At 42.0% G+C, this 119,557-nt stretch overlaps 6 protein-coding genes and 5 non-coding genes across 12 annotated transcripts; 7 read left to right on the top strand and 4 right to left on the bottom strand.

The window, feature by feature from the left end:
- The first annotated feature begins 6,204 nt into the window (after positions 1 to 6,204).
- On the top strand, positions 6,205 to 9,413 carry LOC134202128 (glutamyl aminopeptidase-like). The gene is made up of 2 exons (XM_062677192.1): positions 6,205 to 8,588; positions 8,647 to 9,413. The coding sequence occupies exons 1-2, from the start codon at positions 6,226 to 6,228 to the stop codon at positions 8,855 to 8,857; spliced, it is 2,574 nt and encodes an 857-aa protein (XP_062533176.1). The 5' UTR covers positions 6,205 to 6,225; the 3' UTR covers positions 8,858 to 9,413.
- A 10,996-nt stretch (positions 9,414 to 20,409) lies between these two features.
- Trnaq-cug (transfer RNA glutamine (anticodon CUG)) lies at positions 20,410 to 20,481 on the top strand. Its single transcript has one exon. It is a non-coding gene; the product is annotated as a tRNA-Gln (tRNA).
- A 639-nt stretch (positions 20,482 to 21,120) lies between these two features.
- LOC134202175 (probable insulin-like peptide 7) lies at positions 21,121 to 38,918 on the top strand. The gene is made up of 2 exons (XM_062677225.1): positions 21,121 to 21,599; positions 38,585 to 38,918. Exons 1-2 carry the CDS (start codon positions 21,305 to 21,307, stop codon positions 38,773 to 38,775), a joined length of 486 nt encoding a protein of 161 aa, XP_062533209.1. The 5' UTR covers positions 21,121 to 21,304; the 3' UTR covers positions 38,776 to 38,918.
- Positions 26,573 to 26,644, top strand: Trnaq-cug (transfer RNA glutamine (anticodon CUG)). The gene has a single exon. It is a non-coding gene; the product is annotated as a tRNA-Gln (tRNA).
- Trnaq-cug (transfer RNA glutamine (anticodon CUG)) lies at positions 37,027 to 37,098 on the top strand. The gene has a single exon. It is a non-coding gene; the product is annotated as a tRNA-Gln (tRNA).
- On the top strand, positions 38,071 to 38,142 carry Trnaq-cug (transfer RNA glutamine (anticodon CUG)). The gene has a single exon. It is a non-coding gene; the product is annotated as a tRNA-Gln (tRNA).
- On the bottom strand, positions 38,259 to 38,330 carry Trnaq-uug (transfer RNA glutamine (anticodon UUG)). Its single transcript has one exon. It is a non-coding gene; the product is annotated as a tRNA-Gln (tRNA).
- Positions 38,895 to 40,703, bottom strand: LOC134202167 (probable dolichyl pyrophosphate Glc1Man9GlcNAc2 alpha-1,3-glucosyltransferase). The gene is made up of 3 exons (XM_062677215.1): positions 40,544 to 40,703; positions 39,816 to 40,455; positions 38,895 to 39,756 (listed from the first exon to the last, which is right to left on the bottom strand). Exons 1-3 carry the CDS (start codon positions 40,600 to 40,602, stop codon positions 38,959 to 38,961), a joined length of 1,497 nt encoding a protein of 498 aa, XP_062533199.1. The 5' UTR covers positions 40,603 to 40,703; the 3' UTR covers positions 38,895 to 38,958.
- Positions 40,704 to 40,992: 289 nt separating this feature from the next.
- LOC134202093 (matrix metalloproteinase-2-like) lies at positions 40,993 to 73,196 on the bottom strand. Its single transcript, XM_062677171.1, has 9 exons — positions 72,900 to 73,196; positions 72,657 to 72,809; positions 56,491 to 56,606; positions 49,452 to 49,613; positions 49,111 to 49,397; positions 48,536 to 49,045; positions 41,420 to 41,533; positions 41,210 to 41,359; positions 40,993 to 41,142 (listed from the first exon to the last, which is right to left on the bottom strand). The coding sequence occupies exons 1-9, from the start codon at positions 73,077 to 73,079 to the stop codon at positions 41,024 to 41,026; spliced, it is 1,791 nt and encodes a 596-aa protein (XP_062533155.1). The 5' UTR covers positions 73,080 to 73,196; the 3' UTR covers positions 40,993 to 41,023.
- Positions 73,197 to 78,516: 5,320 nt separating this feature from the next.
- LOC134206343 (uncharacterized) lies at positions 78,517 to 79,143 on the bottom strand. The gene is made up of 2 exons (XM_062682047.1): positions 78,788 to 79,143; positions 78,517 to 78,724 (listed from the first exon to the last, which is right to left on the bottom strand). Exons 1-2 carry the CDS (start codon positions 79,141 to 79,143, stop codon positions 78,517 to 78,519), a joined length of 564 nt encoding a protein of 187 aa, XP_062538031.1.
- Positions 79,144 to 112,709: 33,566 nt separating this feature from the next.
- Positions 112,710 to 115,093, top strand: LOC134222080 (uncharacterized). Of its 2 annotated transcripts, none has more exons than XM_062701302.1 (3): positions 112,710 to 114,461; positions 114,530 to 114,646; positions 114,934 to 115,093. In XM_062701302.1, exons 1-3 carry the CDS (start codon positions 113,145 to 113,147, stop codon positions 114,949 to 114,951), a joined length of 1,452 nt encoding a protein of 483 aa, XP_062557286.1. In that variant the 5' UTR covers positions 112,710 to 113,144; the 3' UTR covers positions 114,952 to 115,093. The 2 variants fall into 2 exon arrangements, with proteins under 2 accessions (XP_062557286.1, XP_062557234.1); XM_062701250.1 differs by having other exon boundaries at positions 114,764 to 115,093.
- The last annotated feature ends 4,464 nt before the right edge of the window (positions 115,094 to 119,557 follow it).

The following is a 119,557-nucleotide window of genomic DNA, read 5'->3' as shown; positions in this document are numbered from 1 at the left end:
GTGTTTTCCTCAATAGCAACCGGACGAAGCATGATTGTACTTCAACAACCTTGATAGAAACAAGTGGTGCGAGAACAAGTGTATAAATAAAATATGAACGCATTTCGTTCCTATACTAGACACTCATTTGGATACACATTGGTGGGGATCGTCTAAGACAAGACAAGGAACAAAAAACAAGGTAATCTACCAAACTTTTATTGAGTTTGGCAAACCTTGCTGCAAAAGGGAACGTTTGGAATAGGCAAGTGAACCGACCTTCAAATCCATTGGTCAAGTAAATCCACAATAACCAATCTAATAAAAACGGATTTTGGGCCTCTAAATTAACCGTATCACATGTTTATATTATAATAAAAAACTACGCATGTTTTCGTGATCAATACATATTTGTACTGCCTTGGGTACTGCCGTGTTTTATTTATTCTCAACTTGCTGAAATTGAAACTGCACTTTTTTGAAATATGAAGCTGCCATCAAAATGATTTGAACAGCGTAGAAGTTTAAAATGTTTCGCATATAATTTCTCCAACTATCGATATCGAATAATATTGGGCGGACTAATAATCTTCATACATGGTTAATGATTGTAAGACTGATATTAATTACACATAGCAAGAACACGAGCGTTTAAACATGATATTATATTTGTTTATTTGTTTACACTCAACTGACCCACATTGGTCTTATTGAATATCTTAACACTATAGTATTTGAACAAAATCAACATATACTAACACTTATAAAAACATATACTCAAATAATATTCACTTACACACATCATCAATTGACATCTTACAAATAATCTCAAATCATGGAATACAAAAAACAACATGGAGCATACTAGCGACAAAATAATCTTCAAAAATCAAACTATACAAATAGGATTCAAATCACAAGTTCAAGCATAGTCCATCATACGGGAGGTTTCCAAGCTTCGTTTCTTCTATCCACAAACTCTCGAAATTTGATTCCTTTGGGCCATCTAGATGCATTCATTGCTATCGACTTCAGATTAAAATTTAACACTGTTTTAAATGACACAATCTAATTCGTTAGTGTTTCTGTATTTTGGCACCAGTTTCACTACATTGCAACAGCGAGGCAACGGAGCATTGAGAGTGTTCATTACGCTAATATCATTCTCAGTGGCACTACTGTCTATATTAGTTAAAACGTAGAAAACGTTTCACAGTCAGTCTCTTGCAATGATAAATGCGACGACGGTTCCATTGTTCCAGCATGCGGGATCACTTGACTTGTCCCGTCAAGAAGTGTGGACGTCGACACTGGCGTTGCAAGAGGATGTGATGCAGAAGTAAATATTTGGTTTGCAAGTAACCTGGGCAAACGTGTTGACAATTTCGTTCACAGCACATTTCAATTATTTTATGTCATCTTCTACTGATAGGGGCTGTAGAGTGTTTGTAGTAACATCGACATTTGTGCATTCCCTAGGTCTACAAAACAGCATCATACATTCATCACAGATTATTATTTGTTTGGTATAATATAACCAACCCGTGAGCAACTTGACGTCTCCAGTACATTGTCAGTGTACCACCCCGAAAAATTGGTTCAGGTGGTTCTGTGTCAAACTCACTTACATCGGAAGCATTTCTCGATTATGGCGTAAAAGGTTAAAGACAAACCTAATTTTATTTTCTATTATTTATTATAACACAATTGCATACACATTAGTTATTTTGGTATAGGCTCGTATATACTCAAGCACTACGGGTTGTGTGCTTAAAAATGTAGATATCTCTACAACGTGGTTTGTTACTGGATTATTCGAAACAATTATTTATAGGGGTACCAACCCGGGAACAACTTGACATCTGTAGTACGATATCACTGTACCCCGAAATCTTGGTTTGAGTTTAATTGGTTCTGTCAAACTTGTGATTATCCGAATCATTTTATGAAAAAGGCGAATACGAAGGAAATGTCTAGTACTAAATACATACAGTGACAAAAATCATTCCAAACTAGAATTAATATTAGGAAAGAGGCGATAGCTGATGACTCTAAGATGACCGACTGAAGGTATCCGACTGAAGGACCGACCAAAACATATCAAATGGCGGAAATTTGACCGACGGCTAATTTTCATCGACAGCGCTGAAATGTCGCATAACTTGGACATTTATAAGAATTTCGCAGATAGAATATGTTTTGTGAAATATTAATGGGTGAACTGGGCTGGAAATACAGAGGAGGAAAGTAAAGTTAGGGCCCATTCACAAATTACATAACGCTTTAGGGGGTGGGAGGGTGTCTGTCCGAGCGTTACGGCCCATACAAATTTTAGAACCCTTCCATACAAAACACGTTACGAGGGGGTGGGAGGGGGTTGAAAATGATCTATTTTAGCGTTATGTAATTTGTGAATGAGGGCTGCAAAATGGCGGATTGACATCAAGGAAGAAGCGCCCAACAGAGCTCTGGTCCCCACAAGTCCCTATCTCACGCTTCCACGGGTCGTCCGATGACAAAAGACCGCCAGCTAAGGGTTGTGCAGCCTGGGCACTGTTGTCCTTCTGACATCAGCTAGAGTGAGAAGGTACGCTTCGAGCGTCTGTTCACCAGGAGGTGCGGCTCAAACAGCGTCTGTCTGGTACCCAGTGGCTGATTAACGAAATGCTATATTGCGTCAGCTATACCTAAGGTGGCAGACCCATCATCGCGATGTAGGTAACGCGACCCCGGTAAGGTAGCTTACTGAAGCCTCTCAAATACCACGAAAAATGGAGATAGAAGAAAAAGAGAACGTTATTTTTGGCAACCGACCCGGCAACGAAATAAGGACTATGATTGGAAACTCGGTACCTGGAATGTCAGGACCCTAAATAAACCTGGACGAGTGAGTCTTCTGGCTCGTGAACTGCAGAAGGTTGGAGTGAACGTGGCTGCTATTCAAGAAGTCTGATGGCCTAGATCCGGAGAACGTGAATTCCGAGCCGAGGACCCCACGACCAATACTGCATTCAAGTATAACATCTATCACAGCGGCGGTGAAAAAGCAGAGCATGGAGTTGGTTTCGTAGTGATGGGCAAGCAGATGAAGCGAGTGATGCGGTGGAAACCCATTAGCGAACGAATCTGTGTGTTGAGGATACGGGGCAAATTCTTCAATTACAGCCTAATCAACGTTTACGCACCGACAAACGATAAATCCGACGACGTGAAGGACACGTTTTATGAATGTCTTGATAAAGCCTATGGAGAGTGCCCAAAGCATGACGTGAAAATTGTTATCGGAGACGCTAACGGTAGAGAGGACTTTTTCTGTCCCATAATCGGTAGGGAGAGCCTTCACTCCGCTACCAATGACAACGGCCTGCGGCTAGTAAATTTTGCTGCTGCCAGGGGGATGGCCATCAGTAGCACCTACTTTGCACGAAAGAACATCCGAAAGCACACCTGGAGACACCCAAATGGTGAAACTTGCAACCAGATAGACCATGTTCTGGTGTATGGGCGCCATTTCTCGGATGTTATCGATGTGCGGACATTCAGAGGTCCGAACATTGACTCTGATCACTACCTCGTTGTCAGTAAAATTCGATCACGGTTGTCAGCTGTATCGAACGAAAGATCACAGCGAACGATGCGTTACAATATCCAGCGATTGTCGGCGGAAGGAGTATCGGCTGAGTACCGCCAGAAGCTCGACGAACGGATAAGTGCAATCAACGTTAGCGACAACATCAACGATCTATGGCAGTCGATCCATGGAGCGGTGAGCACAACAGCACGAGAAGTGGTAGGCACTGCACAGAGGCGACCCAGGACGGTTCGATGTGGAGTGTCAGAGAGTGACAAACGAGAAGAACGTTGCCAGAAGCCGGATGTTGGTGTCGGGTACCCGATCGAATAGAGATCGGTACAAGGAAGCAAGAGCATCCGAAAAACGAACCCACCGCAGGAAGAAAAAAGAGTACGAAGAACAAGTTATTAGTGAGGCACAGGAAAAAATGGAGCTGAACGATATGCGGAGGTTTTATGAGTCTGTTAATGGCGTGCGGAGAAAGACAGCGCCATCTCCCGTCATGTGCAACGACCAACAAGGGAATTTGCTGACAAATAAAACTGAAGTGGCTGCCAGGTGGAAGCAACACTTCGAGACTTTGTTGAATGGAGGAAGTGACGGTGCATCGGTGAACAGAATAAATATTAGCGACGACGGACAAGCTGTGGGGTCACCTACACTAAATGAGGTTAAAAAAGCTGTCAAAGAGCTGAAAAACAATAAGGCTACGGGGAAGGACCAGCTCCTGGCTGAACTTCTCATACATGGCAGTGAGTAGCTTTATGAAGTTCTGCACCATATTATGTCGAAAATATGGGAAGACGAGGAAATGCCTGCTAGCTGGTTGGACGGCCTCATTTGCTCTCTCTTTAAGAAAGGGCACAGACTGGAGTGCGCCAATTACCGAGGAATAACCCTCCTTAATTCGGCGTACAAAATTATGGCCCGTATTCTGTTCAACAGATTGAGACCGCTTGAAGAGTCCTTCGTCGGCGAATACCAAGCAGGTTTTCATGCGGGCTGATCAACGACGGACGGATCAAATGTTCACCCTGAGACAAATCCTTAATAAATTCCGGGAGTACAACTTGCAGACACATCATCTGTTTATTGATTTCAAGGCGGCGTTCGATTCAGTGAAACGGAATGAATTATGGCAAATTATGCTTGAACATGGTTTTCCGGCGAAACTGATACGGCTGATTCGTATAACGTTGGACGGATCGAAATCAATTGTAAAGGTTGCGGATGAAATATCGACGTCATTTGTTACCTTAGATGGATTAAAGCAGGGTGATACACTCTCGAACCTACTGTTCAATATAGCGCTCGAGGGAGCGATTAGGAGAGCTGGTGTGAAACGGTACCATTATCACAAAATCGCATATGCTCCTGGGATTTGAAGACGATATCGATATTATCGGAATTGATCGCCGTGCCATGGAAGAGGCTTTTGTGCCTTTTAAAAGGGGGGCAGCGAGGATTGGACTCACGATCAATACCAGCAAAACGAAGTACATGGTCGCTGGCAATCAACGTGGGTTCATTAGTGGTGGTGGTAGCGAAATAGTGCTGGATGGTGAAAAATTTGAAGTGGTAGAAGAATTTGTGTATCTTGGAACATTAGTGACGTGCGATAATGATGTTACCCGCGAGGTGAAAAGGCGTATTGCAGCTGCAAATAGGGCTTATTACGGACTTCGTAACCAGCTTAAGTCCCGTAGTCTGCAAACGAAAACAAAACTCGCGCTGTATACTACTCTGATTCTTCCGGTGGCTTTATACGGCCATGAGACATGGACGTTAAAGGAGGCTGATCGGAGAGCTCTCGGAGTGTTTGAGCTGCGGACAATACTCGGCGGTAAACAGGAGAACGGTATCTGGCGGCGTCGCATGAATCACGAATTGTACCAGGTGTATAAAGTGCTGGATATTATTAAGCTTATACAACACGGCAGACTACGGTGGGCTGGTCACGTTGTTCGTATGCCGGAAGAACGTCAAGCGAAGATAATATTTAGTAGAGAACCCGGAAGAGGCCGTAGGCTTCGTGGAAGGCCGCGTACACGATGGACTTTTGCAGTTGAAGAGGACCTGAGGGCACTCAATGTTCAGGGCGACTGGAAGCGATTGGCCCAGGATCGAGTCCAGTGGAGAAGGATACTCCATTCGGCGTAGGTTCATCGAAGAGCTGTAGCCCATCAAGTATCAAGTAAGTATGCACATCAAATGCATATGACTACAATTTAATGTTACCAAATTCACAAGCCCCGAATTTTGTGAACAAAATATTTCTGATATTTTTTAATCAATCATTGAATGACATCTATTATTCGATATCCCAACATTTAATTCAAAGTAAACTGGTGTATATAATGGGTCATAAACCAGGCCCTAAACATGTCGCAATATATCGCCATGCTTACTAATGTTACAGTTTTTTCTTCATTTATGTGATTTTTATGCATTAGATAAGTTTATCACCAAACGTTATCGTAGGTATGTGCGCTTTTCACCCATTGACCATTTTATGATCATTGTTATGAGCATAAGCGTTCATCATAAATTCTCCAATAAAACTCGATAATTTACGAGCTCGCAACCGTAATGTTTAAGAGTTTGTATCTTTTAAAGGCACCTATAAATATCCAGCGACCCATTTTTCCACGGTCATACTAACTGAGGTCAAGATGATCTTCATTCACTTTTTGTGTGCTGTGATCTCGCTTCTGGCAACGGGAATAGTGGCGGATAGAACAACCTATCGTCTACCGGACAGTACCTTCCCTGTGCACTATACCCTTCGAATTGAGATGAATCCGGACCTCGGATCTGCGAGCAACTACAGCGGATCTGTCGCCATAATCGTCAACGTTCACTACCCAACGGATGCGATCGTCTTACACGCGGATGCCAGCCTTGAAATCGAACAAATTGTGATCTGGAACGTCGCAAACAGTGAGCCCATCAACATACAGTCTGTGGAACGGGAAGCTGCAACACAGTTCCTTAAAATCTATACCGATCGCACGATGAATCAAATAGAGCAGTACGTATTGGGGATTGACTTCAACGGTTACCTGCTGCGAGGTGGCAATCAAGGCTTTTTCCTAAACAGTTATCAGAATGAGTTTGAAGAAGATTTTTACGCAGTGACGGCCTTCGAACCGACACACGCTCGCAAAGCGTTCCCGTGCTACGACGAGCCTATGTTCAAGGCCACATTTGATGTGGAGATTGTGTGCGGAAGAGACTACAGTGTTCACTCCAACGCCGAACCGGTAGATGTGGAGCTGATGGGTGAGGATAAGCAATTGGTACGATTCGAGCGAACTCCTCCGATGGCGAGCTACTTGATTGCGTTCATGATATCGAAGTTCGACGAGGAAGTTCGGGAGTTTGATGGACTACGGCTCGGAATGATTACGCGTCCGGACGAGGATCGAAGTGGAGATTTGGAATTTGCCTTCCAAGCTACTCGGTTCGCCGTGGATGCCTTGCAAAGTTACACCGGACAGAGATATAGCTTTTTGAAGCTAGACCAAGTCGCCATCGATGGCTTCAATGGTGGTTTGGAAAATTGGGGCTTGATTCTTTACGCTACGGATTTACTGATTGTGGATCCGGCAGCCGACAGTTGGGAAAGGGTGGATTCTGCGTTGCTTATTACACATGAAGTGGCTCATCAATTCTTCGGAAACTTAGTCGGGTTACCCTGGTGGGAGCATTTATGGATGAAGGAAGGGTTTGCCACGTTCATGTCGTACAAGTTGTCCTTGCAGTTTCTACCCGATGCGAGGGACCTGATCAAGCAGCAATTCTATAATGACATTTGGGATGCAATGTATTTCGACTCCGGTCCTACGACGTATCCAATGTCACATTACGTTGAATCTCCTGAAGCAATCGGTGCGCTTTATCAAAAGCATATTGTTTACAGTAAAGCTGCTGGCATCATCAGGATGATGGAGAATGCAGTGGGAAGTGATGTGCTGGAAGCAGCCGTTCAGAACTATATTATCAATCATCGTTTCGGCACCGCTAACCCCTACAAGCTGTACCTAAGTCTAGATAAATTTGTCGGATATCAGCTTCCACCGGGGGTTCACGTGGGTGAGATTTTCCATTCTTGGGCAGCTCAAGCTGGACACCCGATTATCCACGTCGAAAGAATCGGTGAATCAGACAGATATCGATTGACGCAGCATCCGTTTGGTTCCTGCGATTGCGAGGGTTCTCGCTGGTGGATTCCGATCTTCTATACCTCATATGATGTCGGCGAACGGTTCGCAGGTTGGATGCCCGACACGACGGATACCGTCACCGTTGTTATGGGCGGCTTTCTCCCGCTGGTGAATAATCGTTGGCAGGGTTTCTTCCGAGTTAGTTATTCTCAGCAGGGATGGAACGAAATCCTTAACAACTGGAACAGCATAGACGGCGATAGTCGAGCCAAGCTGATCGATGACGCATTCGGATTACTTTGGAATCTGGAAAACACCACAGAACCGTTAATAGAGATGCTTGCCAGGCTAAAAACGGAGAATGATCCGCTACCATGGATGGCAGCAATGGCCGATCACAATCTCTGGAAGCTTGTTCAATTGGTGAAAGGACGGTCGAACGTTGAATCTAACGTTCTCCAATTAGCTCGAAACTTGACCCGCGATATGTTGTCCATATTTCGTGACGATATGCGTGGTGGGAGCATTGCAGCACGTCGCACAGCTTTATTATGGGAAGAACGAATTCATTTGATTGATAACGGGAGAGTTGAAAAATCCGAGCTGCACTGCCCACAGATGTTATCTTCGCAACAATTGACTGAGTTACGATGCAAGGCACAACCTCTGGTGGAGATGCTGAATAGCGTTGATGTAGCAATGTGCTTCGGAGGTCCGGAAGAGTATCGACAGTTTTTGGACAATTTATTACGGAATTTCAAATGTCCAGAGGTCTGGAACGTTATTCTAATTTTGCTTGAGAAAGAAATCCCGTTCGTTGACTCATTTTTGCAATCGTTAATTGATGAATTGAGTGACATGCAGAACAGGTAAGATAACTCTTATTCTTAGAAAAGATTGAATAATTATTTACTTTATTTTATATAGTGTCGATCCAGAACCATTGGAAGATTTTTTGAAAGGTGCTACATTCTTCATCTACAAACCCGAACATCAGCAATTGTATCAGAAATTTGTAGACAGCCTGGAAGTGATCAGCGAAGTGCAACGTTCCAACGTGAAGGACTTGTTGGATGTACAGCGAAATCGGGTTGCAGGCATTATCCAAGCTTTACAGGAAGCTAACCGATCTATGTGAAAGCATTCAATTTCATTTGTAAATAAACTAAACATGTGAAAATCTTACATTCTACGAAATACATCACCGATTTTACGAACTCGACTTGCGCAAGTAAGCCCCATCATAAACAGCTGATGATGCCAAGAAAAGCTGTCCCGGCCTACGCCAAGAACGAGTTAGTAACGTTTTCCAATGAAGTGTCCATCTCCCTTGGGGACTTCTCTATTTTGGGCTTCGCCGAATCAATGCCCATCAGCGGCCGTAATGGTTGTGTGTGTGGTGCGACAATCGACCTTATTCTTTTGCTGTCGTGTCAACAGACACAATCCGAGCACATTACGAATCATCATCACCATCGGACCCGGCTATTTGTTCTCTGGTACAGCGTGCGGCAATTTATGTGCTGAATTTGTTATCTCAACTGATTTCCCCCTATGCATCGATGCGAGTGTAGGTGGTTTCGCACCTGTTGCTGAATGCAGGGCCGTCATGTGGCAGGATTTTCAACGCAATGTATTTTTCGCAAAAAATCAAGTCGAACATGAAAACGTGTGCCATTTATAAGTCCTTTGACGAAACATGTTGGAACTGCTCATTATCCGTTGCAAGGTAAACGGGACATGGCGAAAACATATTCAAGGAAACTGAGAACCCTCAAGTTGAACTTGTCGTGGTTTTACAGTCGGAAAATGATAGAACCAATTGGTCAACAGGTTAAGTGTATTTTATTATTGATGCTTTATCATTTGGCTTGACAGACATACTTCACTTTTGGAAAGATTGACTAATTTTTAAAGAAGGGGTCAAACCCACTTTATTCCGAGAAAACGCATACAGGTGTATTCTCAAAGAAGGGATCAATATTTATTTCGGGCAATGGCTATGGCAATGGCTTAATATTAACGGCCAGCTTCCTTCAGGGGTATGTCATTTTCAAGGAAATGTCATATTCGGAGAAATGTCATTTCCGTTGAAAAGTAATTTTTGTCGAAATGTCATTTTCGGGAACATGTTATTGACGCGGATTTGCTATTTTTGAGAAATTGTATACCTAATCTCAAAAATCCTCGGATGAACTGAATATTGCAATGAATTTGAATATTGCAATTAACAGAGCAAAATGAAAGCTTTTGATCGCAGTACTCAAATTAATTCATGAAAAAATGGAAAGTTATGCGAGACTCGTTCCAAATTTCGTTGGAATCGGTCAAGGCGTTCAGGAGTTAATCGAAAACTATTCAATACACCTCCCTCCACATCCTCCCCCTTTTCCATACACGGGTAAAAATCCGTTCCCAGAAATGAGAAAATAATTCATGATTCCATGAATCCGTCGTGTTTTCATGCTATGAAAATACACCATGAATATAAATAATGATTTCATGATTTATTTTCGCGTAACGCAACCAATGCGTTACAATTTGGTTGTTAAAATCGACAGAATAAAAAAAAAGTTCAACAGGGGATCCGAACTCGAGTACACTGAGCGAAAGTCCGGCGTGCTACCTCTCAGCCGTTCTTACTTCTTGGGAATGGAGTGTTCGAAGTATAACCGGTTATGCATACTGTCGACTGATGAGGATTGCCTAGTACCATGAATAATGTTCCTGAAATCATGAATTATAATCATGGTTTCATGAACTGACCTGATTCATGATATCATGATTTTTTATTCATGCTTGTGGGTATGCATTTGTTTCCGTGTAGACCGTCTCACCCCTTATCATCGTCGTCTCCTTAAGATAAAGAATGTGTGTTCTAAATGTGGTTGAAATCGGCCAAGCGGCTCAGAAGTTACGTTGAGTTGAGGGGTAACTTAACAATACGACTCTATGACACTACCCATAATTCCATTACCCATAATGACATTACCCCGAAGGCCACTACCCCGAATGAGTCACTACCCCGAATGGGACACTACTACGAATGAGCCAGTACCCCGAATAAGTCCTTATTTCAAGTTTATACTTCATTTCGGTGAAAAAAATGTTACTTAATAAAAGTTTATTCAGAGTTCATATAAATCAACAATAGTTTGCTCTTCACCTGGAACTGTATCTAATCTAATCTAATCTCATACTTGCGCAGCCAATACTTGAAAGCATCCTGGAAAATGACGGTTTCTAAATTCCGTCATTTTTCTTTTCATACGGCCAGGCCAACTACGCAGTATGTACCGCAGAGATGATTTCTAGATACTGAGCGACCTCAGAATTTGTAAACCCTTAAAGTCGATCCATACCATGAAACCGAGGGGATAGGAAGAAAGCGTGGACCTCCCGTACCAAACGCTTCCAGTTAGTATAAATAGTAATCAAATATTATATTAATAATTTTTTCGTTGGGAGCGAAGCTATTTAAAAGTTATGAAATGCTCCATTCGGCAAGTGATGGTTGACGTCGTGTTCAAAATAACTGCATTCACTATAAATAAGAAAAGAAGAAAATCATCATTAGTAGGTGGTAACGTCAGCTTCTTTCCTCGGTAACAGTGTGATGACAATTCTGAAAATAAAAGAAGCGCTACCACAACATTAGAAGCTTGGACACTTTAATTATACTCATGTTATTTTTGAAATGCTTTTCCAGACTGCTATCAGAAATCAAGGGGGGTTAAATCCTTGATTCCAATCTAAGAAAAACATTACAGGGACATAAGTATGACTATTTGCGGTCGGGAAGCATCTAGGAAGTTGGAAGGAAGGATTAGTGTAGTATTTACTTAATGACTTACCGACAATTTCATAAGCACTACAGAATTGGAAATTGGGGAAGGTTTTCGTTGGGTCAGGATTTGCCTGTAGCTGGCAATGTGACCGTGGTAGATCTTACCCCGTAACACACCACGTAAAGGTGTCTACCCAGCATTACGGGAATGCTTTTCACCTGGAACTGTATAGTATAGAACTAAGCAACCAATTTTCCGCAAGCGGTAATAGCCGCCAACTTGCATGTGTTTCAGATTAGACGATTGAGGAGGTCAACTGCACCCAATGCGGTCAACTGCGGTCCACGTCAGCAAGTCTACAAAGGCAACAAGGTTGAAGTTGCTCCTTGGTCGCTATAGTTTTTCCGGATGAAGTTTGATCCAATTCTTAAGAGTCCCGCACATATGATACATTTGCGTTGCGTTCGACACATTTTCCATGGGGAAACTGTCAAACGCAACGCAAACGTATGCTATGTGCGGGGCTCTTTAGAATCTACGATTGAATGAGTCTGATTGAGTGAGTTAGAGATAGTTTTTTTTTCTTCCTAAGCAATGGAGGGGGAATCTGCTCAACAGACATCCTGGGTTGTCCAGGAAGTGCGGGGTTAGGGACCACTTCCAATAGCAAACAAGGGAGGCAGGACTACATCCCCGACCCGCTAAACCGTTTCCATTGCCGCCAAGCCCATAGTCCCTTCGGTGCACAACGCACCCTCGAGGTTAGCTGCGTGTCCTTGCAGCACCGAACATCGTGATTCGCTTTTTTAGAGGAACACCGTGGTATCGTGCCAGCACATTGCCGTTTCCTCTAAACCTGCGCACACCAAACACTCGGGCGAGGCCGAGCAAGCCAGCTACGTTACCTGCACTGTGATTTTGCAGCACGCTTAAACGCCGGGCACATCGAACCCCCCATGGGGTGCTTGCTGTTCACAGCTTTGCTGGAACAAATCAAGCAATTGGGAGGGTTCGTGCAGCATTGTGCCTTATGTCCCTCCAATCCGCAGCCTCGGCAGAGGTTGCTTCTGTCAGGGCCTTTGCAGTCCCATTGCTTGTGCCCCGGTTCCAGGCACTTGAAGCAAACTTCGGGTTGCTCGTATATGCCCACAGGGCATACCGACCATCCCAACTTGACGCTCCCTAACCTGACTACCTTGGAGGCGTCCGCTGCAGATAGCCGAACCAATGCTACCTGCGTCCCTGCCGGACCTTTCCGTAGCCGAACGGCTGCGGTGGGCGTCTCCACTTCACACTGTCGCCGCAGTGCCGTGATGAGCTCTTCGACTTCGGTGATCTCGTCCAGTTCTTTAATCCTTAGATTCACCTCCGTCGTGAGTGCCCTCACCTTGACCGTCTCGCCTAGGAATTCCTCCGCCAACTTCTTGTAGGCGGCGCCCTTTTGCGAGATACGTCTTTAGCTCGAGGATCATCTCGTCCATCCGGGTACGTCTTATTCGATGTACGTCGGCGACGAGTTCCGCAAATACTTGAGCCTCAGTCTTGGTAGACTTTGGTACCACCGTCTTCGCTGGCACGCCTTCGGTCGATTCGACCTTGCCCGAGTCCGCGAATCCTTTAGCCTCAGGGGTTGTCTTGCGAAGGGGTTGTCGCCTACACTACTACCACTAATTGAAGAATTGACTTGGTTTTCCATTTTGGCCCCACGAGTTGCTCGGGAAAAGAGGTCCACCACGCCAGAGCCCAGCATGACGCGGTAAGGGACAATTACTGTGGAGGGTGCCCAGGTACTCCACAGGCTCCGTTAAAGGCCTAGCTTATTATTTCACCCCCTTGGCCATGCATCCCCTCGGCACGGGTCGCTTGACGCCTTGGGATTAGGGGTTACGGACGATGGTCCCGGTCTAACTCGCAGTGGCCATGGGGAGGGGTCGTCAAGCCCTTGGACAAAGTCCCTGCTGCCCCCAAGTGAGTAAGAGTAACTGAGCGCATCGGTATGAGTGAGTGATTGAGTATGAGCGAGTGAGTGAGTGAGTAAGAGTGAGTAAGCAAATGAGTAAGAGTGCAAGAGTAAGAGTAAGTGAGTGTGTTGAAATTAGTTAGTGAGCGAGAAAGTGAGTAAGAGTGAGTAAGTGAATAAGAGTGAGTGAGTGAGTAAGAGTGAGTGAATGAGCAAGCGTGAGTGAGTGAGTTAGTGAGTAAATGGAAGTGAGTAAGTAAGTGAGTAAGTGAGTAAGAATGAGTGCATGAGTAAAAGTTAGTGAGTGAGCGAGTAACAGTCAGGAAGTGGTAAGAATGAGCGAGTGAGTAAGAGTGAGAGAGTGATCAAGAGTAAATGAGTGAGTAAAAGTGAGTGAGTGAATAAGAGAGAGTGAGTGATTAAGAGCAGTACTGCAATTTCTCAATTTCAATAAGAGATGTCTCTATAGAAACGCAAAGAATGAAAAGCATGCTGCAAAAATTTCACCAATTTTTAATTCGTGACAGGACATGAAAGTTTGCAATAACTGCTTTATTATTGTGATTATTACCGCTTTCAACTCGTTGATTTCGAGGAATGTGATTAATTTATCGTCCAATTATTGTTCTCTGCAAATATCTGCATCCCAGGGAACCTCCGGAAGTGACTAATGTGCACAGATGCTCTGCAAATGTCTTCTATTGTATTTGTGTTGCAAAATCATGAAGTTTGATGTGTCGCAAGCTGGGTTTCAGAACCACTCAAAAAGTGACCACTTCCCTTGGGGCACCAGGTTCCCAGGGAACCTCCGAAAGGGGCTAATGTGCTCAGAAGTTCTGTGAATGTCTCCTATTGTATTTGCGTTGAAAAATCATGAAGTTCGATGTGTCGCAAGCTGGGTTTCAGACTCAATCAGAAAGTGACCTTTTCCCTGAGGGCACCAGGTTCCCAGAGAACTTCCAGAAGTGGCCAATGTGGTCAGATGTTTTGCAAATGTCTCCTATTGCATTTGCGTTTGCAAAATCATGAAGTTTGATGTGTCGCAAGCTGGGTTTCAGAAACAATCAAAAAGTGACCACTTCCCTTAGGGCACCAGGTTCCCAGGGAACCTCCGGAAGTGGCCAATGTGCACAGATGCTCTGCGAATGTCTTCTATTATATTTGTGTTGCAAAATCATGAAGTTTGATGTGTCGCAAGCTGGGATTCAGAACATCTAAAAAAGTGACCACTTCCCTGGGGGAACCAGGTTCCCGGAACATCTGTAACCGGATTTTGGAGGTCCAAACGTGCAGTTTCTATTCCCACTATTGCAAAATGATGGATAAAAACGATTGCATCATTATTGAGAGCATTTACTACTAGTTATCTACGATTAAAAGGAAGTTGACCTATTTTTGACCCCATTTGACCCAGGGGACCCCCTCGATAAAACCGTACCCAAGGACCCAATCACCAAATCAATACACCTACACAAAAATATAGGGTTTAATGCATCATTCCTCCAAATTTCATGCAAATCGGTCGAAAAACAAGAGAACGGTGGATTTTACAATTTGAAATCTTAACCCGGGCCGAAACGGGTTAAAATAATTTAGAAATTTTAATTTTAAAACAAAGCACAACATCCTTTCATGACTGCTTTTCATGCAAAATTGATCAATGAACCCACGATTCTTTCATTTGGCCGCCAGATATAGAAAAAAGCGCTTTGCTCTGTTTCTTATATCGATCACGACATTTTGCAGTACTCATTAGAAGTAAGTGAGCTAGTGGGAGTCAGGGTTGGTCATTTCTCACACTTCGTCTTGAAATGTGCAGAGATTTTTCAAGTAATGAGAAGTGTATTGATTCACACTCGAGAGCGTTCACACGTGCGTGAAATTGAAGCCGAGAGAAACATGATCGATAAAGAGTGATAATATTTTCGGTCGCGTGTGTTTTGCTGTTGTATATAAAAATGTCTATCTTTAGGCGCTCACAACAACGTATTTACATGGAAGATTTAGAACATAGCCTAAATGTATGCATTTCGGTAAACAGCAAATTGCCGTTTTTCTGTACACTTTACACTTGTGGGCTTGTGTGATGAAGAGTGGGTATGATGCACGCTCTTTCATACAAAGATAAATTGTATTTCTGCACAATGCACTCGGATAACAGATCGAGAAAGAGAAGTATTTACACCTTCTCTTGAATACTCCTCAGAGCGAACCAATTCTGGTGGGAGTGATTGAAAGATTGAGAGTAAGTGAGTGAGTAAGAGCGGGTGAGTAAGAGCAAGTGAGTAAGGCATCATCTCCTCTGTTCGCCTTATACCAGGCAAACGCGTTCATTTGAAGAAATCATTATCTCCCCTGCAAACACGTCCTATTGAAAGAGACATTATCATCCCTTACTATATTTCGTAGAATAGTAGTTTTCCTGGTAATAATGGGGTGGAATGACAATTTAAGTTAATTGGATGAAAAATCAACATTGTTGATTTAACAGTTGGTTAAATTTTCAATGGGTTTTTCCAAGTAACTGTAACTCTATTTTATCCTTTGCAAAGATTGTCGTATTGGATTCATCAATATCTGTGAGTTTGAATAATGATACTGGAAAGCTATTTATTTGAAATATTTTAGGGGTACTGGCCAATCGGGGTAATTGATTTCGGAGTACTGTCCCATTCGGGGTAGTGGCCTTTGGAGTAATGGCATTCGGGGTACTGGAATTTGGGGTACTGGGTTGGAACCTAACAACACCCCTGCCCCATACTCTTCCCCTTTTCCAACAAGCATCCATCCTCCTATCGTTGTCTCCTTACAATAAAAAATGTGTGTTCTAAATTTGATTAAAATCTGCTGAGGGGTTCAGAAGTCACGCTGAGTTAATCGGCAACTGAACTATACCCCTACCCCCACACACCCGAAGGCCACTATGCCAAAAGGGTCATATAGCCGAATAGGTTATTAGGCTGAATAGGCTATTTAGCTGAATAGGTCATTTCACCGAATAGGTCATTTGGCCGAACAGGTCATTTGGCAGAACAGGTCATTTGGCCGAATGTGTCATTTGATGTATCACGTGAGAAGTGATACGTCTAACACCTCATTTATCACTTCTCACTTTTCACAGTGAGCAGAGAGAAATGGGGAGTGAGCAATAAGACGTCTCATTTCTCACAGTGAGAAGAGAGAAATGAGAAGTGAGTTTGTATTGGTGGTGACATAATCGTGGTGGTTGATAAATTCGTGTACTTGGACTCACTGGTGACTTCCGATAACGATACCAGCAGAGAAATTCGGAGACGCATCATGGCAGGAAATAGTACGTACTTTGGATTCCGCAAACGCTTCGATCGAGTAGAGTTCACCGCCGTACCAAACTGACTATTTACAAAACGCTTATAGGACCGGTAGTTCTCCACGAACATGAGACCTTGACGATATTCGTGGAGGACCAACGCGCATTGGGAGTTTTCGAAAGAAAAGTGCTGCACACCATCTATGGTGGGGTGCAGATGGCGGGCGGTATGTGAAGGAGGCAAATGAACCACGAGTTGCATCAGCTGTTGGGAGAACCATCCATCGATCACACCGTGAAAATTGGAAGACTGCGGTGGGCCGGGCACATGATCAGAATGTCGGATAATAATCCAGTGAAAATGGTTCTCGACAACGATTCGACGGGAACAAGAAGGCGAGGTGCACAGTGAGTAAGGTGGATTGATTAAGTGAAGGACGATTTGCGGACCCTTCTCAGACTGCGTGGTTGGCGATGTGCAGCCATGGACCGAACTGAATGAAGAAGACTTTTATGCACTGCATAGGCCACTCCGGTCATAGTCTGATATAAAATAAAAAAAATAATTCTTTTTTTCTTCTTCAATGGCATTACATGTCCTACTGGGACATTACATGGAGAAATTTCTGAAGTACCTTTTGGAGGAACGCTTGTAGAAATTTCCTGGAGGAACTTCCTAAAGAATTGCTAGAGGAACTTCCGGAGGAATTCCTGCAGGACCTATTGGAAGAATTCTTTGAAGAACTTCCGGAGGAACTTCCGAAGGAATTGCTGGAAAAACTTCTAGAAGAATTGCTGGAGGAACTTCTGGAGGAATTCAAGGAGGAAATTTCGGAGGAATTCCTGGAGGAACTTCTGAAGGAGTTTCTGGAGGAGCTAAGCTACCGGAGGAATTCCCAAAGGAACTAACGGAGAAATTCCTCGAGGAACTTTTGCATGAATTCTTGGAGGAACTTACGGAAGAATTTAAGAAGAAACTTCCCGAGGAATTCCAGGAAAACTTCCGAATGAATTTCTGGCACAACTTCCGGAGGAATTCTTGAAGGAACTTCCACAGGAATCCTTGAAGGAAACTTAGCGGAATTTCTGGAGGAATCTCCGGAGGAACCCTCGGAGCAACTTCCGGAGGAACTTGCAAGGGGAACTTCTGGAAGCTTCCGAAGAATTCAGCCGCTGGCTAAAAATGAACCATCACGTCGCCGCCGATAAAATTTCAATCGGCGCACAAGTTTAATAATAAGAGAGAAATGGGATGTGAAATAAAAAAGCGAGAAATGAGAAATGAGTATTGAAAAGTGAGAAATTAATCATTATTCTTTGATTCTTCATTTTTGTTCTTCTTTCTTCTTCCTTCTCTCTTTATGTTACTTCTTCTTTATTCCTTCGTTTCTTTTACTTCTACATTCTTTATTGTTGTTTCTCTTTTTTTTTGTTCATCTTAATTCTTCTTTCTTCCTTCTTCTTTTTTCTTCCTTGTTCAATCTTTCTTCGTCCTTCTCCCTTTTTCTTTCTTCTTTTTGTCTTCTTCCTTCCTTTTTTGACATCCTTTTCCTTCTCCATTCTCTAATCTTCTTTTTACCTCTTATCTTACCTTCTTCCTTTCTCTTTCTTCCTTCTTACTTATTCTTTCTTCCTTTCTCATTTTTCTATTTGTCTTCTTCCTTCTTCTTTCCTCCTTCCTTCTTACTTGTTCTTTCTTCCTTTCTCGTTTTTCTATTTGTCCTCTTCCTTCTTCCTTCTTCTTTCCTCCTTCCTTCTTTTGCTTCTTTCTTCCTTTTTTTCCTGCTTCTTTCTTTCTTGTTTTACATTCTCATCTCTCGCTTCGTATATCTTACTACTCGCTTTCCACTTATCACTTCTCACAAATCATTTCTCATTTCTCACTTGTCACTCCTCACATATTACTACTCACTACACACTTCTTACTTCTCACTATTCACTACTTATTTCGAACATATCATTCCCTACTCCTTACTAATCACTTTTCACTTCGAACATCTCACTTTTCACTTCACACAGTCAATAAGGTGACATATTTCAACTATTCGACCAAATGACCCAACCCTCCACACTTCAGCATCAGGATGAGTTTTCTTATCCTAGTGAGTCTGACTCATGACGCACTTTGCACGGAACTTTAAGATTTCGGAGTATGGTCTTCACCAACGAGGCCTCGTCTCTGTCCCCAAGTATTCTTGCATGATGAGAAACATCCACCCCCTTCTTAACACTGCTGACTAGTTTCCAGGGATTTTCGGTCGACTGGACTGTCCACTGTCCAGCAACCAATGTATGTAACCAATGTAGCATCTTTTCTTCGGAGACGGCTACTATTTTCCTGGGTACAGTTCCGATATCCTTGGGGTGCCTCTAAACCAATTTATGAAGAATCATGAACCATGACAAAATGGGTATCAAACTTCCATATTTTGCAAGACAAGAACATTATAATATTTAATCATGAATTTGATGATATTGGCCGCCTTAGGATTTCCAAGCCCCTTAGAGAGTCTCCATAGGCGACGAAATGCGATTTTCAGAAAAACTACAAACCATGGCAAAAAAAGTATCAATCATCCCTTTTTTATGACAATAATTATGATATATAGTTGACCAGTTTGTAAAGGGATTGGTGGTCTTTTTAGAACATGAAATTTGATCTATGCTTGAAGAGGACTTGCTAGCACTTAGAGATTTAGTGCGATGCATGACTGGGATTCTCTTTGGCGATCTGCAAGAGAACAGTGTTTGACGGCGAATGAACTTGCCAAATTATGCCGCGAATCCAGCATTATGAAGGTGGTTAAAGCTGTGGGATGCAGTACCAATTGACTCGGCTTGACGAATTGAAGTGATTTTTGATTCTCGGGCACTTATTCTCCATCAATTGGCTCGCATCAAGTTGCGTTTGATGGATGGGTAATTAAGCCGAATGGGTCATGGCTGAATGGACATTAAGCCGAATCTTCATTGTATCGAAAAAGAAGTGAGAAGTAAGAAATGGCAAGTGGGAAGTGCGAAGGGAGAAGTGAGTAGTCAGTTATCCTTTATTCCTTCTTCCTTCTCTTTCTTCCGATTCGTTTTTCCTTCTTCCTTTTACTATCGTCTTTCTTCCTTATTCATTCTACCTGCTTGCATCTTCTTTCTTTTATACTTCTTTTTACTTTTTCATTTCACTTTCTTCCTTCCTTATTCTTCCTTCTACCTTCTTTTATCACTCCGTTTCCTTCATTTCCCACTTCTCATTCGGCCTTATGCCCATTCGCCCTAATGGCGCCCATTGAAAATTAGCTAGATCGATTATTAAGGTTCAGAGTTATAACATAATCGCTGATTTATTTACACTAATCTCCTAATTGAGCAAAAATAAGTTTTCTCATTTAAAACATGAGCCAACTGAAAGTCTCTTTAACGAAGATTAAAAATAAAAATAAAACTTTTTTTTTCGTTCATACCGCAAAAAGCGGCAAAGTAAATAAAAGATTTTTTTGCGAACAATGGGACTTATTTTTCCAAATAACTATTTCTAACCTTTTTAATCTTTAATTTTTATAACATTTTACAATAAGCGAGAAAGACATCACATGACCTTTTTTGTGGTTTGCCACGGTGATTGATAAATTGTCTCTAGTTGACGTCCTTTCCAACACATCGGTTCCATGGTGTAACGGTTAGCACTCAGGACTCTGAATCCTGCGATCCGAGTTCAAATCTCGGTGGAACCTAAAAGTGTTAATATTTTGAGTTTCATCTGTAAATCAAAAGGTCATTTTCTCAAGAGAAGCAATTTAGATTCAACCGACGATTTCCAAACCAAGGGTTTTGTCCAACCAAACCTCACCAAATAAGATCCCAGGTACTCTTGTAGGAACTTGTAAGGATCTCGAGCTATGATGGACTTTTCTTCCGTGGTTCAGCTCTCAGTTTCCCAATGCAACCCGTAGAGGACTAATCATCCGATTCTAGATATTCATATCATATTTATAGAACGGCGAGCACTGTTCGATCCAACTCTCAGAATTAATGTGCCACATCAATATTGCATCAAAGGAATATAATATTGCTCTGTAAAAAACTAGTTTTCATCTAGCACCGGCCCTGGTCCCTAAAAAGGATAACTTCCGTTGGTCTCACCTATTGGTCGGCGGATGACCATTCCGTAGGTAGGACAAATGTGGATGAGGCTGTCGTTGCCGCCGTCGTCATTCACATTTTCCCAATAAGCAATAAAATAAAACTCTCGAATTGATCTCGTGGTTTCCTCAAAGCAGCAGCGATGGCGGCCGTGATTGCTCCGATGGCGGTTGGTTATAAAAGTCCATCGAAGGGCCATCAGAGGTCTCATTCCGATCCGGTCCCGGCCACGGATCACAACTCACATACGCCTATTGAACTCCGGAGTCAGTGGGTGCCGTTCCTTACTCGGGTGATATGAGTGTGCGAGTGCCGTTCGCGGTGGAAAAGTGTCCCTCGGCTAATTGGAACTGATTGGAATTTCAAATCGGTGTGTTGCTTGGTGGAGGAGCGGTGGTGTTGCACGGCGGGGAGATGTGGCTCCCGGTGTCGACGGCGACGGTGGCGGCAGCACTTTGGGTCCTGATGGATACGATAGTGGACGTGGGTGGGGCTAGTGCCAGTGCCGACGATGCCGCCCTCGAAGTGACTTTCAGCGAGCGGACCCGTGCCGATTGGGAAAAAGTTTGGCACCAGGAGAGTCACTCACGCTGCCGGGACAAGCTGATCCGGCATCTGTACTGGGCCTGCGAAAAGGATATTTATCGGATTTCACGGAGGAATGATGGCTTTGGCGGTGATGTTGGTGCAATTGGGAAGCGTGCTAATGGTGAATATAAATATGGCATGATGTATAAATGTTATTACGGAGGAGAAAATGTTTCCTTGGTGTAACGATCTGAGCTCAGGACTCAGGATCCGAGTTTAAATCACGGTGAAAAATCTGCGTTTTTTGTGATATTTTATTTTTTTTAATAAGTGGAATGCAATTTCTCAACTAAAACCTCTTTGAATTGCTTGCTTACTTGAAATCTGACAGGAAAACCTGGAATTTACTGTAACAAATGTTTTTAATATAAATTGTGGAAAAAAAAATATTGATCTGTTCAATCTGAAAATTTATTCTAAGTCTAGACGTTCACTGGTCTTGATGTTTATGATTGAGACTTCGAGCAATTCATTCGAATATCAATGAAGGTGTGATTAAAAACAGCGACATGTTATATGCACATTTAGCACATCGCATAACTAAGCGTTTGTGGATCCGAGGTTTTAAATGAAGCCTCTTGTTCACTACATCACTGGTACAAATCTGGTCTGAGTAGATTTATTTTTTAAATTTGAAGGCGATTCTCAGCACTTCCAGCGGCAGAGTTCTGGTACGAAAATTGAGTTGAGCACCAGTTATTTTGGCGTAATGGATACATTAATAATTTGATGTCAGTACGTAGTTAGAACTTATATGTAAGGAGAAATCGATCAATGCATTTGAACGATGTCATGCCTAGAATATTACTTGGAAATAATAAATGATTTGATTGAGAAACTCCTACAGCAACTCCAAGGAATATTCCTCTAGAAGTTTTCAGGAAAATTCTTCAAGATATTCCTTTTTAATTTCCATACAGACTTCCTCCAAAAATTCTTAAACAACATGCTCCAGATCACTTGTCATAAGACGAGTTTGTACAATCCCATTTAATTCCACCACTGAATTTTACCTTGACAGATACGTATTTCGACCTCAACAGTAAGGTCGTCTTAAGTGTCTCGTATTTGACTCGACTTGTTGCTAATAAACTACCCTCAGAATTTGCCAGGAAAATTTGTAAATTCGAAAAATTATTTTAAAAATTCTTTCAAAAAATTCTCCAGATGTTGCTTATAAGCGTTCCTCAGAAACTCCTCCAGGAATGTTTCCGGAAGTTCCATTGGAAATTTCTCCTCGAATGCATTCAAAAATTTTAAACGGAATTTCGTAGAAAATCCTCCCGAAATTCCTTCGGAAATTACTCCAAGAGTTGCATCGCGAATTCCTCAAAGAATTTTATCGGAAATACTTTGGAAATTCTTCTTTGAAGTCCTTCGAAAATTACTCCAAAAATTCTTCTACAAATTCCATTGGGAATTACTGCTGGAATTCCTTCTAAGGATCCTCCAGGAATGCCATCGAAAATTCCTCTCGAAATTCCTCCACAATTTTCAACGGGAGTTCAATTCGGAAATGCTTTCGGAAGTTCCTGGGATTTTTTTTTCAGGAATTCCTTCGAAAATTATACAAGAAGTTCCTTAGAAAATTTCTTCGGGAATTCCGCAGAAAATTTCTACGCAAATTTTCAAAAGATTCCCTTTAGGTATTCTTCAAGAATTTCCTAATGGAATTCCATTCTTAGGAAGTTCTTAAATTCCTCCAATTTTTTTTAGAAATTTATCCAAGATTTTTTCGAAAATCGTTCTTGAAATTCTTCCTGGAACTCATATAGAAATTCATCCGAAAATTGCTCCACGGATTATTCCCTAAATTCATTCAGGAATTTCTCTACGAACACACTTAAAAATTTTCGCCGAGGCCGGCAAAATAAATTGCCGAGAATCCAACAGCTGAGATCTCGGTATAAATCTCGGTAAAAGTTCAAATTACCGATTGGTCGTAAATCTTGTGAAACACCCAGCTGTCAAAATTTACCGTACTGTTCGGTAATACATTGCCGAGTTGATCGGCAAAGTGCTTTGCCGAAATTCAGTAAATAATTATTTTTGTTATATTTTTTGTTTGATGTTTCAAAAAAATAGATCCAAAATGTCGATGTAAAATTAAAAACTATTTTTATTTTTTAAATTCAAAATATAATTACGTAGTAAATCAAAAAGATTTTTCATCAGAAATTCTCTCCGCATACGGTAGTTGCTACAAATATGCTGTGTATTGCCTCGCGATGTAATATTGGAATTCAAAAATTGTTGTTCGTTTCTGTTGTGTCGCACCTACTCCGCGGTTCCGTATCTCTGTTCCGAAATGGTTTACTAATGATTATTGTTTCAAGTTCGGCTCGTTAGTGCTGAAAAGGCGATTGCTGTCGATCATGCTGGCTCTGCTGTGATTTACTATGTATGTTTCATACCGCACAGTTTAAGCGAATTTACTGAAATTCAATAAAACAAAGGTATGATTGAAATCTCTTAGAATTAAAGAAATAAAGATTCGATGGAATATGCTTACCGGAAAATTTCCAAGATTTTTTTTCTCTTCACGTGTGAGTGATGGAGCGCGAAAGATTTTTGACAGATGGGTTTGCCGAAATTCGGATCAATTCTGAATTGCCGAAAACTGAGGCAAAGTTGACTGCCGAATCTCAGTAACATAAAGAAATGTCGTGTTTGTTAACGAGATATCAGTTAAAATTAGTTTTAACGGTCATGTTCGTCAACTTGATTTACCGAGATTAAAATTGTTGATTAAGTGTGAATTTCTTTGAAAATTGATCCAGAAATTCTTTTGGGATTTTTTTTAAACAATTCATTAAAATATGGGAATTTTTAAACAAATTCCAGAATTTTTTTGAGAAAATTCATCCGCATATTCCTTCGAAATTTCTACTGGGATTCCTTTCCACGAATTTGTAAAAATATCGTGGAGGAACTTTGACAACTCCTTGACAACTCCTTCATTAGAAATTGATCCTAATGTAGCTTATGAACCTCGCTCAGGTATTGCCTCAGAAATTCCTTTGAGAATTTCTCCAGAAATTGTTTCGATTTTTTTTCGAAAATGTCCATGGAGAAATATCCAATTCAACTCCCTGAGTAACTTCCGAAAAGATTCCTGGAGGAGTTTCTGAAGTAATTCCTAAGGAATTTTCGAATGAATTTCGGAAGGAATTTCTGTCGAATTTCCTGGAAGATTTTCTTTTTATTTTCGTGGCGATTCTTGAGCGAAGTTCATTCATAAGCAACATCTGGAGCAACTTGTGGATGGAAATTGAAAAGGAAGTTCCAAGCAGAATACCTAGAGGAATTTAGAAAAAAATAACTCCTGCAACAATATCCAAAATCATTCATTGTTTCAGAGAATTGGTCGATTCTCCCTCAAATAACAGTTTTCACTACTGACGCTAAATTATCAATGTATCGATTATGCCGAAAAAACTGGTGGCTTAACAATTTCGTTCCAGACCTCTGGCGGTGGAAGTGTTGAGAAAAGGTAATCCACTCATACCAGATTCATATCAGTGACGTCATGAGAGACCTCAATCAATATTTCAGATCTTCAAGCGCTTGGTTTCCATATCTGACTGTGGGATCGGAAGTTATGACCAAAACACCCCATTTTTTGGTACGAACCCTTGGCAGATCGGACTATGGGATATGAGGCTATGATGAAACAAAATTACGCTGAAAAACACATGAAAAGTGTTGCCAAATAGGCCTATTTGCTTGCAACAAGTTCAATTCGCTGGAGTCTCCTGTCCCATTGCTTCCTATTGAAATTGGGCCAGATTGGACTATGGGATCAAAAGTTAGACCAAATACTAATTTTAAGAGTGAATAGTAAAAATAACTGTTTGGCCCTTATACTCGTCCGATTTGCTCACAAAAGGCAGTGTTCGGCAGGAAATTTTACAAAGAGTATAAACGAATGTGAAAAAAACTGATATGCTTCTTAGCCCTTTATAGCGAACAAGGAAGGACGCTAGGTGGATTAATCTGGATTATTCTAGAATATTTTACCAGTTGTGTCGATGTTTATTGCATTTCTCACCACGTGTAATGGAAATTTTTCAAAGAGATCTAATTTAGTAATTTTTAAAATTAGCTTGATTCTCGTTTTTCTTATTTTACTGTGTTATATTTTTATGATTCTACTTTTCTATGTTCTTTATGAAAAATCTTCTGTTATAATTGCAATTTTTGCTTTTAAAAGTGCTAATTTATTTTTGTTTTGTGAAAAATTCTTAATTGTTAATGGAAATTTAGCATTATTTGTGGAAATTTTATATTTATTTATTGCTCATACTCTGATTTCTTTATTGGCAATTTCCTATTTTTTCATGGAAAATTTCAAAATTTTCTGGAGTTTTTATTTTAGTCGTTCACATTTGCAGTATTACATTTAGAACAATAACGACAAAGTTCGAATGGCCATCCTAGTCTCTCTACCTGGTTTTGGCGGTATAAATGACAATTATAAGGCGATCAGCACACCGGGAAACCTTTTTCCGAGTGCGCTTTAACAACATAAAGATAAAAACAGTTTCTCGCTGTTGCCCGTCGCTTAATTTGAAGGTGTGCCCCTGAAAGCATAATGTAGTTTTAAAATTGCAACCTAACACGATTCTAATTAAATCGTGGATGGACGTCGATCTTCTCGATTTCAACATTCATAGTTTGAATGGATTTTAAAGTTATTTTGAGAATCAAAATCACCTCCGAGCCCGAGAATCTCATATCATGAACATCATCTTTGATAATTTTTAAAATTGAGAAAGCTATTCGCACGCGTTCATCGTTTTCCTTCTTGTGCAATCTTGTTGCGGTGGGATGCTCTTATCTCCTATTAAGGAACACTACGCACGTGCTCATAAAAGTAAAATAATCAAGAATACAGGCTACTTTGAGATATTGGCGTACATTATTTTGTAAACGAATTCGATTCCGTTGAATGTAAACGTTTTCCTGATAGGAGAAAGCTTATCTTGTCTGATACCTACTTATCCTGTGGTCCTGAATTATGTCTTTTTATTGGCTATATCAGATCAAGATTATGCTGTTATGTGTGTAGGTAGCAGCTAATGAACAACTATCGGTTCCATGGTGTAACGGTTAGCACTCAGGACTCTGAATCCTGCGATCCGAGTTCAAATCTCGGTGGAACCTACTAGTTAATAAATATTTTAAGTTTTGTTCATTGAGCTCGTTAGCAAAGGCACTGAATTCCTTCGTTCGAAGCCGGCTTGATAACTTTCCACGAACTCATTCTCACTAATGGTAACAGATGACGGAAGATGATCTGATCACTTTGTAGGCAGCATTAAGGATGACGCTCGTTCGAAAGTTCTCACATTCCAGCTTGTCGCCGTTTTTGTAGATGGGGTAGAGTAGAGTGGGGCAAGAGTAGGCACTTAGTTTTCAATCGATCATGTGGCCCTTATGAACCAAGCTTCCGCATATCAAATCAGTGTCGATGATTAATATACTCTTCCTTTATGTTACCCAGTGGAAAAAATATTGAAATTATTGAGATTCGTTTTAGTAGAACCCTTATTTCAAGACAAGTGAAAAACGCACTCTTACCCCACCGGTGGGGTAAAAGTGCGCATCGGGTGGGGTAAGAGTACGCATTTATCCAATCATGTGCTTTAAGTATATTTTAACACAAATAAGAGTTAATAACATTTAATTGATGTTTAATGAGCATATATTAGGGAATGTTTAAAGATTACGTAACTCTTAAAGGGGAGGGGGTCCTTAAAATGTGCACTTTCATACGAAAAAACATTGTTTTTTATATATACAAAAAACTACAGAGGTAAAAATATATATCACGTTTCGCGTGGCGTATACAAAGGTATTTTCCTCAAAGAAAGTCCACCAATCACGTAACGTAAAATTTGGCTATTTCATCACCCCTCCCCCCCTATCTTACTCTATATGTATGAATCCTCTAAAAATTATATGGATCGTCACACATCTCACAACCCCTCCCAGCTTAACGTTGCGTAATTTATGAATGTTTCTTTTGATTAACCCTTAAAGGCGCAAGGCGATTTTTTTAGAAATCGTCGAAAGTATTTTTAGCGTAAACTACCATTAAAATTATTAACATTAAACGTATTTTCGGTTTGTTGTTTTAAAACAACATTGCGCATTTAAGGGTTAAATGAAATTATCATTTAGATGAAATTGTGTTTTCGTACTATGTTTAGGTGTACAACAAGTCCTAATACTATTTCATTATTTCGCTTCAGTGCTTTGTTCGCTAAGTCCATTCTAACACCGAATTACTTCAACTTATCCTAAAAACTTGTGATAATTTCGAATTCTGTCCCTGTTTTCTTAGTTGTGGATCTTTACGCTTTGGAAGAAGTCTTATTTCGGCCAGAGACACGGGTTTGACATCATAACTTGAAGATTCATATGCGTACTCTTGCCCCACCGGTTCCTGCGTACTTTTACCCCACAGTCCCAAAAATTATTCAAGTAATGGTTTTGACTTCTTGGAAAACCAACCGGATTGGTGTTCTGTACCATAAAGTACTCTATACAATAGGTTATCGAAATGGTATAATGTTCACCTGATTGAACGTATATATGGTAATGAAATACTAGTTGCGGAAATCCAATTATTTTTAGCAAAATGACCAAAAAGTTATCTAACTCCATATCTCCCTTGTTGTTTATTCAAATCGTTTACAATTACACATGATAATAGTTGGCCAGAATACCTGTCAAACTGATACAGTACTGCTAGTTTATCTTTTTCTATTACTTCAAAAAATCGAAAACGTACTCTTACCCCACGCGCACTCTTGCCCCACTCTACTCTATATGCCCCTTCCTTCGGTCAGCTTATGCAGGCAAGTGGCTAGCTTTTCCGGGCAAATCTTGATAAGCTCAGCTCGCATACCATCTTTATCAGATGCTTTATTGGTTTTTAACTGTTGGTTGGCATTTTTTGCGATTCGACCTCTTATCTCATCTTACCTTTTCACCCTTTGATCTTTTGTCCTACAACCGTTATTTCTATCTTTTGTTCTTTCGGCCTTCCGCCCTTTCGACTTTTTGTTCTTCGACCTTTTGACTCAATTTTTTTATGTAGACCTTATATCCCTTCAACCCAACATGAATACAGAGCTAGGTGTTCCAATCTGCCAAATTCACGATTCAGCCATCTTGGATTTTAGTATTGGAGAGCCAGCCGGTTTGTTGTCGTTTTGCACTAAAAATGAATTTTTCACCCCCGCCTTCTTCTCTTCCACAAACTTGGCAGGTTGGAGCACCTAGTAGTGTATTCATCTTGGATGTGCCTTTATGTTTCACGACTAACATTATTATCAGTCTGGTATGCTTCCCAGGGAAGCTGTTCTCGTCCATAATTTTCCATAGCTCTACGCGGTCTATACTATCGTACACAGAAAAAAAATAATGAAAACTAATCAGTGCGTAAAAAATATAGGCGCGGAAAATTACACTATTCTGAGCCAGAATCTATTATATAGAGTTGCGCAAAGAGGATCTTCTTACACTTATTCTGAATGATCTTCTTGTTATTCTGTTTGCAACTTTCATTTTTGTTCAACCCTTAAAGTGACTTCACGGGAGTGTTAACTGCTAAAGCTTTTTTAATTCGATAACCAAGTCACCCACAGAGTGCAAACACGTGAGTTTCTTTTTGCTACTTTATTGGGGGGTGTATTGAAGTTTTTTGAAGCTGTTTCTAGAACAAATCTGATACATTTCAATTCATGCGTTTAAATTCGCCATAATAATCATTAGGCGATAACAATACTTCCGCCTTACCAACAAGCATTTGTTTACTTTGCTCGATAGGTAGACGGTTTGACAGTTCAATAGGTAGATTTGGCTTCACTCTTTGCGTAACTCTATATATAATAGACTCTGTTCTGAGCATACATGAATCTTTCCCATCAATTTCACCCTAAATGTATGCATTTTGTATAGCATTATGCCACTTAGTCGACTAAATAGTGACAAAATGCAATACAAATTACATACATTCAAGAGAAAATATGGTTTAAGATCACGCTCTTTTTGGCATTTCCTTCATATGCATTACTTTCGTGTAAATTTCAACAACTTTTTCTATCTGTGTATGCCGCCCTGAAATCAATGAACAGATGGTGCTTTGGAACCTGGTATTCAAGGCACTTTTGAAGGATTTGCCGTATCCAGCTTTTTATTATAGCTACGGATCAACTATGGTAATCGATTTTGACATCTGTTGTGTACAGAATTTATAGCACTGGTCTAAGCAGGCTTAGATTTCTGAAACAATATGTCAAAAAAGAAATTTTACAAGAGAAATACGATTCGTTCTTATAAATATTGGCTAATATATTCTTCTATTTTAAAAGAGAAAATCACGAGTAATAGCGAAGCTGTGCGTTTTTTGCTGGACACCTTGCCTTTAAACGGTTTAAATCGAGGGGGCGCATGATACTCGGTGTTCTGTTGGTGTGTGGTGCTGGTGCTGAGGTGTATCCCACGGCGTTGGCTTAACATATCCTGTCTGGACAGATATAGGGGACAAGATCACTGGCGTGCTGCCGACAACCCCGTTGCTTTACACGCCATTGACACTACACCAACGCGTCGTGGATTTTGAGGATTAATAAAAGGCCAATTAGGCTTTCAGCGATCGTGTACGTACACGCACGTTTCACTCACACTTTTACTCGGTTTGTTTGCAACCACGAGCAGCTGTCACGGCAAAATCAAATGGGATTGTTTGCAACCACGAACCTGCGTTCATGTTGGTGAGAAATGTCGGCGAGACCCTAATTAGGCTTTCTTCGAGCGTGTACGCACACGCACATTTCACTCACACTTTTACTCAGTTTGTTTGCAACCACGAGCAGCTGTCACGGCAAAACCAATTGGGATTGTTTGCAACCACAGCCGTGCGTTCGTGTTGGTGAGAAATGTCGGCGAGACCCTAATTTTAAGGAATTACATCTCACTCACACAACCCACTGCCTCATCTCTATTTTCATTGCAATGGTTTACTATAGAATTAAAAAAAAACTACGTCTGCTTCATGATAAACCAACAACAACCAGTATTTTATGGGTCTGTCTCATTTGGAGAATTAAACTTAATAGTGATAGTTTGAAAATTAAAAAATCACCCCGTTACAAAAATGGCTGGTGCTACCCAGCAATTCCAATAGGACATCGATAGAAAATGATTCGATATCTGTCAAAAGTAATCTTGCTCTGCGTGCAGGGTTATTCGATAATTATTGAAATGTCACTTTTAAGTTTAATTTCAGTTTAATTATCCAATTTAGACAGACCCTATATAGGCATAGTATTTTACTTGGCAGCTCCCGCGTTGCTTGGAAAGGTTGGGAGCACAAAGGGAAATTCATTATTTTAAGCAGAAAGGTATTCAAGAGCCAAATCGGGTGGAGAGGTGTTTCATACTGTTTTATTAATGATTTAGCAAGTTATAGAACGTTTATGGAGGCAACCAATGAATGTATCTGAAACATTAATTGTGGGTACTAGAATGACTCGTTGGCAGCCTCCTTAAGAGTTCCAGGAGGATTTAACAAAAATCAGTTGACGTTTGTGAACACATTTCACACCCACAACAATCACCTCTGCAGTATTTTTCAGATCACCTCAAGGATCTTTTTCGATTTCTTCAGCACTGTTTGCTAGTTGAAAAGCATCCTGAAAATAAAAATCGAAAAATATTAACCCTGAGGTTACCCGCAACTTCCTTTTCCCGACCACGGCGACCGTCTCTGCTTTCAAGCTGTCCCTAGCTCAATCATGCACCCAATATTTTTAAAGATTGGAATGAAAAATATTGACATATGGCATGTTTTGGACAGATTCCATGGCTACTTGACCAGTACCATAAAATCTGTACACATCAAACGTCAAATTTAAACAACCACAGTTTATTTATGGCTAGCGTAAAAAGCTGGATAGTAAAGATCTGGTCCGTTGTCGAGCGGCCGTCAACGAAGCCGGCTTGATAACTTCCCACGAACTCATTCACTAATGGTGACAGACGTCGGAAGATGATCTGGGATTTCACTTTGTAGGCGGCATTAAGGATGGTGATCGCTCGAATGTTCTCACACTCCAGCTTGTCGCCTTTTTGTAGATGGGGCCTATAACCCCTTACTTCCACTCCTCCGGTAGCTGTTCAGTTTCCCAGATTTTGACTATCAATTTGTGCAGGCAAGTGGCTAGCTTTTCCGGGCCCATCTTGATGAGCTCAGCTCCGATACCATCCTTACCAGGTGCTTTATTGGTCTTTAGCTGTTGGATGGCATCCTTAACTTCCCTAAAGGTGGGGGCTGGTTGGCTTCCATCGTCCGCTGAACTGACGTAGTCATCTCCTTCGCTGCCTTGACTTTCACTTTCACTGTACTCTCAGCGCCATTGAAATGTTCCTCGTAGTGCTGCTTCTACCTTTCGATCACCACACGTTCGCCCGTCAAAATGCTCCCATCCTTATCCCGGCACATTTTGACTCGCGGCACGAAGCCTTTGCGGGATGCGTTGAGCTTCTGATAGAACTTGCATGTATCTTGAGAACGGCACAGCTGTTCCATCTCCTCGCACTTCGCTTCTTCCAGGCGGCGTTTCTTCTCCTGAAAAAGGCGGGTCTGCTGTTTCCGCTTCCGTCTATAACGTTCCACGTTCTGCCGGGTACCTTGCTGCAGCGCGACCGCCCGCGCTGCGTCCTTCTCCTCCAGAATCTGTCTGCACTCTTCGCCGAACCAATCCTTTCGTCGACTTCGTCCCACATACCCGACGTTGTTCTCCGCTGCGTCATTAATGCCTGCTTTAACTGTATTCCAGCAGTCCTCAAGAGGGGCCCCATCGAGCTCACCCTCTTCCGGCAACGTTGCCTCGAGATGCAGCGCGTATGCAGTTGCGACATCAGGTTGCTTCGATCGCTCTAGGACGTAACGCGGCGGTCTACGGTACCGAGCATTGTTGATGGCGGATAGTTTTGGGCGCAGTTAAACCATCACCGGATAGTGGTCAGAGTCGATGTTAGCGCCACGATATGTCCTGACGTTGATAATGTCGGGGAAATGCCGTCCATCAATCAGAACGTGGTCGATTTGTGATTCTGTCTGCAGTGGTGATCTTCAGGTGTACCGATACGGAAGGCTGTGTTGGAAGTAGGTGCTGTGAATGGCCATATTCTTGGAGGCGGCGAAATCAATTAGTCGTGGGCCGTTTTCGTTCGTCAGCCGGTGAGCGCTGAACTTCCCAATAGTCGGTCTAAACTTCTTCTCTTGGCCAACCTGAGCGTTCAAATCTCCTATGATGATTTTGACGTCGTGGCTTGGGCAGCTATCGTACTCACGTTCCAGCTGCGCGTAGAATGCGTCCTTATCATCATCAGTGCTTCCGGAGTGTGGGCTATGGATGTTGATTATGCTGAAGTTGAAGAACCGGCCTTTGATCCTCAACCTGCACATTCTCTCGTTGATCGGCCACCACCCGATCACGCGCCTCTGCATGTCGCCCATCACTATGAAAGCTGTTCCCAGCTCGTGTGTGTTGCCGCAGCTCTGGTAGATGGTATGATTACCTCTAAACGTTCGCACCATTGATCCCTTCCAACAAACTTCCTGCAGCGCTACGATGCCGAATCCACGGTCCTTGAGCACATCGGCGAGTATGCGTGTGCTCCCGATGAAGTTGAGAGATTTGCAGTTCCACGAACCGAGTTTCCAATCGCTAGTCCCTTTTTGTCGCAGTGGTCTTCGCCGATGGTTCCGGTCCGTACTCTCTTGTTGATTGTTCGTTGCGTGATTTTTTTTTGGCTTGCAGGGCCTGACACCAAACCCCCTAATTGATTTTTTCGGAGGACCATTCCTCCATATTTCCGGTAGACCAAGGTGCACAGTTTCACTTAGAGTCCCTCGCTGTCACTCGGACGATGATCAGCCGCCCCTAACATGGAGAACAGACGCTGTTGTGAGCCGATCCTGACATGGAGAACAGACGCTCAGTAAGATCTGCACCTCCGGAGAGGAGCAAACTCCCCCTTCCTTGTCAGCATACGACCATAGTCCCCACCGGGGTTGGTTACCCGATCTTCCCTAAGGTTGCTCGTATCCCGGCCAGCACCGTGGGGAGGTAGGGATAGGAGTTGCTGGGTAAGAGGCTAAGGACCGCGAGATGGGGTCTATTTTATTCCTTCAGGTAAGCGAAGTACCAATGGTACGCTTTACCCTGCATTTGCCGTGCCATTTTTGGATTGGCTTCATATTGGATTTGGATTGGATTTGATTTGGATTGTATTTGGTTTGGATTTGGATTTGGATTTGGATTGGATTTGGATTGGATTTGGATTGGATTTCGATTGGATTTGGATTGGATTTGGGTTGGATTTGGATTGGCTTTATATTGGATTTGGATTGAATTGGATTGAATTTGGTTTGTATTTGGTTTGGATTTGGATTGGATTTGGATTGGATTTGGATTTGGATTAGGATTGGATTTGAATTGGATTTGGATTGGATGTGGATTGCATTTGGATTGGATTTGGTTTGGATTTGGGTTGGATTGGGATTGGATTTGGATAGGCTTTATATTGGATTTGGATTGGCTTTGTATTGTCTTTATTAGGCTGTTCTTGAACCTTTTTAATAATGAAGTACAAAACTGCTTAGTTTTGGATTGCATTTGGGTAAGATTTGGAATGTTTTTTGGAAGAAATTATCATTGTATTTGAGATACAAAAGAAAACCATTGGCTTCGTACATTTGTTGTTCTCTAAACATCCAACGAAAGTATGAATAACGTTTTATCTTTCGTGACTCACAGTTTGGGAACCTGCACTCTGAATCATTATTCTGGTATTAAAACCATGATGTTGAGTCAAGTTTATTTTGGTGTGCAATTGCAACCGATGTTCACCTTCGTCTCGTTTAAATAACCTATTGAACTCGGAGTATTCAAGAATCGTCCGTTCATCCGTTCGTCTCTACTTTGAATAGCTATCGAGGCACCCTTTGGAGCGTCCGTTATACCTTAAACTATATCGATTTGCCCGTATCGCAAACAATGCGGGCATTTCACTGCACATGCTGAAAATCAGTCCTGAAAAACATTTAGATTTTTGTTTCGCAAAATATGAAGCAAGTAAATCCCTGAAAGTTGAGCTGCATTGAACTTGTATTTTAAAACATAACTGAAGTAAAAAAATGACAAATCTGTAACTAATTCATGACTACTAAGATATAATAAGAAAATAATGTGCACAGCACATGTAAGCCCTGTCAAGCCTTGTAAATTTATGGCTAGCGTAAAAAACTGGAAAGTAGAAAATAAGAAGTACTAATCAATTCCCAGAAGTTGAAGTGATGGTAATAAGAAGCGCAACTTTAAAGCAAGAAAATGCTGAAGCTGGTTTTGTTCGATTCCCGGTTTGATCTAGAAAATTTACTGGACTTTCCTGGATCGAACAAGTGGAGGACGATTTGCAGACCCTCCGCAGACTGCGTGGTTCGCGACCTGCAGCCATGGACCGAGCTGAATGGAGAAGACTTTTATGCACTGTACTCCAGCCTTAGTCTGATAAGGTTCTGTTCAAATATTACGTAACGCAGTAGGGGGTGGGGAGTTGTCTAACTTTTGTTACGATTTGTTACAAAAATATAGGGGGTGGAGGTCCTTCGAGATATTGTTACGCGTAACAAATTAATTGCATAGAGGAAAAAAAAAATAAAATTTAAAAAAATAGTTTTTATCTTCTAAATAGCATAAAATCTACAATGAATAATAATTTATTGTGTCGTGTTTCGAATTCTACCATAAACAAGATTTTTTCAAAAAAATGTTTTTGTAACGCGTTACGCATAGGGGTGGGGGTAGTTCTAAGTTTTGTTACAGAATGTTACGAGGGGGTGGGGGGTTTTTTAAAACAACGTTTTTTTGCGTTACGTAATATTTGAACAGACCCTTATAAATAATAATAAAAAAATCCTGGGCATATAGTATCATTGTGTTAGTCACTCGGTACACGAATGCTGGTTCTAGTTCTAGGAGAAATATATACGATGATTTGGTGCAAATTGGTCATCTGACTGGAAAGAGATCACACTTTTACTACATTTGTTGCACGTTCTACAACAGTGCGAGTCCCGGAAAGTTATTAAGTACCACAAATTTCCAAAACTTCTAACTCATAATTATGTTTCGGAGTTTTCCTACTAGAAATGTCAGAATTGTTATCTGAATTTGAAAATTAGGCAAATTTTGTTATATCCCAGTATCATCCGACTTTCAAGTTGTTTGTTAGAATCTTGATTTTTCTCCGTGACACTAATATCTTAATATCTACGTAAATAGTACAACAATTTTCTTAGAATTCAAACAATTTAATACACAGCGATTGTTTCTTTTTTAATTTTGTTTTCATAAGACCCTCTATCAGATATAGTCATTACATTCAAAATACGACAACTCTATTTCTCGGGTACTTATTCAAAAGGACGTATGTGATTTTGTAAACAAAGATTCAAACGTCGATTTGTCCAATCTGATGGCACTCCCACGCAAACCAACACCACCAACAGGTAGCCGAAGGCTTCCCCTGCCAGGCTATGGCGATGGTTTGCGTGGGAGTGCTAACAGAATGGACAAATTGACGTTTGAATCTTTGTTTACAAAATCACATACGTCCTTTTGAATAAGTACCCGAGATTTTAGGATTTCATAGATTTGATTAAACTAGCTCACTTCTTCCAGATATTCAAAAGTCGTGCAAGAAATCATAGGAGATTTGTTTAAATTCGAATAACTCCTTAATTAACTTAGAATTCTTAAATATCTGACAAAAGTAATCTTTTAGTTATGCTACGTTTCGGCTATGCAGTCTCGGTTATCAAACGATAATTTTTATTTTATCAAGGGGATGAAATCAAAATCATCGTTTGATTACCGAGATTGCATAGCCGAAACGTAGCATATTATTCTGATCAGTCGAACTCCTATCATAATCGTAATCTCTTAGGAATCTAAAAATTCTCTTTGCTTTTATTTATATAATAAAAATAATTTATCAAGAGATTTTTATGTCAAAAAATATTTAATAACATACTTGGTTCAGTCGCTAACCGTCCTTCTCGCCATGTTGCTTATTGTGGTCATTTGCCTGCACAAACATTCTAAGATTATTTTTGATTCGTTATATTTCGACATTGTTGTTTCAAAAGGGCGAAAGTCGCAAACGTAAACAATGACTTATTCTGCAGATTTCAGAAAGATTAGAGACTTCTGGTGGTATTTTCCACTTTCGTTCGATACAAGGCGCGGAGCGCCACCAGTTCCAAGTGTTTGTAACTGGGAGCGGTCCTAGTTGTTGAGGAATTTGCAGGAAAAGGTATTGTTTACGTTTGCGACATTGGCCCTTATGAAACAACCGTGTCGATTTGTGTTTCACATTTCACGTTTTGCTATCATACTGTTATTCAGTTATGGCTGTTAATGTTGTAACGTACTATTTGTTTTGTACAATTGTTAATTCAAATCGGTTCCATGGTGTAACGGTTAGCACTCAGGACTCTGAATCCTGCGATCCGAGTTCAAATCTCGGTGGAACCTGCCTAAAAGCGATTATTTTGGAATTAATGTCATTATTAATATTACTATACATCATTGTGGGCTCATCATATGCTATCGTTAAGATGATGAAAAAGTACTCTAGAGAGCATCTCGATGAAACAAAAAATTCTCCGTTGTTATGAAACTGATAAAGATAATAAAATACTCCCCGCACTCGTTCATTATAACGACACAGTATACAGCTGAGCAGAGTCGTTAGATCTACTCTACAGTTACTCGTAGATTTTATAAATCCCCACATTCACTAAGTTATCCAGGACAGTGATATGAATTAATATAATTTATTGTATCTTCTAGTTATATCAGATATAATTAATGGTTTTAAAATACATAGTGCACGATCTCTATTTTAGTAGCAAACGGTGGGCGTCTGCTGAAACGAGTCAAGCGACACCACAAAAAACTAGTTTTCCACGTTATTCCACTGCATTAACTTTTACCTTCACACAGTAATTGAATTTATTTTAAAACAAATAGGGTTACTGTTCCGTTGCTCCCATATTCATGATATCATATGTTTAGTTTATTTTTATATTTTGTAATTTTTCCAACAATGTGCGGACGAAATTAGTGTTTTCATTTTGCTCCGAGATCAGATGAAGTTGTTACAGTAGAGATGGAAAATGTATTCAACATTTTTCCCTTTTACGAATGAATGACAAGAATAAATGTTGTTTTGTAAACAATGTTGTTGCAATTACATTATTCGTGAACAATGTTATTGCAATTAAAATACCCATTTAAATAAGACTTGAAAAACAGAAATAGATAAATCATCTCAAGACTATGCTGTCAGTTATAAATGCTGTGAGAATTCAGCTCAATGTTTGTTTTACTAATTGACTTTCAGGTTACCCAATCCAATGTACCTTTTCGGATTGATTAATTAATTATCAAGATTGAATATGAAATAATAAACAACCTTTGTTATTATGACTAAAATGTTTCATCGGTTCCATGGTGTAACGGTTAGCACTCAGGACTCTGAATCCTGCGATCCGAGTTCAAATCTCGGTGGAACCTGGCGATCTTCTTTTTGCCGCCGCCTGTCGCAAATTTATTGCATCCTTGCCCTGAATATCGTCCGACATCAAACTCAAACATCGACCACTATTCGTCACCCATAAAAATAAAAACTGAGGTTCCACCGAGATTTGAACTCGGATCGCAGGATTCAAAGTCCTGAGTGCTAACCATTACACCATGGAACCTTGTTGACGGGGCGCATTCAAATGCGTTCTTGAATTCAACTCTACGTATAAATGCTCGCAGCTAGTGACGTTTGTCTCGTGCGCCTATCGTTAGACTTAAATGCGCACTTCGCCATTGACCGTGCGCGGCTAATTATAATTACTTTGTCTCCCGTTCCATTCTCTCGCTCATTCATTTCAAAGGCGAAAGTGAAAGTAACACGTTTTCGTTTTGTTTTTTCTCTCTCGTTTTTCGTTTCCCGCTCCCATTGAAGCGCTACCGTTCTTGGCGCGGTGGACCATCAGCAAGGAGCAGGCGCAAAGCTTTTTGCGCACTCGCCGAACGGGGAAGCGTCGCTCGGGCGGCTCGATAACGGCCGAATGCTGCACGCGAGTTGGCTGCACCTGGGAGGAGTACGCCGAGTACTGTCCCTCGAACAAGCGAATCAATCGCTATCGGAAGTAAGCATGGTGTTGCGGAGTGTTTGGAGTGTAGCAAGACGGGACGATGAAGCGTAAAAGGACTGGGGGCCTGGTACGTTTTAACAGAAAAGGATTTGGTTTCGGATGAACATATTGAAGGTGTTTGGTTGTTGGTGGCGCGCAGATCTTAAATATATTTATTTACTTACATGGAAATGTGAATGTTTTAAGTCTTTTTCTTCGAAAGTCCTTGTTTTTGTGTCTGTTGGAGAAGGAATGGAGTTTGGGTGATGAAGTGCTTTTGGTAAGCGAGCCAGAAGTAGAAGACTCCGATTGCGCAGTAGACGCTAGTCGCCATTAACGGAATGAAAGGGAGCGTCCGGTCTAGGCCGAGTGCCGGGTGTATTATGTTCTCGAAGAGAGACAGAAATACGAAACCATAGAGATAGAGACGTTCCGGGACGGTGAGGAATCGACCGCCGTGAACATTTCGAAGAAGAATAACACTCAGCCCCGTGTAGACAATGTGGAGGGAATGTTTGATGAGTAGAAGATCAGATTTGAAAAGTAATGGAAAGAGAGAGTAATGACCCAAGATTCCGAGGAAAATAGTCCATCGGGCGTCGGTACGATTGGTGATGGAAAGGATTGTGAGGGGAATGAGTATCATAAGAATGGCTTTTTCATGGACGTGCCAGCCGAACATGAAGGAAGAACAGGCGCATAGTGTTATGGCACGGATGAAATTCTGACCCAAGTTAGCCTCGTTTCGGAGTGACCAGAGTTTCACGAGGGTGGGGACCATGGCTACAGCGCTCATAACGAATGTCACCGAAGGTGGAATTGATGGAAGCACCGCATGATTGAATGTCTGAACCAATCCTCCAGTGGCCGAAGCCGTCGCTGGTTTTCTCCCTAAGGCGATCGACAACACTTTATCGACGAAGTTGTATAATGCCCAGAAGTTTGGCGCCCAGTATGCGTGAGTGAGGCCTCGTTTGAAAGGAAATAATCGGGAAAGTACCTGCAAACAAATCCAAATGTTAATCGCACTTCATTAAGAGTAATGTCGCATCAACTTACCTGTGGAATATGCTCATAGAAAGGACCGAACGAGAGCAAACAAACCGTTCCCACGATTGCGCCTAGCTTGATTAGTTTAATTAAAGCACCCCCATTACGGAAGCAATAAAACCGCAGCAAAAATAAGACATAAACCGGAGCGACGTAAATGAAGATATGTTTCAGATTCAGCAGGATGGCAAAAAAGAAAGCCGAGGCCAGATAGTTTCCAGTCAGGACGTAGCTTATGCTCAGCAGCAGCACTCCAAACAGGAACCCATTATACTGAAAATGGATGTGGTCCACCATTATGAGCCCAATATTGGCCAATAAAAGCCCCGACCCGATCGTAAACTGATTATTTGTCTTCGCCAGCTTGGTCATGCACCTTTTCACACCAAACGCGAACACCACATCCGCGACAATCACCGAAAACCGCTGGAACATGACCGTGTTCATGGATGAGTAGTTGAGATTCGTCACGATGAGCATAGCCGGATCAAAATGGGCCGCGACCTGCGACAGAGCCCATTCAAAATACGCAAAAAACGGCGGATAGTCCAGGGTCCATTCACTCGTGGCCTCGTAGTACCACTTGGACATTGGTCGACTGTGCGTTATCGCCAACCAGTTCCGGTGCACTTCGAAATCCGTAGACCGGCTGAAGAAAATTCGATGTTAGTTAGTTGGTTCCATAGAATAACGGTTAGCACTTCATTTGAGAGAGAAATTATGACAGAAATACTTACTAGGAGGGGATAAACATCATTTTGATCGCCGAAGCGAGCAAAAATATGTGCCAAAACATGATGGTTTTGGTGCGACTTTGAAAATTTTCTTCGTGCCAATCGATTAACAGCTAATGATAAAACTGCCGACACATATTTGTTTACATCAACACTTTCATATGCAGTCGATGCAGTGCGCATCTGTGACATGTTTGACAGCCGTTGACCCGAGACTTGACGAACAGCGACGCGCTAGAATGCTGTCAGACTTGAATGCTAGTTAAGCCCCAAACGCAATACAACGGAACGGCGACGGAAACGGAAAATTTGACAGTTAGCCCATATATTTTCTGTCAAATTTGCCGTTTCCGTCGCCGTTCCGTTATATTGCGTTTGGGGCTTTAATTGCGTTCAAGTTTGCATACGATCATAAAAGGCGTTCTTTCGAAATGGCAGTTGGTTTTCTTTAATCGACACATTTATTTCATACACATAACGATATTAAGCGACTCGACAGCCGAGCCATATATTACTGGCCTTTCGGGGGTAGCCTCGTTCAGGTCGCACGCGGTCGTTGTTGTACAGCCAGTAGTAGTTTCCCTTGAAAAAGTATGTCTTCCCTGATTCGACAAATTCGCAATTGCTAATTAGTTTGGACACGTAATTTTCCAATTAGGATCAACTTACCACTGGCAACGGATGTTGCCGCATCCAGATTGGTTGGGATACCGTACCAGCGGTCCATGGACATAGGATAACCCTCGTCCAGTGTCCCGGTTGTATCGTTGAACCGCCAAAATTGATCACCGGCGAACAGATAGGTCTTTTGGTTTTTGGCTGAGACGATTAGTTTAACAATCAGACCATTACACTAGGAAAAAAAATCAGAATACTTACACCAAACCATAGCCGCGTCCACCTTTTCCAAGCTGTCGGGCAAACCGAAATCCGTGATGGGGCGAGCTTCCGGTTGGAGAAAATTGAGTCCGTCAAAAATCCAATAGTTCTTACCTGCATTGGAAAAAAATGATAAATAATATGAAAGTAAATTGTCTGTAGCATGTAATTGAAATGAAGGAGATCCTGTGGTGTGACGTAAACAACAAATCTCGGTTATCGACATCTTTTACTGGTCAAATCCAACAAAGTCCAAATAAGGTCTGTGCAACCATAGTCGAGAACGTTCAATGTTGTATATTTTCACTGGCAGCACCACAGTTCTAATAATGGTGGGGCACTAGCATTTTTGGCGTAATTGGCTCTTATATAATTTGGTGTCAGTAGTAAAAACTATAAAGAAGGCGTTAATCAGTCAAGCGATAAATCATATTTAAAAAAAATCAGGCTGTTTCAAATATTACGGACTTTTTATTGTATTTTATCGCCTTTATCGACTTTTTATTGTATTTTGAAAAGGTCATTAGGATTCTGTTTGGAATATTTTTGCCTTTCTCGTATATGTACTAAGTATACGTAAAGGCTATATGATCGCTCCAAAAACAAACTTTTTATAATAGGCCCGGAGACCCATAGGCCCATAGTGTTATATATTAATCGACTCAGCTCGACGAATTGAGGTGATGTCTTTTTTTTTCTTCCCAAGCAAGGAATCTGCTCAACAGACATCCTGGGTTGTCCAGGAAGTGCGGGGTTAGGGACCACCTCCAACAGCAAACGAGGGAGGCAGGACTACATCCCCGACCCGCTAATCCGTTTCCATTGCCGCCAAGCCCATAGTCCCTTCGGTACAACCAGAAAGTAATGCTTTAAAGGGGGGCTAGTGCACAACGCACCCTCGAGATTAGCTGCGTGTCCTTGCAGCATCGAACATCGTGACTCGCTTTTTTAGAAGACCACCATGGTATCGTGCCAGAGCATTGCCGGCTTTCCAGGTGGCCTTACCACGCCCTATGTCCTCGGAAGGTGGGAAGGGTCGACTTCGGGCCTGCTTCTCTCTGCACGGCTGGTATCAAGAATGATGTTGCCGCGTGCACCCCAAATTGACAACTCTCTGCGATAGGGTCTATTCGCCAACACACAGAGGGACTTGCCGACGCGGTGCCTACGCCTGCCCCAGCCTTGACAAGGACCCCTTTCCGTCCTCAGGCTCGGAACCCGCCAGGTTGACCGACGCCGCGAAAGCGACGATACCATGTTGTTCTTCGCGCGGCCGCTTGTTCGATAAAAGGATCGAGTTCGACCACCGGGCACCGGAATGACCCATGAAGCCAACTCCGAACGCTTGGACCACCTCTTATTTGCGCCTGAACTAGCCATCCTTGAGTCCACGCGCCACCTTCTGTGTAGCTCCGAGACGATTTGGACGATAGCCGATAAAATGGCGTTCCAGCCAACTTCATCTTTACACATCCTCCGAGCTAGGTTGTCCGGGGTAGTGTCCAGACCACATGTAGCAAGCATGTGGTCACGCATTGCGCGAAAACGTGGGCACACGAACAACACGTGTTCCGCCGTATCCTCTAAACATGCGCACACCAAACACTCGGGCGAGGCTGAACAAGCCAGCTGCGTTACTTGCACTGTGATTTTGCAGCACGCTTAAACGCCGGGCACTTCGAACCCCCATGGGGTGCTTGCTGTTCACCGCTTTGCTGGAACAAATCAAACAATTGGGAGGGTTCGTGCAGCATTGTACCTTATGTCCCTCCAATCCGCAGCGTCGGCATAGATTGCTTCTGTCCCATTCCCGATGTCCCAATGCAGTCCCATTGCTTGTGCCCCGGTTCCAGGCACTTGAAGCAAACTTCGGGTTGTTCGTATATGCTCACAGGGCACACCGACCATCCCACCTTGACGTTCCCTAACTTGACTACCTTGGAGACGTCCGCTGCAGATAGCCGAACCAATGCTACCTGCGTCCCTGTCGGACCTTTCCGTAGCCGAACGGCTGCGGTGGGCGTCTCCACTTCACACTGTCGCCGCAGAGCCGTAACGAGCTTTTCGACTTCGGTGATCTCGCCCAGGTCTTTAACCCTTAGATTCACCTCCGTCGTGAGTGCCCTCACCTTGACCGTCTCGCCTAGGACTTCCTCCGCCAACTTCTTGTAGGCGGCGCCCTTTTGCGAGACGCCCCGCTTCAGCTCGATGATCATCTCGCCCATCCGGGTACGTCTTATTCGACGTACGTCAGCGCCGAGTTCACCGAGCTTGACGTCACTCCTCATCGCCTTCAAGACGTCCGAGTACTTAGCCTCGTCCGCCGTGATGACTAGGGCATCGCCCCTAGATAGACTGATAGAATGATAATGATAGAGTGAGAATGAATTAAAGCGAGTCAGTTAGTAAGTGAGTGAGAGAGTGAGAGTGATAGAGTGAGAATGAGTTAGAACGCGTGAGTAAGTAAGCGAGTAAGAGAGAGATGGCCGTCTCACTACTGACTATTTCTCACTTCTCGTTCAAACTACTCAATTTTTACTGCTCACTTTTCACTTCTCACTTCTTTCTACTCATTTCTCACTTTACTCTTCTTACTTCCCATTCTCAATTCCCACGTCTAACTGCTCACTATGAATTTCTTCGCTTCTCACAACCCATTTCTTACATATCATTTTTCACTTCTCATTAGTCAATTTTCCCTTTTCTTTTCTCACTCCTCGTAGCTCACTTCACACCTTTCACTTCTCATTTTTTATTCTCACTACTCACAACACTACCAATTTCTCCCTTCTTACTGCTCAACTCTCACTCCTGAATTCTAATTTTACACTTCTTACTTCTTATTCTCCTTGCTCACTTCTCACTACTTATACTCACTTCTCACTTATCACTTTTCACTTTATACTCACATCTTCACTTTCTGACAACTTATTTGTCACTTCTCATTAGCCACTTTTCACTTTTCCTCTCTCAATCCGCATAACTTACTTCACACTTTTTACTTCTCTTTTTCCACTTCTCGCGTCTCATTTCTCACTTTTCACTTCGAATTTTACACTTCTTATTTTTTTTTCTCACTGCTCCTCCAACCCCTCGAAATAGTTTTCTCGCGACTAGAAAGCTATTCTCACTGTCAGGGATTGAATCCTAAAGAAAAAGAACAAGTCTCTCACTTATCATCCCTGTATACACGCTTAAAATCAATAACACAGAGATATGTTTGCTCCTCCAACCCCTCGAAAGTTCCTCCAGGATGTTTCTCCAGGAATTCCTCCGGAAGTTCCTCCAGGAATTCCTCCGGAAGTTCCTCCAGGAATTCCTCCGGAAATTCCTCCAGGAATTCCTCCGGAAGTTCCTCCAGGAATTCCTCCGGAAGTTCCTCCAGGAATTCCTCCGGAAGTTCCTCCAGGAATTCCTCGGGAAAGTTCCTCCAGGAATTCCTCCGGAAGTTCCTCCAGGAATTCCTCCGGAAGTTCCTCCAGGAATTCCTCCGGAAGTTCCTCCAGGAATTCCTCCGGAAGTTCCTCCAGGAATTCCTCCGGAAGTTCCTCCAGGAATTCCTCCGGAAGTTCCTCCAGGAATTCCTCCGGAAGTTCCTCCAGGAATTCCTCCGGAAGTTCCTCCAGGAATTCCTCCGGAAGTTCCTCCAGGAATTCCTCCGGAAGTTCCTCCAGGAATTCCTCCGGAAGTTCCTCCAGGAATTCCTCCGGAAGTTCCTCCAGGAATTTCCCGGAAGTTCCTCCAGGAATTCCTCCGGAAGTTCCTCCAGGAATTCCTCCGGAAGTTCCTCCAGGAATTCCTCCGGAAGTTCCTCCAGGAATTTCCCGGAAGTTCCTCCAGGAATTCCTCCGGAAGTTCCTCCAGGAATTCCTCCGGAAGTTCCTCCAGGAATTCCTCCGGAAGTTCCTCCAGGAATTCCTCCGGAAGTTCCTCCAGGAATTCCTCCGGAAGTTCCTCCAGGAATTCCTCCGGAAGTTCCTCCAGGAATTCCTCCGGAAGTTCCTCCAGGAATTCCTCCGGAAGTTCCTCCAGGAATTCCTCCGGAAGTTCCTCCAGGATTTCCTCCGGAAGTTCCTCCAGGATTTCCTCCGGAAGTTCCTCCAGGAATTTCCCCGGAAGTTCCTCCAGGAATTCCTACGGAAGTTCTTCCAGGAATTCCTACGGAAGTTCTTCCAGGAATTCCTACGGAAGTTCCTCCAGGAATTCCTACGGAAGTTCCTCCAGGAATTCCTACGGAAGTTCCTCCAGGAATTCCTACGGAAGTTCCTCCAGGAATTCCTACGGAAGTTCCTCCAGGAATTCCTACGGAAGTTCCTCCAGGAATTCCTACGGAAGTTCCTCCAGGAATACCTACGGAAGTCCCTCCAGGAATTCCTACGGAAGTTCCTCCAGGAATTCCTACGGAAGTTCCTCCAGGAATTCCTCTGGAAGTTCCTCCAGGAATTCCTCCGGAAAGTCTCACAAGGAATTTCCCCTGGAAGTCTTTCAAAGAAATTCTCCGGAAGTCCCTCCAGGAATTCCTCCGGAAGTCCCTCCAGGAATTCCTCCGGAAGTCCCTCCAGGAATTCTTCTGGAAGTTCCTCCAGGAAATTCTTCGTGAGTTCCTCCAGGAATTACTCCGGGAGTTCCTCCAGGAATTCCTCCGGATGTTCCTTCAGGAATTCCTCCGGAAGTTCCTCCAGGAATTCCTACGGAAGTTCCTCCAGGATTTCCTCCGGCAGTTCCTCCAGGAATTCCTCCGGAAGTTCCTCCAGGAATTCCTACGGAAGTTCCTCCAGGAATTCCTACGGAAGTTCCTCCAGGAATTCCTACGGAAGTTCCTCCAGGAATTCCTACGGAAGTTCCTCCAGGAATTCCTACGGAAGTTCCTCCAGGAATTCCTACGGAAGTTCCTCCAGGAATTCCTACGGAAGTTCCTCCAGGAATTCCTACGGAAGTTCCTCCAGGAATTCCTACGGAAGTTCCTCCAGGAATTCCTACGGAAGTTCCTCCAGGAATTCCTATGGAAGTTCCTCCAGGAATTCCTCCGGAAGTCCCTCCAGGAATTCTTCCGGAAGTTCATCCAGGAATTCCTTCGTGAGTTCCTTCAAGAATTACTCCGGGAGTTTCTCCAGGAATTCCTCCAGAAGTTCCTCCAGGATTTCTTCCGGAAATTCCTCCAGGAATCCCTCAGGAAGCTCCTCCAGGAATTCTTTCGGAATTTTCCCCAGAAATTCATCTGGAAGATTCAGCAATTTGTCGGGAATTCATCCAGGAATTTCTCTGGAAGTTCCTCCAGAAGTTCCTCCAGAAGTTCCTCCAAGAATTCCTCCGGAAGTTCCTCCAGGAATTCCTCCGGAAGTTCCTCCAGGAATTCCTCCGGTAGTTCTTCCAAGAATGCCTCCGGAAGTTCTTCCAAGAATTCCTCCGGAAGCTCCTTCAGTATTTTTTTCCGAATTTTCACTAGGAATTAATTGGGAAGTTTTGCGAAAGTTCCTTCAGGAATTCCTCTGGCAGCTTCTCCAGGAATTCCTTTTAAAGTTGCGCCAGGAGTTCCTCCAGAAGTTCCTCCGGAAGGTCCTCCAGCAATTCGTCAGTAAATTCCTCTATCATTTCACTTAGAAGTTGCTCCAGGAATTTCTCCAGAAGTTCTTCCAGATTTTTTTCCGACGCTTCCACCAGAAAATAGTTGGGATGTTCCTCCATGCATTCTTCGGGAAGCTTCTTCAAGAATCGTCCTGCAAGAATTCTTCCCGGGATTCCTACAAAAGTTCCATCAAAATTCCTCCAGGAATTCCTCCGAAACTGCGTCAATAATTTCTGCGAAAGTTTCTTTACGACTTCTTCAGGAAGTTTTTAAAATTATTTTTTCGGAAGTTTCTTCAGGAATTTCTTCGAAAGTTCCTTCAGGAATTTCTCTGACCGCTTCTTCAGGAATTTCTCTTAACGTTCTGTCAGGAATTCCTCCACAAGATCCCCCAGAGTTTCCACCGGAAGTTCGTCCGGAAACTCCTTCGTCGTTTGCTTTGAAAGTTGCTCCAGGAATTTCCCCAGAAGTTTGTCCAAAAATTTTTCCGATGGTCCCATCGGAAATTATTTGGTGTGTTCCTCCAGGCATTCTTCGGGAAGCTTCTTCAAGATTTTTTCCGAAACGTCTTTCAAGAAATCGTCCCGAAAATCTTACAAAAGTTCCAATTTCTTTGGAAGTTTCTTTAGGAATTCTTTTTGAAGCTCCTCATGAAGTTCGTCCGTAAGTTCGTAAGTATTTTTCATGAAAATTTTATTAATTGAATTTGAAATAAAATTCTGAAATAATTACAGACCAAAAACTCCATAGAAAATCTATGAGTTGCTTGAAAAACAATGAATTTCTTGTGCTGCTTCTCTTTTTTTGTTTTTAAATGAAAATAAATTTTAAAACTTAAAGAAAATCACCCGGTCATTGGAACCGCAAGTGCTTTTTAGTGAAACTGATCTGTCAAAAACAATTCTATGTCGGTCAAAAGTAAACTTCAGGAACTGTTCAGGTGTCACTTATTTCGAGTTTTATTCGGAAAATGAGACGCAGCCTTAGAAAAAATATTTTTATGTTTGCCTGAGAATACTTGTACAGCAAAATCAGCTCAATGCTAGTTACAGTTGTGGGTAGTCGCCATCTAATAACTTCAGCATACTTGGAAGAAGATAAATGTAAAATAAACTTGACTGAAAATATATGTTTCCGATAGGATGAACTCACTAGTAAAAATGCTCAACAAAATGTACGAAACTGGCTTAATAGTCCTCCAACAGCCATAGGTGTGGCAAAAAAAAATTCGGAGGTGTGAAAAAAATTCCAAGCAGTGGCGCGCCATTTCATTTTTGATGGCAGTGGCGGCGTGAGAAAATCATGGGCGGCGGAGGGGCACAGGTCTACATAATAGTAAACAGTCTTCTGAGCGACTTCTTCATTTGAAGCAATTTTACGACTACCCTTTTCGACGTATAAAAAAACAGTTTCGTTCTGTCAACAGCAAATCAGTTAACTGTCACAAATCATCCATTCATCCAAATCTATCCAAGATGAAAGCCATTAGTTATTTAGGATGTTTAAAAATTAAAGATGTCACAACGCTTCTTACTTTTCTTTAAACCTACCTGAAAAAAGCACCACTCCATTGTCAAACTCCCGCTCGTAAACGGCATCGATGCGTTGCACCTCTCTCGGAAACCCCCGAAACACTTGCCATATTCGCACGGGATAGCCATCCCGAATCCGATACTTTTCCGTCAATCGCCACAAATAGGCCCCTTTGAAGATGAAAACTTCACCCCGCAGCACACCAACCGCATCGAATCCACCCGCGCAAACGTTGGGCATTTGCGTGAACTCCGGCAGCTCCGGCCGGGTGACACCTTCGTAGTGGTGTCTCGTCAGGTGATCGTCCACGGTTGTGTAGTCACCAACGTAGGTGATCGGGATGTCGTACGGCGAAGCGGATGTCGTTGGGACGTCATTGGGGTTGAGAGGTTCCGTCACGAAGTCGGGTAGCCTTGGAGCGGGTTCTGGAGTTACTGCCGGCGTTGTGGGCTCGTCGTATTCTTCTTCGACGATGGTTGCCTCGGTCGGATAGTTGAAGGGTTCGTCTGTGATGTAAGGGTTTTGGACTGCGGGAAACATCAATGTTGCATAAGTCGATTAGTATGGGATAACGCGTTATTGGGAAACTCACTGTAGAGCTTGTATACTGCCAGGATGTCATCGTAGTCTAAGGTTCCTTGTGTAATACCTTTGTAATAGGGAAACATAAGCGAAGAGTACACCGGAGAGTGAGCTAAGCCCAACGAATGACCTAACTCGTGAATTGCAACAGAATAGAAATCCACTCCGTCGGAAAGGTGTGTAGAGTTCTCCTTCCAATTTTCGTCCTCATCAAAATGAATGTCACCTCCATAGGACTGCATTTCGTATGGGTAGAAGGCATGGGCCAGAATGTTTCCCGGGCCATCGAATGGATAGCTAAGGATCTTCATTAGTAACTGTATCATTGGCAAATAGAGGAAACAGACATACTTATCACCATGGTGCCCACTGCCAAAGCCAACTATGATGTCCGCCGAGGGGTCGTACACTCTAACAAACTTTAGGTTGCTGTATTTGGCCCACTCGTTGAAGGCCCGCTGCATAAACTTGGCGACCGCATCCTCACCTACTTTGCTGCTCCAATTGGCAATACTTCATTAAAAACAATGAAAAGGGTTAAATAATTATTGTTAATTAACAGCAATAAATTCATTGCTTTTGTCGCAACAATGTACGAAATCGCGAAAGGTCAATTGATCGTGTGCCCATCTCGGTTTTATGGGATCGATAAATTTGAGTTCACGACTTTCACCTCCCTACAGCACAGCATTGTGGTTGATACTTGCGGCGTTCGCAACTACCCTACAAGCTCAAGGCACCGAAAATTGGAGGTGCAGCAAATTAATTGCACCTGTCGCTCACCTCAAGTTGCTCTTTAGTCATACACGTTGTTCACTTTCGATGTTGATATTGTCGATAAAATTTTGTTTTTTTTTCTTCGAAGGGAGCGGTGAAATATTTGTGAAAAACCGTACGTAAACTCGTGCTCTTCGATAATTTCAATTATACACAGTGAAAGTCTGGGTGTGTTTTGAATTGTGTTGAATTATGTTGGAAGTTGAATGCCTTTATTTTTTAGACTGTCGGTTGGATGAAATGTTCGCACATGAAAGGAACCGCATTCGATTGAATTGTCCATTCTACTATGGACATCATTATAAGTATAGAAAGGGTGTTTTTCGACTGGATGGGATGTGCTGTTCGGAGGATGGCTTTCTCAGTCTGAAGTATCAAAACGATGGTTTAGTTACTTGCCCGACGTTTCGGCCGATGGGTTGTGGCCTTTTTCAAGGGTCGCTAAAACATGTAATTACATTTAACATATAACATGAATACATATAACATAAAACATAAATGTTGAACTCACTATAGTCTATCGTCTATCGTAAATTATTGTTAACCACGTTCGATCAGTGGTAGATAGGGTGCTTTTCATGCTTGCCTGAATGTTGAGTTAATTTGTGATTACAATTTGAAATGTGTGGTAAATTATGTGACTTACTATTTGTAATTTTTGAAAAAATGGTTTAAAAACTGCGTTTGTTTGTTAACATACAACAACTGTAACTGCTATTTCAAAATGGTAGGCACATTAATAATGGGTAATGGTCATCGTTGATGGCTGTGTGTCGTGATCATTATTTTGGGTAATTTGATCATGGTTGCATGCAACATTTGGCATATTGATATTGTTAGGATGTGTGAGTGTTCTTCTTAATGTCGACTTTTGTATAGTGTGCAACAGACCAGCGTAAGTGGTACTAAGACCTTGCACATCTGTACGATGGTTAACAGTATTGGTGTTGTAGGAAATATGACACATTTCTAATACGGGGAGAGATGATGATCTGTTGGTCTTATCTAGAATTTTGAGATGTGTTAGGTTGAACGTATGTTTTTCTTCAATGACATGTTTCATAAGAGCTGTTTTGGCACTCGATACTAAATCTTCTTCTGTATGTGTGTTGCTGTTTTGGACTGATTTTAAGTGTTCGTTTATATTGCTTTTGTGTCCACTAATACGTGTTTTGAGCTGATTTCTCGTCATACCAATGTATGTAATACGAAACAACGACCAAACCATATCCACCCGTTGGTATGCAAAGCCCATCTCGTCTGGAAGATTCCTCAATTACCACTCGTTTCATCCCATCACAATGAAGATCAACGTTGCAGAAAATTTCGCGAAGAGAGTTATGACCCTAACAACAGATCCATCGACACAAAAAGGTTCCAACACCATCTTCCAACAACTACGCCAGAACAACTATCCATCTGCCCTTATCAATAGACTTATCAACCGAGTCAAATCTACCATGGTCAACCTACAACCTTATAATCGACAGCATAACCATAGCCACACAGATGACACCACCGACACAACACCGCAACTGGAATCTCCAACCAACATACCACCCACCATCCCTCAGCAAAACAACATTCTGCAGCCAACAGCAACCCGTCTAGAATATAGAAGCATTCCATACATCGCACACCTTAGTCCAACCATAGCCAGCATCCTGAAAAATGATTATAAAAATGTTAAAATCGCTTACAAAACACTTTGTAAAACCCAAAACATCCTACGACCAGTCAAAGATTCCGTTGATGTTCTCGACCAATGCAATGTTATTTACAGTCTATCATGCGAAGACTGCCAAAAAACATACATTGGTATGACGAGAAATCAGCTCAAAACACGTATTAGTGGACACAAAAGCAATATAAACGAACACTTAAAATCAGTCCAAAACAGCAACACACATACAGAAGAAGATTTAGTATCGAGTGCCAAAACAGCTCTTATGAAACATGTCATTGAAGAAAAACATACGTTCAACCTAACACATCCCAAAATTCTAGATAAGACCAACAGATCATCATCTCTCCCCGTATTAGAAATGTGTCATATTTCCTACAACACCAATACTGTTAACCATCGTACAGATGTGCAAGGTCTTAGTACCACTTACGCTGGTCTGTTGCACACTATACAAAAGTCGACATTAAGAAGAACACTCACACATCCTAACAATATCAATATGCCAAATGTTGCATGCAACCATGATCAAATTACCCAAAATAATGATCACGACACACAGCCATCAACGATGACCATTACCCATTATTAATGTGCCTACCATTTTGAAATAGCAGTTACAGTTGTTGTATGTTAACAAACAAACGCAGTTTTTAAACCATTTTTTCAAAAAAATTACAAATAGTAAGTTACATAATTTACCACACATTTCAAATTGTAATCACAAATTAACTCAATATTCAGGCAAGCATGAAAAGCACCCTATCTACCACTGATCGAACGTGGTTAACAATAATTTACGATAGACGATAGACTATAGTGAGTTCAACATTTATGTTTTATGTTATATGTATTCATGTTATATGTTAAATGTAATTACATGTTTTAGCGACCCTTGAAAAAGGCCACAACCCATCGGCCGAAACGTCGGGCAAGTAACTAAACCATCGTTTTGATACTTCAGACTGAGAAAGCCATCCTCCGAACAGCATTATAAGTATAGTTTATTTAACCCATTTAGGCCCACGGGGTCATATATGACCCCAAAAGAAAAATGGATGTATAAAATCGCACGATGGATAAAAGTGCACACTGTCTTCAGCAAAATTGCTTGAAACTAGCTCCCCTATCAGGGAAATATATCAGACAGGGCTAACTAAGGCCTAAAACCTAGATCGTCCTGAACACGGTGAAGTTAGGAAAGGGAAAATATTAGGTATATTTGAAGCGAATGGACTTGTTTTAAAATAAGATTTTTATTCTAACGTATCCGTAGAGTTATCGTGATATACAACAAACTATCCTCAAAGCTTCAATATGCATTCAGTTGTATCCATTACAGCCCCTGGGAGGACAAAAGATATCCTAAGATAGTTTTGACATATTTTGAGTCACCCAAACTGTTCTTGAGATCGGGACTTGAGATCTACAGCTAAAATAAGTGCATTCAGTTATATCCATTACAGCTCCTAGGAGATTTCCCGGCTAAAAAATGCGATACTTGGAAAATTCTTATTATCCAAACTGTCTTGTAGCACAGAATCTACGTTCTTAAGCTTGCAAAATAGCGTATATTGCCATTCAATTTCTTGATTTACATTCAACTCTGTTCATCACATCTATTGGAAGAAGACAAAACCGATAGATTGATCTGATATATTATGAGTAATCCAAACTGTTCTTGTGTTTGTGTTTGTGTTTTTTTCTTTACACAATATTTTTATACATCTCCTGGGAGTATAAAATGGATCGGCAGATAGTATAAATTAGACCTCTTCATGTTTTCAAAAAGTATCGAAAATTTAACCGGTCAGCCCAGAATCACAATTCTTATGCTAAAATAAGTCTCCTGTCAAATTTTCAGCTAATTCGGATAAAATTTCGAGGTGGCTCAAGTCAATTTAGTGTTTTGGGGCTATTTTCAATTTTGGAAAAAATCCAACAAGAAATATAAACGTCGAAAACTATCGCGACAACCTCTATACGGAAGCTTTTGGTGTGCTCTACAAATCTTGCGAACATTGCTATTCGTTCCGTTCACGTTTTGTCCATGTAAAAGTGATTTTCAAGCTTTTAAGTGCATAAAAATACTGTTTCCCCCAAAAGTCGTTGTTCTACAAAATTCTTGAATTTATGACAAATGATTGCTAATTTATTATATTATTATTCCTATTTTTTCCCTGAAAATTTGAGTAATATAATTGTCGATGTATGATTTACCGTTAAATTCTTAAAAATCAGAAGCTGAACATTTGTCACAAATTTGCACGTTACGATTTCTTCAAAAAAGTGGTTCGAACAAAACATAAATCAAATCATATGATATTTGATGCTTACAACAAACGACTTCCAAATTTTGATAATTTCACCATATGTCTGCATGCTTTTAACATTGAATGCATCGTAGTAACAAGTGAAATCGAAGCTTCTTTGTTTGAACAACTTGTTTGAAGAAATCTCAGCGTGCAAATTTATGACAAATGTTCAGCTTCTGATTTTTAAGAATTTAACGGTAAATCGCACATCGACAAATATATTACTCAAATTTTCAGGGAAAAAAGAGGAATAATAATATAATAAATTAGCAATCATTTGTCATAAATTCAAGAATTTTGTAGAACAACGACTTTTGGGGGAAACAGTGTTTTTATGCACTTAAAAGCTCGAAAATCACTTTAACATGATCAAAACGTGAACGGGACGAATCGCAATGTTCACAAGACTTGTAGAGCACACCGAAATCTCCCGTATAGAGATTGTTGCGATAGGTTTCGCCGGTAATATCTCTTGTTAGATTTTTTACAAAATTGAAAATAGCCCAAAACACTAAATCAACTTGAGCCACCTCGAAATTTCATCCAAATTAGCTGAAAATTTGACAGGAGACTTATTTTAGCATAAGAATTGTTATTATGGGCAGACCGGTTGAATTTTCGATACTTTTTGAAAACATGAAGAGGTCTAGTATAAATGTTCTAAGTTATCCAAACTATCCTTGAGATGCAGTCAACAGTTGTAGCCATGGCTTTTTGCACTACTCAAGCTTTTGATGCGTATTCAACTATATGCATTGCATCTCCTGGAATTCTACAAACATCGTTATACAGTTTTGGATTTTCTAGCTCATCTAAACTATACTTTCAACTAGAGATCTACAGTTGCTAAGAAATATTTTCCCAACGCTGCTATATGTATGTGATTATTAAAATTGTTGTAGATCGCAAGTTCTGAGCTTAAGGGCGCTTTAGCTGGCCCAGGATATCCCGAAACCATCCGACCATGTCTTTTGATGTCCAAAAATATGTTATGGATACTACACTGGCCCAGGAAACTAAAAGTTGTCGAATTCCACGGGGCACCCCCCAGGATTGTGTCTTTTGGTGAGAAAATCAATCTCTGAAAATTTCTGCTCAATCACTTGTTGCATAAGCTGGCGCATTTGATTTGAAGTTTGTATGGGGATTTCAGTCAAAATATATAGGAACGGCGGTTGGTATGTTACAGAACAATTCCACAGAACATTGTAGGATGATTAAATGAACTTTCATTTACCTAGTTTTCGGCTGATTTATTAGGGGCTTATTTGTGTACTTTTTAATTTATTGATCGGATTATTGATCGAATCGAGTCAGCTGAAAAGTATATAAAAGTTCATTTAATCATCGTGCAAGCGATTGAGCTGAAATTTTCAGAGATTGATTTTCTCACCAAAAGACACATTCCTGGGGGGTGCCCCGTGGAATTCGACAATATTTTTTTCTCCCCATACTAAGCTGGGCCAGTCTGGACACGGTTGAATGCATATTCAAGCTTGGAGTGAAGAAAAAACCAAGTGTCGTGTCTATAGTTCGCAAGCTCTGGACTCAAGGACGGTTTGGATGACCCAGGATATCCCAAAACCATCTCACTATGGCTCTTGATCTTCAGGAATATGTTATGGACATGGTTGAATACATATACAAGCTTGTTTCGTGGCTGTATATCGCAAGTTCTGGACTCAAGGTTAGTTCGGATGACTCAGGATATCCCAAAGTCATTTCACTATGTCTCTTGATCTTCAAGAATATGTTATGGATATGGTTGAATTTGACGAAAAAAGCAAGTGTCGTGGCTTCGATCGCAAGTTGTGGCCTCAAGGACGGTTTGGATGACCTAGGATATCCTAAAACCATCTGATTATGTCCCTTGATCTCCAGGAATATGTTATGGATATGGTTGAATGCATATCTAAGCTTGGAATGACAAAAAAAAGCTTGTGTTGTGGCTGTCGATCGCAAGTTCTGAACTCAAGGACAGTTTGGATGGTCAGCACACCCCAAAAATTTTTTTTTTCAACTTGTTTTATTATTTCTCCATTATTAATCACGAAAATAAATGGAATATATCAAATTTATTGGGTAACGCCGCTTGGAAAATTTGGTCCTGAAAGGGTTAAGCATTGCCATCCGAAAAATTTGCCAAATTTGTCATTTTTGATATTATTTTGATTATAAGGAGCGGAATAGTTCATTCGATACTTAGTCGGCACTGGTTGTAGTAGTCTCCAAATAAACAATTTAATGGTTGTGAAAAGCAGTAAGCAATACTGGGAAAAGTAAACTTGTCAGCCATATCGTATATAGAAGGTCATCCGACCAAAGCTCACATTTGAAAAAAAAAACACGATAAGCAGTAACAGAGCATGCTTATGGCTGAACCTACATTTAACGCATAATATGAGCCTGTAGCTATTTAAAGCCTGCAGTTGCAGGTGTGACTCCTCTGAAGAATTGGTACTGGGAGCTCTGACTTAGAATGCTGATCGAATGTGGAAGTTACTTGTTCCCTGTTCTGAAAAAACATTGTTAACATGTTTGAACTGTTTGAATCTAGGGTTCCTGAGTGTTATATTTCGCAGTTAAGCAATCGACATTCGTTTAGTCTACTTACAAATAGGTTATTTTCCGCTTTCTCCAACTCTCGGACCCGATCACGTACCGTCGGTGTCGCATCGATTGATCGTGCGGCATCTGGTCCACAACGCCGCAGCGTGGTGATGACATTAGCTGAAAAATGAAGCAATGTTGTATTTCCGCTTTGGTGGTAACCTAAATTCGCGTTATAATACATATTGGGGGGATAAAACAAAACACACCTCCCCGTGAACGACGAGTTCTACACTACAGGGTGCGGCGGTAAATAAATCCGAAAATTGGTTCTATTTCTTTTAAATTTCTTTTGAACTGCTCCAAGCAATAATCTCAACATTTTCGAGTTCAGTTATTATTATAAGGTCCTTTGAAACAAATTTACTTAATGTGTGCTTTATTTTTATTGTTAATATCATCAAGACGACGCCGGAGTTAGAACACGCCTCTCGAACCTAGTCCTCAAACATCGACTGCCATGTGCATGTTATGGCTGACGATTGGGTCTTCAGACAAGGGTGAGATGATTTGCAGGCTCGTGCTTCAACATACGCCCCAATCGTATAGCCCAACGGATCAAGATCCGGTCTGCTAGGGGGCCACAAATCTTTCGACCAAAATATCATGTTGTTCTTCAGCCATTCATTGTTGGACGTGTGACACGGCGCTCCATCATGTTGTAGGATAACGTTTTGATCCTCGGAGAAATTGGTCTTCCCCCAGGGAGGCACTTGGTCCTTTAAAATACCGATAAACAAATTCGGTATTGATTTTAACCCCAACATCAATGAAAACATGCGGCAGTTTCAAACCATTGGACGCCCCCAAGCTAAACATCATGACACCAGCTGGATTGGTTTGGAATTTAAACTACACTTTCTCCAGAAGATTCGCATTTTTTTACGGTGGAATGAATCGGTCCGTGTGGCCTTTGGCGTCAGCATGAAAGGCTTTCGCGTCGGAAAACAGGATTATAATTTTATCCATCTTCAACAAAGAAAGCAATATTTTTGAACGAGTCACTCGTAGTTCATATACCCGGTCCTTAATCAAGTGGCGTTTCACTCAAGCTTTGGAAGGTACATGCAAGTCTTCTTTGATGGTTTTCGCATGGATTTCTCAGAAATTTTGACTTCCTTGGCAAGTTTTCTGATGGATCGCACCAGGTTGCGAGCAACGTTTTCACGAGCCGATTTGATCACGTTTAGCATTCGTGGTCCACGTGGCACGCACATCCACTTCACGACTTCCGCAGCTTAGACACATCATGCAGAGACATTTTAAGACGATAAACTGTGGCCAAGATACTCCTACCACCATAGCAATCTCATTCGGCGTCTTCAGGGCGAGCAACAAACTAGTAATCACTTTTTGAGGTACATTTTTATAAATTTGCAATACAACAATTACAATCTCTTGGTGCGGCATTTGAAAGTAAACATAAACAAATTTACTTTCAAGAAAAATTAGTCAGTAGCTACTCGAATTAATCCAATATTGAAGTTTAAACATTTTCGCATTATTTTCTGCCGCACCCTGTATAACTTTCATCTAATCAGTGAGTAAGTAAGCCGTCTCTTTCTCCTAAAGGAATTTTTTTTTTCATATTCCGTTGAAAGTGGGACTAACATGTTTAGTACAGTAGACGTTCGATAGCTGTAAGTCATTTAACTGCAATACTTTTTAACTGCAATTCGATAGTTGCAACAGTTTTGCAGTTATCGGACCGCTAAACTTCAAACTGATATCAAACTCAATGATAGCTGCATTGCGCTGCACATTTAGATACACTTTTATTGCATCTGACGTCGATTAACAACCGTTTGACGTCTAGAATGCGTTGCAGTTATCGAACGGCATTCGTTAACTGAAAAGTAAACATTTTGCAGTTATCGAACGGCTACTGTAGTCCCTCTTTTTACGGAAATCAAGTGAAATCCCTGACCCGCAGTCTGTGGAGGGTCCATAAATCGTCCTCCACCTAATTTTACCACCTAGCTTGCTGCGCGCCTTGCCTTCTTATGCCTATCAGATCGTTGTCGAGAACCATTTTCACCGGGTTATTGTCCGACATTCTGGCTACGTGCCCGGCCCACCGCAGTCGTCCGATTTTCGCGGTGTGAACGATGGATGGTTCTCCCGACAGCTGATGCAACTCGTGGCACCCCACCATAGATGGTACGCAGCACTTTCCTTTCGAAAACTCCGAGTGCGCGTTGGTCCTCCACGAGCATCGTCCAGGTCTCGTGTCCGTAGAGGACTACCGGTCTAATGGGCGTTTTGTTGATTGTCAGTTTGGTACGGCGGTGAACTCTATTCGATCGGAGCGTCTTGCGGAGTCGGCAGTCACCAGTGAGCCCAAGTACACAAATTCTTCTACCACCTCGATTTCGTCACCACCGATGCCAACTCGCGGTGGGTGGCTCTCATTGTCTTCTCTTGAACCTCTTCCTATCATGTACTTCGTCTTCGACGTGTTGATGACTAGTCCGATCCGCTTGACTTCCCTTTTCAGTCTGATGTAGGCTTCCTCCATCTTCTCAAAGTTACGTGCCATAATATCTATGTCGTCGGCGAAACCAAATAGCTGGACGGACTTATTGAAAATTGTACCACTCGTGTTAATCCCTGCTAATATAAAGGGGTAATACGCCCTTCCAAAGCGCTGTTGAATAGCAGACACGAAAGACAATCACCTTGCCGTAACCCTCTGCGGGTTCCGAAGGGACTCGAGAATGCCCCTGAAACTTGAACTACTTACATCACCCGATCTGTCGTCGCTTTGATCAACCGTGTCAGTTTATCCGGAAATCCGTTTTCGTGCATTAGCTGCCATAGCTGGTCCCGATAGATTGTATCATAAGCGGCTTTGAAGTCGATGAATAGCTGATGTGTGGGCACGTTGTATTCGCGGCATTTCTGCAGTACTTGGCGAATGGCGAACACCTGGTCCGTGGTGGAGCGTTCGCCCATAAAACCCGCCTGGTACTGCCCCACGAACTCCCTTGCAATTGGTGCTAGTCGACGGCATAAAATTTAGGAGAGTACCTTGTAGGCGGCGTTCAGCAATGTGATTGCGCGGTAGTTGCTACAATCCAGCTTATCGGCTTACACGACACCTTCCATCCACTCCTGCGGCAAAACTTCCTCCTCCCAAATCTTGGTAATGACCCAGTGCAGCGCTCTAGCCAGTGCCTCACCACCGTGTTTAAACAGCTCTCCTGGTAGTTGGTCAACCCCAGGAGCTTTGTTGTTCTTCAATCGGCCAATCTTCTCCTGGATTTCCTGGAGTTCCGGAGCCGGTAGAATTATGTCCTGCGCGCGTTCCCCCAGGTCCATCACCATACCGCCATCTTCGTCTGCCACATCGCCATTCAGGTGTACTTCGTAGTGCTGCCACCACCTTTGGATCATTTCACGCTCGTTCGTAAGAAGGTTCCCGTTTATGTCCTTGCACATATCAGGCTGTGGCACGTGGCCCTTACGTGAATGGTTTAACTTCTCATAGAACTATCGTGTGTTATAAGCGCGGTACAGTTGATCCGTTTCTTCACGGTCTTGATCTTCCTGCTGGCGCTTTTTCTTTCGGAAAATCGAGTTTTGTCTGTTCCGCGCCTGTTTATATCGTGCCTCGTTCGCCTTCGTGCGGTGTTGCAGCAATCTCGCCCATGCTGCATTCTTCTCTTCTACTAACTGCTCACATTCCGTGTCATACCAGTCATTTCTCTGATCCGGGGGCACCGTGCCAAGTGCAGCGCTTGCGGTGCTACCAATGGCGGATCGAATATCTCTCCAGCCCTCTTCAAGAGACGCTGCGCCTAGCTGTTCTTCCGTTAGGAGTGTCACTTCTAGCTGCTGCGCGTAGTCTTGGGCTAGTCTACCGTCTTGTAGCCGCCCAATGTTAACAGCGGCGTCCGACTTCGACGCGTGTTGATCACCGTCGAGAGTTTTGAGCGCAGACATACTGCAACGAGGTAGTGGTCGGATTCAATATCTGCGGTAAGTGCGAACGTTCGTGATGTCGGAGAAGAATTTACCGTCGATTAGAACGTGGTTGATTTGGTTTTCTGTTTCTTGGTTAGGTGATCTTTATGTGGCCTTGTGGATATTTTTGCGGGGAAAGAAGGTGGTTCGAACTACCATTCCGCGGGAGGATGCGAAATTTATGCATAGTTGGCCGTTATCATTCGATACGGTGTGCAGACTATCCGGTCCGATGACCGGTATATACATTTCCTCCCTTCCTACCTGTGAGTTCATGTCACCGATGATGATTTTGACGTCCCGCAGTGGGCATCCATCGTATGTCTGCTCCAGTTGTGCGTAGAACGCTTCTTTCTCGTCGTCGGGTCTCCCTTCGTGTGGGCAGTGCACATTGATGATGCTATAGTTGAAGAAACGGCCTTTTATCCTCAGCTTGCACATCCTTGCGTTGATTGGCTGCCACTCAATCACGCGTTGGCGCATCTTACCCAGCACTATGAAGCCGGTTCCCAGCTCGTTGGTGGTGCCACAGCTTTGGTAGAAGGTAGCCGCTCGATGCCCGCTTTTCCACACTTTCTGTCCTGTCCAGCAAATCTCCTGCAGCGCCCCGACGTTGAAGTTGCGGGGATGTAATTCATCGTAGATCATCCTGTCGCAACCTGCGAAACCTAGCGACTTGCAGTTCCATGTTCCAAGCTTCCAATCGTGATCCTTTATTCGTCGCCTAGGTCTTTGTCGATTATATCGAGTCGTTTTATCTCTTATATTCTTCGTAATTATTGGTTTTACAGGCGGCTGATTGGGCCTGCCAAACCTCCTGTCTCGTCGGAGGGCCGTTCCGTCCGGTCTGTTTTATGTCCCACCTGACACCAGGAGTTGCTTGTGCACTTTGTGCGGCACACGGTCGCCTTGGTGGGACCTACTTGCGTATACATGCAGCTTTTTATAGGAATTTAATAGGGCCCACTGTCAAACCCCACCGCATCCTAGGCAAGCCCCACAACTCGCAGATGGCCTGGTTGCCTGGGGAGGGATCGTCAAGCCCTTGGACATAGTCCCTGCTGCCCAATCAAGTAGACGTGCAATGCTTTTTTATATTATGCTTAGGTAATCCTGCCCAGTTCAAAGCAATCAAATGACTTATAGTCAATTTTTCTGCGTGCTCTATAATGACATTCTAGAATGCGCGAAACAACGGCTTCCAAAATATGTTCGACATCTATCGAAACCCTTCCCAACAGATCCTTGGATACCAGCCGAGAAACGTTGTACTGATCTTTCAGCATTTCTATACACTGAAGGCTATCCAAAGGTCGTCAAATCTACAATCAAGTAGGAGCGCAATGCTTGTTTCAAGTCAAGCTCATGTCATCCTGCCCTGTTCAAAGAAATCATATGACTCATTGGAAATTTTTCTACGTGCGCCATAATGGCATTCTAACTGCGCGAAATGTTCTGAAGTTCAGCTCGTAAGGGTCTGTTCACAAATAACGTAGCGCAAAAATCCGAGTTTTTGACCCCCTCCCTCCCCCTCGTAACAAAAAGTAACATTGTTGGTTCCCCCTCCCTCCCCCGTATAACGCGTAACTATGAAAATTTTAAAGGCAGATTTTTTCCCTGTCTAAAGCATATGGGTTTTGGTATTTTTTTAACACTGTTATAATAGGAATGCCACATGATCAAAAACCAAGAATATTAAGAATGCAGCTAGTAGAAATGCAATTTGCGACCATGACCATGCAATTAGTTTTTGGGCATATCAAATAAATTGAACTGTGTTGAACTGAATTGAAAATGCAATTGCTTTATATTAAAACTCTCTGGGTTGCCTCTATTAACTTTGGCTTTGGTTTGGAAGATTTAATCATGAAATACAATACCAATAAAAACGTTTGAAATAAATTTTCATTCGCGTTATGCGTAACATTTGGTAGTACCCACTCCCTCCCCCATCTTTTGGTGTAACAAAGTATAACGCAAGTTGGACCTTCCCCCTCCCCCCAAAAGCGTTACGTAATTTGTGAACAGACCCTAATACCTACGTAATAACGGCCTCCAAAATGTTTCGGCAGCTATCAAAACCCCTCCCCAACAGATCATCGGAAACCTGCCAAGAAATGGTATACCAATCTTTCTGGATTTCAATTTACTGAAGGCCATCCAAAACGTTCTTAAGTTCAGGTCGTCAGATCTACAATCAAGTAGAAGCGCAATGCTTGTTTCAAATCAAGCTCAGGTTATCCTGCCCAGTTCAAAGAAATCAAATGACCACCATCAGAAATCAAATGAATCACCATAACATTGTGCAAGAATAAACTTTGATGCTTACACAACACTACGTTAAAATTTTTATAATACATACGCTAACACAGTACACGAATAAATTGTCATTTTAGGCTTCGCGCAAAGTTGATTTTTGCATTGATAAAATCAATTCTTATTTGCACACATTTTCCCTTTTTTCGGTGAATTTGATTCGCAGGAGACCATAGCAATACAATGAAAGTAATCACATTCAATTTGTAGTGGTTTGTACCATGAAAGCAAATAATTCTAGCATGATTTTTGAAAACGTCGTAGGGGAAGTGCACCGGCTTTGGCCACCTTAGTGCCTAATTTGGCCAACCCTGAAAAATACACATTTATCCAAAATAATCGATTAGTTAAAAGTAGCGTAGAAGCGTGAGAGATATATCTCTTGTTGGAACTAATAAAACCCTCGCGAATTGCTTTATTTTTATAGTTATTCGCAAAATTGGCCAAATTAGGAACATGGCCAAATCCGGTACAGTTCCCCTATGTCCAAATGAGAGAGTCTCTTATATCACGCTCTCTTTCACTAATATCGAAGCCAGCACAGAGAACAGACATGGATGCTCGAACAAAATTTTGTTAAAAATGTGTGTAAAGATTTAAATCGTACCTCAGCGCCGCCAACGCAGGCTGCCCGACATAAAAACTCAATCTCACTAAGTGATGGCGTTGGCATACACTACATGAACAATGTACACGGCAAATTTTAATCGTATTCATCAGCACACTAGCACCGCGCAACGGAGGCATAACGACATACTTTAAAATGACCAGTACAAACTTTTACACAAACACGCGAATGAAGATGAACGTCTGTTCTCTGTGAAGCCAGTTTTGCATTTACAGTGATCGTTCGCTAATTGGGGCACGACCTCACCCCAACTAGCGAATGCCGTTCGCTAATTGGGGCATTTTGACAAGCGTCAATGTTGTTTTCTTTTTGTATTGAACAAAGGAAAATTTTACGCGCCAGAAAATATCGATTCGAAAAATATTCTGACGTTTAGCTGCTTTTTAATTGGGTTTCGCCCCAATTAACGAACCTCCAACTAAAAAGCGCCCCAACTAGATAAAACCCAATTAGCGAACGTTCACTGTATTACAACATTTCCACCTCAGCACGCTAGACAAAGCTATTTTCTTCAGATCTCGGTGAAAAAATCCGATGTAAATGTTAGTATAGCTTCAATAACCGAAAGAGAAGTAAACAAAGAGAGCCTCTCTTTTCGACTTACGACGTTTTCAAAAATCACGCGAGAGTTTAAAGATTTTACACTTACCCCTGGAATCAAACACTGCAGTGCACTGTGGGGGAAGTGGATAATGTTCAGATCACGCAAATTTTTCCTTCTCTCCAGAGTTTATTTCGATAGCTGTGTATCTCAATATGTTCCTTCTTTGATATCATGGTGTTTTCATTGGTTATTGGGCTAATATAAATAATAAAACGCCCGATTAATCCACCTATCGGTATTGATGCTTTTCACATGCTTTACATATTTAAAAAAAATGTATTAGAAAGATAAAATCAGGTAAATATATTCTATAATTCGCATTCATTTATATTTATAACAAGTTTCGCCGTTGAATACATTTTTTTTTGCGAACAAATTAGTTAGGGAAAGTGCTTAAAAATTGATGATAATTTAATACGTGTTTTGTGCAAACACGTACATACAAACAGGCACACACAGACATCATCACAATTCGTTAAACTGAACCGATTAGTCTATAATCCTGTAAATCCCATTTTTCCTATGAAGAGTTCATCTTTGGGGCGAACATACAGATTTTACGTAAACTTAATGTTCGTGAAGGCAAAACCAGCCCTCCACTAGCTATCACAAGAATTGATTGGAGATCTATTCCGTTAATACAACGTAAAGCCTGTCCACGTTAAATTTCGGACACTTGAACAATGTCCAATTGATTTTTCCCCTTTTATCAATTCGAGAGAAAGCTAAAGGGTTCATTCACAAATTACATAACGCTTAAATTGACCATTTTCAACCCCCACCCACCCCATCGTAACGTTTTTTTTATGGAAGGGATTAAAAATTTGTATAGGCCGTAACGCTCAGACAGATACCCTCCCACCCCTATTGCGTTATGTAATTTGTGAATGGGCCCAAAACATGCTGAAAGCAGCACCTAAAGCGAAGAGATTCGGCTGTCATGTAAATTTATCGCCTCAGTGGCTAGAGAAAATTTTCAAAAGTCGCATTGGATGAGGGGTGTCCAAGATTTAACGTGGACAGGCTTTATTAAAAAAAATCCTGCAGATTATCCTTAACACTCTTCAAGAACACGAGAGGTCCATCTTCTTCTTCTTCATTGGTATTACATCCCCCACTGGGACATTGTCGCATCGCAGCTTAGTGTTCATTAAGCACTTCCACAGGATTGCATAACATTTCACCGAAATCTATTTCGCGGAATTCCTTTTCGCGGTTGAACATTTCGCGGAATAACATTTGACGGTTTGTACCTTTTCGCGGAATATTAATAATAATAGCCTTTGTCCATTCAGCATTTCCAGAATTATTACCTGCAAGGTTTCTAAGCCATGTTACCATTTTTTTTTACATTCGTTTAACACGAGATTAACACGTTGAAACTTTTATACCTAAAAAGTCGAAAAAAATTATTTTGATAAATTTCCTAGACCGGCTCAGAAGTTGAACCCAGCCTTCTTCAGCATAGTCTTGCTTGGCAGCCTCGCATCTTCCCGCTAAGGAAGGCCTCCCAGAATATGTAGAACTAGTTTTCAAAATTTCCCTTGTACCGGGCAAATACATCCATTTAAAGAAGGCATTATTAAGTATATTCGACTTATACCGGGCAGATGCGTCCATTTATAGAAGACGTTACTCCTGCCTTCGCCTTATACCGGGCAGACGCGTTCTTTTAAAGAGGACATTATCAACTCCTTTCGCCTTATACCGGGCAGATGCATTCATTTAAATAAGGCATTACCCCTCCCTTCGCCTTATATCAAGCAGACGCGTTCTTTTAAAGAAGGCACAGGGGGGGAGTAAGCCTGTCATCCACGAACAAATCAAGACAAAATTTTCAAAACGACTTATCTGCTTTTGTAAACAAAGATTCAAACGACGATTTGACGAATCTGATAGCTCACCCACGCAAACCAACACCATCAATAGGTAGGGGAAGGATTCCGCTACCTGTTGATGGTGTTGGTTTGCGTGGGAGAGGTATCAGATTCGTCAAATTGTCGTTTGAATCTTTGTTTACAAAAGCAGATAAGTCGTTTTGAAAATTTTGTCTTGAAATCAAGCCTACCTAAGATGTATTATCCGGGCCTCGCCGCTTGGGAAAGGCGGGCCGCCCTGGGCCACCCCGCTTGGCAAGTGTAACATTTTTCGAACTGGAATCTTGTAGGATATTGGTTAAGGGTTCATTCACAAATTACATAACGCAAAAATTGACCATTTCCAACCCCCACCCACCCCCATGTAATGTTTTTTGTATGAACGGGTTCTGAAATTTGTATGAGCCGTAACGCTCTGATAGGTACCCTCCCACCCCCTAAAGCGTTATGTAATTTGTGAATGGGCCCTAACCTACACTACTGCTGACTAACGAAAAAAATGTGGGATTGTTTATTTACATTTGCTTCATACTACATGCAGAGGGGGCGCGATGCACCGCATATTACCCCCCTGAGAAGGCATTATCTCCGCCTTATATCAGGGAGATGCATCCATTTAAAGAAAGCGTTACCCCACTTCTAGGATAGGATGTGACAACTCAATTGAGACTGCCTTGTTGTTTTTTAGTCGGTTGCTCTGACGAGGTGGTCGCCAGTGCAACCAAAGTAATTTGGTACAAAATTTTCCGAATATCATATTTCAAAACATGATGTTTTTCTTTCCGTTCCATCCATTATTTATGTGAGAAAAGCGAAAGACTAGCAGAGAGAACTTTTCGCTAATGAAAATATGACTTTGAGATCGAAAATGACGGAAAGGTGAATGATAATGTTTAAAATCAACAGTTTTAAGCCTTTTCAACCCTTGAGAATAATTTGAATGGCGTCTGCAGTTCAAAATAAAATAATTTTTTTATCAAAAAACTTGAACTCAAACATTTACGTATTTTGCTTAATATCAACTTTACAAACCTGCAACACGGCCAAACTCAATATGGTGTAAGAAAGGTGAGGTGATTCATTTGGTGTATTACACAGCCATTTGAAAGTAGTAGTTCGTCGTTTCTTTCGCGTCTTAGCAACCTTCTCAACTACATGACGACGGCTGACGTCACAGAGTTTGTTATAAAATTTTCTTCGATTTCCCCTCCTAGATTTCCCCTAACAGCGCACCATCGTATCAAGGGCAACCAGCATTTTGTTATCCAAACAATAACATGGAAAATATTTAGCGGTGAGGCAAGTTCATTATATTCCAAATAATGTTTGATCTTATTACAGATAACTGAGCGAGTGACTGAGGATATCGATAATATTAAACATCTTGTTATTTCCCTTGTTGCCCAGAAAGCAAAACATGTATGATAATGTGGAATTTGTTATTAAATACTGAAAAGTGTTGAAAACCGTATGCCTCGTGGATAATGGCAGAAGTGCGTGTATAGAATGCTTTGTAATTTGAGCAGTGAATTGCTATAATTTGAGAAGATTATTATTAATTTGCTGATGCGGTTCTCATTTTGCTCCTACACAAATATTTTCATAATTTTGCGGGCCACAAACAATCCGGCAAAACATGTTTTCTTGAACATGGCCCATAAACGTTCATGGAAGGATGGAACGGTGTGACGTCACATACTTTCCCCTGAAACTATGTTTATTTTTTCAGCTTACTAATACCACCAAGTATGGACTTCCTCCACACCTTCTTTTTACCATCTTGGGCCAAACTAACAACATGCTGCCCTACGAAACACGCGCCGCCACCAATCGAAGTAATCGATTGTCATTTTCAACCAATCAGCAACCGATACGATTGTGACAGCAAATCGGTACGATTTTTACTGACTACTTAGCACATCCAGTTTGAATTTTCCGGGGAAAACTTTTGTGCGGGCTTAAATAATTAAATTATGTCGGGTTCGGGTCGAGTACGGGTTTACGAATGCAAAAATTCTTGGGTTTGTATTAAATCTAAAAAATTGCTCGGATTGCATGCTATTAAGCAGAAATTGGTAAATATTTGAATGATAATAATTCCAAGGGCGTAGCCAAGGGGGGGCAGGGGGGGGCCGTTGCCCCCCCCTAAATAGTGGAAAGATTGAACGGGTACTGAAATGAATTCCCTCAAACATGTGCATTTACGATCCAATCATATACAGAAATAGGTGGTTGAAATTCAAAAGATTCCCAAAACTTATTAGGGCATCCAGGATTCATAATATATGAAAGTTCAAAACAACTCGAAACACTTCGGGCTCAAAAATTCTCCTTGAAATCCTTCTAGAAGCTCCCCTGGGAACTTCTGAATTCCTCCGGAAAGTTATCCACAAATTCCTCTGCAAATCGTTCGAAAATCCTTCTCATATAATTGTAATTCCTCCTTATCTAAAAACCCCCCATTAAATTTAGCTCCACAATTTCACTTGCAAATCTATAAGAAATTCCTTCGGAAATTCTTCTAGGAACTTCTCCGGGCATTCCTCTCGGAACTCTTCCTTTAATTCCTCCGGGATTACTTCCAGGAAATTTTCCGGGAATACCTCCGAACATTCAATAGCGAAATCATCTAGCATTCCAATCTGGAATTCTTTTCGCAATTACTTCAGAATATCCTTCAAGAAATCCTCTAGAAATATCTTCATGAATTTCTCCTGGAATTCGTCCAAGTATTTCCCCAGAAATTCTTACAGGTATTTTTTCGGGAGTTTCTTTAGGTACCGTCAACTGGGGGGAAGATGATCATTGAGGTGAAGATGATCATTTGATGTGTCAGTCAAAAGTGCCAAATTTTTTTATGAAACGGTAGTCAACAATATTCTGCGTTCAAGTAATGTTTCCGCTAGGTAGAAATCCGAGTTTTTCGATTATAATCATGAAAATGTATTTTGTGGAAGAAAGAGAGAGATAGTCATAAATGACGCTATTTTCGTTTCAAATATTGACTTCGTAGACTTCTTTACGAAGTAAATTCAACATTCATACAAATAACCTAGTGTATTTTGACTACTAGGTCATAATGATTTTAGTAGAGCTGTCTTGATCAACTTCACCCCAAACCAGATTACTCAAAAAATGTGTGATAATTTAATTTATTTTAATAAATGCGAACGCATTTCAGAAAACTAAAGTTGTTGATTATTGCAACGTATAGCAGTACATGTTTTAAAAATATTTGTTTCGATTTAAAATGTAAACACACATTGTTATTGCATGTTTTATCTTAAAAATGATCATCTTCCCCCCAGTTGACGGTACTTCTCGAGGAATTCCTTCAGGAATTTCTCCGAGAGATTTTCCGCGGAAGTGTACTAGAATTCCTTTCAGATTTCACTCGGAAATTACTCGGATATCTGCCAAGAGTTCTTCCAGAAATTTAATCGGAACAATCCGTAGGGATTTTCTTCAGCAATTCATCTGGGAATACTTTCAGGATTTCATCTGGGAATTTCTGCATTAATTCCTCCTGGTATTTTTCTGGGAATTCCTTCAGAAATTTTTTCGGAAATTCCTTTAGGAACTTCTTTAAGAATTATTTCAGGACTTCCATGTGGGAATTCCTCCGGAAGTGCTTGTGGGAGTTCCTCCGGGAGTTCTTCCAGGAGTTTTTCCAAGAAATTCTCCGGTAATACCTCCAGGAACTTTACAGGGAATTCCTTCAGAAATATTTTTTCTCTTCCTCAATGGTATTCCACCGGATGTTCCTCTGAAGTTCCACCAGTAGTTCCTTCGGGAATTCAATCAGGCTTTCTTCCAGGAATTCATTTAGCATTTCTTTAGGCATTTATCTACAAATTCCTCCAGAAGTTCCTCGGAGAATTTCTCTGGGAGTTCTTACGGGAATTCCTCCGGGAGGTTCTTTTAAGAATTCTTCCAGGAGTTCCTCCTGGAATTCTTACGGAAGTTCCTTTGGGAGTTCATCCTAGAATTCTTACGAGAGTTTCTCCAGGATTTTCTCCGGAAATTCTTCCTATAGTTCTTCAATAAATTCCTCCAGAAGTTCCACCGGCAGTTCCTCCGAGAATTCCTCTGATAATTTCTCCGGAAATTCCTATAGAAAATCCTCTGGGAGTTCCTCCGGAAATTACTCTGGGAGTTCCTCCGGGAGTTCCTTTTCAGAGAAACACCCGGATAAACTGCCGGTGAAACTCCCGGAGGGATTCTCGTAGAAACTGCTGGTGGATCTCCCGGAGGAATTCCCGAAGGAACTGCCGGAGGAGCTCCCGTAAGAACTCCTGGAGGAATTTCGGGAGGAACTCCTAGAAGAATTCCTAGAGGACCTCCCGGATGAGCTCCCAGAGAAATTATCGGAGGAACTTCGGGAGGAATTTCCAGCTTAATTTCTGAAGAAAGCCTAAATGATTTCCTGAAAAAAAGCCTGAATAATTTCCTGGAATAGCTTCTGGTGGAACTCCCGGAGGAATTTCCGGAGAAACTCCCGGATGAATTGCTGGTGGAATTCCCGGAAGAACTCTCGAAGGAATTTTCTGGAAGAATTTCTGAAGAAACTCCCGGGAGAATTTTCAAAGGAACCCCGGGGAAACTACCAGAAGCATTCTCGGAAACAAGAGAATTCATCTTATAGACAAATCTCGTCTAGCTGAAACCTTTGTTTGAGGTTTGTAGCTGGACCATCATCATCATCAGAGGACCTCCCGGAGAATTCCCTGAGGAGCTCGCAGAGAAATTCTCGGAGGAGCTTTTGGTGGAAAATAAATATATAAATTCCTGAAGAAGCCTAAATAAATTCCAATTCTGCCGAAATTCCCGGAAGAATTTTCAGAGAAACTGCCGATAGAACTACCGGAATAATTCTCAAAGGAAATCCTAGAGAAATTCTTGGTGGAAATGCCGGTGGAATTCCTGGAAGAATTCCAGGAGGAATTTTCGGAGAAACTCCTAGAGGATCTCCCAGTGGAAATCTTGAAGTTTCCACCGGAATTCTTTCAGGATTTCATTGCGAATTAATCTAGGAATTCCTCCGAAAATTCCATAGTTGATTTCATTGTCGGTATAATTTCTGTATAAATTTCCAGTGCAATTCCTGGAGAAATTCTTTGAAATTTTCACAAGAAATTATTCGAAACAAATCACGGAAAATTTTATGGAATTTACACAAGAAATTCGAAGATTTTTCGTTAAATTCTCAGGAATGCTTACTGGCAATTCTGCGGAATTTCCACGGAATATTCTTATTCTTAAAAATTATGGGAAACAACACGAAATTATTTGATTTATTGTAGGGAATTCTGTAGAACTTATAAAGAAGTTCGTGAAGATTTTCTTGGAGTAAATAATGGTGGAATTTTCGGATCAATTCCCGGCAAAATTTATAGTGGAATTCCTGAAGACAATGCCGAAGAAGTTGCTGGAGGCATTCCTAAAGAATACCTGATAGAATTTCGGATAGAATGCCAGGAGCAATTGTCGAAGGAATTCCTGGAGAAAGCTTGCATATTGATTTTTCTGCCTATTTTATAATGAATATTATTTCAGAGAGAATTTGTTTAGAAATTCAGATGTATGGTTCTAGTTTTCTTTAACTTATGGAAGAATGCAGGATTTTTATAATAATTGTTACAGCCGATTTTATATTCTTTCTGAATACTAAGTTCGTTAATATTTTTCTCACTTCATTTAAACATATCTGATGAGCAATAAATCACGCATTTTTAAATCCATTATTGTTTTAATCATTATTGTTTATATTTGGTTTGGATTTGGTTTCATGTGTTAATATTCGTGTATTTTTATAAAACTACTATAAAAGCACGATTTAGAAGACCAAAAAGTTGGCCCCCCCCTTCTCGAAATCCTGGCTACGCCCATGAATAATTCTAACTGAATTCGGCCAAATGACATTCCGCGGAATGATTTTCGGTGAAAAGGTACATTCCGCGAAATGTCTTTCGGAAAAAAGGTGCATTCGTCGAAATGTGTTTCGGAGAGTTGATACATTCCGCGGAATGTCGCACCACGAAAAAAAATTCCGCGGAATGTTTTTCGGCAAAATAGTATACAACCCTTCCACAGTTATTAACTGCGAGGTTTCTAAGCCAAGCCAAGTTACCATTTCTGCATTCGTATATCATGAGGCTAACACGATGATACTTTTATGCCCAGGGAAGTCGGGACAATTTCCAATCCGAAAATTGTCTAGACCGGCACCGGGAATCGAATCCAGCCATCCTCAGCATGGTCTTGCTTTGTAGCCGCGCATCTTACCGCACGGCTAAGGAGGGCCTGCATTAAAACATTAAATGAGATCCATTGAACGCACTTCATTGCATAAAAATCCAATTTTAAGGTTCCCCCAAACACACGCGATGCGAAAGTCGCGACGCGATTCTATCGCTTGGCGACAGCGATTCTGTCGCCATTGGTATGGAAGCGTAAATAGAACATTGCCGGCAGCGACCGAACGATAGAATCGCGGCGACTAGTTGTCGCCGTCGCGGCGATGAAATCGCTTAGGTCTGGGGAAGCCTGTATTCTCTTCACTTTTTCATTTTTGGACCGTTTATTTTGTTTGGAATGAACTAAAATTTATCATAATGGATCTACGGGAGCTCTATCTCGGCTTTTTCCTAAATGTTCCCGAAAGCTCCCAAGCATTCTCAACCAGATGGATTAGGCGAATAAATGTGATATTCAAAGGACAGCTGATGGTTTTCATCCACCCGGAAAAAAACATCCCAGCAAAAGTTGTGTCTACTCACTCGAACTGTTCGCGGATCAAGCATCCCCGTTTCAGGCAGCGCTCCGTACCGTTGAATACTTTTAATCGCCATAACAACCGCTTCCTCGCTGTAAAGAGCTTCGGCCTGGATCGGGCCCTTCTCCAGATAACCGTAGCGCCGCATGAACTCGAACTGCGGTCATGTCCGTCGAAACAAAGAGTAAACAATACCCAACTATGATTAAAACTTTGATTCAAAAGACCGCCGAGGTGTCTTACGCACCATCTCCTTCGTGGGAACCTGATGGAAGGCGGAGGTTCGAACCGATTCCCACTGGGCTGGAGCTCCCTGGAGCGGAATGGTGGCCAGGCAGCATAAAATTAGCACCCCTAGTAAGAGGGCGACCGGCGATGATGAAGCAACGCTGGGTCGCCTTTTCGGTGCCATCCGATGGCTCCACATCAGATTATCAGCACGCAACAAGTTGGATTGTGTCGCGGTTCGTTACGCGCCGAGAAATGAATGACGGACGGAGTGCGCAAGAATATGTTTCCCACAAGAACCGCATAATCAGACTGATGATGGAATAATTATTACCGCGCCGATTGAATGCTAATCTACATTTTATGCGCAATGGGTAACCCGAGGAAAAAAGTGGAGTGCAATCGACACTTAGCTTACTGTCAGTATACTGGTCTTAAGGAATTATTAGAGGCCAAGTCAAATCTTGAAGATAGGGTTTTATAGTAAAGGACTTATCATTCGAAAACAAAATCAACACGATATCTATAAATTCAGATGTTTTCATCTGTTTGCCAAAACCAAAGTTTTTACTCGGCCATGATACTGAACAACGAGAGAAACTGCCATTCAGAGACTTTCCTTTCTCTCAGAAAAGCGGTCTTTTTGGTGCACAAAAGCCGTTTCATTCTGCGTGAGAGTAAATGATAATTATTCATGTATTTGCGCGCAATTATCGCTGGAGATGACAACGAAAACAGTTGGGTAGGCGCCATGCCGCCAGTCCATAATCGTGGCGGTTCGCACGAGACAATCGCGGACGCGTGTCTTTCACTTTTGCTTTTATATTTAATTATCTCATGGCGCACTTGATTGTGTTGAAATCTTATATATAAAAATGAAATGGTCTGTGTTCGTATCCGCATAACTCGAAAACGGCTGGATGGATTTTTTTCATTTCTTCCGCAGAATCATTCGTTATAGTTTCCGACGGGTTTATATAATATTTCCTAATGTAAAAATTACGAGTAAAGTTGAGCAAATCATGAAAAACTAAAATTGTGATTCCTATGCGAACTTTGCATGGGCAGTTCGGAATGCACATTCTCGCCTACTATGCAGGACAACGTCTGCCGGGTCGACTAGTAAATAATATATTCAGCACGTCGAAGTATAGATCTGTTCCCTTGGTTACGTTGAACCGTCGCGTCGCAGCTGTTTTTGCCATTCTCAAGCAACAAAGTTGTGAACTGAAAGAAATACTATCGCTACAAATATGGTCGGAGCTTTGTTAATCCACACTGGGCGCCAATGAAAATTCCGGGTTTTTAGTGGTATTATTACATATCTGGAATCTATTATGAAAACTGAGCCTAAATCCAAAATTTCACGAGTTTTGGTGTACGAAAACTACTTTAAATCAATCTCGAAAATCCTTATAATTCCGCGTATCAAACACTCCTAACTTAATTTTAGTATAGCCGTCAACCTGTGAGCTAACTGCCAAGCAGACAAATTTTCATATGATTTCAAAATGGATTTTAAACACCAAATTTAGGGTCTATGAGTTTGAAAAAAATGTGTTGTAGCGCAGAAAAGGTGTTCTATCGTATGTATAAAAAAGTCAAAAGTGGGTAAGGGTAAGACTCCTATTAATCGCCTTGACCCAGTCTTCTGATCTGCTGAAAGCCGTTAAAATTCGAGTATTTTCAGAATTGTGTGAAAAAACTTAAACTTTAACAGTGAGCGATTTGTGCTTACTGTACCGCCCACAATGGCAGGTTTGAAATGAATTGATAGTCCCACCTTGCATTCGAAATATTGTCCCAAGCTAATAGGCCGAAGCAGGTTACTCCATGTGCCAACTGCAGTCGCCCAGACGGTTGCACCGTATCTAAGTACCGACGTAGATATGCTGGTTAGTAGTCTAATATTGCAAACTTCGTCTATGCACTTCTGCAACGTGGTACGAAATGTTGCCTAGAACGCTGTTCTAAAAACCTTATTTTGGATACCATCTAGTACTGGATCTAGTCTAGTTTTAGGCTGGTTGCCTTCGGGTAATTCATTCTCCTACTTTGTATCTTTCTCTATGTTCGAGCGCGAACTATGCCTGATTTCGAAGGACTTTCTTCGCTGCCTTAGCAGTCACCGAAAAGCACTAAGTCCGGTATAAAACACACGCGGGAGTACTGACCAGGGGGCTTGGGTCAGGAAAACGCTTCAGGCCTCAAGAAGCTCGTCCACCTTTTCACTAATACACTTGATACATAATATCACCAAAATTTCCACCACGAAGAGAGCAATTACTACTGCAATAAATTAGCTTCCCAATACATTTGACCGTGATAATATGTTGAACTAATCGCAAAGAAGAACACCGAGATCGGCCGTTTTCTATCGCTTGTAATTCTGGACTGAGGGTATTAAAGCAATATACAATTTGTACACATTTTCTCTGTGTAGTTTTGGATGGTTGTGGTTGTTGAAGACATCGCATCGGTTTAGTAATCGCTCCGCCGTAGATCCTCACAGTTGACCGGGAACAAAAAAGAAGACCAGGTAGATCAAACGACTTGGCTTGAAAGGAATGCAACTGCAATTACCTGTGCTAAGCGCAGGTGCGCTCCGAGCAAGTTCTCCCTTGCGGGTTGCTTTACATGGAACGACAGTTTTAGATGCTTGGATGTGGGGACGGCAATAGACCGATCTTGGCTACGGCACGAATGATGTCCTTCCCCAGGCCGGTGCGTAGAGTTACGACGAGGACGACCCCGTCCTTGCCCGGGTGCAGCTTCATAATACGCCCGAGAGGCCAGCTAGCAGGAAGGATGTTATCTTCCTTCACGACGGAGATGCGGCCCACTTCAACGGTGACCGGGGGATTGCAGCCTTTTGTTGCCCACGACTGCAGCTGTTGAAGGTACTCCGGGTACCAGCGGGCCCAGATGTTCTGGAGATGCTTCTGGACCACGTCGTAATCCAGATCGGACGGTTCACTCGGCATCGGAGTCTGCGGACGGTAATTTAGGCACATTTCGACCTGTGTCAGAAGAGTCAACATCTGTTCGTAGGCAATGTTGATGTTGCCTACTGTTTTCAGGAGGTGCTTCTTCGCAGGAGGTGCAGCTCGACGATTCTTCCTCTTCGAGCAACCACACGACGGAGGGCTGCCAGGAAAGCAGCTGTAGTGAGGTCGCTAACAAGCTCGCTGTGAACGGCTCTCGTGGCGAAGCAAACGAAAATTGCCACGTAAGCTTTGGTTGGAGCACGATTGCGGACGGTTGCCTTAAGCAGGAATGGTCCACAGTAGTCGACTCCACATACGGAGAATGGACGAGTTGGTGAGACTCACGATGCCGGAAGATCTGCTGTGCTCTGCTGGACTAGTGTGGGCTTGCTACGAAAGCAAGTGTGGCAATGGTGGAAAACGGATTTGGGCAAATTTCTGCAGCCAAGAATTCAAAACTTCTGGCGCAGTGTGGCTAGCAGGAGTTGCGGCCCTGCGTGCAGTAGCTTCAAGTGAAAGAAACTAGCCAGCAGAGTCGACAGCGGGTGTTTGGCAGAGAGTACGATAGGATGCTTGACGTAATCGGAGAGTGTGGCGTTCCGTAGCCGGCCACCGACGCGAATAATGCGATTTTCGTTGATGTATGGTTTCAGCCACTTCATGGTGGATGATTTGATGACTGGTTCACTGCTCGATAGGTGAGAGATCTTTGCAGGAAACGACTGTTGTTGAGCTAGCCGACACCGATGAAGTTCAGTCCTCAAATTATTGTTGTTATTGATACACTTGGAGTGCTGTCAAAAATCGACTTTTAAAATATTCGGAGGAAATTGATCCCTCTCCAATAACTTGCTTAGATAAAATTAGAAAGGTGCTTTAAGATTTTCAATTATTTTTCCTTCAAAATACGCGAAATTTTCGAATTGCTGTGCGTATACATGAACGATGTTTGTTATTGAATTCGACAGCACATGCAATTTTAAAATTTGGGGAGACTTGATCCCCTTTCTACGCAATGAATATTTTTGTGCTAACTGCAGTCGCCCAGGCGGTTCATATTTTTTTGAATTTTTCGCTAAATTTATGTATGGGTGCCTAATGGGGGATCGAGTGTCCCCATATTGAGGCAATAACTTCAAAACCGAAGGCGCGCACTCTTTGTCGCCATTTCAAATTTATTTGGCGCAAATTTAAAATAATTGACGGCTTTTCAAAAGGATAAGTTTCTTTATAAAATTCAGACAAGAACTCGATCATTTCGCTAAGTGAACGGCTGGTGATGAGAAGTGTTTGCGCGTAGATTACGAAGTTTTTCAATACTTTAAGTTGATTTTGGATCATTCCCGAGAGTGCGTCCCCGTACGTCGCACATAGGAGTACGCAGAATAAAACCGTGGCCAAAACTATGTCAATCATTTAATTGTCTGTAAATGCATTCAATATACACAGCAAAGTGTATTTTTTCGTTTTTATGCTTTTTGCATACATAGCAGTGCAGTATGACCACTGGCGGCGTCAGTTATTGTTATTTGATAAATCATCACTTGGCGCAAGAACGCTGCCTTTGAAAACTACAGCGTGCTTGCGACGAGCGGTGCCCACCTCTGAATCCGTCATTGAGTATGATCTTTCTTATTTTATTCTTCATTCTTTGATTATCATTACTTACAAAATTTTTAGCCTCACTCTTTTTTGGAAGCAAAACATAATTTATGTGAGCTTTGTCGTTCAAAACCAAGAATATTTATCTGTTTGACTAGCTTTTTAGCAAACTTCATTTTATTAAAATACAAATAAGTCACGATTGCGTGAGGATGCGTGAAATGTGTTTTGTGGAGCTTTTTAAGGAAACTCCAATCTTTCCAACGCTGAAAATTTTGTTGCTTGGACGGATTTGGAACCTTATTAAAAGTTTAATTTTGTAAAACATATTATTGTAAAAAAGGTAGAAAAAAGCTAGCAAATAATATCATGATTATGCATCACCTGAAAACGGTTTCAGATCAAATCATGCTTGAAAACGTTTTACATACTCTCATCATTGATACCTATATTGATTTTCATCTTCAAAATCACTAATAACCAAGAAAAACACGATAAAAAAGGGGACATTTTTTATGCACAATTGCTATTAAACTTGCATTGAAATTATAGTGAAGTTTTGACAGTCAGCATTGCTTACAAGTATTCAATATGGTTTCAAAAATACCTTGGCAAATTAGTATTACTATTTGAGAGTTCAAAAACGAAAAATAATATGGAAATATCTAATTTTTATTTTTGACTTTTGGCCAGGATTTGGGCTGAAATACTCCTAAGTGCGTCGTCAATAATCGTACGTAGGACCGAACCCGAACCGATGGTTAGTAGTCTTCCTTTTAGTCGGTGAACCGAAAAGGTACGCGGAGCCAGGCCGGGTCGTGTGACTGGTTGGTAACGGCCGGTTGTTGTGGCAGTAGTGATCACGTAATACGGTGCAGGGATGCCGCCGAAACCAGTAACACCAGTCGTTGGTGACAGGTTTCAAAATGTCTGGAGAATGAAAATACCAGGTAGCCTTGTCAGGGTTACAGTAAGGGATTGAAACCGCAATTACCTGCTGGATTCCCGTGCTGGTCTCGGGCAGATTTCGGCGTGCTCTACCAGGTCTCATTCTTCAGAATCCAGATGATTGTTCTCCGGCATTGGTAGAATTGCAATCTTTGCGACAGGATGAACGACTGCTTCGGTTGTTGGAGTTTTCAGGGTGACGACACGAACCACTCCGTCTTTGCCCGGATGAACCTTGGTGTGGTCCTTCCGAGCGGCCATTGGATAGGTGGCAAGTTGTCGTCCTTGATAACCACCACGGTACCTGCTGAAATGATGACTGGTGGTTTGCGTTTCGTTGCTCGAGATTGGAGCTGCTGGAGGTACTCACCGAGACCAAATCCGTTGGAATCGTTTCTGGGTCAACTCAAAGTGGGTCAGACGGTTGTCCGGGATATCGCACAGATTGTAATCCGGGACGGCTTGAAGGCTTGTTCCGACCAGGAAATGTCCTGGGGTCAAAACTTCCAGATCTGCTGGGTCGGTTGGAATGAGAACTAGGGGTCTAGAGTAAAGGCATTTCTCTATCTGTGCCAATAGAGTACACATGTCCTCATAGGTGATATTGGCATGGCCGATTTCGGGCAACAGGTGGTTTTCGGCAGGTTTGACGACTGCCTCCCACAGACCGCCAAAGTGTGGGTGCGGGGAGGGATGAACCACCAAACGACTTCGTTTATCGCGCATCAGTCTTGAATCTGCTTCCGATCGACTTGGTTAGTCTTCAGCATCTCGTAGATTCTGCGTAGTTCATCTGCTGCACCCTTGAAGGCGGTGCCATTATCGCTATGGATTTCACTCATTCTTCCACGGCGAGCGACGAAACGGCGGAGGGCGGACATAAAGGCCGTCGTAGACAAATCGGAAACGAGTTCAATGTGAACGGCACGGGTAGCGAAAGATACAATAATGGGTGTGTATATGTACGGCCTGGTTGGTGCCCGGTTGCGAATCGGGGACTTAATATACACGGGGCCACAGTAGTCGATTCCGCATAGGGTGAATGGCTTCGACGGCGTGACTCACATGGTCGGTAGATCAGCTATACTCTGTTGCAACAGGACAGGTTTGATACGGAAGCACTTATGGCTTATGTGGTACGTGCGGCGAACAAGGTTTCGCCCACCAATGATCCAGTACTTCTGGCGAATTGTGGCGAGCATCAGCTGCGGACCAGCGTGGAGTAGAACTTGGTGATAGTGCTTGGCTAGCAGAGCGGATGTTTGGACGAGAGAACAACCGGATGCTTTACTTCTTCAGAGACGGTGGCATTCCCGAGTCTCCCACCGATACGGATGATGCCTTCCTTGTCGACTTTCGGTTTCAGCCATTTCAATGATGTCGATGATGGGACACGTTCTCCGGAGCAAATGTTGGACAAATCTTCCAGAAATAATTCACGTTGGGCTAAATGGCACAGAGCGATATCTGCTTCGTGATAGTCAGCAGAGGTCAAGGACTCGAACGGTAAGATGGTTGTCTTTTCAGAAGCTGCTTTCGGAGCATGAAATATCGCATCCAGTATGCGATGGATTGGCGAAGTTTCCTGAACTACCGACTGAAGAGCTGATCAGAAAATTGAGCATCGAAGGTGACTGTCATGGCCACTGTAGTTTTGGATTCGGACATCCAGCAAGGATCTAGAGATGGCATTTCGCTAGCTGGCCACTACGATGGTGGCAATTCCGGTCCAGTCCACCACAGCAAATGTTTCTTGATGTCGACCGGATCAACGTCACGAGAGAGATGATCAGCTGGGTTGAAAGCACCGGAAACATGGTTCCAATGGCAGAATTGTGTAGCTTCTTGGATCATAGCCACTCGATTTGCTACAAACGTTTTCCAGCGGCACGCTACGGACCCCAACCAGCGGAGGACAGTGGATGAATCTCTCCACAGGAAAACTTCAGCGGGCTTCGGTATGGATTTATCAACTTTCTTGAAGAGTACTAAATTAATGATTTCGTGTGTGTTACTTCTACATGAATTATTTATTATTTATTTATTCAGACTAAGGCCGAAGTGGCCTGTGCGGTATATAAGAGTCTTCTCCATTCGGCTCGGTCCATGGCTACACTTCTACATGAAGTTAAACGATTTACAATGATATGGAAATGCTAATATCATCTTCCAAACTTGGACGTACATTTAACGTACGTTTAACGCTAATACTGCACCACACAGCTCCAGACGTGCGATGATTTGTGGTTTGGCCAATGGAGCAACCTTGGACTTGAATGTTAGCAACTGAACACGAGTAACTCACACGAGTAACTCATTCCCAGCTTTAGCTCATAGCGAGGAATCCCACTGCCCACTGACCAGCAGCTGGCCCTACTCCATTCGTGTTTGAAATGAATTTGGATGAGTGAATATATCTTTTCAACTAAATAAAAATTATTATGAATAATATCATCTGGCATCACGTTTTCGTGGAACGGGCATATTTTTGTTTACGTCGCATTTTCTACAAAGGTTCTGGGATCTCGAGTCTGTTGAAGTCCACTGAAGAAAATCATTGTGAAGAATTGTTTTCCGCTACCACCACTCGCGAATCGTCGGGTCGTTACGTCGTTTCCTTACCACTTACCCGTGATCCGCTCGTCACTCTCGGTGAATCTCAATCAATCGCTGAACGCCGTTTCCTGAGCCTTGAAAGACAACTTGAGCGAGATCCAGAGCCACCAAGGAGGTCTACTGTCGCTTCATGGAAGATTACGAACGACTAAACCACACGGTGAGACTCGTAGATCCAGTAGACGAAACCCGGCCGCACTGCTACCTTCCGCACCATCCGGTGTTCAAAGAATTCAGCACCACCAGTCAGATTCGAGTTGTCTTTGATGCTTCATGCGAGACATTATTTGAGTTTTCTGTGAATGACATGCAGTTAGTTGGACCAGTTGTTCAGGAAGATCTACTGTCGATCCGCCTACGTTTCTGTAGCCACCAGATTGCACTCGTTGCCGATGTCGAATAGATGAATCGCCAAATACTGTTGCATCCTCGCTTCCGTCGATATCAGCTCGTGTTTTGGCGTCCCCATCCAAGTCAACCGATCGCTACTTACGAGCTGCAAACTGTGACGTATGGTTTTGCATCCGCACCATTCTTGACAACCCTCCAACAAATCCGAAGAATACCCAGTTGCAGCACCGAAGGTTCAGAAGGATTTCCTCTCTGGGTTTGATGATTTTGAATCCGCCATCCAAGTCCGCCAAGAAATATCCGCCATGTTGGCATCAGCGGGATTTCCGTTGAAGAAGTGGGCATCAAACTCGCCTGAAGTCCTGAAGCCGATATTCCTGCCGAAGACACCCAGTCCGTTTCCACACTCGGACAAATCTGGGAACCAAAGTCCAATATGATGGCATTCAACGTCCAACTGCCACTGCCGGCAGCCGAAAGATTATGTCGTATATCGCACAGATTTTCGATCCACTTGGCCTGGTGGGACCAACAATTGTCGGCGCCAAGCTGTTCATGCAGCGTTTATGGGCACTGAAGACTGATGCCGGAGATCCGTATGAGTGGGATCGTCCTCTGCTGACAAGCCTGCAACACGAGTGGAAACAACACCACGGTACTCTTGATACCGTCGCCACCATCCGCCTTTCCCGCTCCTTGGTGGCTCTGGATCTCGCTCAAGTTGTCTTTCAAGGCTCAGGAAACGGCGTTTGGCGATTGATTAAGATTCACCGAGTGTGACGAGCGGATCGCGGGTGAGTGGTAAGGAAACGACGTAACGCCCCGACGATTCCCGAGTGGTGGTAGCGGAAAACAATTCTTCACAATGATTTTCTTCAGTGGACTTCAACAGACTCGAGATCCCAGAACCTTTGTAGAAAATGCGACGTAAACAAAAATATGCCCGTTCCACGACAACGTGATGCCAGATGATATTATTCATAATAATTGTTATTTGAATGAAAGGATATATTCACTCATCCAAATTCATTCCAAACACGAATGGAGTAGGGCCAGCTGCTGGTCAGTGGGCAGTGGGATTCCGCGCTATGAGCTAAAGCTGGGAAAGAGTTTTGGTGAGATGGTACTTCAGTTCGCTGCATGTGTGCAGGGTGTCGGCTGCCTGAAAAAATAACCTGTGATAATTGTCAGGGAATTTTTGTCAATCTGGTAAAATCAGGGAATTCTCGGGGTAATCAGGGAAATCAGAGTGTTCGTTTATTTTAAGGTTTAAATTAGGAGTCGAAAATACACGTCTTAATGCTAGAATAAATAGGGCGTATACTAAAAGGCATAAGCTGTTAAACAATTCGCCTCACAACAACTGAAGAAGAAGCAGCCTTTACGTTTTTCTGTCGTTGATTATACTTCAAGCCAAGATGAAGCATAGAATTTGTTTCTGGTGGGCCTAAATACTGACTACATACGCAAAGTTTATATGCATAACTAATTTATCGCCAGTTTAATTCATTTCTGAAAATCCTGAAGGCGCTTAGAAATCACATCGGGAATCCTTCAGAATTCTTTCGAAAATCTCTTCAGATTATCCTTCGAGAATGTCTTCAAAAAATCCTCAAGAAATGCTTTCAGCAATTTCACTTGTCATAAGACGAGTGTTGTAAAACGGTTTCGCAGTTCGGTTTTCCCGTAACTCGACTGGAAAAATAAATGTTTATTCAACCGATAACTAAAGCAGTAACTCATTTTCAACTTACAAATTAGTTTCCTAACTATCCGAGCAATCCAATGTGCATGCCAGCTCTAGTTTCTGAGGTTAGGTCAGCTATTAACATAATGTTTCATTTATGAGTTTGACTCTTTAACTTTAACTATTTAATAGTATATACTTACATATCCGTAATTATTAGGTACTAATTTAGGACGTAAGTTCACTTTCGTTTAATTGATCAATCGAATTCACTGTAATTTTAGGAATAAATCATAGGGACATATTTATCGCATGTTTGTACATAGTTTTAAGTTGCATGACCTCATTAGAATAAGTAGTATAATTATAGTTGCTTTACTTCATTAGCACAACCAAAAATAAGAAAACTACTGACCTCAAAAATAGTATAGTATAGTAATAGGATTATTAAATTGAACAATATAGAATTAATTAATTGTATAAAACAGCAGCTATTCCGCCAAACCTAACTTTCACATAGGAGTGTGTTCATTTGTTTTGCTGATGTCACTGTTAGATCTGCCAACAATTCAACGATGCGCGTGGATATTACGCGCCGCTTCACTGCACTGCAGATCCAAAGGGCCTATCTCTCGTATTTCGCAACAACGAGAGTTTGTACAATCCCCTTGAATTCCACCACTAAATTGTATCTTGACAGATACGTATTTCGACCTCAACAGTAAGGCCGTCTTCAGTGTCTTGTACTTGACTCGACTTACGAGACACTGAAGACGACCTTACTGTTGAGGTCGAAATACGTATCTGTCAAGATACAATTAAGTGGTGGAATTCAAGGGGATTGTACAAACTTGTCTTATGACAAGTGAAGACATTCCACTAAAAAGCTCAAAATAATTTTCTTATCAAAATGCTTTCAGCAATCCTCCAGGAAATTTCATTGAAATACCTCCAGGAATTTCTTCGGGATTCCTCCAGGAAATTCATCTACAAATAAATCAGAAAATTCCTCCAGCGATTCCTTTTTAAAATCCTCTGTAAATTTCTCTGGAAGTTTTTCCTCCAAGTTTTTCTTTTAGAACTTCACTACGTAGATCTTTTGGATTTTGCAGAAACTCTCAACGTATGTGCCAGATTTATTTATTTCATTGAAACTTTTGATTATCAACGTTAAACTATTGAAAATTTGAATGAACCGTTTCAAAGCTTTATCGCCAAAAAGCACATAGCGCATTTCATTTCTCATTGTGAAAAGTGAAAAGTGCGAAGTGAACAATGATAAAAAAGGAGTACGCGAAGAGAAGTGCGAAGTAAAAAATTTGACGTATGACGTAATGACATTTTCCGACAAACGACGTTTTCAGTTATACGTCATTTTCGACTTTATGATCCGTTCAGCCAAATGACCCTTTCTTTCATACAACCATTTCTTTCGTGCCTGCTATTCAACATCGTTTTGGAGGTAGTAATACGAAGGGCCGGGATTGACACGAGTGGTGGTACAATTTTTACGAAGTCCGATGAGCTGTTTGGTTTCGTCGACGACATTGATATTATGGCACGTAACTTTTAGATGATGGAGGAAGACTAGTTTAGACTGAAAAGGGAAGTTAAGAGGATTGGACTGGTGACCTGACATTGAAACGTCGAAGACGATGTAGGGTTACTGTTCCTGGACTTCATCTCATAGCTCCGATATTGGTCCTACGAAAAACAAAGCAATGAAAAGGTATTTGATTTGTTTATTATTTTTGTGATTTTTTTCAGCAGTGAGTATGCATGTTAGCAAAAAGAAGCGATGAAATTGGTGCCGTATTTATTTGTTTCGCGATGGGATGTATATATGTACAGTGAGATTGAAAACGGAACAGTTACCCTACATAATAGGAAGAGGTTCAAGAGAGGACGATGTACGCCACCCATCACGAGTTTGTATCGGTGGAGACGAAATCGGGGTGGTTGAAGAATTCGTGTACTTGGGGTCACTGATGACCTCCGATAACCATACCAGCAGAGAAGATACATCATTGCAGGACACCGTACGTACTTTGGACTCCGCCGTACCAAACTGAATATCAGATCGATCAGGTGGAAGACAATATGCGGACCCTCCGCAGACTGCATAGCTAGCAACATACAGCCATGGACCGAGCTGAATAGAGACGACTGTTAGACACGCTTAAAAGATACAAATTAATTAACGTATTTCACTTTTTTCGAGAATACCCAAGAAACCAAAAGTTCGGATTAGACTTGAGGATTGAACTAAGAAGTTCACATTTAGTTCGAATATAGCTCCATTGTTCATAAACCGAACTTAACTCTCAATTAATACTATTAATGAACTTGAAAGTTCAAAAAAGTTGCTTATTCCTCTTCATCTGAACTTTAAAGTTCACGTTATGCCACTTAAATTATTGTTCAAGTACTAACTGTACCTACTTCTAATCAGCTTGAAAATCAATATTATGCGAACTATAAAGTTCGCACCATGCTACTTTGGAACTTGTTCCGAACTTCTAATATCAAGTTCCACGATACCAAAACCAAACTTGTTGTCAGCACAAAAGTTCACAAAATATTTTTTTTCACTTCACAAGTACAACAAAAAAAAATCTGAACTTGTAGGAACTTGAGCATAGACACACTGCTATAAAAACAAAACAAAGTCAAACTGTTCAAAGCCCCCTATCAGGTCCACATGAACTTTTTATAAATTTTCAAGTTGAAAATCAAGCTCCATTCGAACTTTTTAATTCAGAATTAGTTCGGTATGAACTTTTTGTGACATAAAGTTAACACTTAGTGCCACCTTGGCATTATACGAACTTTCTAGTTCACATTTTATCCTAATTGAACCTATGGTGAACTTTGAGACAAGTGTCATATATGAAATCAACTCATGAAGTAAAATTTTGCCACTTTACATGTCGATCGTATGGAGCAGTGGTACGCATCCCGGATTATAGGAGGAGGACTGAAGCTCAATACTTGTGGTAGTCACGTGGAGTCTCGTATCCTAAATAAGAACAGCATCTACAGTCTAGCGAAAAATTATTGAAAAAAAAATATTAAAATAAGTAGTTCTTCCAGTACATCGCCTTGTGGTTTTTATTTTATTTTGTAAACTACACTTTAAGTTCATTGTCTAGCAGAACAGCAAACTATACAGGACTTTTTGTGAACTTTGATGTCCACTTTAGAATAATATGACCAGATAAATTTTGTGTGAGCGCGGGACAAAAAAAAGTTCAAAGTTCAATATGTTTTAGAAATGCACTCAGCACTTATTAATAAACCGAAGGTTTAGTTTGCTAGCTGTTCGATAAACGGTAGCTCATTTTAGAAGTCAAAGCTTTCTTCAAACGTTGAATGTGCAGCGCAATGTAGCTGTCATTGAGTTTCACGTCGTTTTCAAGTTTAGCGGTTCCCTGTATGTAAACTGTAAAACTGTTGCAACTTTAAAATTGCAGTTAAAGGACTTTCAGCTGTTGAACGTCTTTTTATTGAAGTCTCGGAGACCCAGAGTGTTGTATAACAATCGACTCAGCTCGACGAACTGAGCACATGTCTGTTTGTCCGTGTGTATGTATGTGTGTGCACAAAAGCTAAGTAAAACATTAGACAACTTTTCATATAGAAATCCTGAACCGATTTTCTCGCAACAAGTTGCATTCGAAAGGTAGTAAGAGCTTGTAGATCACTATCAAATTTTGTGACGATCGGCCGTTGGGCTCAAAAGTTGTTAAGAAAATGGTTCATTGAACCCTTGATTGAACCATATAAGGTTGGTGTCTTGGCTAAATGCGAGAAAGGCAGTATCACTTTTCGGTGAATTAAGTTGGGTTTTTTAAATTCTATTCTGGTTGAAGCTTCCGCCTCCAGGAATATGATCCACGGTTTTGCTCCAATTTATTTCCAAACGGGTGAGACTGAATAGATTTCGGCTCAGAATACCGTCCTATTTCAAATTACCTGGAGACCAAAATCCTGCCTCAAATTTTCCCGAAATGTGAGGCTACCTTGAACACAATATTCTTTTTTAGAGCACTTTTTTGCATCAAGTTATTCGACGCAACTGTCGGATCTATTACTATTGATAACCAATATTAACACTCTGCAGGTCGATCTTCCAACTGGGGTAAATTTTCCGCGACATTTTGGTCGGCATGACATTTAAATGGAGGGGGATTTTGGACATTCCTTGTCAAAATCCAAGCAATCAAGATCCCCAGGGTATAAGCAACAATCGATATGAAACTGAAATTTTTTTGTGGTTAAAGTTTCGTTAGCTACGAGCGGTCTTTGGTACCCAGTAATAAAATCGTCGCTTCAGTACGTAATCTATTGATACCCCCTTTAGAACAATGTTTAGCACTGCTATCATAGCAACATTTTCGTAAGTTGCCTAATCTCAAACAACGAGCTCCATCGTCGTTGTCACCAGAGGCCGATAGCAACAGAAATTAGGGATCGGAAGTGGGGCTGGGTCGGCCACACTCTACGTAGGGGCGGAAACGAAATCTGTAAACAAGCAATAGACTGGAACCCAGCGGGACATCGCAGCAGAGGCAGACCCAGAGGCTCATGGCGACGAAGCCTCAATAAAGAAATAAAAGAAGTCGACCGAAATCAGACCGCATCGTGCTTTCGTGCTGTGCGGTTCTTTCTCTCTTTGCGGAAGGAAGTTTTTAATACTACCCGAAGCTATTTTAATTTCAACGGTGCTTCTTAGCGCTATTTGTACCCACTGATCCCGTTACGATCTTTGCAAGGACCCGTGCCTTTGTTTTACGTTGGACCCGTTTGCGGAAGTAAAATTCCGACAAGCGGTGGTAATCCTGCAGGGACACCGTTCTGGGAAAAAACCTCTTAGAAGGTCACGTCTCCACGCTCAGCCATGAGCATTAATAAAAACAAGAGGAAGGGGGAGTCTCTGAATTCTCCACTTCCTTCAAAGAAACAAGGTTTCAAGACCATCCTGCCTAAGCGCGGAAAAAATAGAAGGAAGCTGGAGAATTCAGATATTCCTTCTAACTCTAATATCGGAAATAATTATTCTCCAATCGAACTGAGCAATCAGTTCGATTTGATTAATGATGAAATTGAGCAAATCGAATATACCTCTAGCCCAGGTGATTCGATTCATGCGAAAAAGCAAAGGATTCCGCCAATTGTGGTATCTGTTGCCGAGTTTTCTGGCTTCCGGAATGAGATTTTGAGTAACCTTCAGGGGATCAAGGTTTCATTTCAGATTGCTAGGAAGGGTGACTGCCGCGTTTTGCCGGGATCCTTTGACGATCGCAAACGTCTTCTTCAGTATTTAACTGAGAAGCGCCATAAATTCTTCACATACGACGACAAAACTGAGCGATTGTTCAAAGTCGTCTTGAAAGGTCTCCCAGTGTTGATAAATCACTGGATGAGATTAAAATTGAAATTTTTCAATTACTTGGATTTTCACCAGTCCAAGTAATTAAGATGAAAAAAGAAATCACACTCTGGTACTTCCCAGAGGGCATTTCTCAAGAATTTTATTTAGTTCATTTTAACAAAAGTGAACTAAATAATATAAAAGTTTGGAAAAGGCCTGTATTATGTCCCATGTCCGTGTTACATGGTAACATTTCCGCAGGCCTGGGGGAAATTTTAAAACCCCACCCAGTGCCGTAAGTGCCAAAAGTGGGGTCATGGAACCAAACATTGTCACATGGATGCTAAATGCATGATTTGTGGTGGAACCTCTCACGCCAAGGACGCATGTCCTGTGAGAGAAGATTCCAATAAATTTAAATGTGCAAATTGTGGGGGCAATCATAAATCCAATTTCTGGGAATGCCCTTCACGCAAAAAAGTTTTGAATTCCCCTGCAAAATTGATGACGGAAAATTCCAATCGGATCCCAGATTCGACGGGTAGAAATTTTTCAAACACTCAAATTTCGAAACCGGTTACCGGTCGAGCAATTCATACCCACCACAATTCACAAACAAATTTTGCCGCTCGTCAACGGGTAGCAAGCACTTCAGTAAATTCCAATTTTTCCAATGTACCTACGTATGCAAACATCGCTACTGGTAGACAAAATTTCTCTTCTCAAAATGAGGTTTATACCCATGTCCCAACGGAAAATAATGGTCATGTTGCCGATTCAGGTAGCATGACTGCTTCCGATTTTGATTTTTTAACTGAACAATTGCATAACATGATTGATGCAATGTTCAAAGCAAATACCATACCAGAAGCTGTTCAGGTTGGTATAAAGTACACACAAAAAAATGTTATCGGACTCCGTTTTAATGGATCTAAATAATTGTGTGAATGTTCTAAATTGGAATGCCCGCTCTCTAAAGGGTAAGGAAGATGAATTATTCAACTTCCTACCAGTTCATAATGTGCATATTGCCATTATAACTGAAACCTATGTAAAACCAGGACTCTCCATTAAAAGAGATCCAAATTATTTTATCTACAGAAATGATCGTCTTGACAGCGCCTGTGGTGGGGTGGCCATTGTCATTAATAGACGTATCAAACATAAATTATTTTCTTCGTTTGAAACCAAAGTTTTTGAAACCTTGGGAGTTTCTGTTGAATCAAATTTTGGTCAATTTTCCTTCATTGCAGCCTATTTGCCTTTTCAATGCAATGGGCAGCAAAAGAATTTGTTGAAAGCTGATCTTCAAATTCTGACTCGCAACAAATCAAAATTCTTTGTAATTGGTGACTTCAATGCCAAACACCGTTCATGGAATAATGCTCAAAGCAATTCCAACGGCAACATTTTATTTGAAGATTGTTCGGCGGGATATTATACTATTCGATATCCCAATGGCCCAACTTGTTTTTCATCCACTCGAAATCCTTCGACAATTGATTTGGTTTTAACGGTTTCAAGTCAGCTGTGTGGCCAATTGGTAACTCATGCTGACTTTGACTCTGATCACCTTCCTGTGACATTTGAAATCTCACAAGAAGCCATTTTTAATCCAATCAGCTCTACTTTCAATTATCATAGGGCTGATTGGGATTTATATAAAACGTATATCGATAGGAATTTTGATGTTGATATTCCTCTCGATACCAAAAGTGATATTGATAATGCTCTCGTATCTTTGACAAATTTAATTGTCGAAGCCAGAGGCATTGCAATTCCTAAATGTGAAATTAAATTCAACTCCATTATTATTGATGACGATCTTCAGCTACTGATCCGTCTTAAAAATGTGAGGCGAAGGCAATACCAAAGAACTCGCGATCCCGCGTTGAAAGTTATTTGGCGAGATTTGCAAAATGAAATTTAAAACGTTTCGCTATTCTGAGAAATACCAACTTTGAGAATAATGTCTCGAACTTGGATCCCAGTTCGAAACCCTTTTGGAAATTAACGAAAATTCTTAAAAACCTCAAAAGCCAATTCCAGCGCTTAAAGAGGGAAATAAAATTTTATTAACAAATGGCGAAAAGGCTCAAAAACTTGCTCAGCAGTTCGAGAGTGCCCATAATTTTAGTCTAGGTCTCACTAGTCCAATTGAGGATCAGGTTACACGAAGCTTCGAAGACATTCTCGATCAAGATAATGTTTTTGACCCTTCGTTGGGAACTAATTTGGATGAAGTGAGATCTATTACTAGAAAATTTAAAAATATGAAAGCCCCAGGTGATGATGGCATTTTCTACATACTTATCAAAAAACTTCCTGAGAGCTCTTTATCCTTTTTGGTTAATTTATTTAACAAATGTTTTCAATTGGCATACTTCCCAGATAAATGGAAAAACGCCAAAGTTGTTCCAATTTTGAAGCCGGACAAAAATCCAGCTGAGGCTTCTAGTTATCGCCCAATCAGTTTGCTTTCTTCAATAAGCAAACTGTTTGAAAAGATTATTTTAAATAGAATGATGGTTCATATTAATGACAATTCTATTTTTACTTACTTACTTATGGATCCTGTACACCTCCGGTGGTGCAAAGGGCCGACTTGAAAGATCTCCATCCTGAGCGATGCCCGGCTATCGCTTTAACCTGTTGCCAGGTTAGATTTCGGTCGACTTCTTTTATTTCTTTATTGAGGCTTCTCCGCCATGAGCCTCTGGGTCTGCCTCTGCTGCGATGTCCCGCTGGGTTCCAGTCTAATGCTTGCTTACAGATTTCGTTTCCGCCCCTACGTAGAGTGTGGCCGACCCAGCCCCACTTCCGATCCCGAATTTCTGTTGTTATCGGCCTCTGGTGACAACGACGATGGAGCTCGTTGTTTGAGATCCAGTTGTGAGGCCACCAGGCCCGAATTATATACCGCAGGCATCTGTTAATGAACACCTGCAGCCGTTGAGTGTTCTCCACTGATACACACCATGTTTCGCTAGCGTATAACAGCACAGATTTCACGTTAGAGTTGAAAATTCGTATTTTGGTGCGTTCACTTATCTGCCTGTTTTTCCAGATATTTCTTAAACTCGCAAAGGCAGCCCTTGCTTTCTTGATCCGTGCGCCTATGTCGATCTTGGTACAGCCGTCTGACGCCATTTGGCTACCAAGATATTGGAAGCTTTCAACATTCTCCACTGGTTGCCCGGCTACTGTGAAACTGGAAGGAGTCACCGTGTTTACATCCAACGATTTGGTTTTGTTGACGTTGATGACTAAACCTGCCGAGGAGGAGCGATCGGCAAGGTCGTTGAGCTTACTCTGCATATCAGAGCGCCGTTGCGCGAGTAGTGCAACGTCATCCGCCAATTCGAAGTCGTTTAGGTGCTCCATGGTTATAGGCTGCCATAACAGCCCGCGGTTTGGTTCACGGTCAATCGCATCTACCAGAATCTCATCGATTACGATGAGGAACAGTAACGGTGATAGAATACATCCTTGCCTCACACCAGCTACGACCCGGATAGGGTCGGACAGGACCCATTGTGCAGCACTCTACACGAAAAGGCCTCGTACTGTGCTTCGATGAGGCCGATGATTTTCTCAGGAACCCCTTGCGTCTCAGGGCGCCCCACATATTCTCGTGATTGAGACGGTCGAAAGCTTTTTCGTAGTCAATGAATACCAAGTAAAGGGACTCTTGGAATTCGTTGACCTGCTCCAAAATGATGCGGAGCGTGACAATATGGTCCACACAGGATCTTCCGGCACGGAATCCGGCTTGCTGCCGCCGGAGAGTCGCATCGATCTTCTCCTGAATCCGGGCTAGGATAATTTTGCACAGAACTTTGAGAACGGTACACAGCAACATAATGCCTCGCCAGTTATCGCATACAGTCAGGTCACCCTTTTCCACCTTCACTAAGATACCTTGCATCCAGTCGACCGGGAAAGTTGCGGTGTCCCAGATATTACGAAATAAATGATGCAGTAGTTGAGCGGATGTCATGGGGTCAGCTTTGAGCATCTCGGCTGATATGCGGTCGACCCCTGGGGCTTTATTCGATTTCATGCTTTGGATGGCTGTTTGAATCTCTAGCAGTGATGGAGCTTCGGTATTGACACGTGTTATACGTCGGATCCTAGGCAGATCATGCCGAGGTGGTGATGGCCTGGTTGGCACTTGAAAAAGTTGTTCGAAGTGCTCGAACCAGCGTTTCAGCTGGTCAGTTGGGTCGGTCAATAACTGATCATTCGCGTCTTTCACAGGCATCGTTGCATTCATCTTCGCCCCGCTTAAGCGTCGTGAGATATCGTAGAGGAGGCGAATGTCCCCGGTTGCGGCGGCTCTCTCTCCTTCATCGGCCAGAGAGTCTGCCCACGCTCGCTTGTCCCGTCGACATGAGCGTTTTACTTCCTTCTCAAGAGCCGTGTATCGTTGACGGGCTAAGACTTTGGCTCCTCTGGTTTTCGATCGCTCTATCGCGGCTTTGGCTTCTCTTCGCTCCTCTATCTTCCTCCAGGTGTCATCGGTGATCCATTGTTTTCTCTGGGTGCGTAGTTCGCCCAGATTGTTCTCGCTGGTGGCGATGAAGGCATTCTTGATGGCGGTCCATTGGTCTTCCACGCTGCCACCTTCCGGAATATCTGCAGCACGCGTCTCCAGTTCTTCAACGAAGGACCGTTTCACCGTGGCATCTTCCAGTCGGCGTGTGTTGAATCGTCGTCCAACTCTTTCCTCCTGCCGACGAATCCGCGCAATGCGCAGGCGTATTTCGCCGATGAGGAGGTGATGATCAGACGCGATATCGGCACTACGTTTATTCCGTACATCAAGAAGGCTCCGTTTCCATTTTCGGCTGATGCAGATGTGGTCGATTTGATTTTCTGTAAAGCCGTCACGGGAGACCCACGTGACCTTGTGAACCGATCGATGAGGGAAGAGCGATCCCCCGATCACCATGTCGTTATTACCACAAAATTCTGCGAACAGCTCTCCGTTTTCGCTCATTTCTCCGAGACCATGGCGTCCCATAATGCGCTCATGGTTCGAGTTGTCGGATCCGATCTTCGCATTGAAGTCGCCCAAACAGATCTTGATATCACCCTTCGGAATTCTATCTACGACGGCATTGAGTTGACTGTAGAAGTTCTCTTTGTCTTGCAGATCGGCAGCATCGGTTGGCGCATAACATTGGATTATAGTAAGGTTTCGGACCCGTGTTCTAAATCTGGCAACGATTATCCTTTCACTTATAGGTTCCCACTTCATAAGCGCAGAGTGTGCCTGAGCGCTTAGTAGGAAGCCAACTCCGCGATGCCGGGGAGCGTATTCACCTCGTAAACCAGAGTATAGCAGAACTTGTCCCGACGGCGTTCTGTGTTCTCCAAAGTTTGGCCAACGGACTTCACTCAGTCCCAGGATCTCAAGCTTCATGCGGCGTGCCTCATTGGCAAGTTGTGCCAATTTACCCTGCTGGGCTAGGGTTAAAACGTTCCATGTTCCTATTCGTGTCCGTTGTTTCGCGCTAAGAGTCGTCGCCGTAAAATCAGTCCGTATTCTTTCATTATCGGATTCTCGAACAAATTGATGTTTCGGGAACAGTAGGTTGTTGGCCCAAGGTTCCCTATCCACCGGGATGGGGCTGCCATCTTAGGTATAGCTTCCGGGGAATAGCATTTCATACTCAGCCGCTGGATGCCAGAACAGACGCTGTTGGAGCCGCACCTCCTTGGTGGACAGACGCTCGATCAGTCGGGTCAAATTTGTTTAAAGTCCCACCCAACACCAGGACTAGGCTAGTGCGCTTTGAGCGGCACACGGTCGCTTTGATAGGGCCTGCTTGGGGACACATGCAGCTTTTTATAGAAGTTCAACAGAGCCCACTGTCGAACCCCACCACATCCTAGGCAGACCCCACAGTACGCACCCTCTCACTCTAGCTGATGTCAGAAGGACAACAGTGCCCAGGCTGCACTACCAGCTAAGTACGCAACCCTTAGCTGGCGGTCAATTGTCATCGGAAGACCCGTGGAAGCGTGAGTATTGGAACTTGTGAGGACCAGAGCTATGTTAGGCGCCCCTTCCCGGATGTCAACTCACCATTTCGCAGCCCAATTCTATTTTTGCTGATGAGAAATTTGGTTTTCGCCATGGGCATTCAACCACTCATCAGTTATTAAGAGTTACGAACTTAATTCGGCTCAACAAATCTGAAGGATATTCGACTGGAGTTGCTCTTCTTGATATAGAGAAAGCATTTGACAGTGTTTGGCATGAAGGTTTGATTGTAAAATTGATGAATTTTAATTTTCCTCTGTACATTATTAAACTGATCCAAAATTATTTATCAGATCGCTCACTGCAGGTAAACTATCAGAATTCTAAATCTGATAGATTACCTGTAAGGGCTGGTGTCCCCAAGGCAGCATACTGGGGCCCATTTTGTATAACGGTTTTATTTCTGACTTTCCTGATTTACCACCAGGGTGTCAAAAATCTTTGTTTGCAGATGACACGGGCCTTTCAGCCAAAGGGCGAAGCCTTCGTGTCATTTGTAGTAGATTGCAAAAAAGTTTGGATATTTTCTCCACTTACTTGCAAAATGGAAAATTTCCTGAATGCTTCCAAAACTCAGCTTATAATTTTCCCACATAAGCCGAGAGCTTCTTATTTGAAACCTTCTAGCAGACATATTGTCACTATGAATGGGGTTCCAATTAATTGGTCTAGCGAAGCTAAATATTTAGGACTTCTGCTAGATCAAAAATTAACTTTTAAAAATCAAATTGAAGGCCTTCAAGCCAAATGTAACAAATATATTAGGTGTCTATATCCACTTATAAACAGAAAATCAAAACTTTGTCTTAAGAACAAACTTTTGATTTACAAACAAATTTTTAGACCTGCCATGTTGTATGCTGTGCCAATATGGACTAGTTGCTGCAATACCAGAAAGAAGGCACTTCAGAGGATTCAAAATAAAATTTTGAAAATGATTCTGAAGTTGCCTCCGTGGTATAGTACCAATGAACTTCATAGAATTTCTAATATTGAGACATTGCAACAAATGTCCAACAAAATAATTTCCAATTTTAGACAAAAATCTTTGCAATCTTCTATTGCAACGATTAGCTCCATGTATCCTTAGTATAAAATAGGTTAAGATTAGTTTAAGTTGAAAACATTGTAATTCCTACATGGTTCAATTCAACCAGAGGAAAAATTCTAACTGCCAGAGGCAATTGAAATGTATTAATAATAACTAAAAATATAACATAGCAAATAAGGATGATAGTGTTAAGAAAACACGGAACACCTAGTCTAAAAGATGAATGCATGTATTAGATAATTACCAAATAAAATTAGTTAAAAAAAAAAAAAAAGTCGACCGAAATCTAACCTGGCAACAGGTTAAAGCGATAGCCGGGCAACGCTCAGGATGGAGATCTTTCAAGTCGGCCCTTTGCACCACCGGAGGTGTACAGGATCCATAACCCTAATCTTTAAACAAAAACAATCCACACAAATGGAAGATAACACTGCTACAAAGCTTGAGTAAAATACAAGCTATATAGATAATTTTGTCTGAGTCACAGATGCACATTTAAATCTTGACTTCTATTATCTAGTAATCACCTTACAAAACGTTTGCTTCAATAAAAATCATATATTTTAAAAATCTAATATTTTTGATAATACTGAGAAATAGTTAATTATGTATTCTATTTTTCTCTATTTCGCGGGACATTATCTAGAAATAAGCTAAATGCGGGACGCTTTTCAGCGCGGGACAAATAGTGAAAATGCGGGACTGTCCCGCGAAACGCGGGACGTCTGGTCACATTACTTTAGAAGCTTGAAAATAACTTAATGTGAACTTGATGGTTCGGTTAACTACTTAAAAAGTGAGCTGAATAGAATTCTATCCAGGATCCCTCTTGGAGCTGATTAAGCCAGAAATGTACTGTTATCCGAACTTTTGGTTGCTTGGATAACCTATAGTTGCATGATTAACGCCTCCCGAGTATGGTCTTCCACCCTATAGATCGCATTCAGATCGTCCAGTCTGAGTTCAACGACCACTAGATGATTGATTGTTTCACAATTACACAACAACATGGAGCAGTTTTTCAAATCAGTAGTTTCCTGGATACGATTGGATTCCGAAATTGAAATCTGATAAATTAAAGTGCCTGTAATGAAGTGGTACACAAACAGAAATCGGGTTCGAGCCAAAAGAAGGAGTGAAAAGGGATCAAAACAAATACTGACCAACCGAAACCCGCATTTTAACCATCGTCATCGTCGAATGGTACCCGAAGAAGAACCTGAAAAAGCCAGAAGACAAAAGGGCAAGTTGTGGTGCTTCTGCTGCTGCTAATGTTCAGGTGAGTGGAAAATAAAGTGGAAGATAACAAAGACGAAGCAAATAGGAGACAGGGCCAGTCAAGTAAAACCGAACGAACCATGTGGTGTGGGGTGCATCTCTGACTGTGTGTGGAGCTCTGAGCAGGAGGAAAGGTGGACTAAGGGAGCGGCAAACTGATGCAAGTTTTCAACAAGTTGAACACCTGCCGTTTGTTGTTTCTGCCGGCGCGGACCAGTTTTCTGTGCTTTCTCGTGAAGTTGGCAAAGAATGGAGCCAGAGAGGAAAAGGTCACTGTCACTGTGCGAGGGTTGGCGTCGGTGGAGGATGATGGAGGTGGTTTGTGTGTTTCAATGGGTATTTGATGTGGGGTGAATCTCAGTACAGAATCGGACTGTAAAACTGGATGTGGAATATATTTTTGCGTTTTTTTTTTCAACTGTGGCAATAGTAAGACACTTAATGAAACGAGGTAACCTATATGAGAGCTGATGATAGAGAAATGGAAAAACCAGTAGGTTGAATCGTAAATTACATCAAATAGGATCGCCTGCACATGAGATTTTTTCGCACTCATAAAGTTGACGAAGAGTTTATCGGTATGATATGCGTTTGAAAAAAAAATTGGTTGAAGATCAAAATCACGGATACACCCAAACCATCGCCGTAAAGTGGTTCTCACGTGCCTCCATTGTAGTCTATGGTTGCCATGGAGCGACCAGTAGCAGGCCAGATAGGCACTGCGTCAACGGCGTCAACCTATATTAGACTACCATTGATAGAGAGGAAGCCAAGCAGCCTACTTGGAAGAAGGGTGTCAAATTTCTCAATCACGCAAGAAAAACAATAAAAACAACAAAAAAAGATCAAGTGCATTAGGTAGACCACAGTGGCCGGAAGCTGAACAAGACTTCTTTGCCCTAAAAATACTGATGCTGCTCCGTATTGCCGATTGCCTTCCCAAGTTGTGAAGAAAGGATAAATATTTCTTAGATTATGTTGTACACTTGAATTTAAATTTATATTGAAGTTACGTTAAGGTGTCCTTATACAATTCTACGAATCTTTACAACTTTAATAATCTGTTAACGGTATTTCTAATTTAGAGAAATCGTGCTGAAAAACATGTTAAAATTGACGCTAGATTTTCGTTACAAAATTTTCAAAAATTCTTCGGGATGTTCATAATAAATTCTTTGTAATTTCCACGAAATTCAGCCCGTAAGAATTCATGCCCTTACGTTAGTCTAGTTCAATAAAATTCAAATATGCTGGAATTCAATCAGTTTATTCAAAGTTTATTGCCTATATTCCGGATATTGACCACCCAACATGAACATTTATTACATGTTTGAAAATGCAATGTAAAAGATTTAGTTCAAAAAACGTTTTGGAGGTAACCTTTTTCTTCGGTGGGGTTTAACCCCATGATCCAGTACGCTAGATAGGTTGTTTCTCTACTAAACTACGAAGAATCTCTCTCTGTTTACGCATTCAGCAGTTTCGGGCTACTCTACTGATCTTAGTAGCAAGCTGTGTAGTTATGTAGTGTGTAGTTATGTTGTGTAGTTATGCTTCAGAGCTCCATTACAACAGTGGAAACGATGAAGATCTGCCTGCGGGTTGATTACATCGAATCGGTAGTCAATGAATGTGAAGCAGATGTATACAAATGATAAGAACTGGAAGATCTACCACAGCGGTTCTCAACCTGGGTAGGAGGTACCTCGGACAAAAATGCGTAATGGCGGACATTGTCTTGTACATAATATGTATAGCGATTAGAAAATCCAAGCCAACTGAAGCCTGACCTCCACAATAAACAAAAATAAAATGTTAAAGAATATGTTAGGAAAATGCTTCCTAACTAAAATCTAGAATTTAAAGGTTCGGAAGCCTTCGTTTGAGAGACATGAAGGTTTTTTTTTGAAAAGCTCGGTTTTTTCATGAAGGTTTGCAATAAGCATCTTTCTACGCTTCTTCTTTTTCAGTGGAAGCGTTATTCAAGCTGCTCGAAGGTGGCCTTTCAAGAGGCTTGGACGACTCATTTCAAGAGGTCTAGAAGCCTCGTTTTAAGAGGCCTCCTTTCAAGAGGCTCAGAAGGTTCCTTTCAAAAGGCTCGGAAGGCTCCCTTTAGGGGCTCGTGAGCCTACTTCTAAGAGCCTCCTTTCAAGAGGCCCGGAAACCTCCTTTCAAGAGGCCAGGAAGCCTCGATTCAAGAGGCCAGGAAGCCTCCTTTCAAGAGGCCAGGAAGTCTCTTCTCAAGAGTCCTGAAAATCTCCTTTCAAGATACCCGGAAGCCTTCTTTCAAGAGGCCCGAAAGTTTCCTTTCAAGATGCCCAGAAGCCTCGTTTTAAGGGGTTCAGCGCTTCCTATCAAGAGGCTTGGAAGCCTCGTATTAAGAAGTTTGGAAGCTTCCGTTCAATAGGCTCGGAAAAAGTCTTCTTTCAAGATGTTTTTAAGGCTTCCTTCAAGATACAAGAGGCTTCAAGAGGTTCGGAAGCTTTCTTCAAGTGACCTGGATGCCTCATTTCAGAAGCCCGGAAGTATTTTTTCATAAGGCCCGGAATCCTCGTTTTAAGTGGCCTGGCCGCCTTCTTTCAAGAGGCTTTGGAGCCTTCTTTTAAAGCTCGGAAACCTCCTTTGAAGAGGCTCGGAAGACTCTTTTCAAAAGGCACGGATGCCTCCTTCAAAGAGGTTCGGAAGCGTCCTTTCCTGAAGCTCAGAAACCTTCTTTCAAGTGGATCGGAAACCTTCTTTCAAGTGAATCGGAAGCCTCATTTCAAGAGGCTCGGAAGCCTCCTTTCAAGGGGCCGGAAACCTTCCTTCAAGAGGCTCGGAAGCCTTCCTTCAAGAGGCGCAGAAGCCTACTTTCAATTGGTTCGGGGCTCAAAAGCCTCCAATAGTCCTGTAGGAAGCTTGATGGTTAATCTTAATGTAAATTGGAAAGTTGCACGGAATATCAAAAATTTCAGCCCACTTCATGGAGAGCCGTTAGTTAACGGCTGTTAGTTAACTATGGGCTATATGCCGTTAGTCTTCAGGTTCATTTTCAGTTATGCTTATTTTCATTTACAGCAATACATAGGGGGTACCTCAATTAATGCAAAAGTTCGAAGGGGTACCTCTCATTAAAAAGGTTGAGAACCGCTGATCTAGCACAACAAAGACCCGATAGTCCATGCGAAAAAAAGAGGTTTTGGAGTGCTAGACACTTAACTCATTTCACAGTATTCGGTAAACTTGACCGAAATCTCAACAGCAGAACTGTTTGGTAATTATTTTACAGATTTTTTTGTAATTTTTTCAATTGTTCAACTGTCAAAATCACCGAAAATCGGTAAAATTATTTACCGAACAGTTCTGCTGTTGAGATTTCGGTAAAATATTACCGAATCCGGTGATTTATTTTAAGTGTGTAGTCACTTTACGGGCGCGCGGATCTAGTTTCGGACTCCGTTGGAATGAAGGCGTGATAATTGACGAATACGGACCAAACAGAAATAGATAAAATTATTGGAACGACCAGCACCTGGTTGTGCTTACAATGAGCCTTGAGCCAGTTTCATTTTGCTCTACCGTTTTTTTTTTGTTTCTTTCAGGAGATATGGCAATTTACAATCCTCGAAATTTAAATCATCAAATAAACTATTTGATTTAATACTGCTCTAGAACTGGTGTGAATGTTGAACTTTTATTAGTTTTTCAGCAACCTTCAGAGTCCGGTTACGTCCACAGTGTTTTGGCGTGAGAGCAGATCACTTGCCAGCCCAAACAACATATGCAATGGGTCGAGTTGTCAGCTTGAGGCTAACGTCCATGACCTAACTAACCTTACCCAACCATCAACTCCGTAGATCTTATGAGGGCGTCGCCAAGTCGGGGGCCTCTCACTAAGTAAGTTTTGCATCAACATTTCCTTCCCTATTCCAAGTTACGATAAAGATGGGCGTGGCCAGGAAAAGTAATCCTCATTCTTTTGCCGTGTTTGGTTTAGATTGAAATGAAGGATTACTCCCCATCTTGATTTCTGATTACAATCAAGATAAGGCTTTCAAAAGAGGGAAAGGGTCATTTGGCCGAAAGCCATTTGGCCGAATGTCACTAGGTCGAACAAACCATTAGTCCGAAACCTATCTGGCCGAAAGGGTTATTTGGCCTAAAGGGTCATTTGGCCGAAAGGGTCGTTTGGCCGAAAGGGTCGTTAGGCTGAAAGGGCTGTTTGGCCGAATGGGTAATTTGGCCGAAAGGGTCATTTGGCCGAAAGGGTCACTTGGCCGAAAGGTTCATTTGGCCGAAAGATGTCTCACTACTTACTTTGCAATTCTCGCTTTTAACAGCGAGAAGTTAGAAATGAAAAGTCAGAAGTGAGACGACTCACTTCTCTTTCCTCATTTCTTACTTCTCACTGTGAAAAGTGATTAGTCCGAAGTGGGTAGTAAGACGTCTCACTACTCACTTTTTACTGCGAGAAGAAATGACCTATTCGGCCAAATTTCCTATTCGGCTAAATGACCCTTTCGGCCAAACAGCCCTTTAGGCCAAATGACTCTTTCGGCCAAAAGACCCTTTCGGCCAAATAACCCTTTCGGCCAAATGATCCTTTCGGCCAAATGACACTTTCGGCCATATGACTTTTTCGGCCTAATGACCCTTTCGGCCGAATGACCATTTCGGTTAAATGACCCTTTCGGCCAAATGACCCATTTGGCCAAACGACCCTTTCGGCCTAATGACCCTTTCGGCCAAATGACCCACTCGGCCTAATGGCCCGTTCGGCCAAATGGTATATTCAGCCAAACAACTTTCGGCCTGGTGGCATTCGGCCAAATTACCCTTCCCCGTATTAGACGAGTTTTCCAGTGTTCGACAGGGTCCGCTTCATTCACAAGCCTGTTGATTCCGTAAGCATTATATAAAAACTTTTCATTCGGTTTGGCACATCAAAGATCAGAAGAAATAGACCTCGACCTAGTATTTTCTGTAGCTTACCGAAGATAGGTGGTAGAATGAGCAAATTTGCCTAAAAATATGTTACGTAACGAACTCCGATTATAATAAAGCTTTCTTTGGGAACAAAAGCTTTGAATCTTCAGGAATGGTGTTCGCAAAAGAGACATTCATTCAGGCTAGGAAAGTTTGTTACAATAATATCGAAAGGAGTTTCAGACAAATATTTCAGGGAAGGAATCTGTACCATTTCGAAGTTTGTTACAATAATATCGAAAATAATATGGAAAGTTTGTTACAATAATATCGAAAGGAGTTTCAGACAAATATTTCAGGGAAGGAATCTGTACCATTTCGTCGAAAGACGTTTCGTCGAATGACATTTAGTCGAATGACATTTGGTCGAAAGGACATTACGTCGGATGGACATTTGGTCGAAGGGACATTTAGTCGAAAATGAATTTTAATCCACTAGAGGCGTAGGACATTTGGTCGAATGACGTTTGGTCGAAAGGGCACTACGTCGAACGGACATTTGGTCGAATGGACATTCAGACGAAATCAGATTTTAGAAAGAAGAATCTTCGTACATTTGGTCATATGAATTTTGGTCGTAAGACATTTGGTAGAAAACGAATTTTCTAATTTATAATCTTGGTACATTTAGTCTGTAGTACGTTCCGTCGAATTGATATTTGAAGGAAAAGAACTTTAGCCAATAACGATTAAAAAATAAATTATTTATACCGGTGTTTCTAAAAGTCGTATAACTATTGCTCCAATATTGTCCAAAGAATTATGGGTTCATAAAAACAAAAATAATACGAAACGGTGAATATTCCGAGATTATTCCAGATGGATATTGACTTCGGCGAACCCCTCTAACCGACTACATTGAATCTATACCACCTAGCCAATCAAATGTAGTCGAATGATGCTTCGTATAGTTGAATGAACATTACTGCCATTATACGCATAACTGTCCCATGTACATTGGAAATCCCAGCAAACATGGGACAAATATGCCTATGACGGCCAATAGTTAACGTATTATGGTTGGAAGACAATTTTATACTGAACTAATTATTGTATAAATAACGAGCGGAAGAATGAGTTTCAATGAAAAGAATAAGTAAATCATTTTCAACCGACAAAATGTCAATCAATGAAATGTTCCAAAGCCGACTGTGATGAAGTATTGGCAAAATAACATTGATATATTAGTTTTTGACCATGGGCCGAAAAATAGGGTCACCATGGTCTCTAGAAGTTTCTATTAGCTCAGGTGAAAAATCCTCATCAGCTTCCGTACTCGTTTCTTCCGCTACTGATTGAATTTCCTCACGTCCACTGAATTCCTCTAATCAGTTTATTCATGTATCTTGTGGATTATTTTTAAAAATTTAATCAAAAATCTTCCGACTAAATGTCTATTCGACTAAATGTCTATTCAACCAAATGTCCATTCGACTAAATGTCCATTTGACTAAATGTCCATTCGACTAAATGCCCCTTCGACCAAATGTCCTTTCGACTAAATGTCGTTCGACTAAACGTCATTCGACTAAGTGTCATTCGACGAACTGCCCCAAAGCCCAGGGAAGCATATAAAGCAATAACATAACTTATCGCGTTCTCTTTACTACTTTTTGCCTTTCTCGTACACCAAGGTGTAACGAAAATGCTATATATTCACTTTCAAGACGATTTTGTGATAGAAGATCCGGAGACCCGTAGTGTTACATACCAATCGACTCAGCTCGACGAATTGAGATGATGTCTGTCTGTGTGTATGTGTGTGCGTGTGTGTATGTATGTAGTAATTAATCAAATCACTGCAATATACTTCTCCAAAATGGGATACGCGTTACGGACGAGAACTTCGGATATCGCGAAATTTGAAACACTTTTAAACAACTTCGATAATAATAACTTTTATTCCAATCGTAAATCGCAAAGTACAACCGATCAGAAGCTCTCGCTGTTACCAACTGGCTCTTGTGTGAAGAGACCCTTGAGCCCGCGAACAACAGTGAGAGCTTCGATTTTATTTAGGGATGTTCACGGAATAATTTCAACATGTATGTGCGCAAAATAAAACTCACTCATATTTTAGGCACTTATCTGTATTCGACTGCACTCGACGAGGAATCCTGTTCCATTGTTTCCTATTGAAAATTGGCTAGATCGGACTATGGGATCAAAATACTATTTATACACAAAAAAAAACACGCTATGAAATTCTCACTCATTTTTTTGACGTAGGACTACGTCTGTATTTTCTATATTGGGGTACACTTTACGATTGCGAAAATCGGGGACCGTCACGAAAATATGATAGACTTTAAACTTTAATATCTAAGCCGTTTCTCGATGGATTTTCAATTTTTTTGGATCATTCGATCAAGGATGAGTCAACGCTTCTTTGTATTTATATGAAAATACTGAATTTTAACTATTTATTATCAAAAATTGATAAAAAGTTTAGAAATAGGTCAACCAACCAATCACGCACATGCATCACTAGCACAGACATCAAAAATCAATCACTTGCGGGTTTGGATATAATCCTCAGTTTGAACAAGATTTTACGCAGAGCAGACGCATCAAAGCGATCGCAGCGGAGCGGACACAGCATCACGGAGGCGCTAATGACATTTTCAAAGGAAATCCATCGCATTGGTGGTGGTGCTCGATGTGTTGCTGCAGATCATTCAACTTCAACGAACTAGAATTTCATATGAAGAAAAGGTTGACCATAGAAATAGCACTGTGGCGATCCCGCACCGCCAGTGCCGATGCTGAAAATTTATTACAAATTGTGGTGTCAGTTAGTTGGAAAGAAACATTGGGAAAAGTAAATTGGTTCTTCTCAGGACCAACATTTTACGAAAAGAAAGAGTTAATAGCGAAAATGGACTGTTTCGGTGGCATCGGGTTTGGCGTGGTAGTTTGGTTGCTGTTAGTGATTCCATCCATTCAAATTCACTGCATCATCTCCCTCCGACGCGCTATCAAATTCGCTATTTACGATTGAGTTTTGCACTTTGAAGAAAGTTTATTTCGGATAGTCGGATCAACCTTCTTTTGTATAAAATCAATGAAGACGCCACCTCAGTGGAAACTTTCTACAGCAACCACCCATCGGTGAACGTCGCTCGGACAGACAGATGGCAAGAGATAATAATCGTCTTGAGTGAAATTTTTGCTGTTATTCCTCGTAACAATACACATCTAAGATAAACTACATCTCATAACCAAATTCAGAATCGAGAAAATTTCATAGGATTCTTAGAATTTGTCATTCTCCGAATGGTCCGTTGTCTGCGAAATCCCGATCGAAATGGCTCGCGCGCGCCGAAAAGCAGCTTTCTTATATCTAATGAAGTAATTCCATTAGCCCCGCCCCTTCATTAATCGTTATGAGTGCACATTATATTTACACCCATATCAGATCACAAAGGGGCGGGGCTAACGGGCTTAATTTATTAAATACAAGAAAGCTGCTGTTCCGCGCGCACGAGCCATTTTAATCGGGATTACACAGAGAGCGGTTCGACATTCAATGCAGCGGAGCGGACACAGCAGCATGGAGTGGGTGACAATGCTGAAAATTTATTTCAACTTTTGGAGGCTTAGCGAAAAATTATCAAGTGGCGGTCGGACAGTTGCAACGCAAGGTGTCGGCAAGCGATTGGATGCAGTTAGTTATTGGACAGAAGGCGCATTGGGAAAAGAAAATTGGTTCTTCTCAGGACCAACATTTTATGAAAAGAAAGAGTTAATTGCGAAAATTGACTGTTTCGGTGGCATCGGGTTTGGCGTGGTAGCTTGGTTGCTGTTAGTGATCCCATCCATTCAAATTTATTGCATCATCTCCCTCCGACACGCTATCATATTCGCTATTTACGATTGAGTTTTGCACTTTGAAGAAAGTTTATTTCGGATAGTTTCTCGCAACAATACGCATCTAAGATAAACTACATCTCATAACCAAATTCAGAATCGAGAAAATTTCATAGGATTCTTAGAATTTGTCATTCTTCGAACGGTCCGTTGTCCGCGGAATCTCGATCGAAATGGCTCGCGCACGCCGAAAAGCAGCTTTCTTATATCTAATGAAGTAATTCCATTAGCCTCGCCCCTTCATTAATCGTTGAGTGCACATTATATTTACACCCATATCAGATCACAAAGGGGCGGGGCTAACGAGCTTAATTTATTAAATACTAAAAAGCTGCTTTCCGGCGCGCGCGAGCCATTTTGATCGGGATTCCACAGAGAGCGGTTCGACATTCAATGCAGCGGAGCGGACACAGCAGCACTGAGTGGGTGGCAATGCTGAAAAAATATTTCAACTTTTGGAGGCTTATGGCCCGTTTACATATAAGCTAGTTCTAGCGGACAATGCACTATCCGACAATACTAGCACGAAATTAGCATAATGTAAACGCACAGAGAAACAGACGTCTCACTTAGAACAAAATGCATTCAAAATCATCGTCACGGAAGCATTATCGCCCAGTGCTAAATGCAGTGTGTGTGGTCAAACGGCAACCAGATGGCGGTAGTGTGCAAACGTCAAACACATGCAAATCCAATGGAAGCGCCATCGGTGGCCGATTGACCACCTACAAAAATTTGAATCCACCGTTAAAAAGGTGAACGATGGAACATGTGTTGAGTGAGACGTCTGTTTCTCTGTGGTAAACGCTTATTAGCGAGGACAATTCCTGTTTACATTGTGCTAATATCGCGCTAGTATTGTCGGACAGTGCATTGCCCGCTAGAACTAGCTCATATGTAAACGGGCCATTAGCGAAAAATCATCGAGTGGCGGTCCGACAGTTGCAACGCAAGGTGTCGACAAGCGATTGGATGCAGTTAGTTATTGGACAGAAGGCGCATTGGGAAAAGAAAATTAGTTCTTCTCAGGACCAACATTTTATGGAAAGAAAGAGTTAATTGCGAAAATGGACTGTTTCGGTGGCATCGGGTTTGGCGTGGTAGCTTGGTTGCTGTTAGTGATCCCATCCATTCAAATTTACTGCATCATCTCCCTCCGACGCGCTATCAAATTCGTTATTTACGATTGAGTTTTGTACTTGAAAGAAAGTTTATTTCGGATAGTCGGATCAACCTTCTTTTGTATAAAATCAATGAAGACGCCACCTCTGTGGAAACTATCTACAGCAACCACCCATCGGTGAACGTCGCCGCTCGGACAGACAGATGCCAAGAGATAATGTTTGGTAATATGAAGAAACTTCGTCTTGAGTCAAATTTATGTTGTTACTCTTCACAACAATACTTTTCTTCTTCTTCTTATTGGCATTACATCCCCACACTGGGACAGAGCCGCCTCGCAGCTTAGTGTTCATTAAGCACTTCCACAGTTATTAACTGCGAGGTTTCTAAGCCAGGTTACCATTTTTGCATTCGTATATCATGAGGCTAACACGATGATACTTTTATGCCCAGGGAAGTTGAGACAATTTCCAAACCGAAAATTGCCTAGACCGGCACCGGGAATCGAACCCAGCCACCCTCAGCATGGTCTTGCTTTGTAGTCGCGCGTCTTACCGCACGGCTAAGGAGGGCCCTTCACAACAATACGCATCTTAGATAACCAACAGCTCATAACCAAATTCAGAATCTTGCGAGAAAATTTCATAAGATTTTTTAGAATTTGTCATTCTTCGAAAGGTCCGTTGTCTACTGCGGAATCCCGATCAAAATGGCTCGCGCGCGCCGAAAAGCAGCTTTCTTATATCTAATGAAGTAATTCCATTAGCCCCGCCCCTTCATTAATCGTTATGAGTGCACATTTTATTTACACCCATATTAGATCACAAAGGGGCGGAGCTAACGGGCCTAATTTATTGAATATAAGAGTGCTGCTATTCGGCGCGCGCGAGCTGTTTTGATCGGGATTCGGTTCGACATTCGATGCAGCGGAGCCGACACAGCAGCACGAAGGCGGTCGTATAATTTCAACGCAAGGTACTGTCAAGCGTTTGGATGCAGTTAGTTATTGGGAAGACGCATTGGGAAAAGAAAAATGGTTCTTCTCAGGACCAGTATTTTATGGAAAGAAAAAGTTAATTGCGAAAATGGATTGTTTCGGCGGCATCGCGTTTTGCGTGGTAGCTTGGTTGCTGTAAGTGATTCCATCCATTCAAATTCACTACATCATCTCCCTCCGCTGCGCTATGAATTTTGCTAGTTACGATTGAGTTTTGCACTTTAAAGAAAGTTCATATCGGATTGTTGGATCAACCTTCTTTTGTATGCATAAAGACCTTTTTGGAGGGCACCATCCTCAAAAATGGCCGAAATAAAGGAGAAATAAGCAGAATCAGAAGTGGCGTGAAACCAAACACAAATATATTTATATGCAACGTTTGGTCTTCGCCCGCGATGTAAGCGTTCGTGGCAAAGTAAGGATTGTGATGTCCCCGACTGAAAGCCAGTCGAGTGGCTTCAGCGGCCAATGAGTCATGTTAATTCCACGGTTAGAGACTCAAAGTCTATCCAACTGGGAACAACTATTCGACTTCTTGATTCAGTTGGCCTCCGAGCAGTTTGCTCAATGTTAATAAAACGACACAAATTATTATGGCAAATACTATCAATTTCGAATAGCTACGTAGTCCTACGTCACCTTTGCGTACAACCCGATTGGGCTGCACCTTTGAGTTTTTAGGTTGTTTTCGAGTTGGAAACATTCTTGACACCCTGGGCATATTGCACTTGACACACAAGGTACATACTCACGCAATGGTAGGCATAGAAAAGCTTTCAATAAACACCAGATTTTCAATAAATAAATTGTGACTGAATCCGGACATTTATAGTTTTCTGTGATCGATGTGCAATATGTGTGCTGCTCGGGTATTGACGAAGAGGACATTGATCTGGTAGATACTTCCCAAGTAACATTTTCAGTTTTATAACGGTCATGAAAACCATAATTTGCTCTTCATGACTTTTATAAAATCAGCATAAAACCAAAATGTTACTGTGATTTGAACTGAACTCGAGATCGTTTTCCATCCACTCCTGCGGCAAAACTTCCTCCTCCCAAATCTTGGTAATGACCCAGTGCAGCGCTCTAGCCAGTGCCTCACCACCGTGTTTAAATAGCTCTCCTGGTAGTTGGTCAACCCCAGGGGCTTTGTTGTTCTTCAGCCGGCCAATCTCCTCCTGGATTTCCTGGAGATCCGGAGCCGGTAGAATTATGTCCTGCGCGCGTTCTCCCAGGTCCATCACCATACCGCCATCTTCGTCTGCCACATCGCCATTCAGGTGTTCTTCGTAGTGCTGCCGCCACCTTTGGATCACCTCACGCTCGTTCGTAAGAAGGTTCCCGTTTATGTCCATACACATATCAGGCTGTGGCACGTGGCCCTTACGTGAACGGTTTAACTTCTCATAGAAATTTCGTGTGTTATTAGCGCGGTACAGTTGCTCCGTTTCTTCACGGTCTCGATCTTCCTGCTGGCGCTTTTTCCTCCGGAAAATCGAGTTTTGTCTGTTCCGCGCCTGTTTATATCGTGCCTCGTTCGCCCTCGTGCGGTGTTGCAGCAATCTCGCCCATGCTGCATTCTTCTCTTCCACTAACTGCTCACATTCGCCGTCATACCAGTCGTTTCTCTGATCCGGTGGCACCGTGCCAAGTGCAGCGGTTGCGGTGCTACCAATGGCGGATCGAATATCTCTCCAGCCATCTTCAAGAGACGCTGCGCCTAGCTGCTCTTCCGTTGGGAGTGCCACTTCCAGCTGCTGCGCGTATTCTTGGGCTAGTCTACCATCTTGTAGCCGCCCAATGTTAAGCCGCGGCGTCCGACTTCGACGCGTGTTGTACACCGTCGAGAGTTTTGAGCGCAGGCATACTGCAACGAGGTAGTGGTCGGATTCAATATTCGCACTGCGGTAAGTGCGGACGTTCGTGATGTCGGAGAAGAATTTACCGTCGATTAGAACGTGGTCGATTTGGTTTTCCGTTTCTTGGTTAGGTGATCTCCATGTGGCCTTGTGGATATTTTTGCGGGGAAAGAAGGTGCTTCGGACTACCATTCCGCGGGAGGCTGCGAAGTTTATGCATCGTTGGCCGTTGTCATTCGATACGGTGTGCAGACTATCCGGTCCGATGACCGGTCTATACATTTCCTCCTTCCTACCTGTGCGTTCATGTCACCGATGACGATTTTAACGTCCCGCAGTGGGCATCCATCGTATGTCTGCTCCAGCTGTGCGTAGAACGCTTCTTTCTCGTCGTCGGGTCTCCCTTCGTGTGGGCAGTGCACGTTGATGATGCTATAGTTGAAGAAACGGCCTTTAATCCTCAGCTTGCACATCCTTGCGTTGATTGGCTGCCACCCAATCACGCGTTGGCGCATCTTACCCAGCACTATGAAGCCGGTTCCCAGCTCGTTGGTGGTGCCACAGCTTTGGTAGAAGGTAGCCGCTCGATGCCCGCTTTTCCACACTTTCTGTCCTGTCCAGCAAATCTCCTGCAGCGCCACGACGTCGAAGTTGCGGGGATGTAATTCATCGTAGATCATCCTGTCGCAACCTGCGAAACCTAGCGACTTGCAATTCCATGTTCCAAGCTTCCAATCGTGATCCTGTATTCGTCGCCTAGGTCTTTGCCGATTATATCGAGTCGCATTATCTCTTATATTGTTCGTAATGATTGGTTTTCTAGGCGGCTTATTGGGCCTGCGCAAACCTCCTGTCTCGTCGGAGGGCCGTCGTGTCAGGGCTGTTTAGCGTCCCACATAACACCAGGACTTGGGCTTGTGCGCTTTGAGCGGCACACGGTCGCTTTGGCGGAGCCTACTTGCGGATACATGCAGCTTTTTATAGAGGTTTAACAGGGCCCACTGTCAAACCCCACCACATCCTAGGCAGGCGCCACAACTCGCAGATGGCCTGGGGAGGGATCGTCAAGCCCTTGGACATAGTCCCTCCCGGGTAGAAGAAAACAGCAAAATAATATCAAATTTTGCTATTAGTATATGTATGAATAACTGAATAGCAAAATATGATATTAGTTTGTTTGATATAGTTGCTAAAATAGCAAAAATAATAACAGACATTGCTCTAGCAAATAACTCATAAATAACTCATTTTGCTATTATAATAACAAACCAATAGCAAAATATTTAAAGAAAAGAAAATATCAAAATCAGTTATTATTGATATGTTGAAAATGCAAATGATAAATGAATAACAAACTTTGCTATGATTGCAAAATTTGTTCTTCATTTGTTGTTTTGCTCCTTTTTACAATAGCATATAAATAACTAATTTTACTATTATAACAAAATTTGTTGTTGGGATGCTATTTTATGTTATTTATAAATAACATAGGAATAACTAAATCTGATATCATAGCAAAATTTGTTATTATTATGTTATTTGTTTGTTATTAACCTCTACCCGGGCTGCTGCCCCTATAAGCGAAGTGCAGCCATGGACCGAGCTGAATGGAGAAGTCTTTTATGTGCAGCACAGGCCACTCCGGCCTTAGTCTGATAATAAATAAATAAATGTGCCTATTGGACCAGTTATGCCGACGAAGACGGTTGATCTGGTAGAAACTTCGGGTTGAACTTGAGAACGTTTCTGAGTACCCTGAACATCTTGTATTTAAGAAAATGAGGTATGCATGGTGCGCATATGTTTATGGAATCAGTTTGGGTTCATATCGATGTTGAGGACATTGCAAAAAGCCTTGGTTGATCCGGTAGATACTTTGGGTTGAACTTGAGAACGTTTTTGAGTACTTTGATCATCTCGTTTTCAAGAAAATTGGGTTTACATGATGCGCATGTGCATTATGGACCAGATTGGGTGCATGCCGATGATTAGAAAATTGCACAAGCCTTGATCTGGTAGATACCGTGGGGTGAACTCGAGAACGCTTTGGAAAGCCTTGAGCATCTCGTATTCCTGAAAATTGATCACTGCCTCAACAATGAAGATGGTTTTACTTGATTGAGTGTTTATAATTATCAAACAATATTTCAGATTCATCTGAATGCTCTCAGAAGCGAATTCTTCTCGAGGTTTTGGATATCTGGGTCTACAGTGTACAGTAAAATTTGACCTCCGATATTTTTCCTGTGAAGCCGACATCCTGATGAACGTTTTTGCTGAAGAAAGTGAGGGCCTAGCTCTCGTTTGTGATTTTTCACAGCCATCTAAAACGCTGGCCATATATGGCCCATCCATCCTTAGAAGATTAAGTTGAAAGAAAAGTTTAACGTTTCTAATATTTAAAGTTTATAATTGAATGCAATAGTTAAAATGCGTTGCATTATCGAAATATGTTTAACCGTATCATGAATAGATCACCTTTAGCAACGTGTTTCAATATTTTATTGTTAACTACTAAGGCTAAGCGATACGAGTAGAAGTTCTGTACGTAGACATCTGTTTTGGAATCAATCAATCAAATCAGCAGCAACATTTTGTCCCACCTTTGTTCGAAAACCAGCCACTTTGTTACGTCGCCATGGTAGAAAAGAAATCTCTGAAAATGTGTGCCATGTGCGTGTCCCATACACAATGGGTGGGATCTGTCCTGCAATAAAATCAAAGTGCCCGCGTTGGTCGCCGCTTCTACTCGGGAAACTTTATCCCATCGTCGTAAAGCGTGGAAGACCTACAACGTCATCAATTTGATGATGATAAACTCTTATCGCAGTAGGCCAGCCACCGTACCGGTACCCCGCGTATGAATGGAACCTGATGGGAGCACAATCACATTCGGCAGATGCGAAGCCTACTCCAATTTTGTTTACAAACAAAGCAACTATATAAATAGGGGACGCTTTTATCGCGACGCCATCCCAATGAGCGAACAGTGAATGTGGCCACGGTATTATCTAAAAATAATACTTGACGAAGGCCCCCAACGTTAACGTGAACCGCGCCGAGCCAGAATAGATGCACTGGCAAAGGGTCCGGTACTCAGCACCAGACTGACGCGACGATCAGTGCAGTTTTCAACCGCCGTCGGTCTCCCATGTCTGGTTCGCGCGTGACATATACGACGAAGTGTAACTTTCTAATTGCTGTTCTCCTCATTCTTCGCCAGTGAATATTATTGAGAATCATATTTCTCGCCACAATTGGAGATCAGCGAACTTTCGCCACGCATTCCTACCGTTATATAACGCTTGAACTTGGAGATCACCAGTTTGCAATCCGCATTAACAGTTTACGGACGCATGCGCCTCGTCGCGTCTATTTTTGTTTAGATTCTATAGGCGGAACGATATATCCGAAAATTTTCTTCGTCAAGCTGACGCGGCTGGCATGTTGTTTACTACGATTGTATAGTATAGGAAGTCGCAATAACAGCTAATCGTGAAAAATGTCCAGAAAATTACCCGTCCGAACGCTCGGGGAGATCGCGCTTGCTGAAGTGGCTGGATCCATAGTCGGGGCTATCGGCAATATGCTCCAGACGACTTATAACTTCGGAGTGGAACCGGATTTCACCTTTCTTATGGTGGAGATTAAGTCATACATGGAGACGATGGGCGCCACCAGTGCTATCTACGAAGACCTGCTGCGGGTGATCCTCTGCTCGGACTCATTGGAGGCAGTGATTCGGTTCTGCTGCCTGCAGACTCTACTCAACGAAGCAGTACATACCTTGATGACGGAAATCTTTCCATTCGCCTACTATGAGCGAATACTGCAGGTGATCGCTGCTCAGGGTAGAGGCTTACGACAACTTAATATGAAAGGCGTGTGGGTTAAGGAAGAGTTCATGTGCTTCATGTACGAGATCATCAAGCATCTACCGCACTTGACCAAGCTTACGATTCCACATATCGCAAACGACAATCTTCTGAAGCACATAAGTGATTACTGTAAGAATATTCGACAGCTGGATATCAGCGGTGAAACAGACATAACTGATGTTGGATTGGAATACCTCAGCTTCGGTGAGTCTAAAAACAACCTAATTGTGCTCGATATCGGTACTCTGGGTGAGGAAAATGTCTGTCATACAGATATTGCCATGCTTCTCATGAATTTACCCAACCTTGCTAGTTTGGTCAGTTACTCCTACGTTGGAAAAAGTCTTCAATACATCATTGAAAATAAGGATCCAGCTTTCCGCTGTAAACTAGTCTACCTTCATGATACGGGTACCAAAGTGAAGGCGATTAACGCTATCGTTGATACTTGCCCGCACCTACAGGACCTTTACATAGACTCTCCTGAGGCGAACACCCTTGGAAAACTCTCCAAAGTCAACCTACGCCGCCTGAAGCTCTATAAATTTAGCTGTGCGGAGTTGCTCAACCTCTTGGAATCTATTGGAAACAGCTTGAGACATCTGACTGTTATCAAAGGTCACGGCACGATGGAGATCCACCGTCTCATTCGTTGCTGTCCAAATATGGTTGATCTGGATTTCTACATGATGGATTCGTTGAGCTTCTCCGGTGATCATGGATTTGTCGACCTGCAGGGCTTGGAAATCCTAAGCAGTCCGATCTCGCAACCCGGTCTTCGAAACCTACTTAGCCTCTCCACTTCGCTCAAACGGCTAGCCATCGACAGTGTTACCTTCAACGACGAGGACTTCAGTTCGCTCATGATTGAAAAGGATTTCTACAGTTTGGAGGACGTCTGGTTCACTACCGCTCCGCACCTCTCCATAGCTAGTGTTGAAGTGAGTTCGACCAGTCTGCATACAAATAAAGAACCTTCTATTAAGAACATTTTTTCTATTTTTTCCAGATCCTTATGGACCGCTGTCCGGAGTTACAGAGCCTTGGTCAGCTGAGCGGTTGGTCCCTGACGCCGGACGACGTGACGCTGCTCCGTGGAATCCTCAAAAGCTGTAACTCCTCCCTGGTACTATCGCCAGCAAGTATTTTCCCCTAATAGCATCTCATTGTTCTGTTGTTCTTGTTCTTATTTCCTCCTTCACCTGTCTTGCGCCAATCTCGAATCAATCACGGCACCTAACAGTACTTGTCACCATTTCGCATTCCCTACCGACTGCGCCGAACATTCCCATTGGTGGTTTAAAATTTTTACGCATAAGATTCTCGTTTTTGGCAACTCGTTCCCAAATCCATCCTTCCTTTTTTGTTTCTTTTGTTTTTTTTTCTTTTCTTCGCATCCCGTTTCCGTTCCAGATTGTGCAATCACTGTGATTCAAGGAGTTAACAGAACAGTGGTGTGCTCACGAGACGTTCGTCTGTCTAATCGGTCCGGAGATTGATAATAATTAACAGTTCGATGACCGGTACTTTGTGATCTATAACTGAAATAAAGTGATTCGATTTTAAATGTGTATTTGTTTTATTTACGTGAAAGCACGCTCCATTCGACGGGATTGCAATTTCCTTCCTCCAGGCTAAGGGCTCAAAATATAATTTAAAAAAATAGACTTTCAACAATTGCCGAATTACGCAATTCTCCGAATTCCTAAAAAACGTCAAACGTGAAAGTTTTGTGAGACATCTGTCATGAAAACCCTTGTAAAACAATATTTCAAGAAAGGAAGTTGAATGAATTTATTCTGTCACCGGGGAGTAGCATTTGTTGACCATTATTTTATTGAATGAAGCGTAAAGGACAGTTGCTAAGTTCTTTAAACGACTAATTCAAATTTATGCGGGGATTGATTTAATCACAACCCAGCGAAAAGCGACTTCGGCCACATGAAGGTCAAAAGAAAGAAATATCTAACACGCATTTCTCGTGGAAAGACGAGTACCCTCGTCAAATGTTGGAAAGAGATTAAGTAGTTAGTCTTGTGAATCGGTGTCAGATAGTTTGTTTGCATAGACAGTTGCAAAACAGTCTGTGTCAGTTGTGTGCTTCGTATTCGACGACCCAGAGGTGCCATCTTTCACTCCCGAGCAGCACACATGTTGCACAAAAGTTTCTGTTACTCATAAGCGATGGAATTTCGGGGCCCTCCTTAGCCGTGCGGTAAGACGCGCGGCTACAAAGCAAGACCATGCTGAGGGTGGCTGGGTTCGATTCCCGGTGCCGGTCTAGCTATTTTTCGGATTTGAAATTGTCTCGAATTCCCTGGGCATGAAAGTATCATCGTGTTAGCCTCATGATATACGAATGCAAAAATGGTAACTTGGCTTAGAAACCTCGCAGTTAACCCTTTTGTTACCGACAAAAAAAACACCCTTACGTTACCGACAGGGTACCCGGGTACCCACGGACTTAAAATGATCATAACATTGTCAGGTTTTGACCGATTTTGACGATTTTGCTGCTACGGATGCAGGAACTTACCTGCTATTCGATACATGTTACACAGAACCGATACGGATTACCTGGTTACCGGAATTCCGGATAAACTGGGCCAAGTCCTAAAGTATGTATAAATTAAAGATATATATTCAACCAAATGAAGATTTCTTGCGTCATGACTAATAAACTTCGGTGGAAATTTAAAGAATATAACTTAACTATGTTACAGGACCATCTTATGATTAAATCCCGGAACGGTTATTCCGGAAACAGGTTCCCGTGGGGCCTAAAGTGACTCATTCTGATGAAACCCTGGCAATATGGGTATCAAAATTCATGAAATTGTTTCGGAAGCATGATCTGATAAGTTATTGGACCATGGGATGGTTTGACAACGAACCGGTCATCCTGGAACAGGTTCCCATGGTGCCGAAAGTGGCCTCAAACTCATTTTGAAGAAACCCTGGCAATATGGGTATCAAAATTCATGAAATTGTCTCGGAAGCATGATATTTTGGGTTATTAGACCATAAGATGGTTTGACAATGGACCGGTCATTCTCAAACAGGGTTCCGTGGGGCCCTTCATTTCGAAGAAATTCTTGCTATCTTCTTTTTCCGTTATTTATTACCAAAAAGACTTGAAAATTCTTGACAGGTACTCAGAAATGATTTATAATGAACCACAGGCGCTGTAAGTATCATTGGTGTTTGCTGAATAATTTACAAAAATATAAAGAGAGATTAAAATTTTCAATTTTTTTGATGGTGACTAAATGGGTCAAAACGTGACAAAAGCGGGACATGATAAAATCGGGTCGAAAATGTGATAAAGTCGGAGGAAGATAAAATCGGGTCAACACTGTGTAACTTTTCACTTCTCTCTTCTCATTTCTTTCATTTCAATTTTCACTTTTCTCTTTCCACTTTTTACTTTCCACTTCTCACTATTCACTCCTCACCTGTCATTCGATCCAATAACCATTCGGCCTAACGGCCATTCAGCCTGATGACCCAAGATCAGTCCCATATTCTTGGAAAAACATGTTTCCGAAAATATTCCAAGAATTTTGATTCCAGGGTGTCTTCTAAATGAGTTTGTGTCTACTAAAGGCCTTTCGGGAACTTGTTCTAGATGACTGTTCCGGTTGATATCCATCCTATGGTTTCAACTTTATTGATAACATATTTCCGAAACAATTCTAAGAGTTTTGATACCCATATTGCCAGGGTTTATTCCAAATGAGTTTTTGGCCCCTACGAGCCCTCCGGGAACCTGTTCCAGAATGACCGTTCCGGTTCATATTCATCCTATGGTCTCAACTACATGAATAACATGTTTCAGGAACAATTCCAAGAATTTTGATTCTCATATTGCCAGGGTTTATTCTAAACGAATTTATGGTCACTTTAGGCCCTCCGAGAAACTGTTCAAGAATGACCATTCCGGTTGATATCCAGCATATGGTCTCAACTACATGGAAAACATGTTTCCGGAACAATTCCAAGAATTTTGATACCCATATTGCCAGGGATTCTTCCAAATGAATTTATGGTCACTTTAGGCCTTTCGGGAACCTGTTCCAGAATTACCGTTCCAGTTGATATCCATCCTATGATCTCAACTACATGGAAAATATGTTTCAAGAACAATTCCAAGAATTTTGATACCCATATTGCCAAGGATTCTTCCAAATGAATTTATGGTCACTTTAGGCATTCGGGAACCTATTCCAGGATGACCGTTCCGGTTGACATCCGTCCTATGGTCTCAATTACATGAATAACATGTTTCCTGAACAATTCCAAGAATTTTGATACCCATATTGCCAGGGTTTATTCTATATAAGTTTTTGGCCATTACGGGCCCTCCGGTAACCTGTTCCAGAATGACCATTCCGGTTCATATCCATCCTATGGTCTCAACTACATGGAAAATATGTTTCCGGACCAATTCCAAGAATTTTGATTCCCATATTGCTAGGGTTTATTCTAAAAGAGTTTTTGGCCATTAAGGGCCCTCCGGGAACCTGTTCCAGAATGACCGTTCCGGTTGATATCCATCGTATGGTCTCAACTACATGAATAACATGTTTCCGAAACAATTTCAAGATTTTTGATACCCATATTGCCAGGGTTCCTTCAGAATGAATTTGCGGCCACTATAGGGCCCATTCCGGAACCTATTCCGGGATGTCCGTTCCGAGTCCATATGATCACGTGGTCCTAATACGTTGAGAAGTCATAATCCTCGAGTTTTCTGCGAAACTGGTAACTCAGGATACAAGAAATCATCATTTGGATTCTATAAGATCAACTTCTCCATTTTTGAGACATGGTCTAGCAAATCCGGAACTCCGGTAACCGGGTAATCCGGATCGGTCCTATGTGATGTGGTTCGGATAGAGGATGAATTTCTTAATCCATAGCAAACAGAACCGTCCAAATCGGTTGAAAACTAACGAAGTTATGGTCATACCAAAACGTGGGTACCCGGGTACCCTGTCGGTACGTTACGGGGTAAAAATATTCAGAAACCCCTCCCAAGCCCCTCCTTACTGGATTTTCATTTTCATACCACCCAAACCTTAATTTTGCCGAGTTTGAAGATGTCACGGAGTTTGAATTCCCTGCGATGTTTAGAACCCTAAAAAAAATTCACTTGAAAACGAAAAAGGTACCCGGGTACCCTGTCGGTAACAAAAGGGTTAATATTGTTTACCCCAATCTCCAATTAATTATAAAAAAAACAATTTCAGCTCCTAAACACCCAACGCCACTAGGGAAAATCTTTTGTATAATTCCAACGCGAATCGTATTCAGATATACAATATAAGTCGCGTGACCCCTTGTTAGATCAAATACTGTTATACTATCTTCTGACGTTTCGATGTTCCGTATAACAAATAAAAAGTGTTATAAGGGTACAACTTTTGCTACCCGAGTTACACATATGTTATGTGCAGAAACGGTCTATGATGACTACCCTGTGGAACGCCGGATCGAACTACAAACGGTGAGGAAATGTGGTCTCCAATTTTCACCGCCATACTGCGACCTGATAAATGCCTAATTTGTCAAATTTTGCTACGGAAATCTGGTGATTCATTTTGTCGAATGCAGCAGAAAGATCAGAATAGATTGCATCCACCTGATGGCCATTCTCTATTTGTCTTATTACAAAGGAAGTGAAGCACGCTAGGTTAGTGGTCGTTAGTTAGTAGTTTAAGAGATGATCGTTGAGTTGCTGATATTCGGAGTTGGCCTTGATATACATAGCTAGCTTTTGTAGAGTCCGTACAATACTTGCAGTGTTGTCTGAGGGCCGCGCGTTTGACTCTTTTCAGATTTTTTAGATGAGCGTTAGACCAGGCTGGTTTGACCGGCAGCTAGGTTGACGTCAGAATCTCGAAGAGCCGTATCCCAGTCAACTTGAGCAAGAAAGGCATTCATCCCGTTAAAATTGGCCTTGTAAAAGTCATATGAAATGCTTTCAGACGGCTCGTGGAAGTTATGGAGCGGTTTTATCTTGAGTTGCATCTGG

This window comes from Armigeres subalbatus, chromosome 1, assembly GCF_024139115.2.
Source record: "Armigeres subalbatus isolate Guangzhou_Male chromosome 1, GZ_Asu_2, whole genome shotgun sequence".
NCBI lineage: Eukaryota > Metazoa > Arthropoda > Insecta > Diptera > Culicidae > Armigeres > Armigeres subalbatus.
Note: the sequence above shows the minus strand (reverse complement) of the source record. Positions and strands in the feature narration are given on the sequence as shown.

Bases quoted from the DNA above. Each gene is read 5' to 3' on its own strand.
- LOC134202128 (XM_062677192.1), top strand. From the start codon at position 6,226: ATGATCTTCATTCACTTTTTGTGTGCTGTGATCTCGCTTCTGGCAACG. The intron at 8,589-8,646 runs GTAAGATAACTC...TATTTTATATAG, and splicing joins TTGAGTGACATGCAGAACAG to TGTCGATCCAGAACCATTGG.
- LOC134202175 (XM_062677225.1), top strand. From the start codon at position 21,305: ATGTGGCTCCCGGTGTCGACGGCGACGGTGGCGGCAGCACTTTGGGTC. The intron at 21,600-38,584 runs GTGAATATAAAT...CTCCCATTGAAG, and splicing joins AATTGGGAAGCGTGCTAATG to CGCTACCGTTCTTGGCGCGG.
- LOC134202167 (XM_062677215.1), bottom strand. From the start codon at position 40,602: ATGTTTTGGCACATATTTTTGCTCGCTTCGGCGATCAAAATGATGTTT. The intron at 40,456-40,543 runs GTAAGTATTTCT...AATTTTCTTCAG, and splicing joins ATGATGTTTATCCCCTCCTA to CCGGTCTACGGATTTCGAAG. The intron at 39,757-39,815 runs GTAAGTTGATGC...ATTTGTTTGCAG, and splicing joins TCTATGAGCATATTCCACAG to GTACTTTCCCGATTATTTCC.
- LOC134202093 (XM_062677171.1), bottom strand. From the start codon at position 73,079: ATGTGGAGCCATCGGATGGCACCGAAAAGGCGACCCAGCGTTGCTTCA. The intron at 41,534-48,535 runs GTAGGTTTAAAG...TTTCCAATGCAG, and splicing joins TGGAGTGGTGCTTTTTTCAG to GTAAGAACTATTGGATTTTT. The intron at 41,143-41,209 runs GTAAGTTGATCC...TTGTCGAATCAG, and splicing joins GGCAACATCCGTTGCCAGTG to GGAAGACATACTTTTTCAAG.
- LOC134206343 (XM_062682047.1), bottom strand. From the start codon at position 79,143: ATGCGCGATAAACGAAGTCGTTTGGTGGTTCATCCCTCCCCGCACCCA. The intron at 78,725-78,787 runs GTGAGTACCTCC...TCATCATTTCAG, and splicing joins TTCCAACGGATTTGGTCTCG to CAGGTACCGTGGTGGTTATC.
- LOC134222080 (XM_062701250.1), top strand. From the start codon at position 113,145: ATGTCCAGAAAATTACCCGTCCGAACGCTCGGGGAGATCGCGCTTGCT. The intron at 114,462-114,529 runs GTGAGTTCGACC...TATTTTTTCCAG, and splicing joins TCTCCATAGCTAGTGTTGAA to ATCCTTATGGACCGCTGTCC. The intron at 114,647-114,763 runs GTACTATCGCCA...GGCACCTAACAG, and splicing joins AAAGCTGTAACTCCTCCCTG to TACTTGTCACCATTTCGCAT.